Here is a 116,513-nt window from a genome sequence, read left to right as displayed (position 1 = left end):
AGTTTGGAGATTGTCTTCTCATTCTCTTGACATTTTCTATTACTAGCAGGAGTCTTTAATTTTATTGAAGCCCAGGTTATCAATTACTTATTATATGAATTGTGTCTTTGATACTGAACCTTAAAATCCATCCCCATACCCAAGGTCATCTAGGTTTTCTCCTATTGTATATTTTAGAAGTTTTATAGTTTTGCATTTAACATTTAGGTCTAAGATCCATTTTGAGCTAATTTTTGTGAGGAATGTAAGGTCTGTATCTAGATTCCTTTTTTTTTTTTTTTTTTTTTTTTTTTTGGTTTTTAAGGCCTTGGCATATGGAAATTCCCAGGCTAGGGGTTGAATCAGAGCTGGAGCTGCTGGCCTACACCACAGCCACAGCAACATGGGATCTGAGCCACGCTTGTGACTTATACCACAGCTCACAGCAATGCCAGATTCCTAACCCATTGAGCAAGGTGAGGGATCAAACCTGTATCCTCATGGATACTAATCAAGTCATAACCCATTGAGCCACAAGGGAAACTCCTAGATTCATTTTTTTTTTTTTTTTGGCATGTAGATGTCTAGTTGTTCCAGCACCATTTGCTGAAAAGACTGTCTTTGCTCCATTTGATTCCCTTTGCTCCTTTCTCAAAGACCAGTTGACTGTATTTATGTGGCTCCGCTTCTGGGCTCTCTATTCTGTTCTATTGACCTATTTGTCTATTCTTTTACCAATACCATAGTATTCTTGATTAATGTAGCTCTATAGTAAGTTTTCAAATTGGGTAATGTTAGTCCTTCAATTTTGTTCTCTCGTTCAATATTGTGTTGGCTATTCTGAGTCTTTTTCATCTCCATAAAAACTTTACAATCAGTTTGTTGATATCCATAAAATAGCTTGCTGGAATTTTTATTAGAATTTTGTTGATTCTATAGATCAAGTAGGGAAGAACTGACATCTTGATAATATTGAGTCTTCCTATCCATGAACATGGACTATCTCTCCATTTATTTAGTTCTTTGATTTCATTCATTAGAGTTTTGTAGTTTTCCTCATATATATTTTGTTAGTTTTTTTTTTTCTTTTTGTCTTTTTGTATTTTTAGGGCCACACTTGCAGCATATGGAGGTTCCCAGGCTAGGGGTTGAATCGGAGCTATAGCTATCGGTCTATGCCATAGCCACAGCAATGCAAGATCCAAGATGCATCTGCGACCTACACCACAGCTCATGGCAATGCCAGATCCTTAACCCACTGAGTGAGGCCAGGGATTGATCCCATGTCCTCATGGATGCTAGTCGGGTTTGTTAACTGCTGAGCCACCATAGGAACTCCTATTTTGTTAGTTTTATACTTAAGTATTTCACTTCTGGAGGGTGCTAATATAAATGACACTGCATCTTAAATTTCACATTACACTTGTTCATTGTTGGTATATAGGAAAGCAATAACTTTTATACATTAACCTTGTATTCTACAACCTTTTGGTTTCCTTTTCTTGCCTTACTGAATTATCAAGGACTTCCAGTACAGTGTTAAAGGGAAGGTTACCTAATTTTTCAAAATTCCATTAGAGGTTATGTGAATAGAACTGCTCAAAGGCCACCTACCTAAACTAGTACATGGTCAAGCCAGGATGAAGTTCCCTATCTCAATTCCAAAGCTTGAGATTTTAAACACAAAGCTCTATAGCATCACCAGGTACTTCATAGTTCACTCTTTTTCCTGCTTCTCCCATCTCCAAATAAACAAAAGTACCAACATGCCTCACCTCACATAATACTAAGGTTTAACCAATTGGCAGTTTAACCTGGAAACCATTTTTATTAAAACAATCCATTTTCTTTATTAAGATAAACCGCTTTATTAAAATAGCAACTCTACTTATGGATCAAATGTGAAAGACTATTAAATTTAACCTCACTTTCCTAAAGTTCCTTGCACTTTAAAATTATTATAGTTAAATTATAGAGAAAAATTAATATAACTACTAAAGTGGAAAGAGATTTTGTGTGATTGTTGACCATTCACACTGCCCTTAAGGCTAGCTAACTTGAGCAAGGCCATGGTTAGATCATATGGCACCTTCATGTAAATTTAAAAAAGGTGATCTATAACCCACTTCTATTCCTTTGCACCCGAAGATGGAGCACTTTGTGGGTTTGGTGAGTAAAGTACAAATTGGGTTTCAGTTACCATGTCTTCCTTTAGCTAAATGCCTTTATGCATAGTATAAACATATGCAGTGACTCTGTGACTTTGCATTTTGCTCCAGCCAGTCAAGAAAAGAATGTAGAAGAGCAGCTGCTATTCTGGGTACCTTGGATGCTTCTTGATTTGCTCCAAACCTATTTGCATTCATTATTCCCACATTTCTGTTTCTAGATTGAAGCTTCCATTTCTCTTCCTGGGCCCTATTTGAAATCCCCTGTATTTCCTTCCTGGGTTCTTGACCTTTTCCATGTGGTTCCTGATCCTGCTTACTCCTTTGGTTTGGGTTCCTCTTTCATCTGAGTTTCTCTCCTTTCCCACTAGGGCCTCTCAGGCCTCACCTCCAACACCCCTTTCCCATTAGTGTAGCCTGGACCTTCTTCTATAGTAGAATAGGGGCAGAGGATTTTAATAAATTCTCAAAAAGTGCTTGGACTCATCTAGCAAAATTACATAGCATTTAATCTTTGACATAAAAGCGCTACTCCTAGGAATCTATCCCAAAGCAAATGGGATAGATATACAAATGTCCAAGAGGACATGTACACAAAGTTATGTACCGAGTCATTATTTATGATAGGTGAGAAATAATCTAAAGGACCACAGGTTAAGTAAACTATAGTATCTTGACCCAGTGGAGTACTATGCAGCTATAAAAATAATGAGGACTATCTCTGTATAGTATTGTGAAGTCAAGCTATGTGTGAAGTAGAGAGAACAAAGTACAAAATGGTGCATGGTGTGCTACATTTTGCTAAGGTGAGAATATGAACAGATAGAGATAATCACCTACATATGTTACCTGTGGAAAGAGGGAGGGAATAGGATGGAGAGGACAGGGGTGGAAGTTAGAATTCCCTTGAATGTATCTTTTTTATAAATTTGACTCTTAAACCATGTAAATATTTCACAAAATTTTAAACAAAAATGAAGTAAATGAAAAGTAAGCCCCAGGAATTGAGAGGAAGAGAAACCAATGAATCTAATTATGTATTGAGATGGTGCTTACTCACAGAGATACATTATTTCAAATTGTTATTTTTTTTTAAATTGTGTAGTTCCTTTGGTTTACCATTCCTCAGTGGATGTTTGGTTTGCTTCCACCTCTTGGCTATTGCAAATAATGCTGCTGTGAACATGTGTATGCCAATATCTCCTTGAGATCCTGCTTTTAATTCTTCCGGATATATAACCAGAGGTAGGATTGCCGGATCACATGGTAATTCTATTTTTAAGTTTTTGAGGCACTTCATACTGGATTCCATTCCAGCTGCAAAACTCTGTATTCCCAACAGTTGAAAAGAATTCTGATTTTCCACATCTTTGCCAACAATTACTGTTATTGATTATAGCCATCCTAATAAGTTTGAGGTGGTATCTCATTGTGGTTTTGACTTGCATTTCTCTAATTAGTAGTGATTTTGAGCATATTTTTGCATGCTTATTGGTCATTTATATATCATCCTTGGAGAAATGTCTGTTAAAGTCCTATGCACATTTTTGAATTGGGCTATTTATTTTTTGTTGTTATTGAGTTGTAGGGATTCTTTATATATGCTGGATACTAACCCCTTATCAGACATATGATTTATAAAATTTTCTCCCAATCCATATGTTGCCTTTTCACTCTGTTGGTCCTTTATGCACAGAATTTTTAGGTTTGGATGTAGTCCTATTTATCTATTTTTTAATATATTATCTGTGTTTTTGGTGTCATATTTAAGAAATCATTGCCAGTGTCATGAAGTTTTCTGCCTATGTTTTCTTCTAGGAATTTTATTGGTTTGAGTTTTATATTCAGTTCTTCAATCTATTTTGGGTTCATTTTTGTATATGCTGTAAGGTAAGGGTCAAAATTTACTCTTTTGCATGTGGATATCCAATTTTCCCAGTATCTTTTATCGAAAAGACTGTTTTTGCCCCTATTGTGTGGTCTTGGCACCCTTGTTGAAGATTGTTTGACCACATGCTTGAGTGTTCCTTTCAAGGTTCTCTATTTTATGTTGATGCATGTGATTGTCTTTACTACAGTATTTTGCTTATTAACTTTGAAATATATATAATTTTGCATATATATATATTTTGAATATATATATATATATATAATTTTTTTGGCCTTGCCTACAATATGTGGAAATTCCCTGGCCAGGGACTGAGCCCATACCACAGCAGTGACCCAAGCTACTGCAGTGACAACACTGGATCCTTAACCTACTGAACCCATGGAGGGAACTCCATGTTTTGAAATCAGGAAGCGTGAGACCTCCTTTTGTTCTTCAAGATTGTTTTGGTTATTCAGGCTCCTTTGATATGCCTATGAATATTTTGATTTATTTCCTTTTTCTGCAAAAGTACTACTAGGATTTTGATAGTGATTGCAGCGAATCTATAGATCACTTTGGGTAACATTGTCAAATTACTTTAAAATACAAAAATTTGATTATATATATCTTATGAGACATGGTCTAAGGACAGAAAAAGAGTGCAAATAAACCTTGGTTTGGTTTTGTAATCATCTTGTTATGATAATATTTATCTCTTTATCCTGGAACTAGCATATATAATAGGATAAAGCAAATAAGTGTTTATGTTAGCTTTGTTAGAAACTAAGATTTTCTTTCTTTTTTTTTGTCTTTTTGTCTTTTTAGGGCTGTACCCCTGGCATATGGAGGTTCCCAGGCTAGGGGTCCAATTGGAGCTGTAGCTGCTGGCCTACACCACAGCTACAGCAATGCAGGATCTGAGCCACATCTGTGGCCCACACCACAGCTCACAGCAATGCCAGATCCTTAACCCACTGAGCGAGATCAGGGAACGAACCAGCATTCTCATGGATGCTAGTTGGTTTGTTAACTGCTGAGCCACGATGGGAACTCCTAAGATTTTCATAAGAAGTGTAGCTATAAAATCAAAAAGCTAAATGAAAACGTTACAATCTTGGGGTTCCCTCATGGATCAGTGGGTTAAGGATCTGGCATTATCAAAACTGTGGCTCTGGTTACCGCTGTGGCATGGGTTCAATCCCTAGCCCAGGAACTTCTGCATGATGTAGAGGAGGCCAAACAAACAAATGCTGTAATCTTAAATTGAGGGAAATCAGTATAAACTGAACATTAAAAAAGTAAAAACATTTTTCCTAGACTTATCCACTGAGGAAGTCTAGAAATCAACCCAGTTGCCATGAGACCCCTCGTCATAATTGTAGTAGTCTCCATATACCATTTCCCACTAAAAGTTTCTTGGAGAAATTGCTAAGCTCAAGTTTGGCAGGAAGTTAAAATGATAGTTTGGGACACTTTGTCATACCAGAACACAAGGAAACTAAGATTACTATGCTATGTTTGACATACACCAACTCAAAGGGTCTCTTTTGGCTAAAGATGGGATAATTTAAGTATCAGAAAAACCCACATTAAATATATTAATGTTCATGAATTCATAATGACATTTAAAAAACCAACTCATTGATTACCTTTTGAGGAGGCCAGGAAACCAACTTATTAAGAAAACTCCTAAGTGAAGAAATCAAGCACCTACGCTGCCTTTCTGGCATAAAATTCACCTTGGGGTCACCAAATAGGAAAGAGTATTTCCTTATAGAAGGATTCCAACTTGTGAATGTAGGAGGAATGATGGGATTGATATTTCACCACTTTTCAATTTCTAATAAAATAATGGATCTAGGCCATGACCATGAGTAGCTAGCTGCTAAAACCATCTGATCAAAAACTGATGGGAGCTTGGTAATGGATGGCTCGGTCTAAGAACACCTGAAACCACTGACCAATCTTGATATCACCCAAAGAAAAACAACCAGTATTGCTCAGCTGCAGTATCACAGGCAATGAGTTTTATCTGAGGTGGGATTATTGGTTCTAAAAAAACACCAAAAACAAAAAAAAAAACCCCAGACTTTAAGTTTCTCCTGCTGACTTTCAATGGGAAATACATACCACCTGTGAAGTCTTCTGGCCAAAAAAAGTGAACCTGGGTGTTGCTAACCTTAGAGTCTAACAACCAGTTTTGAAGTCTTACAAGTTAAATGAAGTCCGAGGTTTTCTTCAAAATGGGCCATGGGTAGGAAGAGTGTGGATGAGTAGATGAAACAAGAAAGGCCATGGTGACATGTTCATGCTAGAGCTGAACTGTGAGTGGATGGGAAGACATCACACACTGTGTGTGTGTGTGTGTGTGTGTGTGTGTGTCTTTTTTTAGGGCCACACACATGGCATATGGAAGTTCCCAGGCATATGGAAGTTAATCAGAACTTCAGCTGCCAGCCTACACTACAAGTGCGGCAACTTGGAATCCAAGCCGAGTCTGTGATCTACACCACAGCTCACGGCAACCCCAGATCCTTAACCCACTGAGCGAGGCCAGGGATTGAATCTGAGTCCTCATGGATACTAGTCGGGTTCATTACTGCTGAGCCATCATGGGAACTCCACACTGTCTCTTTACTTAGGTGTGAGCTTTGAAATTTCCAAAATAAAAAGTTTTGTTTTTAAGTATTTGGACTCAATAACATTTTTCTCTTTGGAAAACCCACCTGGATTTCTTACTTGCTGCAACCTGCCACAGAAATTCTTCCCTTGAGGTTTCACGTGTCACTTTATTTTATAAGAAGCTGTGTAAATACAAGCTGGTAGAAGACGGGTTCTATGCAAGAAGGGCTGGTTAAAAATTGAGAGAGGGAGGCCTTTTAATTGTTTTATGAATTTCAGCAAACTTTGCAGGAACAAAGATCACAATGAACATTAACAGTTACTAACATCACTCTTTTGCACTTAAAAAAAAATCTATATGGGAGTTCCCACTATGGTGCAGAGGGTTAAGAAACTGACTGCAGTGACTTGGGTGGCTGTGGAGGTATGGGTTCGATCCCCAGCCCAGTGCAGTGGGTTAAAGGATCCAATGATGTAGGTGTAGGTTGCAGCTGCGGCTCGGATTTAATCCCTGGCCCAGGAACTTTCATATGTCACCAGTGTGGCCATAAAAAAAAAAAAAGTAATGTAATTACTGAATGTCTAACTCCCACTAGATTTAAGCTCCAGGAAAGCTATATTTGTTACCCATCATATTACTAGTGCCTAACGTGTTGCCCAATTTATACACATATATGTAAATATGTGTGTATAAATTATATGTATATAAACTTTTGAAGTATTCTATTTTGTTTTGACTTTTAAGTAGTTTCAGATGTATTCTCATGTCAAATAACAAGACATCATTTTCCAGTTAACATACCAGCGTCTGCCCATCCATTCAGAAAAAATATTTTTAAAATGGAACAGCATCTCCTTCTTTGAGCCACTGGGATAAATTAAATTTACACTCCTCTGAAGATCTCTCCCATCTCCAAGATTCTTTTATTTTATGACAAAGCCATAGTTCTAGAAGCCTGTTTCCACACCTGAAAAGACCAGATTTGGGACATGACCTTGTAGAACATAGGAGGTAAGCCTGATCAATCTGAACACCGGGTCTGGAGGGTGGAAAAGAGCCTGCATCCTCATGGCTACGACTGGAGTGGGGGAGGGAGAGACGAGTTCAAAGCAAGAGGATTCAAGCAGGAAATGAGTCCATTTAGAGTCGGGGCGGGGGCGGGGGGAATAGTCAGAGAGGGAGATGACATCAACCGTGAACATCTGTCTCCCTGGGAAATAGACATATGTGTACAAAGCATGAGTGCTCAGATTTGTAAAGAGTGCACTTCTAAAGATTGCGTAATTTCGAACCTGCTAATTCAAGACTAATGTTCTCGTGAGACGAAAAGGAAACCAGGGTGTGTGTTCTCAGAGTTCATAAATCTATAACTATTGTAGCGAACTTTAACATTGCTTATGTTTATCATTATTATTGTTAAAGACTCTAGAGGTCTGGCTCCTAATTTCATAGTAAAAGAAAAAAAAAATCAAAGTCACTATTTAAAGCTCTTTGCAGTGTTTTATCACATCTAACTCATATTCTTGATTTGGGGGCATATCTTCCCAGCACTGGCACCATCATTTACTGAATGTTTGAAGGGTCCCCATTAAAAAAAAAAAAGTTATTATAATAAAAGAACACAGCAACATAAGAAGAAGCAAAATCACTACCGGAAGTGTTTGCTAGCTGGAAACAACATAGTCTTCATCATTGACAAAACATGGCAGGTATTTGTTTAGTCAATTATGTTGCGCAGTAGCAAGAGCATATATGATTTCAATTCATAAGTCTAAAAGCATGTGATTTTTAAACTAGTTTTTAAAACATTGGGGTAATATGTATTACTTAGTATTTTAATATTTTTATATCACACTGTTTCTAAATTTGTACTTGATGAATGTGGCTTCTTGGGCAAGCAAAGAGGATAATTAAGATAGATGAAAAAGAAATTGCTCCACCCAGAAACAATCCCTTCTTCTTTGGAAGTCCAAGGCAATTGCCTACAATTTATAACATCTGGTCTTGTGAATATTTTAGTGAGTTATAACTTTTTGCGTGTGTCTGTCTTCTCTAGGGCCGCATCCGTGGCATATGGAGGTTCCCAGGCTAGGGGTCTAATCGGAGCTGTAGCCACCAGCCTACGCCAGAGCCACAGCAACACGGGATCCAAGCCGCGTCTGCGACCTACACCACAGCTCACGGCAACGCCGGATCCTTAACCCACTGAGCGAGGCCAGGAATCAAACCTGCAATCTCATGGTTCCTAGTTGGATTCGTTAACCGCTGAGCCATGACGGGAACTCCTATTTTAGTGAGTTATAAGCAGCATTTTTTAAAATGGAAAATGAGAATGCTTCACACAGAACAAGAGTGTCATTTTGCGACATTTTTGTTTGCATGATTTTAAGTATGTCTGCAACAAGTCACAAGGTAAATGTATTTTTTTATGGTGGCCTGCTTGATTAAAGTCTAAAAGGCACCACAGTAGTATCTTCTCTTTTTAAAAACAAACAAAAATAAAAGCCAGAAAAGCAAAATCTTCTCTTTAGGCTACTGCTTCCTTAGCTTCCGCACTGTTTCTTTGTTCCTTTTCACAGCAAAACTTCTTGAAAGATTTATAGTCATTGTTTCCACCCCCTTCTGCACCTCCCACATTTCTCAACCCACTTCAGAGTCTGTGACCAATGACCTCCCTGTTGCTAAATCCACCGGTCACTTCTGTGTTCCCTGACCTCTCAATTGCATCTGGTGCAATTGGGTCTCCCTTTTTAAATTACTCCCTTTCTTTGGCTGCTATAATACATTTTCAGTAGGTTTCCATGGCTCCCCTTTCTCAGCCTCTTGTATCGTTTTTTTCTCTTATCTCCGTAGGGTGCTGTTCAAGGTCACTTTCTCCATCTTTCTGCTTCCCCAGGTAACCTCATCAAACTCCACAACTTCATTTCACTTCCCCCTCATTTACTCAGCTTAGCTGTGCTGGCGGCCTCTCTGGTCCTGAGCACACTAAATGTATTCTCAAGACCTTGGAGGCTTTACATTAACTATTCCTCCAGCCAAGAATACTCCCTCCCAACCCCCAAGATCTTTCTGTGGCTGCCTCCTTTCTTTCATTCACCAGCAACTTAAACCTCACCTTTTGGGGGAGGCTTTCTGAGGCATGCCACTAAAATAGCCACTAAGTGTTCCCAGTTACATCACCCTCTCTTAGTTGTCTCTGAAATGTGTCACTATCGGTATCCCCCACTGGAATGTCAGGGTCACTGAAGTGAGAATAGTCAAAACTTCCTGTCCTCATGGAGTTTGTAGTCTAGTGGGTGAAGTAAAATAAAATTATATAGCATATTAGATATGGTGAGTGCTAGAGAAAAATAAAGCAAGAGTGATAGGAGTTGGGTGTGTGTTTCGGGAGGGAGTTTGCCATTTTAAACACCCCGTGGTCAGGAAGGGTCTCACTGAGAAGTGACATTAGGTAGACTTTAAGGGGGTAAAGGAAACATTAAGTGCAGATGTTTGAGGGGAGGGGGGAGTGTGACGAGCTTGCTGTAAGCATGTTACTGAACTCAGGTCCAGCTGCTCACAGCTCCAAAGCCAATTCTTGAGAGGCAAAGTTGGTGGAAAGGAAACTGCTTTATTTCAGAGGCTGGGTTGGGAGGGCGGACTCGTGTTCAAAGGCTGACTGCCCCCATTGCCCGCTGGGAGCAAGACCTTCTAAAGGGGAGTTCCAGGCGTATATATAGGAGGGAGGGGGCTACGTGCAGAACAGCACAGTCAGATATGACAGTCATCTAGAAATTCGTCCTGAGTTGATCTCGTTATCACAGCATCATCTTGATTGTTTTAAGTACAGATCTTCTTTAGTTCCAGGATAGGTTTGTTCCTATTTCCTTGAGGCCAGCTCTCAGAATTGTGGCAGCTTGTGTCACGGCTACTACCGTCTGGTCATCATGTAGTTTATGTCTTCTGCCAGGTAGGGGTTTCAGTTTCTACACGACAGCTCAGAGGACATGGCTCAGAATATGATCTATACCCCTTGAGGAGGAATGAAAGGGCCTTGACTTTGCTTAATGGCTAAACTACTATTATTTCATTTTGCTTGACTGCTTTCCTTTGCTTCTGCATTTTCTCATTTCTCTGATTCAATTTATTCTTTGACTAAAGTTTTTCTACAGACAAGAGGCAGGTGGAGGACATGGGGGTGGTTCTGTTCAGGGAAGGCCCCGCAGGGTCCTGCTCTGTTTTAAGAACTGCACAAAGCTCTTGCGATTGGCGCAGAATAAGGGAGGAGGAGATGACATTGGAGGGTGTGGGGTAAGGGTGGGGCAGATCATGAAGTGTCAGGACTTAGATCTTCACTCAAAGAATGAGCAAAAGCTAGTGGAAGGTTTTAGGGGAGAAGTAACATTATATAATCTTTGGATTATATTTTGTCATGATCTCTCTGGCTGTTGTGTTGAGAATAGATTACAGGCGGCAAGGGCCAAAGCAGAGGGATCAATTAAAAGGCTATTGCAATAATCCAAGAAGAGTCATGGGACTTCCATACCTTTGTGTCTCTCTGCATCTTGCAGGGCCCTCTAAGGCAGACACCATAAAGCCCTTTGTGTACTTGTATTCCTTATCACTGTGCCTTGTCATGGTGGGGGCTGAGGGCATATTTATTGATTTTGAATGACTTTTAAACAAACTGAGCTCACTGAACAAAACAGGGACCAATGAAGGGGTTTTTTCTAAGAACAAAAAACGATCCAGATTTGTGGACTTTTCATCCAGAATTCCTGCACCAACACTGGATTTCTGGCCCTTTTACACAGTCCCATTTATACCAAAACTTTATTTACCAAACAAATGGCATGTGGGTACATATTTATTTCAACTTACTTTGTAAAGGAGAGGTAATAAATCCAGGCAAAGCTGTGAAGACATTCAGTTGCTCCTCACTTTACCAATAACCTATCATTTCAAACCTAGTATTCAGAGAGTGTCTACTTCATGCAAAGCAATAAACTAGGCATTGGGGACTATATGACAAGTCCCTCTTTTCTGTATATGTATTTGATTTTTTTTAAGGGCCGCACCCAAGGCATATGGAAGTTCCCAGGCTACGGGTTGAATTGGAACTACAGCTACTGGCCTGGCCACAGCCACGGCAATGTGGGATCGAACCTCGTCCTCATGGATGCTTGTCTGGTGTGTAGCCCCCTGAGCCACAACAGGAACTCCCCCTCTTTTCAATTTAAAATGGAGTTGGATAGACAAAAACAACAATGCACAGAAAGGTAAGTACACATCCCAGCTAGCACATGCCAAGGGTTAAAGACAGCTACAGAAATTGGATCCTGAAGAGTGAAGTGAACTTGGAAAATGAAAAGGAGAGACATGTAACACTGGACCAGAATGAGTTGGATAGTATATGATGTGTAATGAATCCCTCTTTTTTTTTTTTGTCTTTTTAAGGCTGCACCTGAGGCATATGGAGGTTCCCAGGCTGGGGGTCTAATCGAGCTGTTGCTGCCAGCCTATGCCAGAGCCACAGCCACGCCAGATCCCAGCCACGTCTGGGTTCTACACCACAGCTCACAGCAATGCTGGATCCTTAATGCACTGAGAGAGGCCAAGGATCCAACCTGCAACTCATGGTTCCTAGTCGGATTCGTTTCCGCTGCGCCTGGACAGGAACTCCTGAATGCCTCAATTTAAAAAACAATAAAACCCAGAGTTACAGAGGAGAAACACAGAGCAGGGACACCAAAACATGTCTTTCAAAGGAAACCTGGATAAAAATCAAGGAAGACAAGTAAGAAGATGAGAACTTTGAGGTCTCTAAGCGAAACCAAAGTGTACTAGCTGCCTAAGGTAGCTTACATAACTCTATTTGTATTTCTCGCTGATGTTTCTTGCAGCCAGTAGGTCAAACTGGCAATCGATATGGGCCCTTGACTGAAAAGTCGGTTACTTCTGAATACCTAATGTGCTCACAGTTGTGCTCTACACGTTCCCCAGGGAAATACCTAACTTAGAAAACAACACCGCACAAAATTGGCGGGTGAGCTCCAGGGGCTGAAGTCCAAGTTAGACCAGGCAGAGTGGGATCGCATTTCCCCACTGACCCAAGGTGTGGCCAAGAAGGCAGAGCTCCACGCCAGGCTCTTTCCAGGCCGAGCACGGACTGTCTGGACTCTGATCCAAGACAAACAAGGAAGCAAACCTCGAACACCTGGCCCTGACCCCTTCGATCGGGGCAGGACAGAGGCGGTGGCCCTGGCCACGTAGACCCTCCTCGGCCACTGCCGGGTCCGCACCCGTCCTGAGCGCCTTCCCTCCGAGACTTGCGGACACGCCGGAGGGGAGCAGAAGGTCTCCTCCTCTTCCCCATCCCCGGCCCCCGAGCCCCAAAGGTGCGGCAGAGACGGCCAGCTCCGCCCGGGAATCTGAAGCACACACTGCGTCCCCTCCAGACTACTCGTCCCACAGCAAGCCGGTCGCGGCCTGACTCCCCAGAGGCCGTGTAGAAGCCGGCCGGGCGGAGGCGGGCAGCAGGAAGCCCCAGCGCCCAGCAGATCCGCGAGCACGCCCCCGACGCGGAGGCAGGGCCGTCGTGGACGGCCGCACGCGAACCGGGAAAAGGCGGCTTGACCCTTCTGCTTCCCGTAGCTGTGCGCGCGCCCGGCGGGAACGCGGACGACAGGCGGTGACGGACGAACAGCCTCCTGCGCCGAGCGCCCGCGACGCCTACTACGCCAGCCCCGGGGTGAGTCGGGGGAGTGGGCTGCTGCGCGCGACTGCGGGGGATTACTTGGGCTGCGCTGTCCCCATTCGGAGTTGGACGGGTGGGACCGGCTCCGCGCAGCCCCGTCTCTGGTTCTCACCGCGGCAGCGGCGGGCTGGGTGCGGGAAGTCGCCCCGCGCGACGCCCGGGGGTGAGCGGTGGTTGGGGTTTGCGGCCCTTCCTGCGGGACCCCTGGGCGTCCGACAGCCCTGGGGCCACCTTCTCATCTGCGACCTCCCGGCCGGGGCCGGGTCACCTCCCCGCGCGCGTATCCTTCCTGGGACTTTATATGATCGGGGTCCTTTAGACTTAGTGTCAGACCTCCGTGGCCCTTGGCGGACTCTGGTCACGCTCTTTGGAGATGCCGAGTCATTGGACGTTAGGAGACGCAAGTCTTCCGAATTGTTTTGATCACCCGTGCAGCATCGGGATGGCTTCTGGTTGATTACCGCAGTCCTGTGCCTGTGTTTATTTCAAGGAATGATCGGTTTTACCTGAGCCTATGGTTTAAATTGGGTCGCTCCCTGTTCACGACGTAAATTAGGCTTGTGGCCATGGCATCTCTGTATCCTTTTCTTTTGCTCTTGTTGATGTTTCCTGAGTTTGGCGGAGCACAAACAACAGTTTGGAGGTTTTGACCAACGTGTAAGTTAATAGGTGGGAGTTACATATATAAACCAAGAGGGGTGCAGCGTTTGCTTCTTTCTCTTCCTCTTTGCCTCCCTCCCTCCCTTTTTCCTTCCTCTTCCCCTCCCTCCCTACCTTCTTCCTTTCTTAGCTTTAATGAAGTTTATTTAACAAATAGAAAATGTATATTTTTAGGGCATAGCTCTTGATGTTTTGACTACACCCATTTATTTTTCTTACAGATCTTAGACCAGGCCAAGTACTCTGATTAGGGGGTCACAAGCTGAAATTCAGGTGTTATCCGGTTTGGGCTGTATTTTCTGGGGAAGAATCCACTTCCAGGATACTTGAGTTTGTCTCCAGAGTTCATTTCGTTACAGTTTCCTAGTCTGCCCACCTACACGCCATCTCAGATGCCAGCAGTAGTGTGTTAAATTCTTTTCGTGCTTCAAATCTCTGATTTCCTCTTCTATCACACTTCTCTGGCTTCTTTCTTTATTAAGGGCTTGTGTAATTACATTGGGTCCACCGGATAATCCAGGACAATCCCTATCGACATCAGCTGGTTGGTATCCTTTAATTACACCTGCAAAATCTCTCTTGCTGTGTAACATGGCTTAACCGGTTACTCAGCTTATGTTACATCCAGTGTTGGAGATTCAGTTTTTTCTTAACAGAGGCAAAGTAATAGATTTGGTCAGTGTGTATTGAACTTTGATGACAGAATTGGTGGAAGGAAAATGTTGGAAGCTTTAGTTTCGTTTCTCTCTTAGTTCTGCTTAGTCATCGAGTCTTCCGTGGTTTAAATGTAGTACTGATGGATACTTTTTTTTTGCTACAGGGAAAACTATCTCATTAATATTTGAGGCATCGAATTTTTTTTCTTTTGACTTGTTTAATTTGGAGGAGGTAAAGCAACCCCTTCTACTAAATAACAGTAGATAAAACTTAGCATGTACTGTTCCAATGTTTTATTAAGTAATGTAAACCCTCAGAACAAACCTATGAGGTGAATGCTATTATTATTCTTATTTTACAGGTAAGAAAAGTTAAATGAACCTCTCTGATAGTTGTATAGGAGTATTTGCTATTATTTTGTTTTAGGTTTTTTGTTTTTTGTTTGTTTTGGTCTGTACCTGTGGCATGCAGAAGTTCTTGGACCAGGGATTAAACTCATGTCACAGCAGTGACCGCCAGGTCCTTAACCCACTGCACCACCAGGGAACTTCTAGTATTCTTAATAAGTTTTTGTTTGTTTGTTTGTTTGTTTCTTTTTTAGGGCTGTACCTGCAGTATATGGAAGTTCCCAGGCTAAGAGTTGAACCAGAGTTGTAGCTGCCAGCCTATGCCACAGCTGCATATGCGACCTACGCTGTGATCTTAACCCACTCATCGAGGCAGGGATAGAACCCACATCCTTTTGGGTACTAGTCATGTTCTTAACCCGCTGAGCCACAGTGGGAACTCTCAACAATAAGTATTTTTAATAAAATTTTCAAGTTAGAAATTTTCTACTGATGTACTTTTAAAATCAGTATTTCCTGGAATTATAATGCAAAATTATTTAGTAAAATACATGGGATAAGAATTTCAGTCAGATCTTTGATTGTAATACCATCTGGTTATTTGGTAAATATTAGTAAAATAATTTATATATTTTAAAAAGTTGTGAAGAAAAATAATGCACACTTATTTTTCTTTCCCTCTTATTTTGATTTTACACAGGGCAAGTGCCTCAGTTTCAATCTGGAAATTCTTTAAATGAAACCTGTTTAAAATCTTAGGCCATACCCAGAAGAGAGACCCCGGTCAACAAAAAGGTGGAAAAGAATGACGTTGTCCTTAAATAATCTGCAAAATGTCATCTACAACCCGGTAACTGATTTCTATAAACTTTTTGCCTGTGCCAGGGTTGAGAACAAATCCATTTGGATAGTAATTATCCATTGCTGGGGTGGGGAGGGCAAGAGTAAAATTCAGTAAATGTTAAGTGGTGTATCTGCCATGTGATAGGGACTCTGGTGGGCCCTGTCCAACAGATACAGCCCTTGGAGCCCCTGGATGCTCAAGTCAGATTGCCCCAGAACACGCCTTTCTGCATCTGGGGAGTCAGCCAACTGCGCATCAGATAGTGCGTGTTTACTGGAAGAAAAAAAAAAAAAATCCAAGCGTGAGTGGATTCAGACCCGCACAGTTCAAACCTGTGTTGTTCGAGGGTCATATGTTATGAATGGAGAGCATGGGCATACAGATGGAGGGAACTTGGCTGTGGTGGTGGTGGGAAGGTTCAGAACATCCCAAGACATAATTTTCAAAGGAAAATGGATTTCTTACTCTACAAGTTTTAATTTTTCTTTTAAAATTAGACCTGTTTGTGAGAAGTTAACATCTCAGCTTTTCTCCCTGCCCCTCAAATACCTCGTGGTACCTGAGCAGAGAATGTCAAAAACTAGTGAGGTGGAGAATGAAAAAAATTAGCAGTCTTGTTCCAGGCACCCTGAATGTAATTGCTGGAAATTTCAGTGTATTTCCTGGGAAGTAACAAACTTGTTTTAGTTTCATGTAGTGTGAGAATCTTTAGAGATGTTTCATTTCCATGTGTCTGAAGCTGAACTTAAGTCTGAGATGGAGTTGCTTTTTTTTGGTAACCCTCTAGGAGATTCTTGGTAAGAATCCTTCAAGTAAGGCCTTCAACCAGTCCTATTAGTGTAAGTAAGTGGGTTCAGGTTTCTGTTGTTTGCTTTGTAGCTGCAGCCCTTTTTTTTCCCTAGGGGTTAATGCCATTGTGTAAGAATGAGGTACAACCGCCATATAAAGCAATGTCTGTTTTAGAAAAAATAGCCTTTAGTCATAGTAGGTTTAAAAAGGAAAACTTGCTGGATTTGAAGTCAGCAGGACATTTAAAATGATGTTGTGCATCCAAGGTTAAAAACTTCATATTGTAGACTGACTTTCTCCAAAGTTGTTTTTTTTTTTGTTTTTTTGTTTTGTTTTGTTTTTGTCTTTTTAGGGCTGCACTCTGAGCACATGGAAGTTCCCAGACTAGGAGTTGAATTGGAGCTGCAGCTGCCGGCCTACACCACAGCCACAGCCACACCAGATCCAAGCCATGTCTGTGACCTACACCACAGCTCATGGCAACGCCGGATGCTTAACCCACTGAGTGAGGCCGTGGATGGAACCTATATCCTCATGGATACTAGTTGGGTTCATTACCACTGAGCCACAGTGGGAATTCCTCCAAAGCTGTTTTGTTTTTGTTTTTGTTTTTCTCTTTCTCCTTTTCCTAAATGCTGCCTGTCAAGGGTTACTGAAGTGTAATCTTGGCTCAAGCCAGGAGGAATGGATGGTCAGGTTATACTTTCAGTTCTGGTCTTCATCACAGAGATGCCTTATTTGAATGTTATTAGAAAATAATTTTATAGATTAAATACCTGCATATCCCTGTATAATGATGAACTGGTAATTTCCGGGGTTAGCACCTTCAGCTACAGACTTGAAACAAAAATAAGCCAGCGCTTCATTTCCCGAGAAAGGGGAACTGAGGGGTAGTGCTGCTTTAGACCAGCAGCTGCACTTAGGGCTCCCAGTGGCCTCTGCTGCACTGGGGACAGGTCATGATACCACATTTCCAGAGTAAATTTTTTTTTTTGCATTGTGGCTATTTTCTTAGTGATCAGTTCTAACAACAAGGAAGTGTTGAGTTTCTACTATAGTTTTACTAAGCCTTATGAAGACAGAACTGCTACCTTTTTATTTTAATTTCTTAATGTTTGTGAAGTTTTGGTCCACATTGGTGGTAGACAGATTCTGTCCATATGAATTCTTGAAAAATATAGAGTGTATAACTGGCCTGTGTAATTTTTTTCATTTTTAGTATATTTCATTGACTAGTTCAGCTGATAGAATTCCAAGACTTAAAAAAGTCAGGTTCACTTCTCTTTCCATTTAAAGTTAGTCAGTAATTTTCATCATACCAGAAATACTTTCAGTGAAACCTCTTGTTTGGCAACTCAGTATCTACTTACAGTTTTTTGTTTTTGCTTTTTAGGGCCTCACCTGCAGCATATGGAAGCTCCCAGACCAGGGGTCAAATTGAAGCTGCAGCTGCTGGCCTACACCACAGCCACAGTCACTTGGGATCTGAGCTGTATCTGTAACCTATGCTGCAGCTTGTGGCCACTTGGGTTCCTCAACCGAGGAGCTCAGGGAGGGAACCCACATCCTCATGAATACCAGTCAGGTTCCTAACCTGCTGAGCAGCAGCAGGAACTCCTTCTACTTAAATATTTTATTATTGTTGTTTATAGAGTTCTTAAGATATGGTTAGGTGTTAGCTAGTTGAAAAGTTACTTAGAAATTAAACAGATTGGTTGTCACTCCAAGTTAATAAACCACTTAACATTAATCCCACCTGGTGCTGAAAAGCTCATCATTCCAGTTTCCTTAGGCATCTTACCTCCACATTTATCCTTTCTCCTTAGTGTCCTAAGTACTTCCCTTTCTACCTTGCAGTTTAATCTTAAAACACAAAATAATAAAAAGCTTTCTTTTTTAGCCTCTGAGGTTCTTTCCTGCCTTTGTTCCCTTGCTCTTCCTTTGTTGATCTCCTTCCTGAGAGACTTGATTTCTGCTGTCCTGATTTCCTCACCATGGCTTTGCCCTCTGATCTTTTACTCTCTTAATTTCTTTTATTTTTTATTTTTTCCAGTTTCTTTTCTCTTTTGCTTTTCTAGGGACGCCCTTGTGGCACATGGAGGTTCCCAGGCTAGGGGACAAATCGGAGCTACAGCTTCCAGCCTACACCACAGCCACAGCAATGAAGGATCGGAGCCGTGTCTGCAACCTATACCACAGCTCACGGCAACGCCAGATCCTTAACCCACTGAGCGAGGCCAGGGATTGAACCCGCAACCTAATGATTCCTAGTTGGATTCGTTTCCACTGTACCACGACAGGGACTCTGAGTTTCTTATTCTTTTTAAAGAAATTTATTATAGTTGATTTACAGTGTTCTGTCAATTACTCTCAATTTCTTTCTTGTCTTTACTAATCTCATTTGCAGTGGTTCTCTGTTTTTTTGATGTCTTTACTGATCACCTTTTAAATGTGATAGATACAGTTTATCTACAGTTCTGCCCTTTCACCCAGGGTGAATCTCCAGCTCTCTCATATGCCCTGCCAGCTCTTCCATTGTGAGTTAAAACAAAACTCCCATCTTCCTTCCCTAACCAGCTTCTCTATTGTGGTTTTCCATTTCTCTCACTGTCCTGATTTTGGAGAGATAGAGATAGTGAGTGGTGGTTTGAGCTGAGATTTTAATTTTCTGTTCAGGAATTGAACCTGGGCAGCCTGGTGGAAAACCAGGAATCCTAGCCATTAGACCAGCTAGAGGCTAAAGGCAAAATTTCCCTGATTCTTGCCCTCTGTTGAAAGCAAGAATGTTTCAAGGAGGCAAAGATGTAAAAACGAGTATAAAGTCTCTTGTTAGAAGCACAATACAACATGTGGGAGAAGCACACAGAGAAGTAGTCTGTTTTTCTAAGGCAGAAGCAAAGCAGTAATATGCACCCAAAGGAGTGAGTGTGCGGGTGTCCCCCTGAATGAGAAGTGCCAGAGAGGTGAAACCACTTATATGGGACAGTTTTTCCAGGTCCTTGTCTTCCTTTGGCCAGTTATCTTGTTTTATCTTTCACACCTGATTGGACCCAGGGCCTGCCCTGATGTGTTTGCTTTTCCAAAGCAAAGCATGGTGGGAAGGTTACCCAGACTAATTATGGCCTGGCAGGCCCTCTCTTTCTGACCCAGAGAGGTGTCTCTGCGCCTGTGTAGTTGGGGTCTCCTTGACCCTGGAGAGTACATGACCTCTTGGTCTTTTGTCCAAGCAGGGCTTAGCTCCTCTTTTGATCCTGTCATTACCATTGTTTAAGAAGTTCAGGGAAGACAAATACCAGTTATTTGCCTTGTGCTTGTTGTTATTTCTATCTTGAGTATAGGTAGGTAGCTAGTTGTGTATTTTATCCCAGAGCCCCCGCATCTCCTGCTTTAGGAAGTGTAAATAAAGGCTAGATGCAGTTGTCTATCCTGGAGCCCACCTTTCTCCTGCCTCACTTCCATGCCGTCAAGCCCCAACTATTTGAAGATAATCTGTTTTCAAAAACTCAATGGCTTTTCCTTTTGTATTTTAAAAATACAAAATATGTGTAAATCATTTGAAAGAATTCAGGCAGTTTTTAAGGGTTGCATTAAAACGTAATTTTTCTTCTACCTTGGTGCTCAGTTGACCTAAGGTCAGTCAGATTCTACCAGATTTTTTTTGTGTCCTTCCTGAGAATATATGTGAATCCAAGAGTGTGTGTCTGCCGTGTTTCACCTTCTACATATCCTGTTTCTTTAGATGCATGCATCAGACTGTATAAACTGCCCTACCCTGCTTTTTTTTTTTCCATTTAACACATTTTGGAGAGATGAGCATGTTTAGAGTGTCCTCACAGTTATGGCTGTATGATTCGTCCATTGTATGGATGTGCAATAACTTAACCAGTCCCCTGTTAAAGGGCTGTTTCCTTTCATCATGGTATCTGGTGCTGTGGTGCCCATCCTTGCATTTGCATCTTTGTGCATACATGCTAGTATTTTATAGGTTGCATCTATAAAAGTGGAATCACTGGGTCAGAGGATATGATAGCCTTCTTTTATCTTCTTTTGGGCCAAGACAGGGGTCTTCCTTATTTTTCCATGTTAAAGCCATTGACAGTCCTCCCCTTATTGAAACTGACTTCCCTGATAGGACTGCCCTGCTCTGATGGACCCTTCTTTCTCTTCTCACCTCCTGCATTGAGGTCTCCCAAACACCCTCTGTTTTGAAGCATCACCAGCACAGAGTCATACCCATGGCCATGATACATCACAGTAAAGGATGTAGAGTAAAATCACAAAGGAAAAAGGCACAGGGGGCCAAATCCAGGGGAAGCCAGTGCAGGATTTCCAGGGTATTGTCCCAGTGGAGTCATGCAAGATGTACTTAAATCTCCCAGCAACTGGCAGTGACAGTATGCGAGACATGTTAGCTACAGGGACTCTCCTTAGAGACTTTGCCCAGGGCCTTTACCTGAGGGCTGGTCCTGTAGATAGCATCTGTCTGGCACGTACCAAAACTCCAGACTCCCAACAGGAAAGCAGGTGTTTAGCAGAAACCATCTTGTTTGCACAAAAAGTTTAGGCAGGTGACCCACACGTCTCAGGGTGGTGGGTGCTTGCTTGGAATCCAAGTTCCTAGACAGCAGCCAAGGGCCAGCCTTGGAAGGAGCCCTTTCAAAGGCAGCGGCCAGGTCTGCTTTGTTAACTCTTTCTGCACATGCGACCCTGACCTGACAGCCATTGAGGCTCTGCTCCTAACGTTTCTTCTCAGTTTATTGACTTTGATTTCATAATCATCTCTCCTCTGACATTTAAGTATGAGTCTTGGCCATTCACTTAATGTTAGTCCTGAATCTCCTACTCCTTTCAGTATATTTCCTCTTAGATGGGCTGCCAACTCTCTGCACTGAAAGTGTTCAAAACTAAACTCATCATTTTTTTCTGAAATTTGTTTCCTCTCCAGCTTTACTGTTTTAGGTGGTGGCCCTTTGCAGACAGTTTCCTTTGAAATATCTCTTGTGTTTATCTCCTCCAACCCCTGCCCCTCAGTGTCTGCTGCCCTCCAGCCTGGACTGTATCCTTATCTCCTTATGCCAGGCTTACTGCAAACAGCCAGTCTCCCAGATAATCCCCTGCCTCACCCCCCAGGATCGTCGTGCTCAAACTCCACTTTCATTCTCTCATTCTAAAATCTGACCCTAACTGTCTAACTGCTCCCTTACTGTTTACTGTCTCGCAGATGTGTCTTGTGTTTTCCTGCCTCTCTGCTTTTGTAAATTGACATTTCTACCTGAACTAGCTTCCTACTCCTCCCCTCCTAACTATATTCTTCCCAGCCCAATTCATACCTTCTTCATAAACTTTCTTTGGTGGCCTCAGTTAGAATTCTTTATACATTTTTCTGAAGCATTTATTTGACTTTTTGCTCCCCCCCCCTTTTAGATATTGAAGTAGGGTTTATAAACACAGGAGCCAATCCCTAATTTAAGCAGAAAAGGAATTTTTTATTTATTTGGCCATGGCTGTGGCATGGGGAAGTTCCTGGGCACCAGGGATGGAACCTATGCCACAGCAGCGACAGCGCCAGATCCTTAATCCCTAGGCCACCAGGGAACTCCAGAAAAGGAATTTATTAAATGATGTCAACAGGCAGGACTGAAGAACCAGGCTTGTTAACTCCGTAGTCAAAGACATCAGCCACAATCGTGCTGCAGGGTGGTGCTCCTAAGAGACATCTGCTGCCACCGCTGGGCGAACATGGTACTTTTGCATTGGTTGACCCCACCATGACCGCTGCTGCCTCTGACCTGGCTGTAGCTGCTGCCCCCTGGCCCAAACGAATACTGCCTGGTTCTGGCTGTTTCCCGTCGCTAGTTTTATCTTACAGTCTGAGCCGGGGCTACCGCTGGACAGTTTCGTCATGGGCCCTTGTTGCAGTTTAGATGTGGTCTAGTGATGTTCATGAGGTAGAGGATTTTCGCCTATGGAAGGAGTTTCCGATTTGAACAGCCAGAATGTTGTATTTCCACTCTAATTACCTTCTCGTGGGCATCTGACTTCTTCCCAACGGTACCATAAGCTCCTCCTGGACAGACGTACAGGACTCTCATCCTTTCCAGCTGCAGGCTACCTAACACTGCCCTTGTGTAGAGCGGACATTTAATAAGTGATCATAAAAAAGGCAAAGCAATACGAATCAGCTAGGATGTTTGGGCAGGTAAGTCCAAACCTAACTAGGGCTTAAGCTTCTGGTATTGTCTCCACTGTGTTTTATTATTTTACATTAATTATAAGTCGTTCCAGTATGAGAAACAGCTGTGCTGCCAATGCAAAAAACAAAAACAAAAAAAACCAAAAAAAACTGAGAGACACCTGTGTTGGGTGCCCAGGTGGGGCTTGATTTGGAGTGCCCTCTGCAGGCAGAGGTGTTGTCATCTCCTCTGTGCTGGCCCCGGGGCCCTGATGGTCTGGACCCTGCTGTTGGGATCTTCAGTGGAACTTTAGGAAAACGGGAGTGATGGGGCCTGACATTGCAACAAGTTGTCTTTTCTGCTATCAGAGTTTTCCTATTAGGGAGAAGTTTTATTTCACCAACCCCCCAGCCAGATAAAAAGTACTGTGAAAAATATCAAGTATCTTTCTCTAGAGAACTTGGAGTGGTTTGCAGATGCTCCGAGTCTCCTGGCCTTGTTCCTATGTAGCTGTTTCAGTGGTGAGGAGGACTTGGAAGGTGCTGGGGTCTGAGCAGATTTACATGCAGCCTGTAAGAATGAAGTCTTTTGGGAGTTCCTGTCGTGGCTCAGCAGAAATGAACCCGACTGGAGTTCCCGTCATGGCGCAGTGGTTAACGAATCCGACTAGGAACCATGAGGTTGTGGGTTCGGTCCCTGCCCTTGCTCAGTGGGTTAACGATCTGGCGTTGCCGTGAGCTGTGGTGTAGGTCACAGATGCGGCTCGGATCCTGCGTTGCTGTGGCTCTGGCGTAGGCTGGTGGCTACAGCTCGGATTCCACCCCTAGCCTGGGAACCTCCATATGCCGCAGGAGCGGCCCAAGAAATGGCAAAAAGACAAAAAATAAAAGAAAAGAAATGAACCCGACTAGAAACCATGAGGACTCGGGTTGGATCCTTGCCCTCGCTCAGTGGGTTATGGATCTGGCCTTGCTGTGGGCTGTGGTGTAAGTCACAGATACAGCTTGGATCCCGCATTGCTGTGGCTGTGGTGTAGGCCAGCAGCTGTAGCTCTGATTCAACCCCTAGCCTGAGAACCTCCATGTGCTGCAGGTATGGCCTTAAGAAGACAAAATAAGTAAATAATAATGTAGTCTTTGATTTTGTAAATGAACATTTATTAAAATTATTTTTCCTAGATAATCCCCTATGTTGGGACCATTTCTGAGCAGTTGGAGCCTGGAACTTTGATTGTACTACGTGGGCATGTTCCCAGTGACTCAGACAGGTAAAGTCACCTTGTTACATGAGAACAATTTGAGTAAACTAGTGACTCAAACAGGTAAAGTGTCTGTGTTAGAAAGAGAGTAAACTGTCTCTTTGTGACTGTGGAATAACAACAACAGACAACACGGGAGAGACCATTTGAATACTTGGAGGCTTGATTTTGCTTTTATCAGCAGCCCTGGCCAAGGAAATTGCAATGAATAACTGAAATAAAGGTTAGGTGGATTTCTAAAATGTCATTGCTTTAAGTCTGATTTTAGTATAAAAAATTAGATAAAGAGTTGATGGAGGACTTGCGGTCAGATGACTGGGACAAAGTCTAGTTATAGCACAGCATTCCCACAGCATCTCTTAAGATCTCTCTTGGGTGGTTTTATCTAAGGTTTGCTTTGGGTACAAACTCTGGACTAGACGCTATCAAAGTTGAGCGCAGCTCTTTGTGGCTGCTGCCCAAATAGCTGTGAACATGAAGTTTAAATAAGCTGTGAACGTGAAGTCTAGAGGACACAGCCCAGACGCTACAGGCCGCCCCATAGCGTCAGAGGAGGAGGGGCTGCGTCATGCTCACTCTGCCGTCCAGGGTGAGGCCTCTTTGTCGGGCCTCTTGGAAGCTGGGACCCTGGTCCTCACACCCGTGTTTTGGGTAGCTGGCTGGTACACGTGGTGTTTGCAGGGAAGGAGGAGGGTGGAAAGGCAGAGGCCAGCTGACTCTTGAGGCCAGTGATTTTCCGGGAATGCTTCACTTGCACCCCCTGGAGGAGCTTGGAGCCCGTGGGCCAGCCTGCCTGTGGGGAGGCCAGAGATGGAGGCGCTGACTCTGGACGGCAGGGCCCAGCTGCAGCTCAGGCTATTGCTGAGCAGGAGGGAGAGGAAGAATTGGGTGGGGGTTCAGCCAGGTCGGGGTTCAGCCATGTGCGTGAGTTGGATATCCCTCAGCCTGGGCTCTCTCACAGGGACTCACAGGGTTCTCCCCCTACGCAGGTTCCAGGTGGACTTACAGTGTGGCAACAGTGTGAAACCACGAGCGGACGTGGCCTTTCATTTCAATCCACGCTTCAAAAGGGCCAATTGCATTGTTTGCAATACCCTGAAAAATGAAAAGTGGGGATGGGAAGAGATCGTCTATGACATGCCTTTCAAGAAAGAGAAATCTTTTGAGATTGTTATTATGGTGCTGAAAGACAAATTCCAGGTGGGTCCTGGAGAGCAGAGGTTGAATCCTCTGTCACGAGAGTAAGCGCAGGGAGCACTGTTCCCATGAGTGAACTCACCTTGTGTCTCCTGAATGCAGAGAAGGAGTTTGGTGTTACAGTTTCTAGGTGAAGTAGGGGTTAGCAGGCCCCTGCCTGTGAGGTGGAGCAACTGGGTGGCCAGCGGGCGGAATGTGGGCCCAGATGCATTAGATGGTGTTTCTCCTCGAGGGGAGGAGCTTCCTTCTGACCTAGTGCAGCATTGTGTTCATGATGAAATGGCAAACACTAGCCACCGGGACACGGGGTATCTGGAACTGATGGACAGGTGGGATCCTGGTGTAGAGTTGGGGTGGGGAGTTTGTGAGGTTCCGTCCTACTTCTGCCAGTCCATCCTGTAGGATCAGGAGATTCCAGACCCGGAGGCCACCTTAGAAATCCTGCGTGTTCTCATTACCATGGCTGGCCGTCTCAAGTGTGTTACCCCTGTGTCAGTGGGATCTGGTCCTCGAGGGCCTGAGGGGCCTCCCAGAGGAGAGAGTTGACTTGACGGCTCAGATGGAGATCTCCCACTGTGTGCAGACCCCCCACCCCCCATCCTTCATAGCCCACAGAGCCCCAGCCTTCCCCCAAATCTTGCATCTCTCCTGTTCCTTCTTCTCTCCCTTCTCTGGTCTTTTGAGTACTTTGTGTGTATCATCCTTTTTGTTTGTTTTTCTGCCGAGCCTGCGGCCTGTGGAAGTTCCTGGGCCAGGGATTGAACCTGTGCCATAGCTGTAATCAGAGCCACAGCAGTGACAACGCTGGATCCTTAACCTACTGAGCCACCAGGGAATTCACTGTAGCATTCTTCTTAGAATTTGTTCCTGTGCTCTTGTGCTTGGGTTTTTCCCTTTTACTGTGCCTGCCACTGGGGTTTTAAGCTCCTGGAGGTCAGAGGCCTGTTGTACTCTGCATGTTCCCTAAAGTCTATACCCACCCCACCCCGCCCCCTGCTCACCCCACAGTCCTGTACATGGGGGGGGGGGAGGGGGAGGGTGCCCTCTGAGCCTTGGGCTGGAGTCTCCAAAAGCATAAGAGCAGCCCTTTGAGAGGCACTCTTTCCTGCTTCCAAGTAGGAATCAGAAAGTGGGTTATTGCCCATGTTCATTCATTCAGGAAAATTCAGCAGGTATTTATGGAGCATCTGCCTCATGCAGGGTGGCCCCTAAGAGTGCGGTCTCAGGATGGGGCGGGGGGTGGACCCGTGGGGCAGGTCTCTGCTGGGGCTCACGAGCCCCAGGCTGTCTCCGGTGCACACCTGGCACACATGCATGCAGATGTGCTGCACACACACAGGCGCCATCTGTCTGGAAAGGGGCCAGGCATTCAGTCAGGGGAAGCACAGCACTGAGAGGTGTGGGTGCTCCCAGCCCAATTTGGTCAGATGGCTCACGGGGAGACCTGTGGGAAGGGGTCTCAAAGGAAATCAGGTCACCAGATTGAAACTTGGGTAAATTAATAACATTAACTGTTATATGGGGCGGGGGTGCTGTCCTCTGTCTGTGCAGGTGGCTGTTAATGGAAAACATACCCTGCTCTACAGCCACAGGATCAGTCCAGAGAAGATAAACACACTGGGCATCTATGGCAAAGTGATCATCCACTCCCTGGGTTTCAGCTTCAGCTCGGTGAGTGCCCGCCCGAAGTGCGGGGCTTCTTTGGGGATGTTTTCTGATGCAATGGTAGGAAACAGCTTTAACAGACATCTTCTTTTGGGATGAAAACAGTGTAAATATCTCTCTTGCTGGCGTATTAGTTTGCTGGAAGTAAATCTTCCAGACTAGTAGGATGCCACTTATCAACCAGGGCTTTGTCTGTAGGATCTCAGATCTAGTATGGCTCTAACAAAACCCCACAATGGTAACAACAAAAGAAACAACCCTGTAGAGCTGAAGAGGGGAGTATGTCCTTGACGCAGGAGCACAGGGCAGTGCTTCTCTGAGAGTTTCCTAGAAGTGGAATGTTGGAGTCCACAGGGTATTTGCATTTTAAGCTATGATCAAAATTGCTAACTTGTCCTCCAAAAACAGTGAAACAAATTACAATCTCAAGGTCTGGGCTCATTTGCTCACATTCTTCTTGACATTCATTCCTCTGCCCTTTAATGTTTGCCAGCTTGATAGAAAGATGCTAAAGTTAAGTGTATTTTTAGATAAGTTTTCATGTTCAGTGCCATTTATAATTTTTTTGGTATGTTTATGTCAAGCAGGTTATATTTAGGATTCTGATGGATGTTAACTTTTCTTTAGGATTTAAAAAGTACCCAAGCATCTACTCCAGAACTGACAGAGATAAGCCAAGAAAATGTAAATATTAACTCTCTTAATTACCAGTTTAAAGATGTATTTTAAGTTGCCATGTAAATCGGGTGGCAGGCAGGCTAAGTTTTTTCTTTAATTATGTTTTTAACATGAAAATGTATGTTTTTTAATAATTAATAAGCTGGAAGTAATCATTTTAAAACTGAGGCGCATACTTTCAGTGCTGCAGGTTTTGCTCTTTAGCCTGTCAGTGGATCTGACCACTACCCACCAGTCTGTGTAGAGAGAACTCTCTCTCTTAACTGCTGAACAGTGCTGTCAGGAGGTGTTAACACCTAGTTTACACTTAGGAGATCCCACAATATATGAGTACTTTGAACTAAAGCTAGCTCAACATACTAAATAAACACAAAAATACACTAAAATAAAATAAAACATTTACCTGACATTAAAGTATAGGAGATAGAAAGTTTTATCTTGACGCTATAGAGATAGTACCGTAAGGGAAAGATGAAAGAATAAAATAAAAGTAAAAAAAAGCAAAGATTACCCCTTCTACCTTTTACATAATGATTTAACCAGAAAAAAATCTATGTTTATAAATACTGAACAGTGTGTCTCAGCAGATGAACTTTCACATGCATCTTCTGTGGAAACAAGTGCGGTTCAGACAGTTTCTGTTGTCACTTGTGGAGAAAGTGAGGTCTTACTGATCTCAGCACATTCATAGGCAGAATAAATATATAATCTCAGGCTTTGGGGAGCTCCTGGGAAAGAACAACGTGAAATGTGTTTGCAGCTAAGACATGATGAGCTTCTGGTGGAGGGGAGAGGATTGAGACAGGTGCAGCGGTCAGAGACTTCCCAGCCCGGGTGGCCCTTGACAGCTCTGGAGCGCCCTTCCAAAACACTGGCCCCCTGCCTGTGGACCCCGGGGCAGAGCAGCCACTGTCATCCCAGGCCCTGAGCAGGACAGCTAGTAGGATCAGACTGCTCGTGTTATAAAATGTCTTTCTTTCCTGTCAGACATTTTCATTTTGTCTTTCTCTTCCAATAGGTACAAAAGTTTGACGTGTCACAGTTTGTAAGTATTTTTGCTATAACATGTGGAACTCTTGTAAAAATTGCCCAGGAAATGAATAGTTTAAGCCTTGGAAGACAGCCTCATTCATTCCCTACCTTATTGCAGAACTGTTTCCCTACAGCCTAGTAATAGAGGAGACATTTCTAAAATCGTGCCCAGAACTGTCTACACCAACAGCAAAGGTTCGACGGCCAATCACACTGGCACCAAAATACTACCTACCAACTGTTTGTCAAAGGTTTGAAGAGCCAAAGTTTTCTTAATCTGATTCTGTATTACAAATTAAGTTTTAGTTAGCTGGTATGTGTAACATCTACCCTCGGTACAGGCCCAAAGCAGCCACTTTGCATCTGTACTGGTGTCCTGGATGGATCTCAGTCAACCAGGCATCCCGTCCTGAGCCTTTAGCGTGTTTCTGTAACTCCTCCACCTCAGCTGCTTCACCTTGGGGCTTTGGACCCCACGCTGAGGTGAATTCCTCAGAGGGAATTTCACCCAGACAAAGGATGTCAGGTCTCACCCGCATTGTTCATTTTTATTGTCTGAAACACTGAGTGTTTGCTCTGAGCCAGGCATGGTGGTGACCTCCGGGGACTCATCAGAACCAGTGCAGCCTGAGTCTGTCCCTTCATGGGGTTTACAAGGATCATGGCCTTTAAACAGTTCCCTGTCTTTGGACAGTTTTCCCCCAAGACCTCTTTCTGTGGGCTTCCGAGTGCTGACTGTGGTCTCTTTGCAGACTCTGCCATTCGTCGCAAGGTTGAACTCCCCAATGGGCCCTGGCCGGACTATCGTCATAAAAGGAGAAGTAAATACAAATGCCAAGGGGTCAGTATCACGAGGTGACCGTCTTAGTGCAGATGCTGGCCGTGTCTCTTACTGCTGTGCACCGGCCCAGGGCGGCGAGTACGGGGAGGGCTGGTGCCAGGCATCCTCATTTGAAAAGTGAGAGTGCTGAAGCCAGAGCAAGGCTGTACGACGAGGAGATGGCAGAACCTGGACTTCCGTGGCCAGACAGGAGGGTGATATTTTCATCCACGAGGCCCATCCAGCGCTTTGTAGGATTGCAGGGCCGCCTGTGAGAGCAGAGAACTTTATCAGGGCTCCTCTTGAAATGAACTTAAACGTTTCTGCTTCTGCAACTTTTTCCAGAGAGGTTCAAGCTTCTGAAAGCTTGAAATGAGAGCTATTTCCTAGCAAGTAGCCTTTGAAGAACAAATGTAAATGCTAGGGGTGCCTGCTTGAAAGGACCCTGCTCCTGTGGCAGACCCTAGCCTTTGGTTCACTTCTTAACCCTTTCAAGTTCTCACCCAGATCTGTAGCCTTAAACATGGATTTAAAGTTTTGCATGTTTTTAGTTTGCAAATAATATGTCAGTGGTATGCTGACTCAGACTCCTACGTGTTGCCTTCCTCAGCATTCCTGGATCCCTGTGTACATGTCTTGTGTAGTCAGTTTCATTCTGATTAAGAATGCAGAAACCCCACTCCTCCCTTCTACTTGGCTAATTGATTTTTTTTTTAATTCTCTCAAAAAGCTTTAATGTTGACCTGCTATCAGGAAAATCCAAGGATATTGCTCTTCACTTGAACCCACGCTTGAATGTTAAAGCATTTGTAAGAAATTCTTTTCTTCAGGAGTCCTGGGGAGAAGAAGAGAGAAATATTACCTGTTTCCCATTTAGTCCTGGGATGTACTTTGAGGTAAGCTGTTCTTCTTTGAAAATGGGACAGGAAAATGAATCGTCAGGGCAGGGGTAGGGTAGGTGAGTCCTTTAAATCAGGTCCAACTTAGTATGCGGAGACTGCGGGTGGTTTTTGTTCATTTGGAGATGGTATTTTGAATGCCCTCTTTCATCAGCATTAAATGGCCGAGCCAGTAGAGAGTCACATTTATTTACATGGGAATTATTTGTTTTTCATAACATTTTTGTGTAGCCCCCATATTAGTTACTAAGAATTTTCACAGGGACTGTGTCTCAGGACTGGAGTAACATGTTTAATCCTAAGTGAACATGAGGACGCAGGAACCACAGGCTGTCCACACTGCCTGCCACCTCCCATCTCGGTGACACAGCTTAGGAGGCAGTACTTTTGTCCAGGTGGTCCTGTTTGTATACATTCAAAGAAAGATACATTTAGACCACTGGAACTTGAAGGCATGTAGTTCTGAGCCTCCACATCTGTGAACATTATGATAACACAGCATTTCCCCAAGGAGGGCATTTCTGGGCTGTGGTCAGTCTCCTTGATGTGTGGCTGCTGGGTGGTTGGCTAGGTGCCCTCACGAGCTTAGGTGACTCCCTGTCTCCCATGGTCATTTAGGGTGGTTGAGGTAGGTCATGCTTTACATTTTAAAACTGTCACATGCTCCGGACCATTTGAGTTCTCAAGAACTCAGCTGTTCAAAGCATGAACAGCAGGGTGGAATGGCAGATGGCGATGTGATGCTGGCATTTACTCCTGAGTTCCAGTGCGGTGCAGCCCTGGTCCGTGCAGTGACAGACGGCTCTGTGCCTTGGAAGCTGTGAGTTTGGATTCAGGAGGATGTGGAAGGTTGATGGCAGAGTTGCATTCACTGGACTGAGGAGATTTCTGGGACAGGTCACTGGAGGTGGGGAGGGCAGGCAGCACAGTGGCCCACTGACGGAGCAGGGGTCAGGTTGTGGAGGGTGACCTGCGGTCACGGGAGGCAGAGGAGTGGATGCCCCAGAAGGAAGTTGATCCTTTGGTCAGTGACAAAAAAAACCAGTAACTTGTTTTTTGACCTGAGCCCCAAGTTTGGAATTACTGTATTAAAAGAGGACAGGAATAAATTCTAGAATCATCTTTCCCTTTTGTTAGTTTCCTATTTCAACAACAGTAATTATACTCACGCTGGATCATTGTCATTTTTTTGTAGTGATGTATTATTTTTCCAAGTAGCTTCAAACTCCTGCCTTTTTAATAGGCTTTCATTGAGATTCTCAGATCTTTTTACTTTGATTTTACAGTATCGTCTGTTCCTTGGCATTTCAGCCACTTATTAGTTCTAGCTGTAATCATTTAAAATCTTTCAGTTTTGTAATTTCACCTGTGAGCTTTTTATCATGTTCATGTTGGCATGAGCTGTGCAGATGATGGTGAGGGACTAAGTTCCACGTCCCCTTCGGTCAGGGGTCTCTCAGTCTACCAGGCCAGCGCCTTCACGTTTCTGTTTGTCAGGCGCTGGCTCCGCACTTGCTCTGCTGAGTGTGGATAACTGACTCTTTGCCACTGTGTCCACCTAATGCCAGCTTGTCTTCCCTTCAGAGCATGAGGCTGTGTCCAGTGTCCATCACCAAAGGTCCCTCCCAGCTGGCTGAAGCTGGGATGATTCCCACCGCTGTGGTGGGCCTATCACCCTGTGATGGATTCTCTCCCAGTTCTCCATGTAGCCCTAGAGCCTTTAACTTGTGTCAGCTGTCACTGTTATCCATGGAATGTCCTCCTCTTCCTGAGCCCTCCCCAGCGGCCAGCCCCACCAGTCCTGTCAAAAGAGAAGAGACACTTGCTTTGCTACTTCACAGATTCAGATTTTGTGCCTCAGCCTGGCCTCTGGGGAGGGGGCCAGGTTGGAGGAGGCAGTGCTCCCCCGACCCCACTCCGTGGAAGCCACAGTGGAGGTGGGGAGCAGTCATGCCCACCCACTGGCCTTTCCACTGAGGGTGGAAACAGGTGGCACCTTGGTGGCCAGACTGGAAGTTTGAGGTTTAGGTGTACGAGTGATGGAAGAGGAAGCGGTTTCTTCTGTGAACTGACATCAGTGATGAACCTCGGCCAGCAGGCTAGCAGGCTAGCTGCCCATGGATTTTTACAGCGCTGGGCTTTGAAGAGCTTTTGAGAAAGAGACAAGATGTGCTGAGCCGGGTGGGAGGCCGTGGTACAGTCCCTGGCAGATGCCTGCAAGTTTGGAAGCTTCGTATTGTCTGAGCGCCCGAGGCCCTAGAGTTTGAGGCCACAAAGTCTGGACCCAGGTCCCCTGGTTCTCAGCCTTTCAGTGGGAACGAGCTCCCCTGTGAATGAGAATCACGATGCTGGCCACTTTCTCATCTATGGAGTTCCCAAATGTCGCTGAGGGGGGCAACTCTCTACTTTCCCAGGAGCAGGGGGCAGGAGAGGGTGCAGAAAGGTCAGCAGGCCCTGGGGACAGTGTGAGGTTCCATGCCTGTAAGAGTCACTTCCCTGAGTGGGACAAGGCAGCAATTAACCAGATACACTTTGGGTCAGGTTAGGGTCTGAGAGCTCTCGGCAGGGAAGTTTGCAGGATTAGGCTGTGAGTCAAGCAAATGGTCTTACCCCTCTATTTGTGTGCAGGAAACAAAAACCTTGAAACCCAGGGCAAACACTAATGTGTGTATTATGCTTCCTTGCAGATGATAATTTATTGTGATGTTAGAGAGTTCAAGGTTGCAATAAATGGTGTACATAGCCTGGAGTACAAACACAGATTCAGAGAGCTCAGTAATATTGACACGCTGGAGATCGATGGCGACATCCACTTACTGGAAGTAAGAAACTGGTAGCTGGCACGACTGCTGCTAAAACTGAAATACAGAATGACTTCGTAACACTGGCCTTGTTACAGTGCATCTCACTACCACCACACGGCTTCTGTATATTGTTAGAACAAGCTTGCAAAATCATAACCGAGTCCTCCCGGTATCCTCAGTCCTCACCATGCAGTGTGGCTCTGTCTAGTGCAGAATGAGGAAATGGGAAGCAACAGCTTACAGTCATTATTATAACAGGCCTTTCTGCTCTTCCCCCCCCCCCCCCCCCCGCCACCCTGGCCTCTCTTTAAACCCACTTCACATTCAAGTATTTACTAAGTGCCTCCTGTGACACAGCAGCCGCCCTGCATTGAGCACTAATCTTTCACCAGCTGGGGACAGACAGCGGTGCATGAAACCTCTCTGTTTTGTTCCGTTGAGCTCAGAACCTTCTGTGCTTTGCCACTGCTCCACCATTTTATTTCAGGTACTACACCATCTCACCAGGGACTTCAAAGGACACTAATTTATAGGTGACACTACTTCTCTTCCAGTGCTGGCTCTCAACCCAGGGTTCCAGGAGATCCCGTAACTCAAAGGATTGACAGTGACTTAAATCTGGCGATTTTCATTAGCATAATAAATATCTAGCTCTACTAGCTGTAAGTATTACCAAGTAATTAACAAAAATTAAGGCAAAAAAACAAAGCAAAACCAAACCAAATTGTGTGGAGATGAACCACAGTGGTGTTGATGTCAATCTCGAGGCCACTGGTTTCTGTACCAGTAAATGGTTGCTTTAGAATGTTGGTTGAATCAAAGTTCGGCACATACGCTACAAAAAGTACGGTAGATGCAGGATGAATTTAATTTGTAGAATGTTTGCGGGTAACACAGCAATGTCAAGATTAGATTTAATGACTTTATAAAACGGGCCCTATCAGAAGGTAAAATATACCAGCTGAGACCAGCAAAGCAGAAGCAGCGTAAACGCCTGCTGCTGTCGACTGCATGCGACCCAGCACTGCCTCTGCTCTTCTAAAGACGAGTCCATCGTCCTCAGGGACTGAGATCAAAACACTGTTTTAAGTGATTAAAATCAAACCTGTATCAGCAAGTTAAGTTGTCGCATTTCTGTGATTTTTTTCTATTATTCTTTGAAGTGAGTTGGCAGAAGTTCTTTGTAGAATTCTTACAGGTCAGATCTTGTTACAGGAAATTGCAGAAGCTCAGTCAGATCATTTTATCGTATTAAAGTGTGCTAGGCTGAATTCTGCCAGGATTTGGGAATATTTTCCTAAGTTTTGGGCTAGGTTTATTTGTATCCCCATATTGCAAAAAATATTGTTACCAATCTTACTTTTAAACAGTACTCAGTGTAGAAAACAATTCTTTTCATGTTAATTTATTATGCTGAGTCTTGCCAAACTAAAAAAACAAAAAACAAAACAAAACTCAAACCACCATCCCCATTGGTAGAGGAGGGGATGTTGGGAGGGTTGTAAAAGGCAAGAAGGGTCTAGAATTCCCCACGGTTATTTTTCATCTTCAGAGAAGATCATCAGAGGGCCCAGCAGACTGTGGAAACTGTAGACCATCTTAGGAAAAAACAAAAGCCCCACTTACCTTGTTTCCTCTGAGTCTTAAACATAATTTCATTTTCATTTTACATGGATGATACTAAGAAGTCAGACCAATTTTTTGATAGGATAAATACAAAATCTTTTAAGATTATTTTTGAAAAGAAGTTATTTGCATTTTATTAGTGAATCCTATTGAGACATTACTCAGAAATACGCATTCCTAACAAGCTCTGTCTCCAAACTGCTCATCAAGCTTTTGCTTCTCTGTCACAATTCTGCTTTAAACTTCTACATTAAATAAGATCAAGGGCTTTCAAATTGGGCACCTCTGGGACAGTCCTTAAAATGCCTCAAATTTTAAAATAAAATGCCTTAAATAAAGGCAGATTTGTTTAATTTTATTTGAGCCCTCACTTTCCAACTTCACCATCGCACGGCATAGAGATTATAGAACTTCAAAGCTTTGACAAAAAGCCTGTTATTTACTTTCTTTCTCATACAAGTAATTCTTGTTAACTACTGATAGAAATGTGGACATTTCTAACCCTGGAAGGGATCCTTCTCACCACCTAGTGTGTCTGGGCCTTTCTACTTGTGAGATCAGTCAGGTGTGGTTGTCTCAGCAAGAGCCTATTATTGCCTCCACCCCCAAAGGACTGAAGGAGGAAGGAGAGAGAGACAATCACAGTCACAGTAATGCCTTCCAGAACTTCTTCCCTCCGTGGGCGCAACACAAAAATCAAGGCTGAAGTGTCACCTGCCCACAATGAGAAGTGAGGATCCAAACCGCTTTCCAGTCAAAAGCATCCCTGCTGAGTAACTGTCATTTACTGGGCATTGGAGCTGCTCCGAGTGAAACCTCTGACTCGGACACCATGTCCAGAAAGTATCCCTTTACCAGGAGAGTTGAGGCTTTACAGGCTAAATGAGGGTTAGCTTTGGGTGCTGAACTCAATCGGTGTAACATTAATAACATCAGTCAGAATCAGAAAAGACTGTAGTCAATGTTAAGCCAAACACAGCAGTCTGTATAAAAATACCATGTATTGTTTACTCTTTTTGTAATTCTATACAATCGGCAGGAGAGGCTCACATGGCTGCATAAACCAGGTGGGGATTTTGTGAAGAAGTCCAAGTAGGTGTTAAGGCACCAAAAGTAACATGGTCCTAAAAACACCCAGCAATAAAAGGAAAAATAAACCTGAACTCTCAACAGAGTGTGAGGTTTTAGAAGTAGCCCTGGAGTGGCTCCCCCAGCACAGCCTCCAGCTGCTGGATAGTCTTCTGGCACTGATGCTCCACCTCTTCACACTCATCTAAGAAAGAAGCAGATACAAGGGAGTCAGTCTTCCTGCCTCAGGGACCTCAGCCCAGCTCCTCCTGTCCTGCATCCCCGGCTGCTGCTCAATCAGGAGAAAAGCAAAGCACCTGCTGAGACAGAAGCCCTCCTGGAAATCCCTCCGTGTTCCTCCTCTCTGCCTCCATCCCTTCCTCACAGGCTCAAACTTGGGAAGCCGAGGCAGACCCCAGAAGAGGGTGTACGAGTGGACATTCCAAATGCCTGCTTCCCACGGCCCTCTCCCACTGCTCTGGGGTCAGCGGTGACCTGCTCACATGAGCACAGTGTCTACCTGCCGCCACCGGCCCTCAAACATGTGGCCCTGTTGTTCTTGGGCCATGTGGTGCCTTGTGCACCAGAAGGGCACAGACCTGGACCTAAATGCCAGCTTTCCCGTCACATTTTATCAGATTACTTAGTCCCTTTAAAGCCTCCACTTTCTTCCTTTACGAAACACGGATAGTGGCAACTGCCTTGTGTGGATGACTGATCACCACAGAGCCAGAGCAGAGGAAATGCTGCTCATGACCAGGGAGCTACCGACTGTGTCCTTAGGGGCACCGAGGGTCAGACACAGTAACCCTCCATATGGGGACCAAAATACTCAATCAGAAATGTAGGAGGTTCAAGAAAAAGAATATTGGCGGCACTGTCAGAAAAAAACCCCCACAAAAGTGATGACAGTGTCGATTACACTGTAAACAAATCTCAAATGCAGAGGCAATTGATTTCTAACCCTCCCCACACCCAACTCCAAACAGGAACACAGCCTGGGGGCAGAGGGCTGGAGCCAGTCACATCCCATACAAATGTGCACACTCACTCAGCCCACTGCCAAAGGATTCTGCTCTAATTAGTTAATAGTTTAGGAATTACCTTCCATCAATTCAGCTAAGAAAGGAATGGATTCTGGTAACAAGACGATGTAATTCTCTCTCAGTTTTTCAGCCAGTGCTAACACTGTAATCAGAGCAGCAAATCGAACCTGAAGGGATAAAAAAAGGTAAAGAACTGATTAACAAAAAAACCTAGTACTGCTACATTTAGTATTTTATGACCTTGAGATGAGCTCTGCATTTTAAAGTTATTTCACATTTGTGTATTTCATTTCCTGTCCATTCAACTTTAATCTTAAAGACACAGGTTTCTTACTGTGATCCAGTACTGCAAGCTTTTAATGTGAATGTCTTTTAATAACATTTTCCTTAAAATGCCACATACAAACCCAAATATGTTATCAAATGTGACTGCACTGGAGCCCCAGGCAGCCCAACTGGCCACAACGCTGACCTGGCGGGAGCATGTCCCCAGCACCGCAGGCAGGTCTCCTGCCCTCAGAACCCTGACTTCGGTCCCCACTGTGCTTGCTGAAGGGCCAGGCGCCAGCTCTGCCACACTCTCACTTTAGCACTAACTAAAAACATTTGCCGTCTCATAATGTCCTAGTTCGGGAATTTAAAAAAAACTGGGATGTTGGTCACATGACTTGTCTGTGACAGAGAATGCAGGCAACTGTTCCATACTGTCATTCACTTCGAAACAAAAGTTAATGCTAGTCCTCTTTCTGGTTTAGGTAATTTAAAGAATATCTGGATATAGCAGAGTCTCTTACTGCCTATGTTCAATCAGGATTTTCTTGACATTGTTGAAGCAAAAAAATTTAAAGCTGCGATTTTGTAAGAACCTGCAAATTTAAAATCTGGGGGTTCATCAAAACAGGCTCATTGTTCTCATTTCCTAATAAATAAATATGAATTTCAACTAATAAATTTATTAATAAAATTCTGCTTTGGTCTATTTTATCCACTGGTGTTCTAATGTGATAATTAGCTTGAGAAATGGTGATTCACTGAAACTGACACTCAGGTTTGGAGTTTTAACTTCCACTCATTCTCCCCCCACCTTTTTTTTTTTTTTTTTTTTTTGCTTTTTAGGGCTGCACCCATGGCATATGGAGGTTCCCAGGCTAGGGGGTCTAATCAAAGCTACAGCTGCCAGCCTACACGAGAGCCACAGCAACACCAGATCCGAGCCACATCTGCGACCTACACCACAGCTCCTGGCAACGCTGGATCCTTAACCCACTGAGCAAGGCCAGGGATCGAACCTACAACCTCATGGTTCCTATTCGTTTCTGCTGCACCACGACAGGAACTCCCCTTCCCCTTGTTAATGGACATTGGCTGCTCCCACTCAGTGTGTGTTAGTTTTCCTAGGAGTCCAAAGCCTAAAGTCACAACAGGGGTAACTGGAAGGACTGTACTCTGGACAGACTGAAAGCTTTTGTCTCTGGCGGCACACCAACATTTAAATGGTGCTTCAGGAACATGAGGGATTCATGTCTCCTCAGTATTTCTATAAAGTAGTACTCATGTCTAACACTAGGGGGGATGGGGGGGGCTGCCACTGTTTATAAACGGCCCCTAAGTGAAAACCAGATTTCCCAGCTGACAGCCGGACCCCCTGGTGCTGGCAGAAAGTGAGCAGTGGGCCCTGACCTTGGGTGAGGAGTCTCTCGTCTTCAGCAGAATCTGGTAGTTGAGTGGTTTCCAAAGCGAGTCATCAGCCACTGCCACTGAGAACTGCGCAAGGCACGGGATCAGGTGCTGGGTCACCCGTTCCTGGAACTTCTCTTCTCCTCCAAGCCTGTTTTCCAGCTATTAACAGTGAGACAAAGACTGAGCAACAGGTCACACTGCTGTTTGAAAAAATACTCCAGACACATAGTATATGACTCTACTTCCTGATAGGATGGGGCTCAGAAATCAGGTACTGATTATTCTACTACTCTCCCCAGAGAAAATCTCCCACCTTCTGAGAATTCAAACGGAATCTTGCAGCTTCAAGAATCACCCCCCTCCCTCTGCAGGGAGGAGGTGGTCCATGGCAGCTGAACCCTGACATTCTCAGTGAACCCAGTTTTTAAGAATAAATCCACTACAAAGATAAGTTATATCCATAAAGAATGAGAAATCAATTTTAAAATAAAAATTTCACAGAAAGGAAGAAAAACCCCTGCCAGCTTCAGTTCTGGAGAATACACCCTGCAGGCACACAGCACCGCGGGCGTCTCCTCTTCTGCCAGAAGGCGGGACCCTCAGTTACCTGATCCACCAGGGGCATCATCAAGGCTTCTGCTCTCTCTTTACTGAGAAAATGCTGGGTGTCAAAAAGGAAGATTTTATATAAACAGTTCAGAATAAACTGCAGCAGTAAGCAGCACTTTTCAGGGTCATTTTCAGAATCAAAAAACGCTTCATCTGTAGGGGAGAGTAAAAATGGAAACAAAACAAAATTGAATCTCACAATTTAATCTCCAATGTTTAAGTTCAAATCACTATTAAAAGAACTATAATCAGAGGAGTTTTTCTAAAATGACTTAGAAATCATGATTGGGATGAAAGTACAACACAAAATGGACAGTCTCCTGGGAGGTGCCTTCTTTCAGAGTTATTCTCAGTTAAGAGAATGAGTTGGATTCTCAGTTAAGATTATTAGTGTGGCAAGTGGACTGCTTATAAGCATTAAAGGATAAACCTGTCTTAATTTTAAAGTTTCTTTCCAGTAACATAAGAATGCCTGTTTGTTCTTTTTTCCAAGTGAGTCAGTTAATAATGTGCTAAACAGGAGTTCCTGTCGTGGCTCAGTGGTTAACAAACCTGACGAGCATCCATGATGACATGGGTTTGATCCTTGGCCTTGCTCAGTGGGTTAAGGATCTGGCGTTGCTGTGAGCTGTGGTATAGGCTGGTGGCTACAGCTCCGACTCAACCCCTAGCCTGGGAACCTCCATTTGCCACCGGTGGGCCCTAAAAGACAAAAAGACAAAAGGACAAAAAAAATACTAAACACTTCGGCATCTGACATCCATCAAGTAAAAAATTCACCCTCCCTAGACTGACTCTATCTTGGGTAAGGTACGGAGGGCAAGCGTATGTGGTCAGCCACCTACCTGTTTTAGAGATGTTCACCTGGTTCAAGGTGTCAGCAAAAGGCTTCACCAAGTGGCCAGCGAACAGAGTAAAAAGCCCTTTCAGCTTTTCAGCAATGCAATCTGCCAAGTGGTAAAATGTCAACAGCCTGTCCTTCGGGGCATCCTCTGTTTTGGCCCAATCAAACAGCTAGAAAGATAAAATCATATTAGCTCTGTCTACACATCTTGTAACTCATGTGAGTATAAAGCCCACTTGGAGGAAGAAAGCTTACCTTGAAGAACAGGGGTCTGAATGTGACCTCAGAAAGTTTTACAACCATGGCCACGAGACAGTCGATGATATAATCTTCCGTTCTTCCAACTTCCTCCAGATCACTCTACAAACAGAAGAGCTGGCTTATTAGCTAGAGCACTGACAGCTAGCTCTAAATAACCCGGGCCAGCACAGCAGGTTACATGGGTGACAGGTAACGTTAGGACTGGGGAGTGAGGACAGGCCTACCTCCGCGTGCTGGGCACGGAAGTCCAGGGCCTCCAGGAAGAAGGCGGTGAGCTGGGGCTGGTGGGAGGCGAGCTCCTCCTTCTTCATCACCCCAACGTGCTCTCGAAGGACGCTCATAAACGGGCCCATGTGATTCTGACAACAGTCAAGAGATGTGCCAGTTTTTAACATTCCTAGAGCTCATTAATGTACGTATAATGGAACGCCATTTTCTTTCTTTTTTTTTTTTTTTTTGCTTTTTTGGGCCGCACCTGTGGCATATGGACATTCCCAGGCTAGGGGTCAAAGTGGAACTACAGCTGCCAGCCTACGCCACAGCCACAGCTCAACATGGGATCCGAGCCACATCTGTGATCTGCACCACAGCTCATGGCAATGCCAGATCCCTGACCTACTGAGCCAGGCCAGGGATCGAACCCTCATCCTCATGGACACTAGTCAGGTTCCCGGTGAGCCACAACACGAACTCCCCCGTATTCTTCTTTAAGTGGAAATTTAAAATTTCACTACTGTATCTCCCTTCCCCAAAGTCTAATAACCAGTACAATCTAACCTTCCAGTTTTCTCAATCTGCTTATACGTCTTGGTGATGGCTGGCAGTAAGACTCGGGGTGAGAGGGTGGTTGCCAGCGTCTTTTTAAGAGATGTGAGACGAACATTAGCCTGGGAGGCAGGACCCATCTCACTAGTGATTTTCTCCAGCTGAATCACCTGTAGGGATATAAAAACAACAGTCAAGGCCACCACAAATCCTGTCTACATCCTCACAGAAAGCCGTGGTGATGACAGAGCAGTCGGTCCAAATGCCAGTGACTGGAAAGCTCAGTGCACTTCAGCCTCACACAGGTTCCTCTTAGAGAGTTAACCCAGACGTCTATAGATACAAATGGACAGATGCTTCTTTCCACAAGGGAGTCAGGAAGGCGGGACACAAAGCCCTCTGAATGATGTTCTTAGAGGACAGGAGCTCAGGGACCACGAGGAGAGTCAGTTCTTTGCTGAAGAACCTGGAAAGCTCCTCAGACACAGAGGTCCTTTCCTGTAAGAAGCCCACTTTCAAGGCCTGGCTGGAGAGCCTGCAAATTGGTTGAGGCATCTATGCTACAAGCTGCTGCAAGGAACCGCTGAACCACAACACAGGTCTTTTGCTCTGCAAGATGCCCAGAGTTAAGAAAGCTTCATGTTAAAAATAAAGAGGGCCCAGTGGTTTCTACATGAAGCCATGAAAGGCAGCTCCACTAAGCCAAATCCAAAGAGCTCACAGGGAGGAAAAAGCAATAAAATACATTCTGCAAAATCAAAAAAGTGACAAAGTGATGCCCATATTAATGAGCAGGCAGGACAATGGGAGTGGAAGGGAGAGGCACACAGTTACAAAAACAAGCACAGCTTTTCCGAAATACCAATCTCCTGCCCAAATAAAAACTTTGAGAGCAAATAAATGATTAAACCTGTAATCTTTCCCCTACTTCCACCACCCCAATGGCATGTCGTGGTCACCAGCTCACCTGTGACAGGACTCCTTCCAGGTAGGGGCTGATGAAGTGCGGCAGGGTCTCAACAACCTTCTGCAGGGCCGCCAGGGCACTGAGCAGGTAGACCTCACCAGAGACCAGCTCGCGGGTGCTTTTCATGGTCGTCAGCAATGATGGCATCAGGCTAGAAAGACAAGACAAGCATTTCAGAGGAGCTTTAAACACAGAGGATGGAGAACAGAGCAGAAGTCATTAAGAAAAAATGCAAACAGGAGTTCCCACTGAGGCCCAGAGGGTCAAGGACTCAATGTCATCTCTGTGAGGATATGGATTTAATCCCTGGTCTCACTCAGTGGGTTAAGGATCTCGCGTGCCATGAGCTGTGCTGTAGGTCGCAGATGCAGGTCCAATTTGATCCCTATCCTGGGAACTTCCATAAGCCAAGGGTGCAGCCATGAAAAAAAAGGAAAAAAAAAAGTACAAAAACTGTGCCCATTACATCCGACATCTCGGCCTACAAAACGGCTACACATTTTCTGTGACTGGAGGCAAAAACTCTCCCAGGGCCAACAGTACTGACACGACAACAGTTGCCTTTGAAAATAATAATGTCTTTCAATGCAACACTTGCTGTGTCAGGCAAAAAGTCTTGCCCCTTGGAATCCTGTGAAGTAGACGGCAAAGCTTTAACAGGCTGCGTAACCCACCCAAGCTACACAGCCAGCAAATGTCAGGACCAAGGAGAGAGCTGGGAGTGTCTGACTTCCGGACGCGGCCAGCACAAGGCAGATTTGGCCAGATTGGATGGGCTCCCGAAAACAGGGTCATCATCTACTGCTTCCTAGAACACTGGTCAAAGGGGAGCAAAAACTGGGGGACAACACACATCGTAAAGGTAAATGAGAATGTCGTGTTTTCCATCTGGAAGATCACGTCTTTAACAAACCTACTTTTATGAAACATCTACTGAGAGACAAGAAAGTCACTAAGGTTTTCCTTCTCCACTGGTACCAGAAACCGCGTGTGATGTTCCCGGACCAGGTGCCCCGGCATACCTGGGCAGCTGGGGGATGGCCAGTGCTTGCAGGGTGGAGACCACCTCAGCCACGCACAGTAGGGCGCTTCCCAAGACATTCTTCTCCTCCTTTGTTCCTGCAACAATCAACCTCACTGCGGTGGTCAGCACCGGGATAAAAGGCTCTGGATTTTCTGCACCAAAATTCTTGCATAGCAGTTTTAAGGTGTACAAAGCTGTCTGTCTGTTTATGGCATGCTCTTCTAACGTCTTTCTTTTATGCTTCACCATGGCCACAAGGACTGGGACCAGTTCGAGGAAGTGGTAAACCTGAAGAGTACAGTCAAAATTCCCAAATAATTAAAGCTGCAGACAAAAGGCTAGTCCTTTTCTCCATTTTTCCTGCTTGAGATCAGACCAGGACCCCCTAAGCTGCACGACTGTACACAAATGACTGTTTCTCCACCTGTTTTACTTACCAGTAGGTGAACGCATGTGCTTGAAACCAATTCTGGACTTAACCTAAAGCGCCCCTACCCATTTGGAGTAAAAGAGGGTTAGAATCGTGCCTCAGTTTAGGCCACACATAGTCCGTATTAAGCAAGAATTCCCTTTGGATGCAATTCCATTCTAAGAACTCTTGTAACACATATAACATGCTCCTATCAAAATTAACACTGCATTTTAAATACACAATCAGCATTATATTCAGATAATACACTATTTCAATTGTACCACTGGAGTTTAAATTGAAGGCATTCAATACAACTCTTTGTTAAAGTGAAGACGGTAAATGGGACCGCTGGACAGTCTTCACTTACGATTTTCTTCTTCCAGGAAGTTTTCTGCTGCAACTTGTTGTTCAAAAGATCTAAAGCTTTGCGGCGCACGGATGGCAGTGGGTTCTCCAGCAGCCCTCTAATCACGGGGATGAATGTTTCTGTGGGCAGCAGGGCATTGACCTACACAGCAGTTTCACATTTAACAAAAAAGGAAAAGCAAAAAGAAAAAAAAGGAAGGTCACTCAAGACCGACTTCTATTCAGCGCACACCTTCTGAGTGCGAGGCATTTTTCACACACCCTTTCTTATTTAATTCTTACACTAACCTTTCAGTTATTACAACCACACTTATTAAAAACAAAACAACAACAACAAAGGATGCTAACAGGACGTGAACTGCTCGATGCCATGCAGCTAAGTAATTTAGCTGGATTTCCGACAGTGATCCTAACGTCTTGGCCAGTGATTTTACCAAGGACCACCACACACACTCCACCTACCCGGCATCTGTCTGGTATTCCAGTTGAATGAGGCACACGTTATTTACATAGCAGTACATGACTGAATGTTTAAGGTACCGTATTTATCGAGGCACATGTTCTCAGGATTGGTAGGCAAACAACTGTTTTTCAGATAAAACCATCTCTAGTGATCAAGAGATTCTTTTCCAAGAAAAATCTGAGCTGCGTTCTATTCAGAGAAATGACAGCTAAGTTTATTCTTCAAGTATAACTTTGTTAAATAGCTCTGCAGTGACACAGAACAGTAATAAAACACAAAGCCCACCTTATCCAGCAAGTCATAAGCTTTACTGAGGAGCGCACGCCAGAACTTCCCAGTTAGCTTGTCAGCATTTTTCTCCATGGACCGGGCTACGGCATGGATGTAGCCAAGAACTGTTTCCAGCAACCTAAAACACAGGGGACTCCTATGAGAATTTTGTGTAGAATTCCAGCTTTTGGATGAAAAGTCTGAAGTTATTTCCAAATAAAAATTTTTTTTAAAAAAAGTAACATACCTCTGTTCAAGGCCTGTCAAAACCTGAGGACCGCCACTTTCAACAACCTAATTTTTAAAGAAGGCATCATTAGAACAGTGTAGAAGCTGATGATAAAATAACATTTGACTATTCAACTCAAATTCCTCAGTCTTTCTTTCCTCCCTCCCTTCTTTTTTTCAGATTGCACTCCTGGCACGTGGAAGTTCCAGGTCAGGGATGAAACTCGCCACAGCAGTGACAATGCCAGATCCTTAACTCACTGCCACCAGGGAACTCCCCACCAGAGTTTTCTGATTTTACAATTTAATTAGGTTCAGATCATCCCCACCAAACCTGAGTAACTCCATTTCCCTTAATTTAATGAGTCTTTTCATTTGTTTTGGTCACATTCTATAGTCATAATATCTGTAAAGTACTACAAGATTCAGAAAAATACAGCCAATGTTAACACTCATTAACCTACTAATTTTATGAAATGCTAACCTTTCCTTAGGCCAAGAGTGATCTGAAGATGTTAAACATTAAGTGTACAGCTGTGGTCCCCTCTGTACTGCTCCCTCGTCCCATCTCCTCCCCGGCCATGCCCCACAAACTTCCATCTGATGTTAAATGTTATGGAAGAGTACATCAGATGCACACCAGTATATACAGAATGGATAAACAAGGTCCCACTATAGAATACAGGGACCTAGATTTAATATCCCAGAGAAACTGTCTTGGAAAAGAATATGAAAAAGAATGGATAATATACACGTATAATTGAATCAATAGAATTTAACACAACATTACAAATCAATTATACTGCATTAAAACATAAGAGAAAGAGTACCTAACAGCCAGCAACATGCTTTCCCAATTAGATTTCTGAGATCTGTTGTGACTCACGTTGTTCCAGTTTATTTAACTACACAGTGTTCTTCTCTATATACCACAATGTATTTACTCATCCACCTCTCTGGGTAGATAGTTCATGGCCATTTTTTTCTTTATAGTAATACTGCTAAAAAAGAATATATCTCCTTGGGCATCTAGGCACGTTTTGTAGAGAAAGGGAACTGCCAGATCACAGGAGATAAGCATTTCAACTTGACTGGACACTGCCAAGGGACTTCTAAAGCAGCCATACTGACTCATGCTACCTGTCACTGTACAAAAATAACCCATCCCCACAGCCTTGGGACTTCTTGGTATTAACAACTTTAAAATGTTTGCCAGTTTGATGAGTATCACAGCAGCATCCCATTTAACCTGCATTTCCTCTTTGCTAGGGAGGCTGTCTTACCGCACTGGCCATGTGTGAGTCCTCTTTAGTGAATTCATATTTTTTGCCAGTTGTTCTAATGGAAACTGATACTTTTTGACTTATGAATAACCTTCTCTTAGTCTGCGGCTTTCTCTTCATTTTGTTGATGGAGGCTTCTGCTGAAGTTCTTAAATTCTTCTCCACCCACTGGTTGCAATGGTGTGCCAACTCGATCTTCTCAGGTGCTAAGTACTCCTTTCCACACTGAGGTTTTTAATCTACCTAAAATTGTCTTGTGTATATGTGAGACCAGTCCTCCTACTTGGAAAACAAATGGAGCCTGCTCTAGTGTGGATGGTTTTCTCTCCCCGCTGCCCTCGGATGCCTCCTGCCACAGAGCGCCCTTCCCAGGGGCGGGCGTGTCCAGCACGTGTGCCCCCCACTGACCCACCTGCGAGCCCCCGCACCACTGCTGTTCTTGGCGAGCTTGCTTGAAACAGCAATGACAGTGCTGATCACTATCAAGAGCGCTTGCTGAGCTAACCACTAGTTCTACCAGTTTGTCAATTATCCTTTTTCTGATGTTTATACTTGTTTCAGACTTGAACAGGCAGCCGGCTAATGTCTCATCCCCGAGTGTACCGGCAACTACAGGCTCCTGACAGGGGTCCGCATCCGGCTGAGGAGGTCCATTCGTCTCACAAAGTTGAGGACTACTTTCTTAGGTCACGAGCAAGTACTGGCTTCACCGACCCATTTCTCTAAATGTTTCAATGATGTTTCCCTTCTGGATCTGTTCATGCATTAAGGCAGGTAAATAACAGATACTTGAATGCCAGGCCCTTCTTGTATTCCTGGTTGTGAGCGTGATCCTTCTTCCTGTTTCTTTATCTCCTCGTTTCAAGTTTAACCCACAAACACAAAGGTACACAGACTGTATGTGTTCCAGCTGCTCCATCTGGGTACAGAACAGCCTCTTATCAGCACCTCAGAATCCCTGCCTGCTTGACCCCCTCTACTACCCTGTTCTCCTTCCCAAAGAGAGACACTACCATTACTTCTAGAGCCAAAGAGAACTGGGCCTGCAGGAGGCATTTTTTGGTATTTGCCCTCTTTGCCTCTGTGTCACGCTGATGGGTCATCAGACGACTGTCACTCGGGCTCACCGATGTCCATTTATGACAGCAGACGCTTTGTCCACTCCATTGCTGATGGACACTTGGGTTGTCACCAGTCCTGGGCTGCTGTGAACATTCCCGTACACGTCTGTAGCACATGCATTCATACACTTCTGCATGTGTATACACTGGAGAGTGGAACCACTGAGCCATGGAGTTTCCATACATAGTCTCAGTAGATCATGCCCTAAGGTCAACTGTACTATCTGCACGAGCTACATGCCAACTGCTTCAGAAAAAGCAAAATCATATCATAAATACATTTAAAGAATTCACCTTTCTGATAAAATTATTGGAAGCCAGGAGCTGAGACATGAAGGACACTGACAAATATTTAAAATGCCGCAGCTGCTTGCTAGTGTGAGCCTCTATGTTAAAGACCTGAAGCACTTCTTCTTGTGATTCACTCTTATTAGATACTGTTTTGGCAGTGGTTTCTGAAAAAAGAGCAACAAAACAAGTGACCTCACTCATCTTCTTTAGTACAGAGATACAGATATAATGAACATGGTAAATGGATGCAATTTCTAGAGAGAAATGTGTTAACCTGTTACACATAATATACAATACACATTGTTACACATATACATATAATTTGTTATACCCAGTTCTTCCTCTTCTAAAAGTTATAATTACCAAGAAAGTGCGTAACAGCTCTGAGAATACAGTATGTAAGACTAAAACCTAGAAAAAACAAGGTAACTAAGGACAAACAAGTGGAAGAGGGAGAAGGAGTCTAAGTTGGCTGCACACCCCGTTTCTGAAGCTGCAGAGGCATTTACTCTGGTGGCCCCAACAGCACAAAGGAGGGTCGTCCCTCGCCTTCAACACAGAATTCTAAAAGTTGAAGATGTGGGTCCCCAAACTGGAGAATGCCAGATGCAAATGTATCTGATATAAAAGGAGCTGGGGGTCCCTTGGCTAGGGGTCCGTGAAAAAAACATCCTAGAGAGGGGCTCAAAATGAAGACTTGGTCCGAAGCACGTCCTCCCAAACCTGGGCCATGAAGGGACAACAGGGCAATTGGCTGGCCCCTCAGAAAACAGGCCCTGCAGTCTTCAGAGACTTCTTCCTAATGTACCTCGCTGCTCTGCTCCGAAGGACAGAGAAATAAGAACATTCAAAATGTCCACCCTTTCTTAAGCCAGCCCCACTGGTGCGTAATCACTGAATTTTCAAGAACTCACATGGTAAAACTTTAGTATTTAGTTACCACTTCTGTAGTACCTTTTTTCCCTTATAATGTCTTGACACACTTTTGCGGGGGCGCCATGCCTGGGACATGTGCAAGTTCTCAGGCCAGGGATCAAACCTGTACCACAGCAGTGACAATACTGGATCCTTAACCTGCTGAGCCACCATGGAACTCCTTCACACACATTTACATGAGAAACTTAGATATAGCTCGTTAAGTCCCACTAACTTGCGGTCATTTTGCCATAATTCACCCCAGACACCTGGGACACTCCACAGCCAACATACCAGCACTTGTGAAACGGTAAGCAGAAATCCTACTATTTTCCATAAAGGTTTGAAGAAGTAACAACCATATACTCAAATTAAAAATTACTAACTTACTCTAAAAAACAAAAAAATCCTCAAGACATGCTATGGTCCTGAGGGTGAGCTGCATCTTCTGCTTCTCCGAAGCTTCCAGATTACGTGATACTTCCCTAACATGTGATTTATACCCACCTTCTTTCTCCTCCGGCAGCTTTAGTAAGTACTCGAGGATATTCATCAAGCTTTGTATCTGATGCTGTACACTGAATTCACAACAGACTGAAATCCAAAATTCAGTGTCTGCCTCTAAAATGGCATCCTATGTAAAGAGAAATAGGTAATGAACTATATCTCTCAAATGTTTGTTACTTCTAAGTATAAATAAAGGAAACATTTTAAAAATAGTTCTTAGCACAGAGTCACTCCATACCATTCTTTGTGGTCGTGTGTACGGCCAGAGGAATCAGTTACTGAGCTCCTTACATAAAAAAATCAATTTATGAGGGTTATAAGGTATAACTCTAGGAACAAATGCATTATGATGTGTGATCCCAATAGAACTGGACATATACAGCTTTACTTTGAGTAGGTTCTAGATCTGTTCCTATGTCCCATTTCTAAGAAGCCATTTAAAGGCAGCCCTAGACCTGTAAGTTCTACCCTCTTCAAAAGAGTCACCTGCATCTCCCTGACTTCAATGACATCGACCCTCCTCTCTTCCCCTTGAATGTGACACAGTTTCATTACTGCCCAGCCGTACTCTGCTGGGCTTAAAACAGACCCACTCAGCCGGACTACAGCCTCGTGTCAGGTCACCCTCAGGTGAAGTCCTGTTGTTTCAGAGGGTATTCAGAGGGGCTCCGGCTCTGAAAGCAGCTGCACAGAATGCCAAAAATGTCCTTAAAAGAAGTTCTGAGCAGGCGCTGTCAGCTCATGCACACAAAGCCCCACATCTGAAGTGGAAAGTAACGCAAAACCCTTGTAAAACATCACCCGTTTTCTTTCGTGTTGCCTTTCGCTATGTTCTGACCTTTTCTCCGTAGGCAGCCGCCAGCACTGTCTTAGTGACGTACTGTTCAAAGAGCAGGACGAGGAGAACCCAGAGGAAGCGTTCTGCACCCAGTGTATCCACGAGCTGAGCAAGGATGGGCAGGCGCCTGTGCTCGGGAACATGCGGCAGTGCATCCACAAACACGTGAATGATTTTGACCACGACGTCCTCCACGTTTCTCGTGACTTCTACAGAGTCACCTCTGTCCGACTGCAGGACAGCAAGTAGGACCAGTGAGCAGATGCTAATAACCCTCCAAGGACAAGCATTAAGGAGACATGAAAAGCCTTCAGATGGGCCCCCAAAAGCTGTCAAGGGAATTTTGATAATAAAGACCAATCAGTGAGTCTCCACGACTGTGGCTTACGGCCTGGGCACCACGGGGCCTGAGGGGATGCAACGTGGAGGACACGAGCCCTGCCCCAAAGGAGACATGTCACCTCTACAAGTCAACGCACATGTGAAAAGACAACAGAGGCACTAAACGACAGGTGCCATGGTTGACACTGAGAGCAAGTGGCTCCTGGGCCGTCCCACAAAAGTCAAGCAGGATTTGGGCTCTGCCTTGAGAAGGGTATAACAGCTCCCTGCTGCTTTCAGAATAAAGTCCAAACCATTTTACTCTGGTATTGGTGCTCAAAAGATAGTTGCTGAGGGAAAGAAAGAAGGAAGAAATAAACACTTGCACAAACAAGGCCCTCCCTACTTGCTCCTGCCTTGGCCTCAGCCTTGGCATCCCTCACACGCACTGTGCACACGGCCAGGGGCGACCGCCTGCCGCTCCAGGGAGCAGATCCTATCCTCCCTACACCAGTTCAACATCCACTTGTTAGGAAACTTGGTGGACATCTGGGCTCACATGGACATTCCCTATTTCTGCTCTTCGGCATCTCTCATGTTAATGCATATCCTTATCTCCTTTTTGTATGCATGTCCTGTACTGGCTAACTTATTGGGCACAGAGAACACCAACCTTACCCAAGATTTTTTTTTTTTTGCCTTTTCTAAGGCCATTCCTGCAGCATATGGAGTTTCCCAGGCTAGGGGTCTAATCGGAGCTATAGCTGCTGGCCTACACCAGATCCACAGCAACGCGTGATCCAAGCTGCGTCTGCGACCCATACCACAGTTCACAGCAATGCCAGATCCTTAACCCACTGAGTGAGGCCAGGGATCGAACCCACAACCTCATGGTTCCTAGTTGGATTCATTTCTGCTGCGCCACATCGGGAACTCTCCTTACATCAAGATTTAAAGGAGAAGGTGCTGGGTGTGGTCAACTGACAGCTGTGAAATGGTCAATAATGCAAGAAAAGACAATAACAACAGTGGAGGTAAGCAAAAAACCAAGTGGATAACCACACTTGTTCATCTCCAAGGCTACTCTTTAGTGCAAATTCTTCGCTCTGTTCTTGAGACGAGTCTGACAGAGACATGTCTCACTCATCTCTTTGCGTACTGAGCTTGGAGAACGCTTGGTAAATGTTGGCTGAACTACTTAACACCATTGCGGTCATAGCTCTAAAACTTCTATCTTTGTTGACCTACGTGAGGGTCTTAACAAACTGACTCAACGTCCTCAGTTTCTCAGAGGAACGTTAAGGCACTTGTATGCATATACCCTTGTGGTACGGGGCAGAACTGCTGGGTATGTTCATAAAATTTTGGAAAAGACATTATTTCCAAGATTACTTTGTAGCTTCACCACCCTAAAATTTAAAAGGCACAAGTAGCTGAGCATCAGAAAGGATTTTAATGTCACTTATTTACCATTACCGGAATTTCATGCTACGTGAAGTCTTTTTTTTTTTTTTTTTTTTTTTTTCCTTTTTTGGCTGCTCCTCGGCACATGGAGCTCCAAGGTCAGGGATCAGATCTGAGCCACAATTACAACTTATACTGCAGCTGTGGCAATGCTTGATCTTGAACCCACTGTGCCAGCCGGGGATCAAACCTGCATCCTGCCTCCACAGAAATGCCGCTGATCCTGTTGCGCCACAGCAGGAAATCCTGCAAAATCTTAAAAATTAAAAAAATGATCCGGCATTACCACGAGCTACGGTGAAGGTTGTAGACATGCCTCAGGTCCCAGGTTGCTGTGGCTGTGGTGTAGGCCAGCGGTTGCAGCTCCAATTCGACCTCTAGCCTGGGAACTTCCATCCATATACCGTGGGCACAGCCCTAAAAAAAGCAAATGAACAAACAAACACCAATGATGGTAGAAAGACAGATTACCTGAATAAGTGCTGGAATAACCATTTTCACTGTCTTGCTAATAACCTGAAAACTGTAGGTGTCATCTAGACGCATCACATTGGCTCCCATAAATGTAAAAATAGACATGATATTGTGTAGAACTTTATCCTGAAAGAAAACACATTTTTCAATATTTTCCATTTTAAGCACATCACCTATTAGTGATTCAGTATCATTCAGCAATAAAAGAAATAACTCAAATTAAAAATGGGCAAAGGATTTGCAATGACCTTTCTCCAAAAATAAACAAATGGTCAACAAGCACATGAAAAGATGATCAACACCAGTTATTAGGGAAATGCAAAATCCAAGTCAGAAGACAGGACTTCATACCCACTACGAATGACCATAATAAAAAAGACAGGTAGTAACAACGGTGAGAGAGTAGAGAAATGAGAACCCTCAGACACCGATGGGAGGGTACAAAACAGTGCAGACACTTTGAAAATAGTCTGACAGCATCTCAGAAAGTTAAAGGTAACATATGAACCAGCAATTTCACTCCTATTGAAAATACTGAAAAAAATGTTCACACAAAACCTCCCATACAAAGGTTCACAGCAGCATAACTGATGACAGCCAAAAAAATGGAGACAACTGAAATGTCCATCAATTAATGAACAGGTAAATAAATGTGGTATGTATATACAATGGTACATTATTCAGCCAAAAATGGAATATTGATTCAAGCTTCAAAACTGATAACCCTTGAAAACACTACGCAAAATGCAAAAAGTGAGACACAGAAAAAGCCACATTATTGTATGATTCCACTTATGGGCAATGTCCAGATTAGAGAAAGCAGACTCGTGGTTACCGGGGGGCTGGTGGTAAAGGGAATGAGGAGGGAAGGCTAATGGATTCAGGGCGCCTTCCTGGGGTTGATGAAAATGTTCTGGAAGCACAAGATGGTGATGATGTGTGTACAACTGGAAATATACTCAAACCACTGAGTATACACTCTACATGGGTGGATTTCATGGCCTACGATCTCTATTTCAGTAAAAACAAAAGAAAAATATCAATGACCCTGAATTGTTTCTGGATTATCAACCCCTTTGAGAGCTACTGACTCCATTCCAAGGAGAAAAACAAATCCCACACACAGTAAACCTACATGCGATTTTAGTAGATTAAGGCTGAAGAACCTCTGACCTAAATCCCCTACGTGAAAATCATTTCACTCTCTTTCAACATCTTTAAATGATGTGTTTCTATAAGGAACACAATTTCTTCAACTGAGGTAGCTGATAATGAAATTAATGTTCTTAAGTCACTGGTTGAAAGCTGTGTGAGGATTATCTGAGGATCAAAGGATTTTTTTTCAAATGACACTAATACTGTGCCACTTACTGGATTGTTACACTGCACCAGGCATCACCTTCTCCCAACAATCCTATAAAGAAGGTTACTATTATTCTCCACTTTACAAAAAGGGGCACCAAAGCTTAGAATCAACCAGTTCACAGGCTGAGAGGGCCACCAGGCCTGTAAGATCTAAAAATCAATTGGATTCAACTGAATTCAACTAAGTGTACGCCTATGCATTTCCATGGAAGAATTAAAACATGAACACTCACAGGAAATATTCCAGCAACAGTACCCAAAAGTAAAAGGGCATGGTGATGGGTCTGAGGCATCTCGGAAACTCGGATGCACTGGACTATCAGCTCCACGTTAAACTTCTCCTCATCAAGAATATCTGCAGGGTGAGAAATGAAGAATCCCTAGTGGTAGGTGCCTTCATGCTCAAAGTAGATAAGCCTGCCCCTTCGCTTCCAGCAAAGCGCGTACCTTTTGGTATCTTGCTGCCATCTGGAGAGAGCTTCTGGCAGATGTTAAGCAAACAACTAAGAATTAACTGTTTGGTGTATTCCATACTTCCCTGCTCCGGTGGCAAAGGCTCTAAACACCTTTGGGATCCCCAGAAGAGAAATGATGAGAAGTGAAAGAGTTGTACGATCTCAATGTTGCATTAAAGACCACTGTCTAGGACACTCAGTAAAATATTAATATTAAGCATCCACTCTACAAACACAACGCAAGATTTCTAACTCTGATTCTTCTAATGTAGATAGATGGTAATGTTGAATTACTTATCCTTTCTATTACCCTTTCCATCAACCTATTTTGCATCTTCTAAAAGGACAACCTAGAGAATTACTTTCTTTTCAGATGAGAGCACACATCCACAATTCAATGCATAAAACTATTCCTATCTAATAATGCACAAAATATAATGCCTTAAGTACAAGGAATGATGGCCCAGGACATGGTATTGAAAGAGAAGAAGGAAAGCAGACTGTAAGGGGAGAATGTTTCAGTTCTATGAAATCAGGATGAAGTGTAGTTTTGGGCCCTTGGCAATGGGCTTCTATAACCATTCTTTACATTTTTCAATTACAGTATTCAATTTGCTTTATTTTACAGACCAGCTAATAAGCAAGGAGAGAATGTGAAAAGAGAATGTTAAATAAGATGGGCAAGAACTAGAATCTTACAGATCAAGGGCAAGTGTCATTACCTTGACAGCAGGTTAAAAAGAGTCGGTATCAATATCTGAGGACTTCTGAGTTTCTTTTTGTGCTGCAGTAATTCTAGGATGAGGGTTACTCTTTGCCAGTAAGAAACTCCAACTTCCTGAACAGATTCTAGATCTTGTGATTTTCTGAGAAACAGACCAGACAAAAAGTTAGAAAAGCAAACACTACCAATGCTAAGTAAAGACTGCTGTATACCTGATTATGCCAACGTGACGGTATCAAAAAATCACAACAGCTCCACCACATTCAAACCCAAAGGACAACAATGTTTTCACCACACAGGAGGCTCTTACTTCTGCTGCATTTTCTGCCTTCGTGTTTGCTGAATCGTGCCTAAGGACTTGGTTTTATCTGGTGGCTCCAGTTCTATTCTGATTTGCTCAGCGTTAACAGAAATCTGAAACACAAAGGAAGAATGGGTGAAGACAGAGTTCCATGGGATAAAATTATAGAGCAGTCAACGCTGACTAAAGAGATATAATGAAAACATTTCTGCCCACTTTTATGTTTCCTTAAGACTCTAGAGCCCAACCCAAGCCTAAAGGCAAATCCCACTGATAATTTCTTATGTTTTCTTTGGGAAATGTTCCATAAACCAACAGCTCTATGAAGATTATACGCGCGCACGCACGCACACACACACACACACACACACACACACACACAGGAGCACATTATACACACTGCTCTGTGACTTAGTTTGTTCCACTTGATTTAGAAATCCAGGTATATTATGTAACATTGTGAGAGCTGCAGAATCTGGACAAGCGGAATTTTACTATACTATCATCTATTTCTGTGAAGGTGTTTTCCTAAGAAGTACAACAAAGCAAAACACAGAGTAACTAAGTGGTTATTCTGAACTACAGGTAGGTTTCAATACACATAAAACAATGAGCAGTTCTCAATTCTATTCTGTGTGTCATTAATCGATTGTGTAGATTAAGTAGAATAGTCTGCTACCCAGCTGGACATCAAGTCACCATCCATTCCTGTTCCTTGCATAAGAGATAGATCCTCCCCAGTATGAGAAAGGTCCAAACTAACACACAGGGATCTATTCAAAACTATAACTACTTCGTACAGGAAAAATAGTGAAGACACATAACTCTGACCTATTTTTCCATGAGTCTGCCTAATGGGAATGTGTGACTTCCTAGAGGAATCATAAAATGGAGGATGCTTAAACATGGTGTTACATGGGCAAGAAGAAACATTAATAAACAAGTGACAAAGGGAGTTCCTGTTGTGCAGCAGTGGAAACAAATCTAACTAGAATCCATGAAGATGTGGATTGGATCCCTGGCCTCACTCAGTGGGTCAGGGATCCGGCACTGTCGTGAGCTGTGGTGCAGGTCGCAGACTCAGCTTGGATCCTGCACTGCTGTGGCTGTGATATAGGCCGGCAGCTGCAGCTCTGTTTTGACCTCTAGCCTAAAAACTTCCATATGCTGTGAGAGCGGCCCTAAAAAGCAAATAAATAAATAAATAAATAAACAAACAAACAAACAAGCAACAAAGCCTGCAACTTACCCCTTTAAAAACACTGCTAACAGTCTGAGCACAGCATGAATTTTTACAGTTCACCAGTAAATCAAACAACATGCACAAAAGCTTCTGCTGAACCTTTTCATCTGATATAGCTGCAAAGAATGGCTTCGTAATCTAGAGGCAGGAAAAAGGCATTTGAGATCAATGAACAAACTTGAAATCCAAAAATGATCTTATTCTTAGTGTGAGACTGCTCTCCCATTGTGCCAGTTTAAAGGACTCACATATGTCATTCAGTTTACAAAACGGGTCAAATATATCATAGTCCTTTAAAACATGGCCAGTCCACTTTATCTTCTCCAAGTAAAACATTACAGATTTCCAAAAGCTTGAAGATGCTTTAGCTTCTGAAAGAAATCACTGACCTTTTCGAGAGCTGTAATCTGAGTGGTTGGCATTCCTGTGTAAATTTCCTTCGTTGTGTGCACGGCTTTTATAAACACATCTAGACTCTTTGGATCCTTGTGTAAAAGGGAAGCTGAATGTTCATTATATTTTCCCAGAGTGAGATGCAGAGCAATGACCTCATCTTTCAGGATAGCTATGGGCTCCTTCTGGATCTTTTCTAATAGTTGTTCCATCATAGGCAGCAGCTGAGAAAGCACCATCTAAAGTTTGGAAAATTTATCAGTAAATAGTTATTCATACTGATACAAGTTTTTGCTTGCTGTACTGAGACATCTAAAGATACGGTGCAAGCCTGGCAGCTTAGTCAGGAAGAAAAAAAACCCAATTATAATGATCTCTTAGACATCAGACAAGGACAGCTATTAATCCAACTAAGGCACTCAGGTCTCTCTGACAGTTCTGTCTGGTAACTGGCAAAAGCTCTAAATCCTTTAGTGAATGACAGGAGAAATAATCTGTGAGCATCCCAAGACTTTCTGAAAACAAAAGTACAAACAAACTCAAGATTTGGGCTGTTTCCAACTGGGTATAATTTATGTGAATTCAAATTATGTATGTGAAGTCTTTAATAATTAAACCAGGAGCCAGCAAAATGCAGCCTGCAGGCTAAATCCCAGGGACCATCTGTTTTTGTAAATTTGGTTTACTGACACACAGGCACACTTACTTGTTTACATATGGTCTGAGGCTGCTTTCTCAAGAGAATGGCAGAGCTGAATTGGCTGCACAGAACTTAAGATATTTACTACTTTGTCCTTTACAGAGCAGAATTGTTGATTCCCAGTTTAAACTGTACCTGGGATGACACAGAGCTGATAAAGGCCATCTGTGCACTCCCACCAGGACAATATAATTAAATGGCTTCTACTCTATTTCATCCCTCTTTCACTTCTCCAAGTTGCACTCCGTAGTGCAAGAATGGTCAAGTCCACTGCAAACACGAGGATGAGGTGTTTTTCTCTGCTTATCAGCACGCACAAACAAGGGATTCACAACCTCTTCCTCTTGTATCACGACTCCTTGACAACATAATGAAATCTTTGGCTCCCTGTGCCCACCCCCCCGCCCAAATGTGTAGCCACATACATTTTAAAAATGAGTAAATGATTTGGGAATGTACACAGACTTTTGTGTCCAAACATATTATTTTGTGGAGGATTTTCACTGGATGAATAAACACAAACCAACATTTTTCAGCAGGGCATCATCAGTGTTTTTCCCCAGGTGATGTTTAAATTCATTTAAAATCAAGACAATGGTTAGATGGGGGAGCAAACAATTTTAAAATGACAAAAAACTCACTAATATTTGCTTTTTGAATCCTCAGCTTTTCCCCACCTCAACTCTTCCCCCTCCCACGTTAGTTAAGATGTTCACCTCTGGGTGTACACATGTCACTCCGTCACTCTCACAAGGTCTGGCTCACACTGAGCGGTTACAACAATCCGTAGTAACAGCACCCAGAATGTCCAGTCCACTTAAACAGCACATACCTCACTGCTGACGTCCCGAAGTACTTTCATCAAATCTTTTGCAATATAAGATGGGCAACTATATACACAATAAAGTAGGTTTTTCAAAGTTTCAGACAACTTTTGATGAGATTTCAGTTTCTTTTCTCTCTGCAGTTCCTCAAATAAAGTAGCTAAATCCTAGGACACAAAAAAGAAAACCAGATTTAAAAAAAAAAAAAAAAAAAAAAAAAAGGTTACACATAGTACTTATGGAAGATTCTTTCCCAAACGATATGATATTGCTCACAAGTCTTCATTTCTCCTTGAAACCCTTGAAAATCCTAAGAGAAGAGGCTATCACCACCCATCAGGTAGCTTACTACCTACCACAGGTACACACTGGCCTTTCAGCCGGTGAAAAGACTGCAGAAATGAAACATGGTGTTGCGATCTTTTTTAAATGGGGGGAGAAAGATGTGCACATATGGACATAAAAAAGTTCTAAATTCAATGCCTTAGTCCATCAAAATCCCTACAAAGCAGAATGTCAAGAAAGGAGAGAACTGTTGGAGCGACCACGCAGGCACATGCACAGCCTTCTCTGCTGAAGGGTTTACCTGCACCACATAGGTGGCATCTGAAGTGATCTCCTCTGCTTTAGGACCCAAGTGATCTATCACCAGATGGAACTGGGACGCCACTCCGCTGAGGGCCTGGAGACAGTGAATGGCAGCCCGCCGTACTTCTTTTATGGGGCTTCCCAGATTAATGAGCAGAGAAGTCACCACTAAAACCAATGGGAAAAATGTGTGAGTAACAATTTAAAAAATGGAAATAATACAAAATGTTTAAATAGCACCAAAGGGTACATGATGAAAAGTTTTCCTCCCAATTCGAGTTCCCTCTCCAAAGACCACTGTTCAATTCTTTGTTTACTATTCTAGAGAAGTGTTAGACATACACTGGTGTATTCTTTTGGAAAAACACAAATGAGGCCATGGAATACATACCTTGCCCACCAATTGCTATATCATTTCAATGTATATCACAAGTGTTTCCCATTTTAAGAAACACTTATTCTTTTAAAACTGTACACAAATACTTCATTGTATTTTCCTTATATTTTCTAAAACCAGCACCTTACGGGTAAAAGTTCGGATTGTTGCTAGTCTGTTGGCATTAAAACTGCTGCAACAAGCACCCTGCACATACATCCTTGCATGAGGGTGCAGAGGAAATAATCCATTTGCGCATCATGCTTTGCAGATATTCTGCCCTCAACTGCTATTTGTTTTCACTTTCTTTTGTTCTTTTTTTGTCTTTTTAGGGCTGCACCCATGGCATAAGGAGGTTTCCAGGTAGGGATCAAATCAGAGCTGTAGCCGCTGGCCTATGCCACAGCCACAGCAACATGGGATCCAAGCCACGTCTGTGACCTACACCACAGCTCACAGCAATGCCCGATCCTTAGCCCACTGAGCAAGGCCAGGGATCAAACCCATGTCTTCATGGATACCAGCCAGGTTCGCTACCACTGAGCCACAATGGGAACTCCACTTTCTTTTTGATGTGGAAATTTTATAGCATTATATAAGAATTTTTCTTCCAGTTTTATACGTGGCTTAGAAAGGCCTTCTCCACTTTAAATCAATTTAAAAAGTATCTACACTTCTATACTTAGAGAGAGAGCATATGTACTCCATGTTTTCTTCCAACATTAGAGCTAAGTATTTTTAATGCGAAATCTTAAGTTCAGGTGAAATTTTTGTCTAAAGAATGAGGCTGGAGCCAAATGTTTCCAAATGCCTAGCCAGACGTCCTGTTTAATAATCCCCTTAAGAACGTCACAGATCTGGGATGTCAGCTTTATCATTCTTACATTGCATCAGAATTTGAATCTTACCTATTTCTGCCAACTAGTACTTCTATAAGCATGCTCAATAAAAGTGATAAATTTAACAGAGTGCTTTTCTTTCCCCAATCATGCGCACAAATCCTAGCTTTTGATTTGAGAAGTATTTTCATGTTACCCCTACTTTGCTGTCACTTGATTAGGAATAATTACTGAGTTATCATGCCTTCTCAGATCTTTGGACATAATTATATGGGTTTTCTTCTTTAACAATGATATGAACAGTTATATAACAGAATTCCTTATTTTGAATCAATGTTGTGTTGTTGGAAGTAACTCCACCTAGGGAAATATTTATTTTGTAAAACAATGCAGCAGATATTTTATTTAGGATGTCTGTATAACTATCCAAAGCTCTCCTTTGTTCTATGCCCTGCCCAGTTCATCAACATTGAAATAACCATCTTCAAGGACCTGGTATCTGTGAAATCAACTGACTCAGGGTTTTTTGAAAAGACAGGATAAAGAGACATCCAAATTCCTTTTATGGTAATTAGTTATTTAAGCTTTATTCCATGTATTTACCGAGGTAAATTTGGCTGATTTTTTTTACCGTGCTAGCAATGATCCATTCAACACATTTATCACTTCTGGAATGTTAAGAAAGAGTATGACAAGTTTTCATACCTTTCCAAGAAGGTCATATGAAAGCTAGAAATCCTTCCTAGTCTCCAAAACATTCATTTATAAAATACAGCAAAAAATGCACAGGAAAAGTTGAATTCGCCTAAAGGGCAGCTTCAGGCTAAGATACCTGTTTGCTAAAAAAAATTCCTAGTGGGGCAGAGCTTCCAGAAAAGTCCAAATTCAAAAAAAATTCAAAATCTAACTACTATGGTTACCATGTTCAAGTAAGGTATTAGAACCCAAGGTAAGTCAAAACTACATTATTTCGGCAATCAGCTTTTAGGAATGTCCCTCCATTTAAAAAAACTCTATGTGACTTTATCCTTGCAACTACTTTTATTATGTAAAATAGCTGATTCTACACAAAAGTTGAAAAAAAAAAATACTTGCGTTTTGCTTTTTTTTTTTTTTTTTTTTTGGTCTTTTTAGGGCCACACCCATGGCATATGGAAGTTCCCAGGCTAGGGGCTGAATGGGAGCTGCAGCTGCCAGCCTATGCCACAGCCACTGCAACGCCAGATCTGAGTTGCATCTGTGACCTAGGCTGCAGCTTGTGGCGATGCTGGATCCTTAACCCACTGAGAGTGGCCAGAGATCGAACCCACATTCTCATGGATAATCGTTGGGTAGTTGGGTTGTTAACCTGCTGAGCCACAATGGCAGGTTTTGCTTTTAAACATGTCAATAAACTTACTACAGTGATAACAAACCAACAGCAGTGATAACAAACCAAGAGCAGCATCCAGCTTACAAATGGTAAATGCTTATTCATTTAGCTAAGATCTGCTACATGCAAGCCTGAGCTGAAATATGTATTTGCAGAGAAAGTAATAAATGGCGGCTAGATTTCCCAGCCACTAACAAAAACTCATATATTACGCTATAATATTGCAAAGCCCTTTTCTTTTGAATAGCAATGATAGTTTTGTAAACACATGAAAACTAATACCAGCCAACACTCCCTAGGCTCCTCAGGAGGTATGGCTAGAGGCTCACTAGAGACTTGCAGTGGAAAGCTCCTGGGACAAGACTGACAAACAAGTGGCCCTCTACTTGAAGCCCTGGGGACCCTAGCATATAGTCCTTGAGCTTCCAGGTAGAACAGAGCACATCTCTGTTTTCAGAGGGTACTGTGACATGTCCAGGCAGCATAAGTGCAGAAGTACTTTAAGAAGAGGGGGAAGTGACAGAAGGCAAGGCAGCAGGGGTAGGAAGGCAACCTGTCTTGTGCAAACCAGAAGAAAAGATAGGGCCTTTGGCACTGCTATTTGCAGACAAAGAGACATATCTTCCTCAGAAGCCACTGCCTTTGATGCCAAAGGTTAGATATGTCATGCTGAATTAGAAAATCAAACTAGTTACGACTCTTTTGAAAACAACCTCAAGTTTAGCAGTAGAGCACACACAACCTTAAAAAATTTGGGTATCTCAGAGTTCCCGTTGTGGCTCAGTGGTTAACGAACCCAACTAGTACCCATGAGGATGTGAGTTTGATCCCTGGCCTCGCTCAGTGGCTAGGGATCTGGCGTTGCAGTGACCTGTGGTATAGGTCTCAGACGTGGCTCAGATCTGGTGTTGCTGTGGCTTTAGCGTAGGCTGGTAGCTGTAGCTTCAATTAGAACCCTAGCCTGGGAATTTCCATCTGCTGCAGGTGCAGCCCTAAAAAGACAAAAAAAAAAAAAAAAAAAAATTATGGTATCTATCTCCATACAATGAAATACTCTGCAGACATTTAAGAAAAGATAAAATTCTATATTTATTAATATAAAGATGCTTACAATGTATCTATTGAAAAAGTTTAAAGAATGCCCAGGAAGTTCTCATCAAAAAAACTTAAAACCTTTCTTTTAAAAGTAAATCCACCTGAAACAGGGACTGCAATTTACAGTAAGTAGTAGAAAATTCATGGGATTTTATTTCATAAGTAAAACTTGAAATTGTATATCTATCTCATATAAAACAAAATTTTGGTAACAACTGTAATTACACGCTCTTTTAAGGAACTAATACAAGATAAACATTGAGAAATTGTTTTGGGAAAAAAGTATGATCATTCACTTTATTTTCACAGAACATTTATAAGGAGAGATTTTAGAATAAAACACTTAAAAGCATCTTCAAATTTCCCATGGGCCACTCTTATTCCTCTGATACTTAAATGATCATTCTCATCAGCTTTTTCATTTTTAATCACTATAGAGTCTAAGTCTGCCAGAACCTCTCATTTGTCAACAGCTTTGTAAATCAATCTATTTTTCATTATCACATTCACTGACTTCATGAAATTTTTCATCTTTTCCAAAACTTACAATTTCACTTAAAAAAAAAACCCATAAATTTTATTTTTGGATGTTTCATTAGTGAGCACCCAACCTGAAAATGACTTTACATTTGATAAAAGAGATAAATCCAGGAGGGGTTGCTTGAATGGAGACTGATTTTTATAATTCATCAGTTGAATACTGAATTGTTTTATGATGGTCTGGCTTCCCAAGAGAGCCTTGTTATTATTCAAAAAACAAATAACTGAGGAATTCCCATTGTGGCTCAGAAGCTTAAGAGCCTGACAACCAATTCGGGTTTGATCCCTAGCCTGGCTTAGTGGGTTAAGGATCTGCTGCCATTTTAATTTTTAAATTTTTGTATTTTTTTCTTTTCACAGCAGCACCTGCAGCATATGGAAGTTCCCGGGCTAGGGGTCAAATTGGAGCTGCAGCTGAGGCCTTCACTGCAATCCCAGCAATGCCAGATCCGAGCTGCATGGGTGACCTAGGCCACGGTTTGTGGCAATGCCAGTTCCTTAATTAAGGATAGAGATGGAACCCACATCCTTACAGAGACTATGTCGGGTTCTTATCCAGCTGGGCCACAATGGGAACTTCTCACCTGCCATTTTTATTATTTGTTTTGGTGAGATTTTACAATTGAATTTAGAACTTAAAAGTAATGCTCAGAAATAACCAGAAACAATCTATATATATAGAAATACACACACAAAGACAGAGAGAGTGTACACTCCATACTAATAAAAACTACACAAAGAAATTCTCCAAAGTACAACCTTCATCCACTACACATAGAGAAAGCATTACCAGCCAATCATGACAGAAGGGACAACGCTACTTGGGTACCTGGAGAAGATGTGGATGCCAGCTGGTGTTTATACTGAGCCTTCTGCGAAGAGAGCATTGCACAGCCCACATAAAGAGCTTGGGTCTGCAGCACTGTTGTCACACTGCAGTTAAGTGGATTTGAAAGGCTGGACCCATAGGTCCACAAAACAGAAAAGAACTTGAATAAATGGAAAACATCTTCTAGATGTACCTAAATTAAAAAAAAAAAAAAATAAGACAGTAAAGTTTAATTTTATTCAAATAGGTTGGTTCCAAATCCTCTTTCCACTAGCATAACATACAAATAACATACTGCAATGTTTTGCATTGTCTAGTCACTTAAAATTATCCTCTGCTTGGTATTTTAATTAACAGGAAAGGATGTACAAGAGTTCAGAGGACGGATCATCAGTGGTAATCAGGGGACTCACTGCAATGTTGCACTCAACCACGCTTAACAACAATTGGGGAGGATGAGGTCACCAAGCAGAAAACCAAGACAAGAGTGATGTTGGGGAAGCCTCACCAAGTATTTTAGAGATGGAGTAAGCAACGTCAATGGTGTCAAATGTTGTTGAAGGGGCAAAGAACTGACCGCTGGGCCTGGCAACATGGTAGTCATGGTGCAGTGACAAAATCTCCTCATTGAGTGACCCTTGATTATCCTAAATCACCTCTCTGAACCTCAGTTTCTCATCAGCCAGACTGGGCCATTCTGATTATTAAACATGTGAACAGGCCTACCACCTGCTCAGTAAGTGGGCAGGAGGCAATGTCAATCTCTGTGTGACCGATGGGTGGGTATCAGGACTCAGTATTGCCTTACAGGCCCCATGTTCATTATCACACACTCTTAACTGTTTAAAAAACTCTTTCATTTTCATGAAAAAAATGTCATTAACTAAAATAACCTATATCTTCTTAAAGGGAAGAGTGGGCCTGAAAAACATGAGCCTGGTACCTTTATAAAAAGCTTCATCAGAACCCGAAAATGTACAGCATCAGCACTGCTGAGGATCAGCTCAAAGAGCCCGAGGAGCAAGCGCAGGTAGTCTCGGCTGTCTTGCTGCAGCTGCTCAGGATTCCACCACCTGTCACCTACGGGGCGGGCGGCGGGGAGATACAGGGCACACACCTGTGTAAACACACTGCTAGGAGCTCCCAGTCAAGACAGAGAACAGGCAGGGGTCAATCATTCAGTTTTCCACAGTATCACCTGCAGAAGATTCCCAGCTGGTCCTACCTTTAGGAAAAGATTTAGGAGCCTTCAGTGCGTGAATAAAGTTTTTCAGTGCAAACACGAGTAAAACTGAGTCCTCCACGGCAAGCCTCTGGACAGTTTTTAGCTGTTCTATGTAATGTGTCCACAGCTCCAACGGTGTCCCTCTGTCCATCATCAGCTCAAAATGCCATTCCGAGGGGATGTCCTGAAATGTTAAAGGAAGCAAAAATAGCACAAATTTAAAGAGGTTCTGAACATGGGTTATAGAGGTGGACAGTAAGAGATAAACATCTGGGTAATATGCAAAAAATACGTGTATCTGAGTGGGGAGAGGATTAATAGCTTTGGGGTTTTCTTTGTTTTTTGCCTTTTAGAGTCGCACCCTCAGCATATGAAAGTTCCCAGGCTAGGGGTAGAACTGGAGCTACAGCTGCTGGCCCACACCACAGCCAAAGCAACAAGGGATCTGAGCCATGTCTGTGACCTACAGCAAAACTCACGGCAATGCTGGAGCCCTGACCCACTAAGTGAGGCCAGGGATAGAACCCATATCCTCACAAATACTAGTTGGATTCGTTTCTGCTGTGCCACAGTGGGAACTCCTGAGGATTAATAGTTTTGGTGATATATTTTTTAAAGAGGTCTAACCATCACTATTCACAAGAAAATACACAAATTAACCATGGCTTCATTTTATCTACGTTTTCATAAAACACTATACCAAAAAACAAATGTTATTCACAGAAACTATCTTTTATCAAATAAAAGGCAGGAATAACTAGGCATGTTTCTAACAGAAAAATGATGAGTTGTATCTACAAGGGATCCTTTAAAGGGACTTTTCTCATTTCACTCTTCTACTGATCTGAAGAAGGTAAAAGCCCCAATCTTGCAGATGATTCTAAGCAAGAAGCAAAATTGTTACAGTGCTTAGAAGTTACACTACAAATGCCCAAAGGAAGCATTAGAAATGGTGTGGGAAAACAGCAAACAAGATTCTGTACAGGTGAGGGCAGAATAAAATAACCCAAGGCTGGATTTTTAAGGTCATGTCTCTGGAGCGGGATTTCACCAGCTCAGTGTGCTATTTAGAGCAGGAAAGATGCTCCTGACTCATAGAATGGGATCAAATATAAAGCCACCTGTTATCTATACATATTTATAAAACACTCAATTTGTCCACACTTTAACACTGAGAACAAATATAGTTCAGGTCATCACACTTTCAAAGAGACACAAAGAAATATAAGTTAAGAAGGGCCCATTAGGGCTACTTTTTAAACATGAAGATTCACTCTTTTAAATTTTACAAAAATTTAGTTGTTACCATTTATGGCTAAATCCAGAACTTATAGAATCCTGAGTGAACAACTGAATGTGAAAAAGATGTGATTTGCTGAGCAACTCCTATGTCAAGGAACCCTCTGAAGTTTGGAGAACAAAATAAAAATGAAGCCCCCCTCCAAAAAAAAGACAAAAAAGGAATTCCCATCGTGGCACAGTGGAAACGAATCTGACTAGAAACCACGAGGTTGCGGGTTCAATCCCCGGCCTTGATCAGTGGGTTAAGCATCCAGCATTGCTGTGAGCTGTGGTGTAGGTCACAGATGCAGCTCAGATCTAGCATTGCTATGGCTGTGGTGTAGGCCAGTGGCTACAGCTCTGCTTAGACCCCTTGCCTGGGAACCTCCAAATGCTGCAGGTGCAGCCCTAAAAAGACAAAAAAAAAAAAAAAGAGACAGACAATATTAAATAGCAGATAATAAAAGAAACCATCTATAACCTCAAGGTTATAGATATTACATGATATTAGGTAAAAATATCAACAACTGAAATGTGTTCCCTAGCAAGACTCTTAAAGACAATAGCAGGCCAGCAAAGTCCAAATCTAATGTACTATTAAAATAATTTTAAAAAGACCTACTCTACTAAACAACAGAATGAAACAATATTTTATTCAAGCACTAACAGCTAGTGAATTCCCCATCACTAGAGTAGTTTAGAGTAATTTAAGTATAGCTTGGATAATGACCTGATAAAGATGATACAGGGGAGAGTCAATCATCATTCACAAAACTCACAAACCCGAAATTCCATGATTCAGTGAACTTTCCTGCAGAAGGAAGAGAGCACCTGATCCCCATCTACTCCTACCCATGCCTGCCTGGCATTTTATCCCTGGTAACCAGAGACTCAGCATCTCAGCCTCTGATTTTCGGTTCCACTGTGAGGAACAGGCCGGATCAATATTCACTTCTCAGAGACTCTGCACTCCTTACCAGTGTAGTAATGACACTTTCAAGCTTCTTTATTTTTTTCTGCAACAAACTGAAGACTCTTGTCGCAAAAGGAAAGTGAGTCTCTTTTAAAGATGAACAGCAAGAGACAAGCACAGCCACGATTATGTGAAAAGTCAGTTTCTGCTTCAGGCTAAAGGACTCCTTTTCTGCAACGCTTATCAAATCATCCACCTTGAAAAATAAACATGCTCCATTACTGGTAGCTCTTGGTTTGCATAAAAACAATTTTCACTAACTCTGCTTATCTCGGTATCATGTGTTTCATGTTTAGAGTGAGATATGATAAACAGAGCCTTAAAAAAGGAGTAAGCACTGATTTCTGAGAAATTATAAAAATAAATAATTTCAGAAATTATAACGAATGTAACTGCACTTGCCAAATGGATGTTTTCAAGCCTTTAAAAGGCTAAGGCAAAAGAAAATTTTCCCCTCTTAGATTATATTTGTTATTTTTAACAAAAAATATGATTTTAATATTTTATGAGAGGAAAAAAGGTTAAAAAATATACATTATATTCCTACTGGTCCAGTATACAACCATAAAGAAATAAATTATAGAAAATGTTAAGGATTTCAAACAATCTGCCATCTAAATAACACTATTCATTTTTAAAACAAAGTATTTAAGAATAGAAAAGTTATTTTTCTAAAAGGAAAGAATCTGGTAAAGCAAACACTGAGAAGCCAATAAAAGTGAGATCCCAGGCAGTGGATCTCAACAGCGTACCCACCATCTTTAACATTGAGGAGGAACCCCCTGAATTTATATTGCCAGCCAGCAGCTCAATCATCTTCTGATTTGCTACACCAATGAGTTCTCCTGGCTTGGTGCTTTTAATCACATTTTCAAGAGCTGTTTAAAAAAAAAAAAATGACTTAAACATCAAAAGGCCCTTTATGTCACCAACACTTACCTAAGATAATGCAGAGTAAGGAATTCAGGCAAAAGTTTTACAATTTTCCTACAAGGTTTACTTATTTTTCCTTTCATGGAATTCTGAATTCACCAGTGGGTCAGCTTCCTTTTCATCATATATTTTTCATCTTAGCAAAAATTTTAAATAAATTTTCCTGGCATGCAACAGCAATTTCAAATAACAGACAATTTTTAATTGTAGATATTTTATTCTACAGTGTCACCTGTTTACCTTTTCTAAAAACCAACTAAATTTCTTACCTTCTTTCCAGCCTCTTAATATAGGGTGTAGAGAGCAAATTCCTGATTTTGATAAATATACAGCCATTTTCATCTCAGCGGATTCCATATCATCATTGTCAATGACCATAAATGGCAGCAGATGCACCACCACCTGACTTGACAACTGGTCATTTTCACTCAATATCTCTTCTTTAATTAATACGTCTGTTGCTACCTCAAGTATCTTGAACCTAAAAGATACGTAAGCATACCTGGTTGAAAGACACGTCAGAGATTTTAGTTGAGCGAAAAATCATCATTGCATTTTTTCCAGCTCAACTGACATTATCCTGGTCTCTTTGTCAAACACATTATTCAGAAACACCAAGACATCACTTAAAATCCATGCTAATGACTGAGTTAGTTGGCACAAAATTTTAAACTAAGTCTGTCAAATCTTTTTTTTTTTTTTTTGAGATGGCATTAGGCTAACAACTATAATATAAAACATACATCACACTACATGTCTCAATTCCACTAGAAATCAGACATTCACTCATAAGTTCAAAAAATATTATCTGAACACATACTATGTGCTAAGAATTAAACAGGATATAAAAACCTGTAAGACAAGCTCTTATCCTCTAAGGAGCTTGGTCATTTTTCCACACAAAAAGTTGAGGTGCCAAAAATGAAGTAACAAAACTCATCAAATACTACAGAAGGTATGTGTGCCTCTGAGCTTATTTTTTAATTAATAGATTTGTACTTGTTTTTAAAGTAATATATTATCCTTATAAAAAATGATTAAACATAGAGAATTGTACAAAATAAAAAATCAAAGCTCTTTCCCATCCTACCTCCCGATCTCAGTATTACATCATACATTGTATACTTTTTCCACTGTATTGAGAAAAATTTCAAACACAGAGAAGAGTATAATGAATCCATATAAACCCAAATAAAAGTGACCTTGACGTAAGAATTTCATCAACTTATTTGTATAAGGAGAAATAAATACATACCATTCCCTATTATTTGAAAGTTCTGCTCTTCGAAAGAGATTCAGAAGATTTGAAACTGTCACTTCTGAACTAAAGTGCTGTTTGAAAATCTAGAGAGAAAAAATAACCCGTAAGTAAATTTTTAACTTACTTCAAATATGGTGCTTGCTAAACAAACATCAAAAAATTGTGAATTACAAAGAATTTACCTCCCAAGAATCCTAGCATACTTTAAAAGTTTTATAAGAGCAATTTCTCAAGAGTGGCATTCGTAAGCCAATTTCCCATAATCTCTAGGTATTTACTGTTAACAAAAATTCACAAAGCACTTTTCATTTTTAAAGGCACTTCAAAATAAATAAAATTGTGCAAGCTAATTAATCCCATAAGGTTTCCCAACTAGACTGAAGTCTGTGCTCTCAAGAGAACAAATTTCCAATGAAAGAATCATTTCTAATATATTCTCACCTAGAGCAGAGACTCATGTGAGGAGGGTAAGAAAATTATTTACAAAGAAAACATGTATTTCAATGAACAACAAACTTACTCACCTCAAAAGCATGTAGAGCTGACAAAACAACATCTAAACTATCATCACCTAATCGGGTTAAAACAGCTTCTTTTATGAAAGACTCATCAATATTCTCCTGAGCAATAGAAAAAAAAAATATTAATTAGTTGTTGCTAAAACCACTTGAGACTTTACTTTAGAAAGGAAGCATGGTTTTGCAAAGAGTATTCCATAATTCCAGTAAAGGAACATGGGCTCCGCTGCCCTGGAAACAAACTCAAAAATAATGCACTTGCATTAAACTAGGTAATCTCTAAAGGGTCTTTTGGGGGTGGGGCGGGTGGCCATAGCTACAGCATGTGGAACTTCCCGGGCCAGGGACTGAACTCGAGCCACAGCAGTGACAGCTCAAGATCTTTAAACTGTTGAGCCACAAGACAACTCCTATAGGGCCTTTTTAGATGAACAATTATTCAATACAAACTTTTCCCAGTTTCCAATGAAAATATAATAAAACATGTATAATCCAAATTTTTTTGCAGTAAGGAATTTATCTTGTTAAAATGAGAACCTAGATACTGGGAGTGCACAGACTAAAAAGGACCAGAACATCTAGGTTTAAATCTGAGCTCTACCACTTTAGCAGTGCGACCTGGAGCAAGTTACTTAACTTTTCTAATGCCACTATTCTCATCTATAAAATAAGGCTAACAATAGTACCTATCTCAAAAGGTTATTAAAGATTAAATAGTACATGCCAGTGCTTAAAACAGTGCCTTAGACACAGAAAGCACTGTTAAAAGTTAGCTATTAATTTTCCAGGTTTTTAACAAGGTTGATGATATGCAATGATGACAGTACACAGTCTGCCAAAAACAGTTCCTATTTTTAAGTAACAAAAAGAATATAAAGCATAAAATCTGCACAATAAAAGAAAAATAAAAACTGCTAACCAAATTGAATGTATCTCTACCTGCAGGTGGTGGTGGGGCTGGGGGGTAGTAAATGCTACAAAAATACATATATAGGTCAGAAGGTCGGGAGACAAAAAGTAAAATCCCGAGAATTTACAAATCTAAAGTCAAAGGTTCATGTATCAAACGCCAAAATTTTCCTCAAAAACCAACGAGAGTAGCCCAATCTGAAATTATAGAATATGAATTCTAGAAATCCTTATGTCCTATCCTTGATGGAGAAGGGAAAAGAAAATCTAAGCATACAAAGAAAGACAATTGCAATTACAATGCTTAGCCTGTAAACTGAACATATCATTGTCCTTCACTAAAAAAACTTAGCAAATTCAGAGGAGGAAGGAGGCAGGGGAAGGACATGATTAAAAGAAGGAACGATGAGAATGGCTTCAAGACTATTAGGAGATTCCAGGGACCCCTTTTTAATTCTACACACTGAAATCTTCTCATTACAACAAAAAACAGTATTCACTGAGTTTAATTATCAAAGAAATCAAGACAAACCTATTAGCAATTTTTCAGAGACAGGATTCATACCAGATCAGAAATGAATCAAATAAAGCAGTATTTTGAGTACACCAAACATTTTAAAAACTAAGTGACTCTTTAAAACTACAAAAGAATAAAACAAAAATGTTTTTTAAATATTTAAAAAAATATATATTAAAAAAACTAAAATCTAGGTTTTAATTGCCATGACACAAGTTTCAGCATTCAGTGTGCTCATACTACATGCTACGGAGAACTAAACTCGGCTACCACTTTTCTCTACTCCAGAAATTGTCCAAATATGCAAATGGTAATAGTACATGAGATGATTCTAGATATTATACAGATGAATATTCCTAATTGTAGTAACTACAGTAAAATGTACATACAATTAGCGTTTCAAACTCATGATTTAAAGTCTATGTAAAATAAGTGAAGGGGATTAAGAAGTATAAACTACTAGATATAAATTAAATAAGTTACAAGGATACAGTGTACAGCACAGGAGACAGAGTCAACATTATGTAATAACTGTGTATGAAGTATACCTGAAAACACTGAAATACTATGTATATACTTGAAACTCATATAATTAATTGTCAGTCAACCACAATTCAGACTTAAGAAGGGCTAGACAAATAATAATGAGCCCATTTAAAAGCAGCTAAAGAAAAATTTTAAGAAAACAGTATCAGTGGTAAGCTAACATAGCAAAACATTAAAGTTCAGAAAATACTGCTCTATTTGAATGACTGCAAAATCTGTAAAATACCATTTTGGGTACAAAGGCTTTATTTACAAATTAAGTCAGCTTCTATACTTATTAGTTGGAGGAACCAAAATTTTAAACACAGATCTGTCTGGCAGGTACTGAAACCATGAACTGGGTTCCAAAAGTTATCATTGAGATGTCCCCAAGTACACTCATGTTAAACTTGAGATTATCAAATTCAAATTGCAAAACTAAAAAACTCTCAGGTGAACCTCTGTATGTTAACCTATAAACTCCAGCTTGAAAAACTCTCAACTAACTCTAAAGTAAACATCTGCATAAACAGTTCTTATTAGGGTATATAAAGCTTCTGACATATGGTCCCAAGTCTTTGCCCAATGTACTCTCATATGTGTTATTAGGCTTATCTCTGTAATTAAACAATACTGATTCTAGATAGTAACTTCAAGGTTTTTTTTTTCTAGAATTAACACTGTTCATCTTAAGGATAAAAACATCACTAATGAAAGCTATTTGACACGAACCTTTGATGTTTCCATGATATTTCTCAGATGATTAACAGCCAGAAGTCTTACAGGAGCAAGTGGATGATTCAGACTGAGCATCAAGGAAGTATCAGAATCTGCTAAAAACTACAGGGATTCATTACAATAAACAAATGTTATCACCACTAAATCTGAGCAGCTTATGGTCAAGAAGAAAAACCAGAGAAAATCACCACTAGTTTTTCAACATATTTAATAACAACTATCTAGTATTAGAAGCAAAAAAGTAAATCAAAGTAAAGGAAAATCTTTGCCTCAGATAAAAAACAAATAAAAAAAATTGTAACTGTAGTATGAGTTACAACAGATAAAAAAAAAATTGTATTTTTAATGTGATTTAATGTATACTTTTGTCTACATGCAGATTTAAATTAGTGAAGTAAGGAGTTCCCGTTGTGGCACAGCAAAAACAAATCTGACTAGGAACCATAAGGTTGCGGGTTTGATCCCTGGCCTCACTCAGTGGGTTAAGGATCCGGTGCTGCCATGAGCTGTGGTGTAGGTCGCAGACACGGCTCGGATCTGGCATTGCTGTGGCTGTGCCAGCAGCTGCAGCTCCGACCCCTAGCCTGGGAACCTCCATACGTCGCAGACGCAGCCCTAAAAAGACAAAAATAAATAAGCAAGTAAATCTATGAAGTAAATTTGTATTCTTTATGTATATCTGATTCCAAGGTGAAAAGCACCTAAGAAAAATCACTATATTCACACCTAATGGAAATACAAATAAAAAAACTGGATGCAAACTATTGCATTTGGAGTAGGTAAGCAATGAGATCCTGCTGTATAGCACAGGGAACTATATCTACTTGTGATGGAACTTGATGGAGGATAATGTGAAAAAAAGAATGTATATGTATATAACTGGGTCACTTTGCTCTATAGCAGAAATTGACAGAATACTGTAAATCAACTACAATAAAAATTCTTTTAAAAAAATTGATCACTGGGAGTTTCCATCATGGCTCAGCAGAAAGGAATCTGACTAGTATCCATGAGGACGCAGTTTGATCCCTGGCCTCACTCAGTGGGTTAAGGATCTAGCGTTGCCGTGAGCTGTGGTATACGTGGCAAATGAGGCTCAGATCTGGTGTGGCTGTGGCTTTGTCTGTGGCATAGGCCAGTGGCTACAGCTCCCATTGGACCCCTAGCCTGGAACCTCCATATGCCACGGGTGTGGCCCAGGAAAAAAAAAAAAAAAAAAACCCAAAAAATTGATCACTGAAACAATGCAATTTATCTAAATGATAGGACAGGGAGTTCCCACTGTGGCTCAGTGGTAACAAATCCAACTAGTATCCATGAGGATGCGAGTTTGATCCCTGGCCTCGCTCAGTGGGTTAAGTACCCACCATGGCTACGGTGTAGGCCAGCAGCTGCAGCTACGATTCGACCCCTAGCCTGGGAACTTCCATGTGCCACACTTGCAGCCCTAAAAAATGAAAAAAATGATACAAGAGTCGAATTAGTGACAACATAGTTTACTTATGTAATCAGACAAAGGAAGTCTATCAACCTATGATTTGGAAATGAAATACCATTAAAGACGAAAGTCTAGTTAAATGGAAGAGAAAAGCCAAAATAACCATATTTTTTTTCATGATATTTATTTTCAAAGGTAAGTATTAAAAACTATTTATATGGTAACTTCCAGTAATAAAGACTTAAGGTGAATCACCAGAAAACTTCGGAAGTTCTAACATAATCACGAAACAAAAATCCACTCCCCTTTTCTAATCAATGCCTTAAATAGCCACCTGTGGCTGTGGGCGCCTCACTGGAAAGTGCAGATAAAAGAGGAAGCTATGTACACTAGGACACTGTTAGGCCGCCTTCTGGTGGTTGCCTAGGAACATCACACATAAAAATTTCCAAACAACAATTTTTCTGAAAAAAGCATCACATTCCAGTTATTTTAAAAAGTTACCTGATATTTTCCCCCACTTGTAGAAAGAGAGATAAATTGGTGGAAAAGCTCCTGTTTTTTTAGGTCTGTAATTTCCTTTAGGTGTTCCTCTAACACAGCATCTAATGTTTTGGGATATCTTAGATGAAACAGAATTACATAGTTCATTATTCTTAATAAATTTTTCAACCACACATATCATACATGTATAAAAGACAAAAATTTTTTAAATTACTGAGATTGAGATTTCAAATTGTGACAAATGGAAGGTATAAAACCAAATGATATTGATCAAGTTTGTCACTAGGACAATTTCAACAACAAAAAGTCTGTATCAAAAACCTATACCCTCCCTAGTCCCACAAAACCCCTATTTCCTTTTATATGTCAAATACATTTAAACGCTGTAACTGTCCTTCCTAAAGGGAAGAACAGTCTCTTTGCAATTCAATCACTGTATTACACTGCAATTTGTGAATCATCTCTTTATAAGACAAGAGGTACACATTAAGAAGGGCACAAACACACACAACTTACCTGCTTTCTAAAAGCCTAATAAATGGAAGAAACTGTTCATTAAGCAAAGATATTTTATTAGAATCGATCTCTTCCTGCGAACTGTATGAAATATACTCTTCAAAAAGAAGGCTGCAAAACAAACAAAAAAATCAGCAGACACAAGAGTTACTATTTACTGAATACCCATTATCTAGGTACTTTAGAAATAATAACCTCTCTTAGACCCTTACAAGGTAGAAATTTTACAGATACAAAAACGTGGGCGATGAAATCTTGTAATTCACCTGAGGTCAAATGAGAACAGCAACAAGACCTGAGACTCAGTGACCCTAATGCACCATAAAAAGAAGAGCAGGGTTTTCAGCCCCAGACAGGTTATGGAGCCAAGCTCTCACTAGGGTTTCACGTGTTTAAGCTCATTTAATACACAAGTCAAATGCGGGAGCACAAGGCACAAGTGACACACTCCAGCAGGTAGGTACCTGCTCAATGACGCACCACAGCAAAACCAGGTCCAGGTAGACCTTCAGAACTTACTACTCTAACTGTCCTGAAGATGAGAGAGCAGGATTCAAACCTATGTCTCACTACAACCACCATATTCCTTTCACCGTATCAAGTTGTCCTTCAAGCAAAAAAAGGAAAATGGGAGACTAAACTATCTTTACCTCATGCCAGCCCTCAACGTAAGTTCCTAACTGACACCTACTGATTACCAACTGTGATGTTTGGTGTGAGGCATTTCGGTCCATTTATTAATAGGAAATTCTCAACCACCACAAATTATATGTAGTATAACCCAAATTCAGCTTCACCATTAACTTTTCATGATCACATGTAAGCACTAAAGACAAACGAGAAAAATTTCTATTTCTGTTGCCACAACTATTTGACCAAGAAGTTAAAACTGAAAAAAGTGACACGGACAAAGCAGAAAATACATTATAAAGGGATATGGGAAAACTGTTAACCAACCCTGCAAAGTAAACTAAGCCACAGAAATAAATACAAATCAAAAGCATGTCAGAAGTAACAGCTTACCCCGCCAACAAATGGTCTAAGTTGTTCTTGAGGGATATATTTGTAAGTATGGCTTCCAAGAGTTGCCGGTAGATTTGACCATCTATCTCTTCAGTTTCTTCTCCTTAGCAGAGACAACAAATTAAAACTTGGGAAAACTTTCTTTGGATGCTTAAGCTACTACATAGTTTAATAACAGAAAATCTCTTCTACAAGAACTTTAAAACATGTATCAACAACAGCCAGCTTTTTACCTATTTTCAAGTGTACTTTACTATTTAGTAACTATCTTTCCAAACCATTTTTTAATACATTACCCTCATTTATCCTTTACCCAAAATTCTCTGTATTTTGGAGAAGGACTATCAACACTCTCAATGAAGCGAAAGCCCAAAAGAGTATAGTCTTTCCTCAGCTTATTATTACAAGCGGTGAAGTTGGGACCTGAACCTACATCTCAATAAACTATCTCTGATAATGGGCTAAACTTTCATCTCAATGCTTCCTTCCTGAACCAAGAGCTGTCGTTTTCTATTCCAGATTTCCCGTAAATATATGAATGGGATGTTAGCCCCAGCTTCATTACTCACCACCATCAGACAAGAAAAAGTACTTTCATTCCTGCTAGTTATGTTTCTGAAACTCATGTTTAAACTGAGATTGAATTAAGCAAACCTTATTTTCCAATAGACTGGCTAAACTTCAGAGACGACAGTTTTTTTTTTTTTTGGCTGCACCCATGGTATACCTAAGTTCTCAGTCCAGGGCTCAAACCCATGTCACAGCAGTGACAACGCTGGATCCTTAACATGCTGAGCCACCAGGAAACTCCTAGAAACATCTTTCTTAGTCCAAAAGCAATAGGACCAAATATTTCTTGTCTTTTTGTATTTACTGAAGGGTAAAAATCATAATGCAAACAACCACTTTCTAATTAACTTTTTGGCTTTTTTAAAATTTGGATTTTTACGTATGAGATATTCTTGATCTTATATTTTCAATGACTCAAGGGAGAAAAACTTTTACCGACAATTGGGTATTTATTATAAAGAATTACAAAGGAAAGTTTTACTCGGTAACATTAATTACTTTATTATTTTCTTCTTTTTTCTTTTCTTTTTTTTTTTTTTTTTAAGGGCTGCACCCACGGCATATGGAGGTTCCCAGTCTGAGTCTCATTGGAACTGCAGCTGCTGGCCTACGCCACAACCATAGCAACTTAAGATCCGAGCTGCATCTGCAACCTATACCACAGCTCACGGCAACGCCAGATCCTTAACCCCCTGAGCAAGGCCAGGGATCGAACCCGTGTCCTTATGGATCCTCCTCAGGTTTGTTAACCACTGAGCCACGATGGGAACTCCAACATTATTTTAAAATAATTCCATAATTTTTTTCATGTAGAGACTATGTAAGAACACAAAGTAAATAATAATAATAGTAATAATAATAATATGTCATTCAATTAACAAAGATCTCCCTTCAATCAACCTGCTACCCACCCGAAATGTTTCTCACATTATAAAAAGAGATAAATTGTACAAAAACAAATGGATAGCAGAAATTCTAAATATCTAAAAGATATTAACAAGGATATCGTTCCTATTTTAAGAGAATCAAGTCTGAGAAAGCAAGTTTCTGGACACAAAATGCAAAACCACATACCTGTAACATGACTAATGATGGAGACAACCAGATGGGGAAGCATGTAACGTAGAAGAGGACTGATGTCGTAGGTTTCAGAAATCCCCTGAAGCAGTGTAATAAGATCAGGAACCTTACACAAGTGAGGAAATGGCCTTTGAAGAAGCAAAGACATAGATGTTGATTTCACAAGCTAGACAATGAGTGGCAATTTTCACAAATAGTATAAGATTTATCTTAAGTAAAAAAATGATTCAAAATAATTTCATTTGCCTCTAAACATGATCATTTCTCAACTCAATCGTACATACTTCTTCCCCAAGCTCTCTGGCTTCTGTCTCTGCAGGAGCACTATCAAGCAGCCCAATCCATCCTTAATCAAAGAGGGAATTCTGGTCAACGTTTTGATGATCTGCGAAGCCAGTGAATTAACGAAGGTATCTTCCATGGTCACTTTCACAGAAATCTGACATATTATCATGTACGTTGCAGCTCTGTAATCTGGTAGAGATGATTTCAACCCCTAAATATTTTTTAAAATATGAGGAAAAAAAATCATATAAGCTATGTTACTTTATTCCACTTAAAAATGCTACTTTACTTTGACAAATTGGAAATGGCATAAATTAGAGGTTAATACAACCTAATGCACACCGAGAGTCAACACTCCTTGGAAGTGAAAAATCAAGCTGTTGACTCCTTTTCCTGAGGGGACATGGAAATAGACAAGTCTCTTAGATGACAGAAGGGATCTCAGAAGGTCTCCCAACTACACATCCTAACAGGAGCCAAGGAGTCTTCTTTTATTTGCAAACATCCACCTGTGTGAGGGAGACTTCAATCAGAAACAATGTCTGACTAAAGACAATAATTTTGGGACAGTGGTGGGAAGTGAAAGCAGTCCTGCCATGCGGAATCTAAGAAGGTGGGAGGCCATGAGATGCTTGGTGAGAAGACACAGAGAAGCAGAAGTCAATGCACAGAGAATGATGAGAGGGAGCTCCCACAGCGTAGCAGGTTAAGGATCTGGCGCTGCTGCAGCTCTGGTTCAGATTCTATCCCTGGCCTGGGAACTTCCAAATGCTGCAGGTGCAGTCAAAAAAAGAAAGAAAGAATGATAAGAGAGCCTCTGCCTTGAAGAGATTTTCTAATCAGTTCTCTTCCCACTGAGGTAACATGACTGCTAAGAAAACAGATCTGGGAGAAGGTGGCAGGGCCAAATTAACCAACGTTCATTCTTAAGGAGCCCTAAGATCCCATTCTGCTAAGTTTTTCAGACAAAAGAAGTCATACACTTAAAAATTAAATTTCATCAACCACCTGAAATAAACCGTCAATGTAAAAACATTTATATCCAAGTAAAATTTTTGAAAGCACAAAAGTCCCCTTAGGTTACAAAATATTCCTAAGTACAAAATACACATGAGTAAGGCTGACCTTTTGAATGTATGGAAACAGCTTGGCGACTATGTTGTCGGATAGGTTCTCAGCAGCCACGAGGGCAGACACGATGGTGGAAGCGTAGAAAGTTAAGAGCACCCTCAACTGAGCTGAACTCCCAGGATGCTCAGCAAAAACCTGGAAAAAAAATCATAACCAGAATACATTTAAGAGTGAAAGGCCAGGAGTTCCCATTGTGGCTCAGTGGGTTAAGAACCTGACACAGTGTCTGTGAGGATGCAAGTTCAATCCCTGGTCCTGTTCAGTGGATTAAGATCCGGCACTGCTACAAGCTGCAGCATAGGTCACAGACATGGCTCGGATCCCTGTAATGCAGGCCAGAAGATGCACCTCTGATCTGATTCGATCCCTAGCCTGGGAACTTCCATATGCCACAGGTGAGACTGAGGTTGGGGGGAGAAGAGTGAAGGCCAATTAAATGAAAGTATAAAAATATTTACAGTTCTCCTCAACTGCTTCAGGCTGATATTTTACTTCTGTCATATGCAATATTAAATAAACAAATTTAATGGTTTATTTAAATATGACAAGAATGGGAGTTCCCGTCGTGGCGCAGTGGTTGACGAATCCGACTAGGAACCATGGGGTTGCGGGTTCGGTCCCTGCCCTTGCTCAGTGGGTTGATGACCCGGCATTGCCGTGAGCTATGGTGTAGGTTGCAGACGCGGCTCGGATCCCGCGTTGCTGTGGCTCAGGCGTAGGCCGGTGGCTACAGCTCCGATTCAACCCCTAGCCTGGGAACCTCCATATGCCGCGGGAGTGGCCCAAGAAATAGCAACAACAACAACAACAAAAGACAAAAAGACAAAAAGACAAAAAAAATATAAATAAATAAACATGACAAGAATGAATATTCCTAACATTTTTAGATTGTCTCATTTTAAACAGTTACTGTAATCAGAATTTGGTAAAGAATAGAATAATTTATTTTTGTAGAAAGAACAGGTCCGATGAAGAAAGTCTGACCAAATGGCTTATGCTCCAAAACAGCAGATCATTTAATAAAAAGAACTTCTTCAAATTCCCACTGTTATTAGAGAGGGCCTTCATGTATTTTCTTTATTCAGAGGAAACAACCTTCCAATGAAATTATACATTCATGAAACCACATACTCACCTTCACAGATTTTGTCACCAGGCTACAGATGAAATCCATGAATCCAAGATCTTTGTAGCAGTGGGTAACCAAAGTTCCTTTAGCTAAGGGCACTCCAGATTGCTATTATAGATGGAAAGAACCAACCATTACTAAGGACATTCATCAACTCATGATTATTTTTTAAAGTAATGACCAAAAAAAAGCTTCATGCTGCTGGTTCATAAATACAAAACACAGCCTCTCCTCATAGTTATAAGGTGGAAATTTAAAAGAGAAGGGCCAACAATAAGTGTGGCGGCACCTGATGAAAAATGCCTACTTATCATGTGCTGCATTTTATGCGTAGTTATCTGAATCTGGATTCTCCATATTCTTAGTAACGCTACCCATTAGACTGGGTTTTTGAGCCAGTGTGATATGGTTTTGTCGCTGCTTTACAGTAACACTAGAAACAAATAGACTAGGAAGCCAGTCAACTCATACTACTCTTCCTACTGCCTAGCACTGCACATGGCATGTGTTAAGTGCTCAATAAACATGGAATAAATCAATAAAAGGGTCATTTGACGTGAACTTTGATAGGTGGGTTTGCGTACTTGAAACAATTGTGTCTAAAGAACAGCAGGATCTGTGTGTAGACCAGGGAAAAAATGATTTTGATGTTATCAGCAGAGTGAATACCGAATAGATTTATTTTAAGATACTTTATTTTAGGTTGGCCTTCTCTTTTCTTTAGCTCAAATGCTTTACATTCAAACTCTTATTAAAAATTCCCATGCCTTTTTTTTTTTTTTTTAACTAATTCTGATCATGGACCTCACTGTCATCACCCATAAAGTTAACTCCTTCCAAAGTCCCAGTCTGTTTCATCCCCATTTGTTTTCCCTTGAGCCCAGATCACTGCACTCAACCTTCAGTTAAATTCCAGCTAACAACATACATTTACTTTCTTCTACTATTGATGGAAACAAAGTGACAATGCAAGTCAGTTGTTTTACTATAAACTCATGCAAAATGATCCCAGCCAGAGCCTTCCCATAAGGCAAACATTCTACTATTCATCTGTAAATTAATACCCAACATCTTCTGTACAACTTGAATAATTTCCTGAAGTCCTTCAAGTTGTCCCTACTCTTTTAATTTTTGTAAATATTTTTTTGTTTTTCTTCACCTCTAACTTTTTGAAGCTTTCCAGTTTCAAAATTTAAAATGCCACACAGCATGGCACAGTGGAAAGACAAGCTTCAGAGTCAGATCTGGACTCAAATCCATTAAGTTACTTGAGCCTGTCCTCATCTGTCAAAACAGAGTTTTGTGAGAATCCAAGATAATAAAAGTGATGGAGATAATATTAGACTACTCTCAGGAGCACTAATGACTTGATTTTTTCCAAATTATATCTTTAATTAAGGATTGCAATGATTATAGATATGTGTCATTCAACAATCATACCTTAACTGGCAACAGCCAGAACCATTTGTGCTTTGAATTATTAATTTTTAGAAGCTGTATAACTCGCACAAATATTCTTGTCTCGTGGTATGGCAGAATGCAAGCGATGAGGCTATCTTGATTATAAAGATGGATATGGAACCTGGGGAAAAAAGCAAACAGGTAGAGGTGACACAAAACTTAAAAGCATGTCTTTCCTCACATGTCCAAACTGTGTATCAATGAAATGAACTAAACCCATTTAAAATAACCAAATAACCATAATCACGGTATAGAGCACTTAATAAGCATTAAAGTACTCCTCAACAGAGAGTACTATACTCCCTGTACTAACAATACTATTCTTATGTAGTAGCATTTTAAAATATCAGGAATTCCTGTTGTGGCAGGCTAACAGAAGCATCTCCCCACTGAATGATGTGAGCACCAAGATAATACATGCAAAGTGCTTACCACAAGGCCTGGTGTATAAATGTTCAATACACATTAGCCACTACTATTTTTCTTAAGTTGGGGTATTTTAGATAATACCATTATCCTCTTTCCAAACCATTTTTTTTGTTGTTGTTGTTATTTTGGCGAGAAAGAAATTTTACTAATAACCTTTGTTCCAAATATGCAGTGACAATTTAGAACAGCAAACTGACATGAACTCCTTAGAACTAATGAGGTTAGACTACATACCCAAGATCTTTAATAGTTCTACTTTTCACTATTGGTAAAAATGAGTTCAATAATAGAAGGGCATGCTTATCTCACCCAATACAAATCATGTTAACCTCCTGATACACCTAATTTTTCAACTTTAAATTGATAAATGTTCTCGCTACTTGATTTTTAAAAGAGATCAATGTTAGCAGCCCATAATTACTTTTGTAATTCCATTTGCTACCTGTGAATCAACCACTCCAGACACTTCTGTGCTGGCTTCAGCAGGAAGTAAGGGGACAAGTGAATAAGAAATAATGAAATGTTTTCATCCAGCTGTTTGTTCACTGTTTTGGTCTGAACGCTGCGCTCCAAGGTTTTTGCTAGCTGGCTGAACAACGGTGCTTCAAACTGTTCAAAGGAAGGATCAATTCCAAGCAGCTCTTCCAGGCCAGTGCATCCTAGGAAAAGGCCAGTTAAATTAACAAATCTTTGCAAGCAAACTCGTCTTACTCTTCTTTTACTGTTTTACTTATCCCTAAAAATGTGAATTCTTTTAGCACATGTAATCTGTAATACAGTCCCAAACACAGGTTTCTAGTTTCCAACAAAGAAAATAAGTTCCATCCTCATGAATCAGGAAAATAGAAAGTACCCCTGGCAGGGGGCCTTCTTTTTTTCCTCAATACAATTTCAATATTATAACCTGACTAATCCGGGGAAGACACCTCCCCTAACCTCCAGCCACTTTTAGCTGTTCTTCCTCTCTACTCCTTAACTTTATCTGTGGAATTCAAGTTCCGCTGCCTATAGACACACTTAAGACATCTTAACAAGTGACTGCTATTTTCTTTCCTTTAATAAAATTAAGTCAAGTTAGCAAGTTAGAAGCCGCTAAGGAAGAGGGCGGGTCAGAAAACAAGAAAATACAGCAACACCCAGGACGCAAGCTTCCCAGAGTTTTTTTAATTTAAAGGGTAGCTCACCAATGGCAAAGGCCGTGTCCCTGTCGACGGTGGCCGCTTCCTTGGGGTCAAACAACAAAGAGGCAACTTCATCTCTGGATAAGAGACTGGGATCACTTTGAGGGAGAGCGAGTCTCTGGAGCTGCTGGGCTAAGGACGTCATCTTTCACGCCAGAGGACTTCTAAAAAACGCAGGCTAAGAAACATAACCACCGTGAGAAGCGTCCACAAAATCTTAAGGTGGCTTAACCGCAAATAGCAACTTTCCTCCGCACGCAGCGCGGTCGCGGACACTACAGCAACAGCGTTAACAGCTGAAGTACAGCCTCAGCGGCCGCGCCACGCGTGTCTCAGCCCCGAATCCGCGGAGACTCGAAAACCCGCGATGCCGCCCAGACCCACAACTCTTGCTCACCTGGAGCTCGACTTCGGGCAGGATTTAGAAGCCTGCGAATCTTCACAAGTGCTCCCACATGGTACCAAAAAAATCCAGCTTTCGCCCGGAAATGTAAAGCACGCCTTAGGCGAGCTTCCGGTTTCGGGCACTACGGCAAGAGAAGAGGTACAAGCTTGCCAAATTGAGAAAAGTCGACTCCACCTCCCGGCGGCGAAACTCCGCCCCCCCGCCGCGCCAGACTTTAGGCTCGGAATCCCGACCCTACCGTGGGGTAGCGGTCGATTCTCGGCAGGTAGCTGGAAGTTACCGTTTCTGGGTGGGCCTTTTGTGAGCCTTAAGGTCTGTAGCAGGAATTATTCATTCAATACATATTTATCCAGCTTTAAGGACCAGCAGCATCGCGCAGTGGTTAAAACTGTGGGCTGTGAACTCACAGCCCGAATTCACAGATCCGTGCGAGCCCCTTCCTTTTACAAACAATATCTTTTCCTGTGGCTTTGCTTTAACAAAGAAAAGCATCTTTTCGGTTATTTCTACAGATCTCCAACATGTGGTGTTGATTGCCTTGTGTAGAATAACACGAGTTTTTTAAGTGCCGGTGTACATCTTTCATCCTTACATTTGAGCTACACCGAATTCTCATTTCTCAGTTTATCTTCTCTAATAAGGTGGAAACAGGCTGAGAATTTCTTGATAGGAGCTGGTCTCAGTGCGAGCTGCCCTGTAAATGCTGGGCACAACCGTTCTGGAGCTTGGGGCCATCCCATCCCTGCAGTTGGCATTCCTGAAGACCACGCGCTGTTGTTTTTTGTTTTGTTTTTCACTGACCCTGGATATCATTTACAAACTAAATCTCAAACTTTAGCTATTTGATGAGTTTTTAACAAAAAAGTAAGTAGGCATCTCTCTCTCCCTCTCCCCATTCCAGACATAGGAAGTTTCCATCACTTTGCGCCTTTGCTGTGATGCCCACTCCACTCCTTGCTCAAGGTAACCAACCATTGGTCTTGGTGTCACTGTAGGCCGATGTTGCCAAAGAGTTTCCCCTATGGATGGATATACTGCAGTCTGTGGAGAGAGCGCTCTGTGCTGCCTCCCCAGCTTCTCTGAGAAGGTGCAGAGAGGCAGGATTGAGACGGGATGTCCTACCCACCTTTTTTTGGATGCTTTCCTTTCTCTTAGAAGGTGGAGCTTTTCCGTGACAAGATGTCAGTCGTCTTCACTGGCGATGGCTGGAAACATAGTTCCAATCTGGGGGCCTCCCTTCTGTACTTCTGAAGATCTCTTCCTTTTACAAACACTATCTTTTGTTGTTGCTTTGCTGTAACAAAGAACAAAATCGTTTTGGTTGTTTCTACAGATTGTTAGTGATCTTCAACATGTGGTGTTGACTGCCTTGCATAGAATAACATGAGTTTTTAAGTTCCGGTGGTACCTCTTTCATCCTTACAAATAGATGTCTCAAATGAATTTTTTTCGTTCTTTATAAAAGCAGTCAGCTTTGGGAGAAATGAAAGTAGTGAGAAATAAATATCAGGCAGGTCTGTTTTATCCACAAGGCATATTTGGTTTTTTCTCACTAAAAAAATCCTCATTTTTTTAAAAACTGCATTTATTTATTTATTTTTAAGGCTGCACTTGTGGCACATGGAAGTCCCCAGGCTAGAGGGTGAATTGGAGCTTCAGCTGCTGGCCAGTGCCAACAGCAATACCAGATCCTAGCCTGTCTGAGAACCTGCACCACAGCTCAGAGCAGCGCTAGATTCTTAACCCACTGAGTGGGGCCAGGGTTGCAACCCGAGTCCTCATGGATTCTAGTCGGGTTCGTTACCACTGCACCACAACAGGAACTCCCAAATCCTCATATTTTTAAAAACTTTATCAAAGCGAAAATAAACAGAAAAGTGCCATGGTATTTGGTTCAATTATCTTTATATCAGTTCCAAGGGTATGTGATATCGTGCTTAATTTTACTTTGTTTTGTTTTGTTTTTGGCCACACTCAGGCATGAGGAAATTCCTAGGCCAAGGACTGAACCTGTGCCACAGCAACAACTGGTGCAGCTGCAGTGACAACACCAGATCCTTAATTCACTATGTCACAAGAACACTCCTGAATTTTACTTTGGAAGTAAATTAGGAAAGTATGAAGAACAAGTCAGATATTTGTAAGTGTAATAATGTTTTTTAAAAAAGCTTTGGTTTGAAGAAATACGTTGTGATCTTAAAGTATATCTTTTGGGCTGCACTCATGGCGTATGGAAGTTACCAGGCTAGGGGTCAAATCCGAGCTATAGCTGCACGCCTATGCCACAACAACCGGGGATCCAAGCTGCGTCTGTAACCTACACCACAACTCACAGCAACGCCGGATCCCCAACCCACTAGGCTAAGCCAGGGATCAAACACACATCCTCACAGATACTAGTCAGATTCGTTTCCACTGAGCCACAACAGGAACTCCCCTCAAAGTAGATCTTTTTCTCCATTTTAAGAGAATCCTTTGGATATATTTGTGATTGTTTTCTGATTATAGCCTCCTCAGTTTTTGTGATCATAACCCTGTCTCCCAGTTTGATTATTTAGCAGAAGACCAGAGCAAGCTTTCTTTCTCAGTTGTTATTTGAATTTAAAATATCCTTTATAGTTCATTGTAACTCTGCAATCCTTTTCATACCTTTTACCATTTTTCATTCTTTAAATCCAAAATTTTAGCCATAGTGATACATATTTCTTGATGTAAGGGTAAATACTATTTTCAGAGATGTTATTTTAACTATACTTTCTTCTGATGCGGGAGTATCATATGGCAGAGTAATGAATTCTGCCTCTTATTTCAACCTTTGTTCATGGCAAGGACTCTACCCCATTTGTAAGAGTGACCTGAATGAATGAATTGGGTTGTTTTTTTTTTTTTTTGGTTTTTTGTTTGTTTGTTTTTGTTTTTGGCTGTGCCCACGGCATGCAGAAGTTCGCAGAGCAGGGACTGAACCTTCACCACAGCAGTGATAACGTCAGGTCCTTAACCTACTAAGCCACAAGGGAACTCCATGAATTAGTTCTTTTTATTTATTTATTTATTTATTTTATTTTTTTGCCTTTTTGTCTTTTGTTGTTGTTGTTGTTGCTATTTCTTGGGCCGCTCCCGCGGCATATGGAGGTTCCCAGGCTAGGGGTTGAATCGGAGCTGTAGCCACCAGCCTACGCCAGAGCCACAGCAACGCAGGATCCGAGCCGCATCTGCAACCTACACCACAGCTCACAGCAACGCCGGATCGTTAACCCACTGAGCAAGTGCAGGGACCGAACCCGCAATCTCATGGTTCCTAGTCGGATTCGTTAACCACTTCGCCACGACGGGAACTCCTGAATTAGTTCTTTTTAAAAGAATGTTTGCCCTCCCTCACCCCACTCCCTTTCAGTCCAGATTGCGAAGACTTTGATTCAGTTCCTGTGTACTTTAGACCAGGCTAGGCATATGGTGGTGGTAGACAAGACATGTAAATTCTCTGCTTTTATGGAACTTAAATTCCACCAGGAAGAGACAGTAAGAGATAGATAAATAGATAAATCAGAAAACCATCAGATAACGTCATAAGGGTTCTGATGACAATAATACAAAGCCATGTGTTAGGGGTAACAGAGGGAGGCCATCGTTAGTTTGAGTGGTTGGAGAAGTTTCTCTAAGGAGGCAATATTTAAGCTAAGACCTGAATGATGGGTCTTTTTTTTTCTTTTTTCTTTTTTGGCCGCACATGCTGCATATGGGCCAGGGATCAAATCAGAGCCACAGGTATGGCAATACCAGATCTTTAATCCACTGAGCTATAGTGGGAACTCCTGAATGATGAGTTTTGATAAAGAGGAGATAACCCAGATTAGATTGATCTTGACGTTTACTCTGCTCCAATCACAACAGGGTTCTTTCTGCCCATCAGTGATACCAAGCTTGTATTTTCTTCACAGCACTTACAACTCCCTGAAACAATCTGATTTGTTTGTTTACTTACTTATGCAGCCCCTCATTAGAATACTGGCTTCACATAGGATGGAAGGGAGCCTGCCTCTAAGTTGTTGAAGCCTGGATGAGAGTACAGATGGAGACTCACCTGTCAATCTAAATACTTAAAATTTATAAATCAACCTAACACATTGTTACCTAGACTATGTTATAAACCCCAACTTTGACAAGTAAACAATTATAATTACGAAATAAAAATGTTTTCATATGGCTGAGAGATAGTAAAATACAAAAGATGACAACATTTGATTACTATTGCCCCTGTCTGGGTACAATGTTGATTGGCTGATGATTTTTTTTTTTCTTTTAAACTTTTTTTTTTAATCTTTTTTTTTTTTTTTTTTTGTCTTCTTGCCATTTCTTGAGCTGCTCCCTCGGCATATGGAGGTTCCCAGGCTCGGGGTCTAATCAGAGCTGTAGCTGCCAGCCTACACCAGAGTCACAGCAACGTGGGATCCGAGCCGCGTCTGCAACCTACACCACAGCTCACGGCAATGCCAGATCCTTAAACCACTGAGCAAGGCCAGGAATCGAACCCGCAACCTCATGGTTCCTACTCGGATTCGTTAACCACTGCGCCATGATGGGAACTCTTTTTTTAATCTTTTTTAGGGCCACATCCACAGCATATGGAGGTTCCCAGTCTAGGGGTCCAGTTGGAGCTACAGCTGCCGGCCTACACCACAGCCACAGCAATTCGGGATCCCAGCCGAGTCTGCAACCTACACCACAGCTCACGGCAATGCCAGATCCTTAACTCACTGAGTGAGGCCAGGGATCAAACCTGCGTCCTCATGGATGCTAGTCAGACTCGTTTCCACTGAGCCACAATGGGAACTCCAAGCTGATGATTTTGGATGAGTAACAAGGATGTATAGAGCTAATGCATTTCCTATATAGTTAGCCCATAAAATTTGCCTTCATTTCAGCAATATTACCAGTTATGTTGTTGAGTTCAGATTTCCACAGATTGTATTCTATTGGCAAAACTGATCAAAAATGGGTTAGTAGGTGCAAACTATTACATTTAGAATGAATAAGCAATGAGGTCCTACTGTACAGCACAGGGAACTATGTCCAGTCTCTTGAGATAGACCATGATGGAAGATAATATAAAAAAGCGTCACTTTGGCACAGCATTTTAAATCAACTATACTTAAAAATTTTTTAATGATCAAAAAGATTAAAAAGTAAAAATAAAATTTAGCTACATTCAAAGTATATACAATTTGAATATATTTTCAGGAAAATATATATTAGGTAAAAATCAATACATTATATTATTTTTTCATTTGTTTACAATGTTTTCAAAAGAATTATCTTCAAGAAGGAAAAATACAGATTACAATGACAACATTTTAAATACAATTAAATAAAGTTTTTTATTTCTCGAAAAATATTACCTTATTTTATTTTATTTTATTGTCATTTGTCTATTTAGGGCCATACCCAGGGCATATGGAGTTTCCCAGGCTGGGGGTCAAGTTGTAGCTGTAGCTGCTGGCCTACACCACAGCCATAGCAACTCTGGATCTGAGCCACATCTGCGAACTACACCACAGGTCATGGCAAGGCCAGATCTTTAACCCACTGATAGAGGCCAGGGATCCAGCCCGCGTGATCATGGATGCTAGTCAGGTTTGTTAACCATTGAGCCATGATGGAAACTCCCAATATTACCTTATTTTAATAAAATATCTCCATAAGCAATTATTCACAGTTTATTGCTAGTTGCCGATGTAAAGAGTCAGTATCACCCTTCATTCATGTTTTATCTATATCTACCTATTTTCAAATTTAAGAATCATATGAATTGGTTAATATTGTTAATAGCCAGCACATCCAATTTTTGAAAATACATAATAGAGTAATTCATGAGTACTTCCAGAACCATAAATTGGAAAACAAAAGGAAATGAGGGAGTTCCCATCATGGCACAGAGATGAATCCAACTAGTACCCATGAGGTTGCAGGTTCAATCCCTGACCTTGCTCTGTGAGTCAGGGATCCGGCGTTGCCATGAGCTGTGGTGTAGGTTGAAGACATGGTTTGGATTCTGCATTGCTGTTGCTGTGGCTAGGCCAGCAGCTGCAGCTCTAATTCGACCCCTAGCCTGGGAACTTACATATGCCATGGGTGTGGTCCTAAAAAAGCAAAAAACAAAACAAAACAAAAAACAAAAGGAAACAAAAAATTACATTTGGAACTACTTAGAAATAATATTTTCCTATGCAAAAATGTAGTATGTACATACAACCTAAAGGAAGAGTGTGACAATTTCCTCAATTTGTCTTTTCTCTAAGCACTTCCAAATTCAAACCACCCCTCCACTGTGAGGCAGTGTCTGGAAACAGTACAATCCACAAATCTTCAGAACATTCTAACAGTTATCCTGTACTTGAGGACACAGGGCAAGAGACCTGTTTCCCTGAAGTTTAAACACCTGAATCAAAGACTTGAGATTCTGAGTTACAGGGTACACTATAGCAGTAATAAATAGCTCTTTTTGTTTTTGTTTTGCCTTTTCTAGGGGCACTCCTTTGGCATATGGAGGTTCCCAGGCTAGGGGTTGAATCAGAGCTGTAGCTGCTGGCCTATGCCACAGCCACAACAACGGCAGATCCAAGCCACGTCTGCAACCTACACCACAGCTCACAGCAACGCCAGATCCTTAACCCACTGAGTGAGGCCAGGGATTGAACCTGCACCCTCATGGTTCCTAGTTGGATTAGTTAACCAATGAGCCACGACGGGAACTCCCCTAAATGGCTCTTTTTGAGGGACAGTCTTCTTCTTTTTTTTAATGGCAGCACCAGCGGCATATGGAATTTGCTGGGCCAGGGATTGAATCTGAACCACATCTGCAACCTACGCCACAATTGCAGCAGTGCCAGATCCTTTAACCTACTGTGCCAGGCACTGAACCCGCATGTCTGCAGTGACCAAATCCACTGCAGTCAGATATTTAACCCACGGTGCCATAGCGGGAACTTCCAGGCTTCCCTATTTTAAAACAAATTCATCTTTTATATATTTGTGATATCCATGTGCAAACCTTACCCTGGTCCAAGGGTGGTGTTGAAAACAGGGCTTTCTCACATTTACTGATGAGTCTCTGCTACAAAGTAAAGTGCCTGGGATAAAGTTGACAATAAATATTTATTAGCTGAACAAAGGAATGAATGAGTGTAAATGTGTATAAGCTCCATCTGTATCTCCTTCTTGTTCAAGAAATGTGAATCAGAATGCAAGTGAATGAGTAGCATTGTTTCAGGAGTAACTTAGAATTTTCCAACTATAATAAAAGCAAATTATTCAGAAAATTCAGAATTGCTTTATTAGCAGATTATTTGCATCATATATTACAACCAATCGCATACTGTCTCCTTGAAGACATATATATGGATGAGAAATAGGTACATAATTAGCACTGTAAATGCAGCATGTGAAATCTACATTTTAGTCAAGTGCCAACAAATACTTAGCTGATTGAATGACTGAGAAGTTAAGAATTTGTTGCTTTATGTTGTGTCCCAAACAAAGTCATCTATGTTATTTTGAGTTTGGGCATTTGTGGTCTTGTTACCCAAAATTACAATTATTTTTCTGGTTACCTTGAGATGCACTGGTAGAGAGCTGGGTATTGCAGGAAAAAAAAAAATTGGAAATCAACCAGAGCAGTACCTGGTATATCTTTAGAACCCAGCAGATGGCACAGCAGCATTTTCCTGACCCCAGAGTGCACCTTAGCTGAGGCCGCAATTTTCAAACATTTTAAATTCGAAAATTATGTTCAATCATATAAAAATTGGTTATTTAAATTTTGCATGTATTATAAAATGCAATAAAAATAATGTTTTTAAACCTTATTTAGAGAACCATAGGCCTTAAAAATGTTTAGCTTTGTATAGCCCAGGGAACTATATTCAATCTCTTGGGATAGAACATGATGGAAGATAATATGAGAAGAAGAAAAATATGATTGGGTCACTTTGCTGAACAGCAGAAGTTGCCACAACATTGTAAATCAACGATACTTTAATAAAAATTTTTTTAAAAATAAAATAGGGGAGGAGGGGGGATTAGGATGGCAGAATAGAAGGACTGGAGTTCAACTTCTCTCCTAAAAATAACAAAATACACAAAGACTGAGCACTCTTCACCCAAATGGACCGGAAACCTTAAAAAAGATACCCTACTCCAGAAGAAAAAGAGGAGGCCACATCAAGAGGTAGAAGGGGCGATTTCATGATATAAACAACCCCATACCTCCTAGGTGGGATGCTCCACAGAATGGAAACTAAGTGGTTCACAGAAACTCACCTATAGGAGTGAGAGTTCTTAGTCACACATCAAACTCTCACATGCAGATCTGGCACAGGGAGAAAGAGCCTGGAGCATCTGGCATTGAAGGCCAGTGGGGCTTGTGCGAAGGAGCTCCACAGGACTGGGGGAATCGGAGACCCCATTCTTAAAAGCCACACACAGACATTCACGTGCAATGAGTCCCAGGGTAAAGCAAAGTCTCCAAGGATATCTGGGTCAAACGTTACCACAGTTCTTGGAGGACCTCCTGGGAAAACAGGGGTGAATGTGGCTTGTTGTGAGGGAAGGACATTGAAAGCAAAGCGCTCGGGAATATTCAGCAACAGTGCCTTTCCCTGGAGGTGGCCATTTTGGGAAAATCTGGCCCCACCTGTCAGTCAGCTGCTGAGAAGCCCCAGGGCAAACAACAACCCAGGTGGGATCACAGCCCTGCCCCTCAGTAAACAGGCTACCTAAAGACCCCTCAGGCACACAGCTGCCTCTAATCCCATCCAGAGACTAAGCCCCACCCATCAGAGGGATTAGAATCGGCTCCTCCTACCAGGGGGCAGGCATCAGCCCCTCCCATCAGGAAGCCTACAGTAAGCCCCCATACTGACCTCAGCCAAAGGGGGGCAGACATCAGGAGTAAGAGAGGCTACAACTCAATTATCTGTAAAAAGGTCACCACACCAAAAACCTATAAAAATGAAAAAACAGAGGACTATAACTCAGATGAAGGACAAAGAAAAAAACCCAGAAAAACAGCTAAGCCATGAGGAGATTCTCAGCCTCCAGGAAAAACACTTTAGACTGTTGATGCTGAAGAAGATGCAAGACATTGGAAATAAACTAGAGGCAAAGATGGATAACTTACAGAAAACACCGAGCAAAGAGATACAAGATATAAAACTTAAACAAGAAGAGATGCAAAATACAATAACTGAAATAAAAAATTCACTAGAAGCAGCTAACAGCAGAATATAGGAGGCAGAAGAAGGAATAAGTGAGGTGGAGGACAGATTAGTAGAAATTACGGATACAGAACAGAAAAGAGAAAAAAGATTGAAAACAAATTAAGAGAGTCTCAGAGAACTCTGGGACAACGTGAAACGCACCAACATCCATATTATAGAGGTGCCAGAAGGAGAAGAGAGAGAGAAGGAGACAGAAAAAATATTCCAAGAGATAATAGCCGAAAACTTCCCTAACACGGGGAAGGAATCAGTCACTCAAATCCAGGAAGCACAACGAGTACCATATAAAATAAACCCAAGGAGGATCACCCTGAGACACATACTAATCAAACTGACCAAAATTAAAGACAAAGAGAAAATCTTGAAAGCAGCTAGGGAAAAGAAACAAATAACATACAAGGGAACCCTGATAAGGCTATCGGCAGATTTTTCAACAGAAACTCTGCAGGTAAGAAGGGAGTGGCATGATATACTTAACGTGATGAAAGGAAAAAACCTCCAACCAAGATTACTCTACCAAGCAAGGCTCTCATTCAGATTTGAAGGAGAAATCAAAACCTTCACAGATAAGCAAAAGCTGAGAGAATTCAGCAAAACTAAACCAGCCTTACAACAAATACTAAAGGAACTTCTATAGGCAGAAAAGAATAAGAGAAGAAGGAAAGGAAAAAGAGCAGCAAAAACGAATCCAAAGTAATTAATAAAATGGCAATAAGAACATACATATCAATAATTACCTTAAATGTGAATGGACTAAATGCCCCAGCCAAAAGACATAGACTGGCTGAATGGATACAAAAACAAGACCCATATATATGCTGTCTTCAAGAGACCCACTTCACTTCTAGGAATGCACACAAATTGAAAGTGAGAGGATGGAAGAAAATATTTCATGCAAACGGGGATCAAAAGAAAGCTGGAGTAGCAATACTCATATCAGACAAAATAGACTTTAAAATGAAGAATATTTTCAGGGACAAGGAAGGACATTACATAATGATCAAAGGATCAATCCAAGAAGATAATATAACAATTTTAAATATCTACGCACCCAACACAGGTTCACCACAATATATAAGGCAACTGCTAACAACCTTAAAAGGAGAAATCGACAATAGAACAGTCATAGTGTGGGACTTCAACACCCCACTTACAGCAATGGACAGATCAACCAGACAGAAAATCAATAAGGAAACACAGGCCCTGAATGAAGCATTAAACCAGATGGACTTAATAGATATTTATAGGACATTTCATCCAAAAGCAACACAGTACACATTCTTCTCAAGTGCACATGGAACATTCTCTAAGATTGATCATATCCTGGGATACAAATCCAACCTCAGTAACTTTAAGAAAATTAAAATCACATCAAGCATCTTTTCTGACCACAATGCTATACGACTGGAAATCAACAACAAGAAAAAAACCGCAAAAAACACAAACACGTGGAGACTCAACAACATGCTACTAAATAACCAATGGATCACTGAAGAAATCAAAGAGGAAATTAAAAAATACCTAGCAGCAAATGACAACGAAGATACGACACTCCAAAACCTATGGGATGCAGCAAAAGCCGTTCTAAGAGGAAAGTTTATAGCAATACAAGCCCACCTCAGGAAACAAGAAAAAGCCCAAATAAACAAGCTAACATTACATCTAAAGAAGCTTGAGAGAGAAGAACAGACAAGACCTAAAGTTAGTAGAAGGAAAGAAATCATAAAGATCAAAGCAGAAATCAATGAAATAGAAACAAAGAAAACCATAGAAAAGATCAATGAAACGAAAAGCTGGTTCTTTGAAAAAAATCAACAAAATTGATAAACCCTTAGCCAGACTTATCAAGAAAAAAGGAGAGAGGACTCAAATCAATAAAATTAGAAATGAAAAAGAAGTAACAACGGACATCACAGAAATACAAAGGATCATAAGAGACTACTATATGCAACTATATGCCAATAAAACGGAAAACCTAGAAGAAATGGACAAATTCTTAGAAAAGTACAATCTTCCAAGACTAAACCAAGATGAAGTAGAAAAGATGAATGGACCCATCACAAGAACTGAAATGGAAACTGTGATTTAAAAACTTCCAACAAACAAAAGTCCAGGACCAGATGGCTTCAGAGGCGAATTCTATCAAACATTTAGAGAAGAGCTAATACCTATCCTTATGAAACTATTTCAAAAAATTGCAGAGGAAGGGATACTCCCAAACTCATTCTATGAGGCCACCGTCACCCTGGTATCAAAACCAGACAAAGACTCCACAAAAAAAGAAAACTACAGGCCAATTTCACTGATGAACGTAGATGCAAAAATCCTCAACAAAATACTAGCAAACCGCATCCAACAATTCATTAAAAGGATTGTACATCATGATCAAGTGAGATTTATCCCAGGGATGCAAGTGTTCTTCAATATCTGCAAATCCATCAGTGTGATACACCACATTAACAAACTGAAGAATGAAAACCATATGATCCTCTCAATAGATGCGGAAAAAGCCTTTGACAAAATCCAACACCCATTTCTGATAAAAACTCTTCAGAAAGTGGGCATAACGGGAACCTACCTCAACATGATAAAGGCCATATACGACAAAACCACAGTGAACATCATTCTCAAAGGTGAAAAGCTGAAAGAATTCCTGCTGACATCAGGAACAAGACAAGGATGTCTGCTCTTGCCATTACTATTCAACATAGTTCTGGAAGTCCTAGCCACAGCAATCAGAGAAGTAAAAGAAATAAAAGGAATCCAAATTGGAAAGGAAGAAGTAAAACTATCGCTATTTGCAGATGACACGATACTAGACCTAGAGAATCCTAAAGACTCTACCAGAAAACTGTTAGAGCTCATCCACAAATTTGGCAAAGTTGCAGGATACAAAATCAATACACAGAAATCAATGGTATTTCTATACACTAACAATGAAAGAGCAGAAAAGGAAATTAGGGAAGCAATCTCGTTTACCATCACATCCAAAAGAATAAAATACCTAGGAGTAAACCTACCTAAAGAGACAAAAGACCTGTACTCTGAAAACTACAAGCTGCTGATGAAAGAAATCAAAGATGACACAAATAGATGGAAAGAAATACCATGCTCGTGGATTGGAAGAGTTAATATTATCAAAATGACTATACTACCTAAGGCAATCTACAGATTCAATGCAATCCCTATCAAATTACCAAGGACATTTTTCACAGAACTCGAACAAAATATTTCAAAGTTTGTTTGGAAACACAAAAGACCCAGAATAGCCAAAGACATCCTGAAAAAGAAAAATGGAGCTGGAGGAATCAGACTCCTGGACTTTAGACTATACTACAAAGCAACAGTCATCAAAACTTCATGGTACTGGCACAAAGACAGACATATAGATCAGTGGAACAGGATAGAAAACCAAGAATTAAACCCACGCACCTACAGCTAAGTAATCTATGACAAAGGAGGCAAGAATATACAATGGAGAAAGGACAGCTTGTTCAACAAGTGGTGCTGGGAAAACTAGACAGCCACATGGAAAAGAATGAAATTAGAACACTCCCTAACACCATACACAAACATAAACTCCAAATGGATGAAAGACCTGGATATAAGACCAGACACTATCAAACTGTTAAAGGAAAACATAGGCCAAACACTCTCTGACATAAACGACAGCAACATCTTCTCAGATCCACGTATCAGAGTATTGACAATAAAAAGAAAAATAAACAAATGGGACCTAATCAAACTTCAAAGTTTCTGCACAGCAAAGGAAACCCTAAACAACACAAAAATACAACCCACAGAATGGGAGAAAATATTTGCAAATGAAGCAACTGACAAGGGATTAATCTCCAAAATTTATAAACAACTTTTGCAGCTCCATACCAAAAAAACAAACAAGCCTATCAAAAAATGGGCAGAAGATCTAAACAGACAGTTCTCCAAAGAAGACAGACAGATGGCCAAGAAACACATGAAAAGATGTTCAATGTCACTCATTATTAGAGAGATGCAAATCAAAACCACTCTGAGGTACCACCTTACACCAGCCAGAATGGCCATCATCCAAAAGTCTACAAACAATAAGTGCTGGAGAGGGTGTGGAGAAAAAGGAACCCTGGTACACTGTTGGTGGGAATGTACATTGGTGCAACCACTGTGGAAAGCAGTATGGAGATTCCTCAGAAAACTAAACATAGAACTACCATTTGATCCAGCAATCCCACTCCTGGGCATCTATCCAGGGAAAACCACGGCTCGCAAAGATACATGTACTCCAATGTTCACTGCAGCACTATTTACAATAGCCAAGTCATGGAAACAACCTAAATGTCCATTGACAGAGGAGTGAATCCAGAAGAGGTGGTACATATACACAATGGAATATTACTCAGCCATTAAAAAGAACGAATACCAGCATTTTTTGCAACATGGATGGACCTAGAAACTATCATGCTAAGTGAAGCCAGCCATACAATGAGACACGAACATCACATGCTTTCACTGACATGTGGAATCTGAAAAAAGGACAGATTGAACTTCTTTGCAGAATAGATGCTGACTCACAGACTTTGAAAAACTTATGGTCTCTGGAGGAGACAGTTTGGGGGGTGGGGGGATGTGCCTGGGCTGTGGGATGGAAATCCTGTGAAATTGGATTGTGATGATCATTGTACAACTACAGATGTGATAAATTCATTTGAGTAAAAAAAAAAAAATAAATGGAAAAAAATAAAAAATAAAATAAAATAGGGGATTCCCTGGTGATTTAGTTCTTAGCACTCGGCACTTTCGCTGCTGTGGCCAGGGTTCAACTCCTGGTCTGGGGACTGAGATTGGACATCAAGTTGCTTCCTGCTGTGGCCAAAAAATAAAATAAAGTTAAATTGCAAAACAGGAAAAAAAAAACCTCACATTTTCTTAGCTAACGAGAAGCAAAGTCACCTATTCAATAAGTACACTAAATGGTGGGTGTGGAATTTCCTCCCCCTACCCCATCCTAAGTTAATTTCCATTGAATGTTTGCCACTGGAGAGATTTTTCATTGAATAATGGTGCATTAGAGAACTGAGAAAGCCACAAAGTAAAGTCAATAGAGTTATCAAAAAATCCAGGAAACTTTGGGTGAAGGACTTAAGACTTTGTGAGTTGGATTTGAAGATGAACTTAGGGCAGAGAGAGGAGTTTTGAGGATAAATGGAAGAGAAGAGCAGTTGCCTGTGTGAGATGATTAATTAGATAGGTAAGAGGTATATAGCAAACAAAATTTGTTTGCTTTGTGTTACATTTGGATTCTCCTTTTGGTATTTTAAAAGGCTTCTGGGAAGATTTCAGTTTATTTTTAGTTCTATTTGGGATCCAGACTAATATTTCTTTAGCGTAACTCTATGGTGTAGCTAGTTTTAAGAGCCAGTGAGTCAGTCTACTTTTATGAGAATTACTTAAGTATTGTAAATAAAGTGACAAGAACACCATTATTTCCTAGTGACATGCTTATGTACCTAGGAAAGCCAAGGGTTCAGTTCTATCAACAACTGGATAGTGTGGAATATAGGAAACTATATCAGTGCAAGTATATTCACACAGACACACATATATTCATGTGATGTCGAAAACATTTTGTCTGTAACTGTAGGAAAACAAATTGAGAAAATAAGGGCCAATTTCCTGAGTTCCTGTCGTGGCACAGTGGAAATGAATCCAACTAGGAACCATGATGTTACAGGTTCAATCCCTGACCTTGCTCAGTGGGTTAAAGATCCGGCATTGCCATGAGCTGTGGTGTAGGTTCCAGACATGGCTCGGATCCTACGTTGCTGTGGCTGTGGTGTAGGCCAACGGTTACAGCTCTGATTAGACCTCTAGCCTGGGAACCTCCATATGCTGCAGATGCGGTCCTGAAAAGACCAAAAAAAAAAAAAAAAGGCTAATTTCCAACAGCAAGACACGTGTGTGCTCACACATACACACAAACATGCACATATACACTCACAAGTAGCTGAGAGAAAAAAAATTTTAAGATCTTTGTGAAGAGACTATAAAAACTTTCAGAAAATTAAAATGAAAGATTTGAATGAGTGGAGAAGATTGATAGTTATAGTATGCTCCTGGAGAGGAAGACAAATATTATAGAAAATGTCTTTGTGTCTTCCCCAAGTTAATTTACGTATTTAATTCAGTCTTCAGAAAAATCCCAGAACAGTTTTTTAAACTTGACAAAATGTTTCTTAAATGGATATAAAGGAATAAGTATAACAGAATACATTTAAAAAATTCTCAGAGGAACACTTAATGGAAAAATATAATAGGAGAGATTAGCATTATCAGATATTAAAATTATATGACAAAGCAGCTGCAGGTAAAAGAGTAGCGCTCTGGGGCAAAAATAGACAAATAGATCATCAGTACTAAAAAGCTAATCCTGAAATAGACCCCAATTTAAGTGAATATTTAAAATAGTATGATGTAAATATCAAAAATAAATCAGGAAGGAAAATTTGCACTCTTTGATGTTGGGGTGATTAATTTAGGTGGAGTTAAAACAATCAAAATAGATGTTCATTTCAATCCATATGCAAGAAAGGATTTCAGATAGTTTTAAACCAAAACAAAACACATGAAACAATGGTTTTCAAGACACTGTACATCAGGCAACAAAGTGATCCTAGAAGTACATGAAATAAATGAATCTTATGGTTACCCCAGTTTACTGCCTTTGCAGAGCCTCCTGGCTGCAGCCCAAGGAGAGGAAACCCAGGCAGAACACAATAGAATCCTGAGTTGAAGAAGTGAAACTAAGACTCCAGGGAGGGGAAGGCAGCTGGAGTTTGTGGGACAGAGCACTGAAGAAGAGAGGAACACAGAGAGGGCTCTGGGGATCTGCAGAGGGTCCCTCTAGAGTACTGGTCAGTGCTTGCTTGTGAGGAACTTAACTCAAGCTGAGGAAAGAACCCCTTGAAAGTATTAGAGGGAACAATATCTGCATTCACACACAGCCAGGAATGAAATTCTATCCTAGCATGAGACTTTGTCCCACTTCTTTCACCGGTGAGAGGAAAGCCTCATGGCTGGCTACAATTCACAGAAAGGTCTTGCCTTGGAAGTGGGGCAGAATTGCCCCTGACTGAGCACGGCTGCAGTCCCCTCTAACATCTCAGTAGCAAGACATGGAAGATAAAGCTAGTTCCTAGCAACCAAATCCGACTCCAGGAAAAAACTCCAGAACATCTGATGGAATACAAAAACAGCCATTACCCAATAAGGTAAATTTTACAATGTTTGGCATGCAATAAAAAAATACACACACACACACACACACACACACATATATGAGGATGCAAAAGAGGAAGAAAATCCAAAATATAGTGAAGAGAAGCATTGAAACAGACCCAGATCTAACACAGGTGTTAGAATTAGCATTATCTGCTAATAATAAGCAATTTTTATAACTACAAGCGATTTTTACAACTATATTCCAAATGTTCAATAAGTTAAAAAAGACATGGGATATTTTTAAAAAGACCTGCATTGAACTACAAGAGAAGAAAAGCAAAATGAGAGACATGAAAAATATACTACATGGAAATAATGGCAAAGTAGATACCATAGAAGAGAAGATTAGTTAACTTGAAAGCAAAGCAATAGAAACTATTCAAAATGAAACACCCAGAGAAAAGATAATTTTTTCTTAATGAACAACATTGCTAAACTATGAGACTCCCTTCACAACTTTCCTGCATGATTTGCCATCCAGCAGCGTTAGCCGTAGTCCTCCTGCTGCACATTACATCCCAGTACTTAGCTCATAACCGGAAGTTTGTACCTTTTGACTTGGATTATGCTATTTTAAAGGCTTTTCCTCAGACTAGGAATAAGGAGCAGGCTTTGAAGAAGACCTTTAGTTCTGGAATCAGTTTTCTATAACAGAAGGATTAATGGAATGAATTCACTCCACTTAAAACATTTAAAAGGACACTGGGCAATTTCACTGTATGTATCTCAGAGGACCTTTCTGCGAAAGCCATTATAAAGACTTTTAAGCTATAAGCATAATTGCAGACACTAAGGAATTTAGAGCCTAAGAGTACTGGTGTTATACTTAGTTATAGGCAATTATTATTTTGGACTGTCAGGTAAAAAGGGAATCCACTCCATTAAAATCGCCAAAATTGTTCATGTCAAAATTTTTTGAACATTTTCAAGGTGGAAAGGATGATGGTATACCCTTAGGAAATTAACTGGGTGAATAGTAGCAAAGAGAGTTCTATTTTACTTCATATATGTTATTATTCTTGTGTTTTCATTAAATGTGCTTTCAAACATTTCAAAAGAATCTGTAGGGAATCATGGCTATTGTACAAGAAGTACATCAAAGATGTCTATAAAAATAACAGAATGAAATCTTTCTCATACCTCCTTCTTCTAATAATACAGAGTTTGGGATCACTATGCCAGAGATATGATTTTTTTTCCCCATAATTTGCATGATCTGTAAGGGTAGTATATCAGACAATGATTTCTAGGAACTTACGCCAAAATCACCAAAAAAATGAGTTTCTAAGTACACTCAGATTTGCCACTATGTCATTCAATTTAAGTCAATTCAATGAACATTAACTACATCTCGACAGTATGCCTGGCACTTTGATAAATGATGGAAAGATAGCTGATACGCAGAGCCTATATTTACCCAGAAAGAGACATTAGCAGAATCTAGTACAGAAAGCGGCCAGTTAAAATAACCTCTGCCATCTGTCTAACAGGCACAGAACCAGAGATTGAGGGTACAAAAGGGGTCAGCTTTCCCTGGAAGCTCATCTTCCCAGAAAAGGTGACATTGGAGTGGCATCTTGAAATGTTGAATAGAAACAAACAAGGGGGAGTTCCCTGGTGGTTCTGTGGGTAAAGGATCTGACAGTAGTCACTCAGTTTCGATTCCTGGCCAGGAACTTCTACCAGCTGCAGGAATGTTCCCGCCTAAGAGAGAGAAAGAGAGAAACAAGGGGGTGACATGCTGGTGGACAAGCCACTGTGGGCTGTGGGTCCACCTGTGAAAAGGCACAAAGATTCAGAGCAGAGGGTTTGTCGAACTGCCAGGCTGATAGGACTGGAACGCAGGTTGTGTTAGTAGGAAAGAGTGAAGGAGGAGATGAGATCAGGCGATGGAAGTCAGATGTAGAAGATGCTCTAACCCAAATCTTCTGTAAGGCAGGAAAGTTGTAGGTCAAAAGCACGAAGGCAGCCAGCTGGTGGAGAGAACAGGAGGTGAATGTAAAATTCAGTCCTGGGGTTATGTTAACATCTTAATAGATTTCCTTACAGGTGCCATTTAGAAATTATTTCCTCCATTTTTATAGTATGATTGATTGAAAATTAAAGAGCCAAAGGTTTTAAAGAGCCAAATCCTGCACAAGGATTTTATGAAATAAAAAGAGCTCCCAGAAAAGGAGGCATCAAACAAAAACTAACAGAAATGAGGACGTAAGACTTTTACTTCCATTTGGAGCTGGGGGAAACACACACACACACACACACACACACACACACACACACACACACACACACACACACACACACACACACAGACACACTGCCTTACATCTAGGCCATGGCTTCCAAACTGCTACTTAAAAGACACAGAAACTCTTAATGGAACAACTAATCGCTACAGCCAGAAGGGCACATCAATCAAAGTAACTTTCCCCGGTAGATTTTTCCATTGCTCTGTCATAGCCTTTTTTTTCACCCGAGGACTAACTGAAAGTTTTATTAGCATTAGCATAATATCTAAATACCTGAAATTTAGCTGGAAAGACATTAACTGAGACAGTTTCGTCAGCATGATGATTACCAGTGTTTATGGAGTCAAACACTAGATCTTAAACACTGAGCTTTTGTCCTTGGTTACAATACATTCAGTACTGCAGGAAAAGATGATATAGTTGTGGCTATTTTTGTCCTTTTTTGAGGGTACTATTTTCTCCCTTTCAGTTAACAGTTGTTGAAAATAGCAATGTTTGTCTTCCTTCACTTCAGATGAAGGTCCCATATCTCTAATTGGATGTCCTGCCTCCTCTGGAACCCTCAGCAGAAACTCTCAGGACCATGCACTGAAGGGTTTTGTTTTGTTTTGTTTTTTCTTTTTAGGACCGCGTGTGCAGCATATGGAGGTTCCCAGGCTGGGGGTTGAATCAGAGCTTAGCCACTGTTCTAGACCACAGCCACAGCAACACCAGATCCAAGCTACATCTGCAACCTACACCACAGCTCATGGCAAGGCTGGATCCTTAACACACTGAGCAAGGCCAGGGACAGAACCTGCGTCCTCATCGATATTAGTTGGGTTCATTTCCTCTGAGCCACAACAGAACTCCCAAGGCTCCCAACCATGCATTGTAGTTTTGTGGACGGATCAGAAAGTGCCCAGAAGAGTCCATTATGATGCCAGACATTTATGTCTTTAGGGAAAGCAGTTGTATTTTCCATGTAATTCCACATGTAGCACTTTAGAGCCCAGATGTCCTGAGGGATCGTGCATTCCAACTCTTCATTTTGTAGATTAAGAACATTTCAATAAGGAGTTCTTGTTGTGGCTCAGCTGGTTATGAACCCAACTAATATCCATGAGGATGCGTGTTTGATCCCTGGCCTCGCTCGGTGGGTTAAGGATCTGGCCTTGCTAGGAGCTGTGGTGTAGGTTGCAGACATGGCTTGGATACCTCGTTGCTGTGGGTGTGGCAGCTGCCGCTCCCGTTGGACCCCAAGCCTGGGAACTTCTTTGGCACTAAAAAGAAAAAAAAATGTTTCAGTTAGATTCCATTTTCTCTGATCAGACTGGCAGGATATAAGAAGATATATGATATTCGATGTTGGTTAAGGGGTGCAGGAGAATCAGTCTCATACTTGATTAGGGGAAACATTAAATGGTGTGTTTTTGGAGCAGTTTGGCACTACATATACAAATTGAAAATTTACATAACTTTTTGGCTTATTTTTTAAAAGATAGCCTAAAGGAACTTAGTACACACACTTGAAAATATATGTACCAATGTGCTGGTTCTCGGATTTTTTTTTTTTTTTGTCTTTTTAGGGCCACACCCACAGCATATGAAAGTTCCTAGGCCAAGGGCTGAATCAGAGCTACAGCTGCTGGCCTACACCACAGCCATGGTGATGCTGGATCCAAGCTGTGTCTTCAACCAAACCACAGCTCATTGTAAGGCCAGATCCTCAACCCAAGAGTGAGCCAGGAATCGAACCTGCATCTCATGGATATAGGTCAGATTTGTTATTGCTGAGCCACAACAGGAACTCCTGGTTTCAGGATTTTTAGATGGTGAAAAGTTGGAGTCCATATAAATGTCTGTCAATAATAGATATTATTTCATTAATTAAGGTATTTCTGTACCACAGAATATAAGACTGCATTTGGAAAGAATGTTCACAACACAGCGTTAAGAGGAAAATGAAAATTATAAGATAATATACAGAGTTGTTCCCATTTTTATTTAAAATATGTATTTAACTGTTTTAAAAAAATAAAATATATATTTAACTGTTTATAGAAAAAATTATAGGAGTTCCCTGGTAGCTCAGCGAGTTAAGGTGCCAGCATTGTCATTGCAGCGGTTGGTGGGGGTTGAGGGGGTGCCATGTCATAGGTTTGATCTCTGGCTTGGGAACTTCTGCATGCTGCAGGTGTGGCCGAAAATTTTTAAAAACAAAAATGTATAGAGTGAGGTACACCAAATTTTTTTAACAGTGGTTATACCATGGAGTAGATTCAGAAAGTGAGACAAAGTATATTTTTACTTTACATATGTAAATATTGCTTAAAAGTTTTATGATAAGCATATATTACTTTTGTTCTTTTTTTTTTTTGGAAAGAAAAGTCTGAGCCTCACATAAGTGAATAACTTGTTCAAATCACTCAAATGGTTAGCAGAAATGATAGGACGAGAACCTAGATTTTCTTATCCCAATCTGATGCTTTTTCTCCCACAGCAAGGCCTTGAGAGTCTTTTACCTGAACATCCAGTTTCCTGAGGATCTAGTCAGGTCTTCTATTTCCTTAAGAAAATAAGTAAAATGTATGGTTTCTTGCTTTTATCAAGACAAATGCACTTCTAAGCTTCTGTATCAATAATACAGCCTTCTCAAAAAATGTTTCCTTACGTACTCTTGTAATCACAAAAATATTCATTTATAGTTACTATGTTTTATTTTTGTAACTAGTTCTGACTATTACCCTAACCACTAGCCCACAAAGACAGAACTGAAATTCACTTGGATATTAATTCATAGTTGAATAGAAGACCCAGACTTTCCAACAGAGCACACAAGTCTATTTGCAAACTACAGAGGAATTTGCTATCATGTTTCCTCTATCTGTTCTTAGAATATCTTCTGCAGTCTTACTCAAGGATAGTTGTTATTTTTAGCTGCATTTTGGTATTCATGGTGGACAGCACCACTGCTGTCCATTAAATAAAATAAAATATATGAAATTTTTTGCCTTAAAATCTATGGCCATATTAGTGTTTCCCATATGTTTAATTTTTAAGTTTAATTTTAGGGATTAAAAATCCCAGTGTAGAGTTAGAATTTTCAAACTTTAGGAATGGCTATAATTATGGGGTTAATCTTTTTCCCAATTAATAAATGAAGGAAAACAACTGAAAGTAATTCAAGGGTAATTGTATGCTTAGTAGAATATTTAATTACGTTGGAAAATGTCACTATGCCAAATAAAAAGAGATACCAAAAAATGTGTATTTCAAATTATCCCTATAAAGTAAGCATATATTTTATATGCAAGCAGATATGCATAGAATAAAATCTTGAAAGAAATGTATGCCAGCATTATCATTAACTCTGGCTGATGAGACAGAAATTAGAATTTCTTTCTTCTCTGTATTTTCTCATTTTGTTGAAAAAGTTTTTTCTTTTCTTTTTGCTTTTTAGGGCCACAAATGCAGCATATGGAAGTTCCCAAGCCAGGGGTTGAATCAGAGATTCAGCTGCCAGCCACAGCCACAGTCACAGCTACAGCCATTTCAGGTACAAGCCACATCTGTGACCTACACCACAGCTCGTGACAATGCTGGATTCTTAACCCACTGAGTGAGGCCTGGGATCAAACCCATATCATCATGGATACCAGTTGGGTTAATTTCTGCTAAGCCACAGGGGGAACTCTGAAAGAATGCTTACTTTTGACATCAGAAAAAAAATATTTTTTGAGATCTGGAAGCCAATATAACGTAAAACAGTACTTCCCAGATGTCATTTTCTGAGAACAATGTCAACTTCAGGTACCATTAGAGAAGAGTGACGTAAGCTCATGACAATTTGTGAATATTCTTGCTGATGGAGAAGTCTAATTGAAGTTTGACCTTTTTAAAGAAAACACGGACCTCGGTAAAGAGAGAAAAGGAGACCAAAAGGCAAGAGAGAGAAAAGAGGTGAGTTGACTGACTGCTGATTTGCCTGAGTGGAGCTTAGATTGCAGACATACAGTGTACAAAGCCAGGGGACCTCCCAGCAGGGTCTTGATGGAAGAGAGTAGAGAAAGGAAGTGTGTTATAGAGTGAAAGGGAAATGAAAACATTCCTCTGGGCACAGGAGAACTGGAGCCTAACTGGGTTGCCTCTACTCACTTTTGCTTTTCTCATGTCCATTGTCCAGCCAGGGCTTAACTCTGTGTCCAGCACATGGCAGATGGCAGGCGGCAGGCTTTTTTTTTTGGTTGATAAATGAGGAAAGTGCAGCAGCTGTTAGAGCCTGGATGGGAATGAGGCTGAAGCTACAATTATGGGGAAAACCCAACACGATGCAATGCACCAGCGCATTTTCGCTGGGATCATGACATTGGTGGACAGCTTTGCTTCTTAGCTGAGGCCAAAAAAGTCTGTAACTGAAAGAACTGTCTTGCATCCTGACATATGTGTTAGGCAAAGAGTAGACTGAAAAGGGGAAACTGAGGGAGTTCCCTTCGTGGCTCAGAGGTTAATGAACCCAAATAGGATCCATGAAGATATGTGTTAGATCCCTGGCCCTGCTCAGTGGGTTGGGGACCCAGTGTTGCTGTGACTGTGGCTGTGGCTGGCAGCTGTAGCTCCGATTCGACCCCTAGCCTGGGGAACTTCCATGTGCAGTGGGTGCGGCTGTAAAAAGCAAAAAAAAAAGGGGGGGTGGGGAACTGAGCTGATCATCATAAATATTAGACTTGTAGAAGGAGAAAGAAAAGCCCAATGACCTAATTAGTTATTTGTTTTATTGTCTTAGGAATCAAGAAAATGTTGAGTAGGAGGTGAAAAGGTCTTAGTCACACAAAGATGGATCAGTCAATGATATGATAAGCTTTGTTTTGATGGGCTGCTGATTTTCAAAGTAAAAATACTAATATCTATTATTTGATAGGCCACTGACTTTTCCATCTTGTAAAATTTCTTTAGCCTCTTTCTGTGTTTCAATATTGCCCTCTGTAAAATAGGATTCAAATTATACTTGCCCATATTCATTAAGATAGGGTAAGCATTAAAATGCAGTCCTGAAATAACAAGTTATAATCACATTGTGATAGTTACTCTTTAGTATTCTTGGGGAAAAAAATCTCTAAACCCCTCCTGGTGAGTAATAGTTAGTTTGGGGTGAAGGAAGAAATAGCAAGGAATTATTTATAATAAATTCCCAGTAGTACAAGGATTATTTACTTAGTTCCTTATTTTTCCTCCTCATTCCTCCTAAAGTTCAAAATCAATTGAATACTCATTATCAACTCCTAGAGTGGTGGTCCAAAATAGGAAATGAAATGACCGTTCCTTAAATTTTTCTTCTTACCAGTACTCATTTCAACCATCATATCAAGCATGACAGTTGAAACTACAGATTAAAAGAAGAAATACTAGATTAGCTGTGAATTTCACTTGTCTAAACCATCCTTAACCGAAACTATGCCATCTGCCACCTTTACCTCCTCAAACAGTTGACAACATTTTGGCAGGTGGGGTGCGGTTGGTTCCTTAGAAGAAGTAAAGTGCAAGTTTGAGTGATTTTGGTTTGGTTTGGTTTGTAATCATCCACCTAAATTAGTATTTTTGCATATCTATGCAGAATATCTGGCTATTCATTTTAAATTTTCTGAAACCCATATGTTGGTTGAAAAACATTTAGTCAGAGCCTCATATGTCCAAGGGAGTTATGCTAGGGAGCAAGAAATTCAGAGAAAAACAACACAGTCTTCAGTCTCAAATAGATTACACTCTCAAGTTAAAATGAGCAAAAACTTCTAAAGCCTGGACATTTAATACAAAAGGAACACACTTCACTATATCTTCACTACATTTTTGATATAGCTAAGCTAACCAAAGAAATATAAAATCACCTATTAGCCTTATCACCTAGAGATAGCCACGTTTAACATTTAAACACACATACACACATATATTTATTTATTTTAATTATTTTGGCTGCACTAGTGGCATGCAGAAGTTCCTGGGCCAGGGATCAAACCCACAGCCACAGCAGTCATCCGCACCAAAGCAGTGACAATGCTGGATCCTTAACCAGCTGAGCCACCAGGGAACTCCCATACATATATTTAAAAGGAATCACGTTTGGAACATCCACTGTTTTTCAAACTGCTCACCTTTCTCCAAAAACATTTTTTCATGCTACAATCTCTGTTAATAGTTGTATAATTTGAGGGTACTATAATTTATGGGTGTCAGAATTTATTTAAATATTTTCCCAAAAATTTAGACTGTGGAAAATACTGCATGTTATAAAAATATATATTCAAGAAGGGTTTCTGGGTATGTGGCACCAAAATGAAGCTTGCTTGTAACTTTACTTTCTGTGTTTCATCTGGACCAGAGAGCAGCTTTTCTGTGTGTGAGGTTGAGCTGCTCTCTAGGTGCCAGTGAAGATCATGGAGGCTCATACCATCAGAAAACTCTTGCATGAAGACCATAAAAGAGAGGTTCACGGATAGAACATGTACTGCTAAAATCTAGGCTCCTTCCTATGGTAGGTTGACTCTGAATGCATGAGTGTGTCTTGTCTTCCTGGCCCCAAGATGCCAAAAAGAAACTCATGGTAGGGAGTTCCCATTGTGGCTCAGCAGTAACAAACCTGACTAGTATCCATAAGGATGTGTGTTTGATCCCTGGCCTCCATCAGTGGGTTAAGGGTCCAATGTTGCTGTGAGCTGTAATGTAGGTCACAGACACAGCTCAGATCTGGTGTTACTGTGCCTGTGATGTAGGCTGGCAGCTGCAGCTCCAATTTGACCCCAAGCCTAGGAAATTCCATATGCTGTGGGTGTGGCCCTAAAAAAGGAAGAAAGGGAGAAACTGGTTGCAGACAGATCTTAAAGTGGTCTCCACAGCCCCTATACTGGTCTTCTTGCCTTTATAATACTCTTCCTTCGAAGTGAAGATAGGACCTGTGACTTGCTTCTAACCAAGAGAATATGGCAATGGTGACTAGATATGTGTGATGACATTGCCTACCATTGTAACAGCCATCTTGCCAGGACATGCCCTTCCTTGTCGGCTTTGAGGAGACAAGGGACTGTTGGAAAGACCCACGTGGCAAGGAACTTAGGACGCCTCCAGCTGACAGCCAGAAAGAAATGGAGGCCCCCAGTCCAACAGCCCACAAAGAGCCGAATGCTGCCAACAACCATGTGAGCATGGATGCAGATCCTTCCCCACTGGAGCCTTAGATGAGCCCACAGCCCCTGCTGATAGTTTAACTGCAGATTTGTGAGATGCAGAAGCAGATAACCCAGCTGCCTGTGCCTAGATTCCTGACCCACAGAAAGTATGAGATAACAGACGTGGTGTTTTCAATCACTATAGCAGTGATTACTAATCAAAACTTGATAATGTCCTGAGTTGTCACTGATCCTGAGGCTAGGAAAATAAGAAACTTAGAGCAGAAAAACTTCGTCTGTTCCTCGGAGGATTGTTTACCTTCCTGCTTCTACTTTGTCAAGCCATAGGAGGAGAGACAGCTTCTATTACATGAAGGGAGCTCTCAATGCGGGCAATCCAATATCAGACCAGATCCCAATGAGCCAACAAAGGAAAATATATCTTATTTCAGAAGACCCACTCTCCAAAAAGAGGAGTTAAGTCAGAACTAACAAAACACATGCTGTGGAAGATGACAGCCAAAGTCTTGAATTTAAAAAAATAATAGTAGTGAGTTCCTCCAGTGGCACAATGGATTAAGAATCCAACTGCAGTAGCTTGGGTCACTGCAGAGGCACAGGTTCAATCCCTGGTCTGGCCCAGTGGGTTGAAGGATCTGGTGTCACCTCCGTTGTGGCAGAGGTCGCAGCTGCAGCTCAGATCAAATCCCTGGTCCGAGAACTTCCACATCCCGGATGTGTGGGCAAAATAAATAAATAAAAATAGAAAACAATAAAAGCGGTCTCACTTCTAGTACTGATATAATAGCTAAGATGCACTGATTTTCTTGCAGATAAAAATCATTAAATCATCACAAAAATTTTTTCTTTATACAGCTGCACCTGTGGCATATGGATGTTCCCAGGTTAGGGGTCAAATAGACCAGATCCAAACTGCATCTGCAACCTATGCCGCAGCTCGTGGCAACGCCAGATCCTTAACCCACTGAGTGAGGCCAGGGAGCGAACCTGAAGCCTCATGGAGACTCTGTTGGATTCATAACCCACTGAGACACCAGGGGAACTCCCACAAAATATTTTTTAAAAACCCTATATCTTAGAGAATGGCTCATAGAAGCAGAGAAGTTGATGCTTGAATAGTGAGCTGTGTACCAGTAAGCTCTCTTAATGTGATCTCAACCCTTTTTCTCATTTATTAATGCTCTTCAAGAAGCCAGCTGAACTTTTTGGAACCTCTGTTTCTGGGGCTTGTTAACCCCCTCCTACCATCTTGGTGTTTCCTTGAATCTTCTTGTCTCTGTGGACTCAGGGTGGCAGGGTTCTGCACTTACTACCAGCCACACTCCTGATTCAGCGGCATGGCCTCTGGCCCTTCCTTTTTCACAGATGTTTTCCTTTTCTTCTCAGGGCTGCAGCATGCTTTTCCTAATAACTCCCACATTACAACCATTCTGCTTATCTACACACAAGGCGAAGTTGGCCTCTGAGGTTAAGGATCTGGTGTTGCCAGCAAGCTGTGTTATAGGTCACAGACACAGCTCAGATCCCAGCTACTGCTCTGATTCAACCTCTAGCCTGGGAACCTCCATGTGCCGTGGGTGTAGCCCTGAAAAAAAAAAACTACAATTCCAAAAGATACATGTATCTCTATGTTCATAGCAGCACTATTCACAATAGCTAAGACCTGGAAGCAACCTAAATGTCCATTGACAGATGAATGGATTAAGAAGATGTGGTACATATACACTGTAAAAAGAACAAAATAAGGCCATTTGCAGCAACATGGATGGAACTAGAGAATCTCATACTAAGTGAAGTAAATCAGAAAGAGAAACACAAGTACCATATGATATACTTATATGTAGAATCTTAAAAAAAATCCTTTTTTTAAAATCCTAAACAAACTTATTTTGCAGAACAGAAACAGACTTTGAAAAACTTAATGGTTAGCAAAGGGGACAGGTGGTGGTGAAGGGTGGACAGAGGATTTGGGATGGAAATGTTCAAAACTTAGATTGTGATGATGGTTGTACAACTATAAATATAATAAAGTTCACTGAATCATTACCAAATAAAACAAAAGTAAAATAAAATATGGCACAAACGAACCTATCTAAAACGCAGAAACAGACCCACAGACATAGAGAACAGATTTGTGGTTGCCAAGCCGGAAGGGGAGGGAGAAAGATGCATGGGGAGTTTGAGGTTAATAGACGCAAACTATTACATTTAGAATGGATAAGCAATGAGGTCCTACTGCATAGCACAGGGAACTATATCTAATCTCTCTGGATAGAACATGATTAAAGATAATATAAAAAATATATATATAGGTATGACTTGCTATACAGCAGAATTTTGGCACAACATTGTAAATCAAATGTACTTTAAAAAAAGAAAAACAAAACAAATATGTTAGATGTCTTATTTAGCTTATTTGCTACCTATCGCTTTGTATAAAATGTAAGTGCTGTGTATCCATGTATTGGTGTCTGCTACTTTTTTCTTTTGTTACTTCTGTGGTGTTTGGAACCATAATTGCCACATGTCAATCATTATCTGTTGAATATCTCGACTTGGCTTGAAAGTTTAATTTTTTTAAAAATTTATTTTGCTGAAGTAGAGCAGATTTACAATGTGGTGTTAATTTCTACTGTACAAAAAGTGATTCAGTAATATACATATATATTACTTTTTACATTATTTCCCACTCATTTCATAGGATAATTTCTCCTATAGATTGGTAGGCTGGTGCTAACTGGCAGAGGTGTTTTGGTGATCCACAAGTATGGCTTTACTGTTTCAGTTCCTTTTGGCTAGAAGTAATCAATCCTCAGTGATGGAAATAGAATAAAAGAACGGCTAGGACTTCCCCAGTGGGCAAAGGTTTCCAAAGTTCATCCATAAAGTCAATTGTTTGGACATCCTGAACTTATTTTCAGAACATGGTTGAGCATAGCTAGTTAGCTGCAGGGAGTGTGAAAAGACTGGAAAATGCCAGAACTCGGAACCAGATCTGCCCACTGGGATGGGGTAAGCCCTGAAAGGACAGGAACAGGTGTATCGAACTCCAAGGGTGTTTAACGCAGCCAGCAGGAGACATTGTCCTGAAGGCCGGGGCACAGGCAGCAGTTCACATTAGAGACGGCCCAGAGTAATGGGGTGAGCACATTGGCAAGTAGAGTTTAGTAACTGGCTATCTAGGAGCAGTGATGCTTGAAAGACAGGTTTATTGAAAACACCACCTAAGTCAGTGCAAAGACAAGCCAAAGAATAAGAGAGAAAATATTTTCCATATGTATATCTGACAGATGGATCATATTGAGAATATTTAGGGAAGTTCTTCAAATCAAAAAGAAAAACTAGAAAAACCTAATAGAAAAATGGACAAAAGTATATAACTGTCATTTCAAAAAAAGACAATATCTGGAGTTCCCTGGTGGCTCAGCAGTTTAAGGATCCAGCAATGTTACTGCTGTGTCTCAGGTTGCTGCTGTGGTGCAAGTTTGATCTCTGGCCCAGGAAATTTTCACATGATGCAGGTGTGGCAAACAAACAAACAAAACTACATGTCTAGTAAACTTAGGAATCTGTTCTCAGAATCAATTATAAGCAAACTAAAGCCACAATGAGATTTTACTGCACACCCACTAGAATGGCTAATACTGGGAAGAGTGGAAATAGAAAGCTATTGGCATAAAAACAGACATATTAGTGAAACCCAATTGAAAGCTCAGAAATAAATCTATACATATATGGTCAGTTAACTTACGGCAAAAGAGCCAAGAATATGCAGTGGAAAGGCAAGTCTCTCCAACAAACAGCACTGAGAAAACTGGAGAGCCGCATGCAAAAGAACGAAATTGGACAACTCATTTACACATACACGAAAATAACTCGAAATGGTTTAAAGACTTGGACATACAACCTGAAACTATAAAATTCCTAGAAGAGCACATAGTCAGTAAGCTTCTTGACATCCGTCTTGCCAATGACTTTTTGGATTTGATACCAAAAGCAAAGGCAGCAAAAGCAAAAATAAACAAGTGGGACTACATCAAACTAAAGACCTTCTGCACAGCAAAGGAAACAGCAAAATGAAAAACCAACCTACTGAATGGGAGAAAATATTTGCAAATTGTATATTTGATAAGGGGTTAATATCCAAAATATATAAAACTCACACAACTTAATAGCAAAGAAAAAAAAGTCCAATTTAAAATGGCAGGGGATCTGAACAGACATTTCCCAAATAAGACATACAAATGGCCAACAGGTACACAAAAAGGTGCTCAGCATCACTAGCCATCAGGAAAATGAAAATTGAAACCACAATCTCCTCACATCTGTTAGAATGGCTATTATCAAAAAATAAGAGATAACAAGTGGAGTACCCATTGTGGCTGAGCAGAAACAAATCCAACTAGTATCCATGAGGATGCAGCTTTGATCCCTGGCCTCACTCAGTGGGCTGGGGATCTGGTGTTGTTGCTGTGAGCTGCAGTGTAGTTTGCAGACATGGCTCGGAAATCTGGCGTTTCTAAGGCTGTGGTGTGGGCCAGCAGATGTAGCCCTGATTTGACCTCTAGCCTGGCAACTTCCATATGCCGCAGGTGAAGACCTAAAAAGGAAAAAAAAAAAAAAAAAAAAAAAAACCTCAAAAAAAGTCAATATCAAGTGATGATGAGGATGTGGAGAAAAGAACACCCTTGTGCACTGTTGGTGGGAATGTAAATTAGTACAGCCACTATGGGAAACACTATGGAGGTTCCTCAAAAAATTAAAAATACAACTCACATGATCTAGCAAATCCAATTCCGGGTATTCAATCAAAGAAACAAAAACATTAACTTGAAAAGATATATGCACCCCCACGTTCATTGCAGCATAGTTTTTTAATAGGTAAGATATGGAAACAAACTAAATGTCCAATAATGGATGAATTGGATTATTGGTGAATGGATAAAGAAAATGTGATATATTTTATGATATAAAGTATATTTTATATATTTGTATTTTATTATTCATAATAATATTATGGAATATTCATCCATGAAAAGAAGGACATCTTACCATTTGTAACAACATGAATGAAACTTGAGGGCATTATGCTAAGTGAAATAAGTCAGACAAAGAAATGCTGTATGATCTCACTTACATGTGAAATTGAAAAAAACAAAGCAAAACAAAACTCACTTTTATACAGAGAACAGAGTGGAGATTGCCAGTGGTGGGGGCAGGCTGGGGTAATGGGCAAAATGGGTGCTGGGAATCAAAAGGTACAAACTAGAGTTCCTGTTGCAGCTCAGTGGGTTAAGGACCCAGCATCGGCTCTGTGAGATGCAGGTTTGATCTCCGGCTTTGCTCAGTTGGTTAAGGATCTGGTGTTGCCGTGAACTGCAGTGTAGGTCACAGATGTGGCTTGGATCTGGTGTTGCTGTGGCTGTGGCGCAGGCCTACAGCTGCAGCTCTGATTTGCCCCCTAGCCTGGGAACTTCCATATGCCACAGGTGCGCCCCTTAAAAAAACACAAGAAACAAAAACAAAACACCCCCAAAAGTACAAACCTTCAGTCATAAAATAAACAAGTCCCTGGGATGTAATGTACAGCAGGGTGATCATAGTTAATGATACACTATTGTGTGTTTTGTGTGTTTACTTTTTACTTTTTTTCTTTTTTGGCTGCCCCTCAACATATGGAGTTCCCAGGCCAGGGATCAGATCTGGAGCCACAGTTGTGGCCCAAGAAGCCGCTGCAGCAATGCCAGATCCTTAACCCGCTGTGTCAGCCCAGGGATCAAACCTGCATCCCAGCATTCCAAAGGCAACACCATTGAGCCATGGTGGGGAAGGGATCTCCTATTGCATGTTTAAAAGTTGCCAAGAGAATAGAACTTAAAAGTTTTCATCATAAGAAAAAAAAATTATAACTAGATGTTAACTAGACATTGTGGGGAACATTTCATAATATATACAAGTATCAAATAACTATGTTGTACATATGAAATATAAAGTTATGTCATTATACCTCCATCAAATAAAATTAAAAATAAATAAGTAAAAAGACTGGCAAATGCCTTGTTGGTAAGGACTGGAACATCTGAAATTCTCTTACACTGATGGTGGAAGTGAAAATTGGTAAAAATCCTTTGTCAGATTAGTGTTTCACAATTGTTCAAACTGCCAGGTATAAAATCAACAGAAATGTGGAGTTCCCGTCCTGGCTCCGTGGTAATGAACCCGACTACTATCCACAAGGTTTCAGGTTTAATCTCTGGCCTCAATCAGTGGGTTAAGGATCTGGCATTCCTGTGAGCTGTGGTGTAGGTGGCAGCTGTAGGTCTAATTTGACCCCTAGCCTGGGAACCTCCATACACTGTGGGTGCAGCCCTGAAAAGACAAAAGACAAATAAAATAAAATAAAATAAAATAAACAGAAATGTATGCATCTATGAACCTAAAGTTATGTCCAGGGTTGTCCATTGCAGAATGAGAGAAGAACCCCCTGGGGATTTGTGATTTTGAAGATGCCTTTTCCAGCTACTGTTGCTAGAAACAAACCATTAAGAACAAATGAACTGATTAAGAAGATGTGGTACATATACACAGTGGAATACTACTCAGCCATTAAAAAGGACAAAATAATGCCATTTATAGCACCATGGATGGAACTAGGAGATTCTTGTACTAAGTGAAATAAGTCAGAAAGAGAAAGAAAAATACCATATGATATTACATATCTGAAATCTAAAAATATGGCACAGATGAACCTATATATAGAATAGAAACAGACTCATGGACATGGAGAATAGACTGTGGTTGCCAAGAGGGAGGGGGAAGGAGTGGGATGGACAGGGAG

At 41.3% G+C, this 116,513-nt stretch overlaps 2 protein-coding genes across 18 annotated transcripts; one reads left to right on the top strand and one right to left on the bottom strand.

The window, feature by feature from the left end:
- On the top strand, window positions 12,729-37,903 carry LGALS8 (galectin 8). 17 transcript variants are annotated; one of them, XM_021071981.1, is made up of 13 exons: window positions 12,872-13,370; window positions 14,519-14,580; window positions 15,741-15,890; window positions 24,025-24,113; window positions 25,094-25,304; window positions 26,853-26,972; window positions 27,594-27,650; window positions 28,663-28,689; window positions 28,811-28,927; window positions 29,429-29,517; window positions 30,227-30,392; window positions 33,083-33,217; window positions 33,754-37,903. In XM_021071981.1, exons 3-13 carry the CDS (start codon window positions 15,846-15,848, stop codon window positions 33,802-33,804), a joined length of 1,107 nt encoding a protein of 368 aa, XP_020927640.1. In that variant the 5' UTR covers window positions 12,872-13,370; window positions 14,519-14,580; window positions 15,741-15,845; the 3' UTR covers window positions 33,805-37,903.
- On the bottom strand, window positions 34,044-83,844 carry HEATR1 (HEAT repeat containing 1). The gene is given in 46 exon segments (XM_021073757.1): window positions 34,044-36,098; window positions 36,998-37,106; window positions 38,620-38,778; window positions 39,227-39,381; window positions 40,074-40,242; window positions 40,328-40,432; window positions 40,558-40,692; window positions 41,111-41,121; window positions 41,124-41,268; window positions 42,066-42,216; window positions 43,088-43,377; window positions 43,869-44,009; window positions 44,616-44,739; window positions 44,848-44,894; window positions 47,527-47,687; window positions 48,946-49,072; window positions 49,784-50,014; window positions 52,040-52,168; window positions 53,641-53,762; window positions 53,855-53,973; window positions 54,585-54,728; window positions 54,897-55,000; window positions 56,137-56,268; window positions 56,520-56,762; window positions 58,056-58,214; window positions 58,634-58,803; window positions 63,687-63,879; window positions 64,630-64,766; window positions 64,912-65,095; window positions 67,170-67,361; window positions 67,922-68,043; window positions 68,368-68,579; window positions 69,354-69,442; window positions 69,884-69,979; window positions 72,561-72,668; window positions 74,509-74,626; window positions 75,025-75,135; window positions 76,048-76,150; window positions 77,692-77,825; window positions 77,982-78,193; window positions 79,108-79,248; window positions 80,249-80,350; window positions 81,683-81,824; window positions 82,575-82,791; window positions 83,317-83,491; window positions 83,711-83,844. Coding segments are annotated over 45 exon segments (6,426 nt in total). The 5' UTR covers window positions 83,459-83,491; window positions 83,711-83,844; the 3' UTR covers window positions 34,044-36,009.

Source organism: Sus scrofa, chromosome 14 (genome assembly GCF_000003025.6).
Source record: "Sus scrofa isolate TJ Tabasco breed Duroc chromosome 14, Sscrofa11.1, whole genome shotgun sequence".
Taxonomy (NCBI): Eukaryota; Metazoa; Chordata; class Mammalia; order Artiodactyla; family Suidae; genus Sus; species Sus scrofa.
The sequence above is the reverse complement of the archived record's forward strand: the minus strand, read 5'-3'. Positions and strand labels throughout refer to the sequence as shown.

Excerpts from the sequence above, each read along its gene's own strand:
- LGALS8 (XM_021071980.1), top strand. The coding sequence starts at position 15,846 with ATGACGTTGTCCTTAAATAATCTGCAAAATGTCATCTACAACCCG. Across the intron at positions 15,891-24,024 it reads AAAATGTCATCTACAACCCG|ATAATCCCCTATGTTGGGAC; the intron begins GTAACTGATTTC and ends TATTTTTCCTAG. Across the intron at positions 27,651-28,662 it reads CAGAGATAAGCCAAGAAAAT|GTACAAAAGTTTGACGTGTC; the intron begins GTAAATATTAAC and ends CTCTTCCAATAG.